Source organism: Schistocerca cancellata, chromosome 11, assembly GCF_023864275.1.
Source record: "Schistocerca cancellata isolate TAMUIC-IGC-003103 chromosome 11, iqSchCanc2.1, whole genome shotgun sequence".
Lineage (NCBI taxonomy): Eukaryota > Metazoa > Arthropoda > Insecta > Orthoptera > Acrididae > Schistocerca > Schistocerca cancellata.
The window spans coordinates 123,618,985-123,763,163 of NC_064636.1; the positions used below are offsets into that span (position 1 = coordinate 123,618,985).

At 44.7% G+C, this 144,179-nt stretch overlaps 2 protein-coding genes across 2 annotated transcripts; both read left to right on the top strand.

The window, feature by feature from the left end:
* Nucleotides 1–7,468: 7,468 nt before the first annotated feature.
* Nucleotides 7,469–67,501, top strand: LOC126108319 (ankyrin-1-like). The gene is made up of 4 exons (XM_049913538.1): nucleotides 7,469–7,556; nucleotides 40,936–41,509; nucleotides 47,155–47,301; nucleotides 67,108–67,501. The coding sequence occupies exons 2-4, from the start codon at nucleotides 40,947–40,949 to the stop codon at nucleotides 67,499–67,501; spliced, it is 1,104 nt and encodes a 367-aa protein (XP_049769495.1). The 5' UTR covers nucleotides 7,469–7,556; nucleotides 40,936–40,946.
* A 42,478-nt stretch (nucleotides 67,502–109,979) lies between these two features.
* LOC126108320 (uncharacterized) lies at nucleotides 109,980–122,339 on the top strand. The gene is made up of 10 exons (XM_049913539.1): nucleotides 109,980–110,112; nucleotides 110,249–110,703; nucleotides 111,688–112,096; nucleotides 113,098–113,552; nucleotides 114,537–114,945; nucleotides 115,947–116,401; nucleotides 117,386–117,794; nucleotides 118,796–119,250; nucleotides 120,235–120,643; nucleotides 121,645–122,339. The coding sequence occupies exons 1-10, from the start codon at nucleotides 109,980–109,982 to the stop codon at nucleotides 122,337–122,339; spliced, it is 4,284 nt and encodes a 1,427-aa protein (XP_049769496.1).
* The last annotated feature ends 21,840 nt before the right edge of the window (nucleotides 122,340–144,179 follow it).

Sequence of the window (144,179 nt, forward strand, 5' to 3'; positions counted from 1 at the left end):
CCGCCGCCGCGACCGAACCCAGTTCCCTCTGAGCAGCCATAGCGTACGGATCTCCGTGCCGGTACGTTCACAGGAGCTCAGTCCGTCAGTTCACCTGATGATGGCGACATGTTTGATCGCCGAAATATTGTGCCCGTTGGACACTATAGACCGGCAGCATACCCGTGGATATTTTGATTATCAAATACGCCGGGAGAAACTCAAGAATCACATCATACACCTTTACGGGGAGGAGATGTATCGCAGCATGAAGAAATTTGAAAAGTTGCGCCACCGTAGATGTCGTTTGCTAAGTACTCTTGCCTTTCTAAAGAGATGTCGTTCCGAGAATGTTGTTCCAAATTTTGCTAAGGTTATGCATCACATCGATTCTGCAGCAGCTAAAAGAATCAAGAAACGAGCCAGCCTCGCATTGGTACGTGAGAGAGTGCAATTCACCCGCCGGAGCCTTGAGTTTATCTCACAGGAATTACTCAAACTACATTTGCAACTGGCTAGTAAGTTCACTTCTTGTTCCTGGGATTGGATTGATGGTGTCACCTGGGTGTCAGCTGATTCCGCCCATAAGAAGGCTACAGGACGTCAAACAGCTAAGTTCTCACGTCTCCTTGACAAACCATCCCTGCAGGTTCCGTGCAAGACTGTCATCAATTTGAGTGGCATGGTGTTGAGTGATGATGCGGTCTCGGTTTTGCAGAGAGGTCTCAACTTCGCTCCCACCCCCAAGTTCACTCCGGTCGCAGAAATTGTTAGTGCTGTTGAACAGGTTGCAGCTCGACTTCCGCCAGAATCAGCCGAGGAAATACGTCGTGAAACTTGTCGTGCGTTGACGAAATCCAAGCCGATGAAGTCAAATATCAGCAGTAAAGAGAGGGCGGCCATTCGTGATCTGAGGGAGCGCTCTGAAATTGTTGTCTTACCAGCTGACAAAGGCAATGCTACAGTTGTTGTCTCCCATAAGGACTACACTGATAAGATGCAGAGCCTGCTAAATGACGATTCCTACCGGAAGATCAGCGTTGACCCTACAAAGAAGGTGGAGAACAAGACGAGGGCGCTTCTCAAAGACGCAGATTTACCGGAGGGTGACGCCAAGAAATTGTTACCCCAAGGTCCGGTACCGCCTAGACTATATGGACTCCCGAAGGTTCACAAAGAGGGGGTACCATTACGCCCCATTGTCAGCAACATCAGGGCACCTACATATTTGTTGGCCAAATACCTGACGGGAATATTAAGTCCTTATGTGGGTAAATGCCCTCATCACATCCGTAATTCTGTGGATTTTGTTAAACGCCTTGATAGCTTCAGGTTGGATGAGTCAGATATCATGGTGAGTTTTGATGTCGTTTCCTTGTTTACGAGGGTACCCCTGCGAGAGTCACTAGACTTGATTAGTCAGAAGTTTGATGAGAAGACCACCGAACTTTTTAGGCATGTCTTGACTTCCACGTATTTTCTTTTTAATGGAGAATACTATGAACAAACGGAGGGAGTCGCCATGGGTAGCCCACTCTCACCGGTGGTAGCGAATTTGTACATGGAGAACTTCGAGGAGGAAGCCCTGTCGTCATCCGTATGGAAACCTACTTGCTTTTTCCGTTACGTGGACGACACGTTCGTCATCTGGCCACATGGTATGGATAAACTCCTTGACTTCCTTACACATCTAAACTCCATACACCCCAACATCAAATTCACTATGGAGACTGAAACGGAGGGTAAATTACCTTTGCTTGACGTCTTGGTCAAGAGAAGGGCTGACGGCACCCTAGGTCATGGGGTGTATCGGAAGGCTACGCACACTGATCTGTATTTGCATGCAGACAGCTGCCACCACCCCTCACAGAGGAATGGGGTACTTAAAACTCTAGTACATAGGGCGCGCACTATCTCTGACGCAGAGAGTCTACCCCAGGAATTGGAACATCTGAGAACTGTATTTCGAAAAAATGGGTACTCAGAGTGGCAGATTCAACGTGCTCTCCGCCCAACCACTGCAGCACAACCTGTTGAGATGGATGAAGTCACGAGGGAGGAGGTAGGCACTGCATTTATTCCATACACAGGCGCACTCTCGGGGAAAATCGCCCGCATTCTGAAGAAACACCGGGTCGGAACTGTGTTTTGTCCTCCAAATAAAACTCGTGCACTGGTGGGGAGCGCCAAAGATGACCTCGGTTTGAGGAAGGCCGGCGTGTACCAGATTCCGTGTCAATGTGGCAAGTCGTATATTGGTCAGACGATGCGTACCGTCGAGGATCGATGCCGTGAACACCAGAGGCACACTCGACTGATGTATCCGAGCAAGTCGGCGGTCGCTGAACATTGTTTGTCGGAAAATCACGCCATGGAGTATGACCGCACGAGGATTCTGGTACAGACGTCGAGATACTGGGACAGCGTTGTTAGAGAGGCCATCGAAATTCGCACCAATGACGACCTCATAAACCGGGACTGTGGCTATAATCTTAGCAAGGCTTGGGAACCAGCGATCGGGTTAATCAAGAGTAAATCGAGCAGACGTATAGTTGTGACGACCACGGCGGACAGAGCCATCACACCGACGTCATCTCAGACGCCGTCGCAATCTGTTCCACCGCGCGACCGTGGCGCTGGGCGCGGACGGCGGAGGGAGCGCGCCGCGGGCGGAGGGTATTTAAATCGGCCGCCGCCGCGACCGAACCCAGTTCCCTCTGAGCAGCCATAGCGTACGGATCTCCGTGCCGGTACGTTCACAGGAGCTCAGTCCGTCAGTTCACCTGATGATGGCGACATGTTTGATCGCCGAAATATTGTGCCCGTTGGACACTATAGACCGGCAGCATACCCGTGGATATTTTAAAATTTACATGTTAGTACACCCTAACAATGTCACAGCATCAACATAAGATCCCTGGGTGATCGAAATCCTGTGCAAAAGGGTCTCGCCATTATGAAGGCCACCTGTTCTCCGCAAAATTCAGATTTAATGGCCAAGTCGGTGTTCCGAATGAAACCTGTTCCTGACTTCAAATATCAACAGCCACCAGGCAAACAGAGGTTATTATCGTTTCATTGAGTACGCACGAGACACACAAACTTAGATTGTGGCTGAAATTCGTTCATGTACCGGAAAAATAGCCGAGAAAACCACCACCTGTCAGGCTGTTGTATGAGCTAAGGAATGAAATATCCTCGTACTGGATACACAAGACAACATATTACAATTTTATTGATCGCTATTAAGGGAGGATAAGAACTGAATGACTTTAGGGATATTGACTAGGAAGCAGAGTGGTGCTGTGAGGTGGTATGTAAAGAGCCACTCGACGTTTACGTCTGAATTAAAACACACGAAAATATTAAATGGTGCTGAAACTTCGACATATGGTACGTGTCTCTCGAATGCAGCCTCCAAATGCGGAACCCAATCTGCTAAATATGGGGTAGGATTTACTTGATGCAGACACTGACCATGCATACATTATATAGTTTTGAAGAATGCTTGCTTATTCTGCTTTTAAATACACTGGGACAGAGAGCAAAATACTTTCGACAGTCAACTTCTGAGGAAAAAGGCCCATTGCAAGAATTCACTATAAATCCAATAATTAGACAGTACAGTTACCGAGTAAGAGCACCTCTACTCTGTACTTGACAAAGAATTTTATGTTTGTTTTTGGCCTCTAATATGAGACACACAACACCTGTGGGGAATGAAGTGGTTCTAGCACTACACATTCCACCCTCCAAAGTGACTTCACAGTTGAAAATATTCTTTCCACAACAATATTTGTGAATAGTACAGCAGGAGCAAAACTCACAAGCGTGTCTATATTTTTACTTGAAGTACCTGTACTTTTAAGTGTGTGGAATATATCACAGTCTCTTAACTGTTTCCAAATTAGCTTTTTCCAATTCCTCAAGTTTCTGGGATACAATGTTGTTCACGCATCCTATCTCGTCTGAAATGTTGCACATGAGTCTGCCTTAAGAATTATCAGAAAATTTAAAAGTTCAGCTCAAGAAACAGTATTTTTTTTTTTTTTTTTGTGTTCTCCAATGAAATGATATCAGAGGTTGAAGTGGAGAACTCTACTTTTCCAAACAAGTCACAAAAGTGTAGAAGTGACTTAGAATTGGTAAAAGGCTCGTATTTTGACCGAGTGAAAGTACCTTCCTTTCCCGAGTTAATTAAAATGGTATTGATTATTTCTTGAATCAAGCTGAAACCGTGGTTATTTCCAACTTTTGGATTGAATTTAAAAACATTTTCAATGGGCATTGTGCGAAATGAAGCCAAGGAAGTGACTGTTGGTTTTCGAAAATTTGTTCCAGCAACGTGGGACACCTATTCTGAGACAGAAAACAAGATTTCAAAGGTTCAATAACTTACGTAACTCCTGGCAACAATGACCACCATCTAGTTTTAATACTACCCAGAACTTTGCCGTATCCAGTATCAACGAAATCACAGAATGATTTCAGTTGGTCCACACGTTGAGGGTAAATGTGTGTCGTGCTCAGTGTAACTTACAAGGGAATGGTCAGACTTGTCATGTCGAAACCTGTGTTGCTTTTTTTACCACTGTGAGTTAACATTGCAAGAAGGCTGTATGCAGAATTTTAGCTGCTGACATGACCTGAAGTCTGTAAACAATTTTATGAAGTAAGACAGTATTGTCGCATGGTTTACTCGCTTATAACTGCCCTTGTACATCCCTGACTTCTCTCGCTACGTTATACCGACGCCACAGCAGTGAGAGAGCTGATTCCCCCAGTGAAAGCAATCGTATAATAATTAAACATTCGTTGACAAATATGGCTGATATGTTATCTACAACATTCTTTCCAAATAGCTACGAAATAGACACAAATAAATATACGGTTTAGAACACGTCCAAATTTTATTTCTTGTAATTACCGCAAAAACGCGAAATATTGATACAATGTTCAAAACATAGGTTTTTTGTGCACCAAGAACATACAAGCAAAGACGACATATGACAGCCCTGCAAATCACAGACGTTGTTAGATGTCCGTAGACAAAACTGGGCTGGTGTTAGGAATGAATCAGGCCTAGTATCAGTATATTTCGAGGAGTGCCACGCATATTTAATCAAATTCTGAAACCGTGGGGGGGAAAATTGATAATGTACTACTGATTGCAGCTTGAGAATATTGTCACGGTGATAGACAGGAAATTGCAGTGATCTGCACACAATAATTTTCTGTTAGTTTTCTGTAAAATGCCTTACACTGACGGAAAAATTCTCTGTCTAAAGGTTGGATTACGTTCGTCGTGCTGGGTGGAATCTGAAGTATCTCTACTTCTTGTCAGGGTGGGCTCGAAATACAGCTTTTAATGAATCAGACCTTTTATGACCTGACCACGATTCTAGAAGGAGAAGAGATTTGTTCCCGCAGAACGGAAGAAAAGCATGACGCATGAAAAGCGTAACGTTTTCATTTCCCATTTTTCCAGACTTCGATGCGTGTACCACAAGATTGTTTGCGTAGAACATTGTTCTTTTGACACGTTATCCAAAACGTCCAGTTGGTTCTTGAAGACACACATAGAGTTTAGGCAGCAATGAACCATCCAGACTAATTATGGGCATTATAGTGTATGAATGGGTGAGTGCAGTCATGGACTGCGCAATCACCTCAATATGTTTTTCCCCTTTGAATGACAGTGTTCTTTTCGCACGCATTTCTTTTTGAAAACCTGACTGATCTGCATTGTACACGTACGATTCACTAAAACTAGCGATCTTATTTTTTGCATTCGTAAGAAAAGCTTCTATCATTTCGATTTGTGTCACTTCATTTTCCGACCTGTTTCTCGATACAAATTTTGTTATTTTTCTTGCCACAATTTTATGTGATCTTTTGAAGCGACTAATCCAACTTTGAGAAGCTGTAAATTCTTTAGCGCCTATCGCGTTGGCAATCTCTAACGCCCAATCACGCAAAGTGGTATCACTGACACTAAATGACTGTTGTCTGGCATCGGTAAATAGCTCAAAAAGTCGCGTATTTATCTCCGTCGCAATTTCCAGTCGACTCTTACGTCGTCCAGCGACTTCCTTTTTCCATCTATACAATCCATGTTCAGAACGCACAAAGCGATACTTATTTTGAACAGTATTGACACGTAGGCGTTTCTTACCACTTTCGTTCAACCAATACGTCACCGCTTTTTCTTTATCTGGTAAGATAATTGTAGTTGCTGGTGTTACTTTCGGAGATAATTGATGATGGTACGTGACACTATCACTCGAAGAGTCTTCATGAGTGTCTTCGCCGTCTGTAGATTCACAGTCCGCAATATCGAGTGTTTCAGTTGTTTCTGGCCACATGTCTGCGCCATTTACATGCTCGTCTAGAAGTTTAACAACCATGTTGCACAACACATAGTATTCACGCGTGTTTTCTGTTGATTGCTTCATTTGGCATCTGTGGTATATCTCCATGGCAAGCAGCAAAACATTTACAGGGTTCACCATCACTTGTGAGAGGAGATTGAATGTTCACCGTAAAGTGGCTTGCGGAGTATAGACGAACATGTACAGAACGTCTTTCACATCTCTAATCAGTTTCAGGACGGTATGTTTCGAAATACGTACCAGAAATTAAAAGGACGTCCGTGCCACAGAAACGAAGATTCGATTCCCCTTTCCACCAAAACCGTGCAGCGATACTCCTCTTTGGTGAACGCCGCGATAAGACGGCCGCTCCTCCCGACCACGCGCACAGCGCTCGCGACTCGCCACTTCCAGGGGTGGCCAGCCGTCACTGCAAGCGCCAAGCGGAAAACACAGCCATGTTCGTGATTTTTTTTTAAGTGACTTCCAGTTCATGTCAGCAGCTACAATTTTGCATACGGACCTTTTGCACAGTTAAATAACAGTGCTAAAAAAAGCAATACATGTTTCGGCATGACAAGTCTGACCATTCCCTTGTTAGAGTAAGAAGTACGTGAGCCTAGGCACCGATGATCTCAGCATTGATATCCCTGTAACCTTCTTTAACGAAAACTTGTCACACTCGTCCGTCATTTCTGGAGTAGCAAATGATCGATACGAATCGCGAAGCTCGCGCGTAAGTCACTGGCACTCAGCACGATGACGGAAGATGTTGTGTTCACACCTCTCCTCATCCCGTGACCAAAATGCAGCGTCTTTGTTCCAACTTTGCGTTGACCAAAAGCGGTGCTGGGAAATCGGTTGACGAAGTCCGGTTTTTGGGGCGCCAGGCGAAGGGGGTGTGTGTTGCCAGCTGTATAGCGCGGTTCGAGGTAACTGACTGTGGCGTGGGTGGGACGCAGGCGGTCCGGCAGTGCCGACACAGACGTAGACGCCCTGCTGCAGCAGTTCCCTCGCCTGCCGCGCGAGCTGGCAACGCCGCCCCGTGACGTCAGCGCTGGGGGGGGGGGGGGGGGAGGGGGCAGCCGGCTGTGTGCGCGGTCCAGTTGTGACGCAGCAGCCTGGAGGGAAGCGGCGTGCCACGTTGTCCTGCCTACCCAGACAGAGCTTGTGTATCTTGTGTCTGCACGGGAATACCACAGAAAGGTAAGGCAGCAATTTATGGGAGCGGCGGATGTTCTGCACGCTTTTGTGTGGTTTTCGTCGCGTAACTCACTGCTCTTGTCTAATACTTCGTCTTACTTTGAAAAATTACGACCGCTACGAACAAAGGGGGTGGCTAACAGTGTGTTAAATTACCGTTTTCAGTGTTCAGCGATTTATTGGTCGTTACTTATGGCCTTGCTCCAGTCTATGAAAACTTGAGCGAGATTAACTTGGAACGAATGGAAAATTACGCCACATTCAGTCGGCTAGTGTTTCGATGTGCCAGTGTAGATTTCCGCGGAATTCACGTACAACAGGCATTCAAAATGAAAACCTCGCGTTCTTGATTATGTTCGTAGGACGCAAGTTTACGAAAACCATCAAACGCAGAACTTTGCAGTAAGCGAGTTTTAGTGCGACAAGGCGTGTAGCGGCTTGCAGGCGTGCCAGAAATTTATTTTTTAATGTTTCGCGTAATGTGGCCGAATTCAGACATCTAAAATGTTGTCAAGATGTACTCATTCAGAGGTATAATCTTAAATTGCGGCTTTCACACAGTAAGAGAAGTACCGCAGTTGGAAGCATTGCGCGTCGCGAGGTAACGTGACTAAGGGCGCTAAAATACGCGGACGTTATTCAGCCAGTATTTCAGAATGAGGGCAGTTACCGACTTCCAAGAAACTGCACGCAAGACTACGAGAACTGAAGAGATTTTTCCGCTACCCCCCCCCCCCCCCCGGGGGCCCCGTTGTCGCTGTTCATGGAGTGAACTTAGGCAGCAGACGTATCGTTGTAGTTTATCGGTACCTAGCTATTCGCGACGCAGTTTGCAGACAGTATCCCCACACCCCGTAGGGTATCTGCAAAAATTACATCGTCGTACGGCCCACACATCAGTAGACATGACGTGTCAAAAATTTAGACGCGCGATAAACGGGATTTTCTTTAAAAAGGAGCGCAACTTAGACACTGTATTCACGCAGTATTTTAGAATGAGCACTTGCTTTCGAACACACATTAAGAACAATTTCAAACCGTTTGTAAACTTTCTCGCTTACATGCTTAACGATAGATGTTACACACGTTAAATCGTGTGCAAAGTAATCAGACGTCGGAAGCTGTTTCGTGCGTGGGCGTTGCGGATCCTGAAATCCGTTCGCGAATCACAACTCGTGGCGTCACGCCGACACGCTTGTGGCGATGAGACGCAGCACACACGTTCATTTCCGTATTTTCACAATTTTCTGGAATTAAGGTTATGGTCAACGAGCAATCTGTAGCTTTCCCCAACACCCTCATTACAAACAGGCGACCATTTGCGTAGTAGTTGGCGAATTCTTGAGAATTTATCGTAATGTTCGTGCTTCACGAAATAAACATTTCGTATTTTTTGTCGCTCTGTCACGTCTCCTCGTTTGTGATTTGCTGATGAAATTTTTTTAGCACTCTACAACGCTGCATCGCTTTGTTGGGCTGTTCTCGTGTTACTTTTTGTCTGATGGGAGAGCCCGGTGTGTCGACAAAGCAACGCGTCAGCGATCTGTGAGAAGCGCCGTGTTCTGTGCGGCCTGCGCTTCAGTCGTGTATTATGTGAGGGAGGAATGAATGTCGGTGATTCTGACGCCGTCACTTACCAGCTTCATTTGACGTTCAAATTACACGATTAAAGTGCAGTGTAGATTTCTATGTGCAGGCACTAATGTCGGCAGAACCTAGATTTAATTTGTGCCATTTCCAGTGCAACAGTTGCGAGAATAGAGGTAGATTTGTTGTTAGTTTCCGTCAGAGGACCTAATCACGTCAGAATTATAACATTTGTAGTGGCATTTGCTAATTATGTTTGACAGAAACATACACCAAACATTATTTCGTTTAGCCAGATACTGTTACAGAAACCTTACACGTTTTTGATGGTAAGTCACAGTTTCGGAATCGTGGGTGGCCACTGACGTCACATTTGCCGACACTTGGGCGTGACAAAGTACTGAATATGACCTGTCTTGAAAAGTTCAGAAATGTCGTGTATCAGTTAGACTGCACATCGTCGTAAAACGCAAATTCCACTCTCAAAACTATGAAATTGACAATGTTAACTTCGCAAACAGGTAGATCAAGACGACGACTGTTCAGTGTGCTCCCCTCATCCACTGCCAGCAAAGAACGCGTGACGTCACGGAAAAGTGACTCGTCACACGTGAGGGACAGGATGATTTGATAAAAGTTGCGCGAATTTTATGTATAATAAGTAACCCGGAATCGGTGCTCTAAATGCCCTTCGCTTTCGTGACGTGGAACTATGTGTGGTGGCTTTCGTATTTATACTCGCCTATCACAAAATATACAACGCAATTCATGCACGCCGTATTAAAGACCTGTTCAAAACGTGTCGTGTGTAGCGAGATAAGATTTGCTGAATTGTAGAAAACTGTGGCGTTCACGGATGAGCAGTAGCGGCAGCCAAAACAGTTTCCTAAGAAGGCCTCCACTTAATCGCGAGTGTGTGGAATCGGCTCTTTGGGTCACACATAGATATCCAGTAATAAGGGAGTAAGGTCACTCGTGACTTGGGAATGTGCACAGTGTTTCCGGGTGCTTTCAATTCATTAGGTGTTCTGTTCACCAGTAAAATGTTTTAGTTGCATAAAATTTCTCACTGTGGTGTCTCACATGATACTTGGGCTGGCAGTAAACGTGACTCAACGTGGAGACGGTGGCGAGGCATCGCCCTGACACGTGGCTGAGGGTAACCTGCGTGCAGGAGTAACCGTGCTGTACCGGTGTGCGGACATTTGCCACGATTTTAGCTGCTCCGAAGGGCTGGGTCCCTTGTCTCCCCCTCCCCCTCCCCCTCCGCACCCGCCGCGTAGTAAAGCTACTTACTGAGCCTTTCTGCTGATTTACTTAACACAGGACCAGAATCTCTTAGGAGTTTCGGCCACATTTATGGGGTATCAGTTCCGTCTCTTATTAATTTATTTGGTACGAATCTCTCGAGTGCTGTTGATAACATTTCTTTGAACTTTAAGCCTCATATGGTCTTCACTTACATAGTTTGGAAGGATTGGGGAGTGTCTCTTAGAAAGAAGTCTACCGAATTTTTAGCAGCTTTTATAAATAGATATATTTCGTCTTTAGTTTTGGTGAATTTCTTTTTTACGGAATTGATCCTCGCTACGACTTTGTTCACTAATCCCTGTATCCGTCGTGATGCTCGGGATTATTTGTGGCTAAGAGTTCAAGTGTGTTTTCGTAACCATTTCCAATATGAATGGTCTCGTTAACTAATTGTTCAAAATAATTTGAAGAGACCATGTAGAACAATTACAGAAGTTGTTTTGTTCATTACAATTACGGTTTTTCCCTCCAAAACCTAGGATGTTTTCTCTGTGACTCTGTAAATACCAGAGCTAAACAATGTAGAACAACGTACGTTACAAGCATAGCATTCTGTATTACCACAGTTACTTATCTCTAACATTTTTAAAAATGTACGTAGACTTTAGATGACTTGTCAATGATAGAAGTTCTTATCTCTATTTAGTAGCGTATTTTCAGTCATGTTTTGAACATTGTCCCGCTACACTTTATTAACTAATGTTTCGCCGCAAGAGATATCGGATTTTAGAGAGTAAATTAATATGGAGTACGTCGTTCTTCTTTTCAAACGTTCAGATACCCATTTCTTCTTTCCTTATTGTCTTTTGGGCATGCAGTTTTAGTAATTAAAGTAGGCACAAATGCAGCGATCAAAAAAAAAGAAAAAAAGATTAGCGTACATTCGCACTCTTTTGCATCCTTCCGTTCTTGTTGTTCCCTTGGCGATGGACTGTTTCTATCTCAATAAGTAAGCGTAAAAGGAAGCTACCGTACAGACAGAGGGATCTGTATTTATACTTGGCACAACTAATCACATACTTAGTCGTCGGTATTGCTTTCGTTTCCCAAATGTTATAAATGTTTCGATTTCGGAGAAGCTCTGTATTTCCCCGAGATGTCGATGAAGGAGGTCCCTTACGTACTGGTTGCATCGAGTAAGATGGGAAGACGCCGGTTTGAAAGCGGACAGAAGTAGTATGAGGAAGAACGTCCCTAACCTGAGGGATCGCTAGTCAAGCTACCTGGCGAAGGGGCAAGTGTGGCAAATGTCCAGCGTGGCAAATGTCCGTCATTCGCTGTGCCACTGTGTGCTTGTAATCTGAAGTTGAGCAGCCACTCACAGAGGTCTATCGTGGGCTGTAACTGCTGTATGGCAGCGAAACTTGGTATGCTAATGCGCCCTTGCGGAACCGATTTACACTGGAAAGAAATGTTCCCATATGTAATGGATTGGGAACGGAACGTGCGCAGGAAGGGACAAAAAAGTGAGAAAGGCAGAATGTCGATATTGTTAACCGCCACTTGCAGAACTTGTTCAGTATGAGCACCGGAGACTTCCGCGAGGTGTTGCACAGTGACAGATTCGCACCTGCTAACCAACATTGGAATTGATTTCCTCCGGCGCCAACTGGTTTCGCGTTAACGCATTAGCATGTCTACAGTGTTTCGCTGCCTTACCATACTCAGACCACAGTGGACTTGGGTCAGTAGCTGCATTTTACTTACAAGCACCCGGTACTTGAATGTCTCAGACGGAGAAAAAAAGGTTCGTGAAAATTTCGCTGTCGCCTTGGCGGTCCATTTGGTGATACACAATTCAGTAGTTAATCAATTAAAATAATCTGCAATTTTCTCAGACTTCCGTCGTGTGTTTCACTTTTCTCAAAGCATCAAGGCTCTGCAAGTACCCGTATTTCCAGTACAGGCGGCTGCCTAAACTGGAGCAGCTCGCAGCTGCTGATAGCGGCCGACATTGACCCGTGGCGTAATGGTGTGCTGCGTCACGTCACACACACACTCACGGATACAACAGAACGCGTGGCTGCTATATTATTTTCTGTAAAGTCTTGTGGTGGAAAAGTGATCCGTTGCTCGGCCAGAGTTGTGGGACAGGTTGTCAGGTTACAGTACGGTTGTCAGTCAGCGGAGCCAAAGAAATGGAATGTTACAGTAACAATTTTTGTGTGGCACGTATTTCACGCATGTTAGCTTTCGAAGAGTGTTGTATGTCCGTGTTGGTGACGCACAGTTGGAATCGGCAGGTTCAGTGCTGGGCACCGCTTGTCCCTAGTGTGGGGGCAGGTTCGCACCTGTGCAACTTTGCGTGTGCGGGAGACGCACGCAGCCTGTGCAGCCGCGCACGCCCCTTGACACGTGAGCACGGCGGCCCGCGGCAGCCCCCACTCTCCGGACGAGTGCAGACCGCGCTCTCCCGTCCACCGTTTTTTGTACTGCGTCTCACTGTTACGTTCCTGTGTTTCGCGCCCTTTCAAATTTTCGCAAGCCCATTGGTCGAGTGGTCTGAAAACAAAGAAAATGGCTCTGAAGATCATCGTGCATACATACCGGTGACGCGAGTTCTCGGCAACATCCAGTATGGCCTCTACTTTGTGTAATCAGTGATCGAGTGGCCTTCTGCTAATATTTAAAGTTCATTTGAGTCAGCCACAGTGCAATGAAACCCTACTTTAATCGCTAGATTTTCGAAAATAAACACTAAGAGAAACAGGGCTGCAGTAGAATTATAAACATTATGACTTAAATATAGGAGACAACCGCAATTACGACACACACACAGTTTAATTACACAAACCCGTGACCAGTTTCAGATTTTCCAACATCCATTGTTAAGTGCTTTTGCAAGCTGATCAGTACTTGCGTTAACCGCCTACGGCCAATCCAGCGATGCGAAATTTCGTCGTTTAGGTAGCAACAAACATCGATGCTCCCTCGAGGGTAGGCTTGTATTGCTGGAAGATGAAATTTCTGGAATCCGGAATGAGTAGTCCAAACAACTACAACTCCAACATATCGAGATAAGATGTATCCGCCACAGTTGTCTCACAGTATTAAAACGGCATTTTGGCAAGGCGCTGAATTCGTAATGGCATGCAATCATATTCGTACACTTAATACTTCGGAAAAATTCGAATTCTGGAAACTAGTGAATCGTCGACGGTAGCCCTCTGTTTCGCCTTTTACCCGACGTCTTTAGTTTCTGCACCAGTACGGTACTGAGCAGCCCAACTCATGATCTCGAGCCCCTTGCTAATTTTACACAAGGCCAAGAAGTCTTTAAATTCTAATTCAGTCTGGTTGACAATATTGCATTTACGAATTATTTCAATAACGTACATAATATCTGTACACATAATGTGCTTCCAGGAACACCCGCGAAATGTTAACCATCAAAGTACTTCTGTGCCCTTACAATTAATCACTGCTGCGCCTAATATTTAATTCTCAGAATCTGGTACTTTCTGAACACGCTTGGTTACACTTCACGTGCTGACTTTAATCCCAGTACATACACTGTGTACCTTAATGTCGGGAATCTTTCCGTAAGCAATGAAAGATAATGTACGTAAGTGATCAGTATACGCCTACTTCTATTGAACCCATATTACTCCTCTGTGGTACACAAGTTAATTATGTACGTACATGTAACCGATGCAGTTCCGCGTGTAACTGACGTATACAAAGACGCAGGTATCGTTAGTAGGTCGAGTGTAAGTGTTTGAATTCTAAAATTGGATGTAGAAGTTCGTTATGTGGAGAGCCAAGTACGAAAAACCACTGCACCAATGGCTTTATTCTTCTTTGAAAATAATGCTGAGAAATTTATACACGAGTGCTTTCTAACGCGTAAATACCTAGTGTATGGTGAGCTGTCAGTGTTGCTGTTCATTAACTTGTAATTCACGCCCTACCTACCCTTAGTTCACTTACAGTATCACTGAAGCGTCGTTCCTTTCCGTACGTAAAACTGCGATTACAAGTTACGAAATGGCACAGTAGGTGAAGCAACGTCCTCTATAAATCACTGCAGGACCTTTGCTTGTCTCTGAGTTGCACAGCAGATCAAATGAATTTTGGTTACCACTCACGAATAATTCCGTCTCTCGTTTATTTACGATTAAAATGCTTAATATTTGGGCAAAGCTGCTGATAGCAAATATCGTTCTCCTTACTGTTTATCTAAATATGTCCCCGACCTTCCATGTCTTCTTTCTTTTGTCGTGTAAATTTTGCCAACTCCAAGGAAACAAGACGACCGGCAAGTCAGGGATTTTTGTCTCCTTATCTATGAGTTTCAAACAACTATTTCTCTTTCTTTTTCTCTTACAGAAATTAGTATTGCGTATTTCTTTATACTTACCGCGTGTACAAATTATTTCCCCTTTTTTACTTATTTACTTAAAAATATGCGAATAATCGTTACCACCTAGATGGACATAAAACATGAAAATTATATCTATGGGCGGTTAGTCTCTAAATTGGCTAAAAGAGAATTACTGCCATCTTTGTAGCCTCTTTTATGTAGATGCTTTAAAAATATATTCATTACATGATGAACGGTGCTGTTTTTTATAAACTCACGCAAAGATTATTAACGTGACTTCTCTCGACCGAAATATTTCAGACAGGACTAAAGAAAACGATGGCGTCAACTCTTGACAGTTTTTGTGTGGTGATCCACAGTGCGGACCTTACTGTAGTTAGTTTCTTACTGTGCTTAGTTTGAAGCGTCAGAAATTAAACTTGGTATTTGAATCTAAAGTAAGTGCAGCTTGCGGGGATGACGTCAGACAGCGATATTCTGCGCGGTTATATTGAAAGAATTCGTACCTGTAACTACGAGATTTCGAGGGATTTTTTTCCTTGCTCTTGGTTCAATACAAAGCCACTAAATGTGGCACCAGTGCTCCGGTAGTATAAAACCGAATACGGCGACCGGTCAAGTCTCTTCTGCATCAACGAATCACAGCGCAGACAACAGCCACTTACTGGGAGCTGTTGAAAGTGACCAGCCCAAATATATAAGGGTTACTGCACAAAAACAGCCGCCAGAGAATAAGTTCCGACCATCGTACTCGGCGCAGCACGAGGGAACAGACGGAAAAATTTAGGTTCCTGTTCCGCCCACGAATGGCGCGTGGGTAGAGTGATCCTCGGTAAGGCGTCTTTATTGGCCGCAGTTTCTCGATTGTTGTCGTCGTAATTTCGCTGCAAGCCTGGAAGCTTCGAGGAGACGCGCTGGCACGGCGGAACAGCGGCTTGTGGGCGGGAAGCGGGCGTCCGCGCAGTGCAGATAACTGCGAGTCGCCAGTCCAGGGTCAGCGGGTGACGTCACGCGGCGAGGCTGGTGGAAACCGGCTGCAGTGAGAAGCACGTTGGTAGGTGGGGAGGGGGGGGGGGGGGCAGCAGCGAGACTGACGTCACGGCGCAGCGAAGAACGGCTTCGGTGAACAAAGTACCCGCCACCACATTCCGCAAAGTCGTCTCAGGTTTGGATCTGTAGGTGGTTACTTAGTTTCACTAAATGCCCCATCACGATATTAATTTTATGGTGCTTTAGGTTTAGATTTGATTGATACACGACAAGTGTGTTGGAAAAGAGCACCGCAACGTATTACGCTTATGCACATGACGGTATACAGTTACATTCATGACGGTGCATTTTGTGTGCTTCATATCGTTTGAAAGCGATGTTTCACGTTGAGCCGGAAAACATTGGCGCGTAAAGAATGTGTACGCCACAGGAAGTTTTCAGGCAGAAGAACGTTTCCTTCAACTTGGCCGATCTGCTCGGCGGTGGAGATGACCCGAAGTTACGGGGGCGGCGCAAACACCGAGAGAAGGTAATTAGCGACTCGGCCGGGAATCGAACCTGGGACGCTAAACACGGACTGCGGACACTGCTGCACGGACCGTGAACACGAGTGGGTCTGGGATACGCTGTGTGGGGCTCACCACCTCTCTTTCCTGCTAGGAGTAGTCAGTGTTTCGAAATTCTTCCGTTCATTACCGCCTTAGCAACGTCGCGTTTCCTCTCTGTGGAGGGGGGGCGGCGGGGGCGCCAAGGGGGGATGTGAAGATGTTCTAAAAAACAAACATCTACTCGCATTTTGACCTAGAACATGCGAATTTCTTCTCAGGTGGGTCTCTGATAAGAGCCGTGCTGTCCGTTCAACGGAAACAACGATTGTGTTTTCCGGCACGGAATATCCGCTGACAAACTTCTGGGTCACGTTATTCTGTTTACACTTGTTCATAAATGAAATGGCCATGCTAGTACTCGTAATTATGTAGGAAAATTATATTACAAATCGCCTACTTTCAAATGAAATTCATAGCTCAGATCCTCAATAACAGAATTGTGGTTGTGGAATTGCATACAAAGAAAGATTAATTAAACGAGAAAGCTTATTTGTTGTATCTTGAAATATTGATGCACTATTCGAAGTCTTCCAATTATCAAATAGATGATTTTTGGGCACAGGCCACTGATTTCATCGCCAAACAGAAAGAAGAAATCGCTGCAAGGCATGCGAAAAAACTGTCAAATTTGTCCAAGGGTGTTATCAGAGGTAACCCAACAAGGATGTTCCAATAATACAGGTTTCACACCCACGTTCTGTGAACGTGTTATTAATAAAACTTCTACAATGTATTCAGCAGCTAAGACGCAGTTACTATCCAAAGCGCTGAAATTCAATATCGCACCTGTGATTAAAGAACCACAGGTGGTAGACAATTTCATAGCAGGCCTTAAATTAGGTTTGGAGTGTACCAAAACGCCAAAGAATGTTCAAACGCGGTTTGGCTAATAATCCTGTAAAATCTTAGAAAATGAATGATCTGTCGCTCAATCAAAGCATTACGTTATAGAACCGTGAAAAGTGTTAATCTTAAACTGGAGAATAATGGCGCCCTAATTACGAACGCCGATAACGGGAACTCGTTAATTATAGCTTCCAAAGCGGAATACATAGAAGAAACAGGCATTTTTCGATCAAAATGGCATTACTTTCATCGAATCAGAACCTACTCAAGCGTTACATAAAGAGATAAAACAGGTTTGCAGAACACTAATAAATTAATAGGAGTGTTTCAAAAATAATGGCTCCTGAATATCAAACCGAAGCCGCCCATACTAACGAGTCAGTTCAAAGTTCACAAAAACTTCCATCCGATACGTCCTATCGTGGACAGTACAAATAGTACGTACCACAAGCTGGCCAGTGTGTTTACATTACAAAATTAAGGACAACTTCGCTTTCCGGAAAAATTACTTTCAGAAACTCTGTCGAATGGTAAATAAACTGAATAATGTAATCTGCCATGCCACATCCGAGCTGGCCCCCTTTGATGTTTCCAGCCTCCGTACCAACGTACCTGTAGATCGGACTTACACCTCCATAAGAAATTGTCAGATATTGAAATTGATGTGCTCATGAATCTCCTGCGCATTGTTTTGAAATACAATTACTTTTCTTTTAATGACAAAATATAGTCACAAGCGTACGGGTTAGCATTGGGTAGTCCTCTAGCAGGGATTCTTTCCGATATATTCATGGATACGATAGAATCTCAATTTTTTGTTAATAATATAGAGATGGCGGAGAAAATGAAGTTGTATGCCGAGATACGTGGATGATATTCTCTTGGTGATTGACTCGTCCCAAGAAGACATAGATGAGATATTTGTACTGATTAACGATCTCCACGAGAAAATTATTTTTAGTCTTGAAAACTAGTCACCCAGTAGGATGTTGAACTACTTATATCTTACGTTATCTATAGTAGATGATCACATTGAATATGACATCTTCATCTCCAGGAAGCATAGGTTGAAAAAATGTCATACCTGCCGATTCTGCACACCCGCTGGCGCATAAAATGGCACTTTTTCACTCTAGTATACATAGAGCGATATCCAATCCCCTATCCGCAGAAGCCTTGGAACACGAACTGGCAACCCTTGAAACAACAGCCCGAAATAACGGTTACGAGCTTGAAATGAAGAGACGGCTCTATGACAGGAAAGTAAATAATTATAAAAGTAAAAGTTCCACGTTAGGTTATCGTGCTGGAAGTTAGTCCCTTCATAGGTAAAGTTTCATATTAAATAGGGCGTCTTCTAAAGAACCGGGGGTTCAAGACAATTTTGCCTACTAATAGTAGGCTGCAGAAGAACCTGATTCACACCTTTAAAAAGCCTAAATTGCCATTATCCGGAGTTTACAAGATTGCATGTGGCAATTGTCCGAAATTTTTACATCGGCCAAACAGGAAGAGCCTTACTAACGAGATACAAGGAGCATATCCCTACTAAAGTTGCGGATGACAAGCGTGGTTCGACATTCGCTGAACACTTGGTGCAAACGGCTCACGCACCCAACCCTCCGAATAATACTAAGCTCTTGCATTGCGAAGTTCCCGTACTACATGACAAAAAATAACCTTCTTAACGACCAGCTGCAGCTGCGAAGCAAAAACTTTTTGAAGGTGTTCAACCGTTATTCCATCCGCCATAAATAATCGTAGGGAGTAATCAACATGTTTAGCACTCCCGTTTTGCCGAATAGCTGGCATCATCCGGTATTTCAAACCCGTAGTTATCCACCATGCGATCAACTTCGATGTTTAGCTCAAATATGCTAGGTTGGCTTAAAATAGTACACGCATTGGTCCCTTCACTTTTGACGTCCAACAAATTATTACAAATGTTAAGACAGTCGCTGTATCTGTGCTCCTTACTGGACAACGTGTACGTCAATTTCGTTAGCCGCACCTGGTTATTCCTAAAATGTCAACACACGCTGTCGCGCATGCGCTCTCGAGGCTGTGGACAGTACCAGTACAACGTCCGTTGCTGCCACACTGCGGTCGCGGAGTGGGGCCGTGGCTGTTTCCCGGATAAGTTATTACAATGTGGCGACGTATTTCTGTACTATAGTGTTTAGTTTCTGACGTTGCCCAGTATGGACAAATCGTAGTTCCTTTTATTCTGAAGGTGGTTGGGTTGTCCCAACTGAAACCTAGGTAAAATTAGGTAAACATTGCAACTGAGGCTCCCAATTTCAAATTAATATTTATACAGGTGCTGACAGGGCCGCGAAATGTTGAAAATGTTACAATAACCTCATCTCCTCTTCATTACTGGTCACACATAAGCAGCTTATTTTCTGGAGTTGGGCTTTAAGAGCGTCGTCGGTGGCTGCTCCACACGCCGTGCAGGGCGGCGTGAGGCGCACACAGATTGTCCCTGCAGCTGAAAGCAGCGCCGTGCCGTATTCGCGGTGCGCACTAAAGGCTGCCGACACAGACTGCCGCATATCGGCGGCGGCCATATTTGTCTGCACGGCGTGCAGCCCGTCTTGTTCTCTGGAGTGCGTTAGCTTTTTTCACAAAAACGTGGCACCTTGTTTTGGTACTTATATGCGGACATCAGTTTGAAGAGGTACGGGCACAGACAAATTTCAAAATCACCGGTACCGGCTGTGTTTTACACATAAGGTCGACGTCGTTTTGAGATCTCGTGATACCAGAAGACAGGAATGTGCTGCAGGAAGCTCTCGTGCCGACGTCACTCGCTATTGCAGTTCGCTGCTGAGCTCGGAATAGAAATGAAAGAAAACTACAGGTTCCCTTAGAAACGTCCTTTCGTGCAAGAAATATAACTACGTCTTTGCAAAACAAAACGGAAGCTAACCCTACCGCTGATGAAGAAGAGAGCATCCTTTTAAAGTGGGCCAAGCCATAGATCCAGTCTCGTATTTACGCCGTGACAACAGTATTGTGGGAAATCGTAACCCGTCAATGCACGATAATTCCAATTGCATATTCCAGTGTACTCAACGAGATTCTAAATCGAAATACAGTGATACGTAGTTGTGAAATGAATTCAACTCCATGTTTGCAATGTACGTGTTAATCCCATCTCCGGATCACACTTCAGATGTTACGCTTGCACATGTTCTGTATAAAGGAGATAACTTAAAGTGAATCGTTACCACTGCCGGGTTGCTTATACTATTGTAAAACTTGCTGACACTTTAGTTTTGTGAAGCACGATGGATGAAGCTTGCGTATCTACACATATTGAAATTTCTCATAAGGCGTGGGCGGATACCTTAGCTGGCAAGAGTGAAGCTTCCACGTTGGCAACCTCATGTGGGGCGTAAACGTCTCGACAGCCAGAATACGCGGGTGTGGTTGACGCTTTGCTGATAGGCGCGGAGGCAAATACTCTGCCTGCGAGGCTGAAACACTGAGGACACACACAGCCACTGCGAGAGAGAGAGAGAGAGAGAGAGCGAGCGGTCTGTCACCGGGAAGCGGCCAGCCCAGGCTCCACAGAGGCCGGGACTTCCCCTGGCAGCTGGCGCAGTGCGGCCACACCCGCGGGAAAAAAGTACCTGTTGCTGTGGGGGAGAGGAGTGTGCGGCAGCGAGGCTGACGCGGCGACGGAGCCGCAGAATGGCCTTCCTGCCCCAAGTACCCTCCGCCACACACCGTAGAGTGGCCGGAAGTAGCTGTTCTTTTTAGTTTTGGATCGCACTCCAGCCCAGGACTCATTTTGTACTGCTAGATGTAGAATGTCGTATCAGAATCAAAGTTCCTCGACGAAGCATGTTCGTCATAAACGATAGTGAAATTTGGATATAGCTGTGTCATTGCTTAAAAGAGCTATTTTTCTTTCAATTAAATCTTAACGTAGCTTTAGTAGCTTGCTAACTGTTGACTTTGCTTTAAAGTGACTTCACATTTTTTCAGTAATTACAAAAATGGTTCAAATGGCTCTGAGCACCATGTGACTTAGCTTCTGAGGTCATCAGTCCCCTAGAACTTAGAACTACTTAAACCTTACCAACCTAAGGACATCACACACATCCATGCCCGGGGCAGGATTCGAACTTGCGCGGTTCCAGACTGTAGCGCCTAGAACCCCTCCACCACTCCGGCCGGCTTCAGTAATTACAGTTTTTAGGTAATTACAATAATTACGTAACCCAAAACCTGAAAGACGGTAGCCATTGTGCTGCACATTACTTTCTATCCATCTGGTCATTTTACACTTTGCACATAATTCCTTCACGCCCATCATATCGAAAATAAATGATGCACATTGTCTTAAGATACTAACACCTGCTTAGCTACTCTTTACATCGTAAATATTCTCCTAGACTTGGTGAAGGATGTATTGGCTTCAGTAACCATCGCGTTGATATCGTGATCATTAATCCCTGTGTCTGTAGTCTAGTCAATTCCCATTCTGTGTGGGTTCTCGAATTAGCGGTTCGAGACAGTTGTCGGAAAATGCGCAGTAGCGTTCTCTCCTGTGTGATTCCAGTTGCTTTTCTATCACATGGTCGCATCTTTCGATATCCGCCATTCTGATATTCCTCCGATGGTTAAAGCGGAACTAGGGCTAACACCGTCAGTGAAACAGTTTTCGGAGAAGACGTTGGGGCCTCTCTCTGTAATCGCCGTTTTTATGCCATTATGCTAGAGTGTAATAACTGAGATTCCAAACAAAGTAGGTGCTCACAGGCGTGAATATTACCAAAATGGTATCAGTTTAATAAGTCATGGTGGCAAAATACTGATACGTAATATCTGCAGAAGCTTGGAAAAACTGGAAGTCGTTGACCTCGGAAAAGATGAGTTTGTGCTGCAGAAAATTGTAGGGACGTGACAGTAGTGACCCTATGACTGCTCTTAGAAGATAAAATTAAGCAAAGACAAACCTGTTTTTATAACGTTTTTAGACTTAAGAACACTTGGCAATGACTGGAATATTCTTCGTGAAGGCGATTTCACTATCTCGCGCCCACGGGAATGAAATATTTAGAACGTGCATCATATCTCTTAAACCGCTACAGACATGGAAACGAAGTATTGGCGAATTATGGCACACAAGGAGGAGATTACTTTACCTTTACCGGTTTGTAAACACATCGAACTTCCTTATCTGTGGCGATTTATCTGAAGTTGTGCTTTCTATTTTAGTTTATAGATTCCAACGACTGTAAATCTGTAAGAGTTATCGCAGCTAGCGAAACAAGACTTTCCTAGTATGAAAATAAACAGGAAATTTCTCCTCTTATGCTAAAAAAAGTGCGCGTCATTTACGATGGCGGCCGAGTTTAGGTTCGATCTGCGCATCTGACGTCATAAAACAGCCAGCCAATGAACAGAGAACGACGTTGCCAGAGCTAGACTGTAGTTCAGAGCAGAGACGAGTGTCTTCAGTTTTAGAAACGTTCAGTCATAAATAAAGTAATTGAACAAAAGCAATGTCTTGATAGCAGACTTTCTTTTATAGAAAGTTTGGAAAAAGAATTCTTTATACCAATTGCTTGATATTCTATTAATTAAACCAAGCAGTAAGCCTCCTAATTCAGGCAATAGCAAGGAAATTCTCACTAACCGCTTTTCGCAATAAAGAACAGCGATAATTGTTTATTACCTATTGTTCAAAATGGTTCAAATGGCTCTGAGCACTATGGGTCTTAACTTCTGAGGCCATCAGTCCCCTAGAACTTAGAACTACTTAAACCTAACTAACCTAAGGACATCACACACATCCATGCCTGAGGCAGGATTCGAACCTGCGACCGTAGCGGTCGCGCGGTTCCAGGCTGTAGCGCCTATAACCGCTCGACAACCAGGGCCGGCTATTTCCTATTGTACTTCGACGAAACGTGAATAATTCATAGTCATACCAACAGTGTTTGTCGCTATTTTACGTGATACTTTAAAGTCCTCCAGGAATTATGTCGAATGACGAGCTGCGTTAGCGTAATGGTGAAGGTCCTTCGCTGCTAAGCAACAGGTTCTGAGTTCAAACCTTGTGCGGTGTCTAATGTTTTCTTTATTTAAAAACAATATCGAAGTGTCCTCATGAATTTCATTCGTTTGAATGTAATTATCTGAAATTTCTAGTGGCAACTAAAATCGACCATATGGAAAGTATACGCTATGGACTTTTACCTCTGCAAACTCTTCAAAATTTCGTGCAATGGTTTACTACACTTAATGCTGTACAATAACTGCGTTGAACATCGAAACAAAATTAAGTCATTTATGGGGGGAAATTATCAGTGAATATGTGTTAAAATCAAATTTTTGGGCCAGATAGTTTATGTGAAACCGAATAAGTGTGTCAAAGCAGTCGGAACAACATGTATCTGCACAGGCGAGCAGTGCAGTGATGACAAAATCGCGCACAGCACGGAATGCGGGGAGCACGTCTCTGTAGCAGCCTTGGTGGCTTTACTTCGTGAACTGCGCGCTCCCCCCTAAACGTAAGTTTGCGAACTATACTATAATATGGCGCTGCTTCTCTTGGTGCGTGCAACTTGCAACGCAGCACTCCGCCGCGTCTGGGCAGGCGTGCACGAGCCGCCAAGATAAAAGAATTGAACTATACCACAAATCGACAAAATGAGGTTCTTCGTAAGCTATTGAGCTCTCTGGTCGCCAATTACTTGTTTAATCAGACACTCTGTTTCAGAATTCTGTCACAGTAGCTGTTCCAAAAATGAATGTTAAAATTATAGTGTGTTTTGGCAAGAAGTACAATTAAACCGGTCAACAAGTGAAATGTGGCCGTTACTCACAAACAGTGATGCTTCATCGAATGAGAAAAGGTTAACAATTCACACAGAAATAAACCGGCAATGCTGTTGGAATTGTGATTGAATCCCATAACCCATCGTATTTTGAACACTGAGCGACTGGAATGGAAACTTACCAAAGGATTTTATTCCTTTCCTTCATCTGAGTAGTATTAAAATGACGAGCGTAGCCTCCGGGCAATACGAGACGCACATGCCATATACTGGTTACTGACTTACGGCTTGCAAACTGACAAAATTTGATTCGCGAATAAAACGGTTGTTACTGAGAAAAGTAAACAGTTGATAGGTGACACAACACAGTGGTCAGTGAGCTGAGAATAATGCGCGCGACAGGAATACGGCAGCTGGCCGTGTGTGCTTTGTGAGAGGAAGAGATCACGTCGTTCGAAAGACATCGCCATGTAATTAGATCTGCCTTCATTGGCAATACAGTTCAACAAGTTAAATACATCAAATCACCACAGACTTTGACGATAAACGTACTTTCGAAATAATACCGACCAGTACTTCATTTGTGTAGACTGTTGTATAATTAGTTTATTAATGCTGAGAGAGAGAGAGAGAGAGAGAGGGAGAGAGAGAGAGAGAGAGGTTGCAGAAGCTTAAATGGTCATGAGTAAGCTATCGTTAAAAGAAATATGTCCTATGTCATAGTCCCGCTTTCCTGTTTGATGATGACAATTATCTTTTAATTGTTTTTCCTAGTTGTTACGCTTCGAATTGTCGTAATGCATGCGATCTAATGCGTAGGATTTGAGTCTAAGAATGTAGTCGCTGTCATGTTGACGCCAGGTACACTCAGCTGTGTAATGTCCCTGGGATGTCGAAGTCATTTCTAAAGCTGAAGACAGCGTCGTGTTTTATTTCGAGGCTCGTCTAAATGCGCTCGGACCTGCAGGCACAGAACATCACGTATCCAGTGACACACGTACTGTTCTGTGAAGTGAGTAAGCTTTATTTTGCAGTTGTTGCCGGTAGTAATACCTTGTATTCAGTATAAAGAGCGGCAAAGTAGAGACTACTATTGCAATTAAATAGCCGCCCAGAACAAGGTTGTAACAGACAAAACTAATTTCCTTTTTCAGGAAGAAGGAAACATTCTGTTGCACACAGGTTTATACTGCGAAAGACAAAGTTACAATGAAACAAGTGTACTGACCTCGTTATTTGACTAACAAGCACTTGTAAGGGTCACATGTAGATTAAAAAACAGGTACTTGAAAAATAACCTTGCTCTTCATACCTCATCTGGTGATTTTGCCACTATTAACACCCCTTATTGGATATCTCTGTACACTACTGGCCATTAAAATTGCTACACCACGAAGATGACGTGCTACAGACGCGAAATTTAACAGACAGGAAGAAGATGCTGTAATATGCAAATGATAAGCTTTCCAGAGCATTCACACAAGGTTGGCGCCGGTGGCGACACCTACAACGTGCTGACATGAGGAAAGTTTCCAACCGATTTCTCATACACAAACAGCAGTAGACTGGCGTTGCCTTGTGAAATGTTGTTGTGATGCCTCATGTAACGAGGAGAAATGCGTACCATCACGTTTCCGACTTTGATAAAGGTCGGATTGTAGCCCATCACGATTGCGGTTTATCGTATCGCGACATTGCTGCTCGCTTTCGTCGAGATCCAATGACTTTTATCAGAATATGGAATCGGTGGGTTCAGGAGGGTAATACGGAACGCCGTGCTGGATCTCAACGGCCTCGTATCACTAGCAGTCGAGATGACAGGCATCTTATCCGCACGGCTGTAACGGGTCGTGCAGCCACGTCTCGATCCCTGAGTCAACAGATGGGGACGTTTGCAAGACAACAATCTGCACGAACAGTTCGACGACGTTTGCAGCAGCACGAACTATCAGCTCAAAGACCATGGCTGCGGTTACCCTTGACGCTGCATCACAGACAGGAGCGCCGGCGATGGTGTACTCGAGCACGAACCTGGATGGACGAATGGCAAAACGTCATTTTTTCGGATGAATCCAGGTTCTGTTTACAGCATCACGATGGTCGCATCCATGTTTGGCGACATCGCGGTAAACGCACATTGGAAGCGTGTATTGGTCATCGCCGTACTGTCGTATCACCCGGCGTGATGGTATGGGGTGCCATTTGTCACACGTCTCGGTCACCTCTTGTTCGCATTGACGGCACTTTGAACAGTGGACGTCACATTTCAGATGTGTTACGACCTGTGGCTCTTCCCTTCATTCGATCCATGTGAAACCCTACATTTCAGCAGGATACTGCACGACCCCATGTTCCAGGTCCTGTACGGGCCTTTTTAGATACATAAAATGTTCACTGCTGCCATGGCCAGCACATTCTCCAGATCTGTCACCAATTGAAAACGTCTGGTCATTGGTGGCCGAGCAACTGGCCTGTTACAATACGCCAGTCACTACTCTCGATGAACTGTGGTATCGTGTTGAAGCTGCATGGGCAGCTGTACCTGTACACGCCATCCAAGCTCTGTTTGACTCAATGGCCAAGCGTATCAAGGCCCTTATTACGGCCACAGGTGGTTGTTCTGGGTACTGATTCCTCAGGATCTATGCACTCAAATTGCGTGAAAACATAATCTCATGTCAGTTCTAGTACAATATATTTGTCCAATGAATACCCGTTTATCATCTGCATTTCTTCTTTGTGTAGCAATTTTAATGGCCAGTAGTGTATTGTTTTCCAGCAGCCGTGAGTCGTTTACGCTTCACGTAACGCCACCCACTCACACGTTGTTTACACAGTTTACCTCTGTTCGTGTGTTCCTGACAGTGATCTTTGTAATTTCTCGATGTCGAACTTTCTGCTGTTAGATCGTGCCAGCCGTAAGTGCTCGTATTTCGTTTCTTGCCAAACTGCAACATGACTGCTAGGAAATGTCACTAGAACAAGAAAAGAAAATACTTCCGGAGCCGGCTTCCTCATCAGGCTATTACATCACATGTTGACATCAAGTTCAAAACAAGAAATGGGTCTGCAATTCTTTATCACGTACGGACCGATGGAAATATGTTTGCCAAACTACAACATGGCGGACGATGCAAAGCACATGAATCGGCAGACACGCTACAGTTCCATACTCAAGAGACCAGACCACTACAGTCATGTTGTATAGAGGTGACCGGTTTTTGAGCACTGACTGTAAGAAGTGTACCGGTACTTGTTGTGTCCGCAATCTTGCGTGTGGATACACCCTCGTTCTGTGCAACGCAAACTTGGCAATCTGACGCCAACAAAAGAATTGGTAGACAGTTGCAGTATCCCTACCTTGCGCCAATTATTGTTAACAACCTTTTTCCATGTAAAACCCAACTTCTGTAAAAATGAGGTTTGCAGCCTTGTTCTGAGCGAGTATTCTATGTGCTCAGTTTAATCTCAGAACGAACGATTTCGGTGATACCACAAGGCAGCGACATGCAGCTTTGACCTTTATACAGGTCATGTAGGTAGGATAGATTCAGTTTGCTATTAAGTGGCAGAAATGGTTTTTTACGAAACAGATGTTATTGTACGTTAAGAAGTGAACTATGACTGTGTTGACGATGAAATAGGTAACATAGTTTGGAGTACGTGCTGACTGAGTAAAATACCCTCGTATTTCTGGTCCTGCCCTAGAATGCAGCCGATGTAATACTGCAATAATTACCAACGGAGAGGGGACCCTGTCGGTTTCGGATAGTATCACAGCGGGCATTAGTGCCAACTAAAATACTGTTCTCGTCAAGATTTCTCTTGATATTATCTTTTCACTCCTGTTGCGCTCGCGAATGGCGCGTGGGTAGGGTGATCCTCGGTAAGGCGTCTTTATTGGCCGCAGTTCCTCGATTTTTCTCGTCGTCGTAATTTCGCTGCAAACCTGGAAGCTTCGAGGAGACGCGCTGGCGCTGCGGAACAGCGGTTTGTGGGCGGGAAGCGGGCGTCCGCGCAGTGCAGATAACTGAGTCCAGGGTCAGCGGGTGACGTCACGCGGCGAGGCTGGTGGAGACCGGCTGCAGTGTGAAGCACGTTGGTAGGAGGGGGGGGGGGGGGGGGGCAGCAGCGAGACTGACGTCACGGCGCAGCGAAGAACGGCTTCGGTGAACAAAGTACCCACCACCACATTCCGCAAAGTCGTCTCAGGTTTGGATCTGTAGGTGGTTACTTAGTTTTACTGCATGCCCCATCACGACATTAATTTTGTGGTGCTTTAGGTTTAGATTTGATTGATACACGAGAAGTGTGTTGGAAAAGACGGTATACAGTTACATTCATGACGGTGCATTTTGTGTGCTTCATATCGTTCGAAAGCGATGTTTCACGCTGAGTCGGAAAACACTGGGGTGTAAAAAATGTGTACACCACAGGAAGTTTTCAGGCAGAAGAACGTTTCCTTCAGCCTGTTAAAGTGATACAGAAGTTTACATGTTGGCGTAATTTGACAACAGTAATTGTATAAATTTTGCATTCCGGTATAGATATCGTAAAAGTTTATTGTCGATTGGCGCGGACACACGCACATAGAGTGGTCCTACAAGGGTTTAGTTTTTACCAACTGAGCTGCGCAACCATGGAAACAGACTGAGGTGGCGGTGTTGGCCGGGAGATTTGCACCGGGGGTTGCTCGGTCGGTAGGAGAAAGCCGTCCCGTTTGACGCGACTCGGCCGACCTGCTCGGCAGTGGAGATGATCCGAAGTTACGGGGGCGGCACAAACACCCAGACCCCGAGAGAAGGAAATTAGCGACCCGTTCGGGAATCGAACCGGGGACGCTAACCACCGACTGCGGACACTGCTGCAGAGACCGTGAACACGAGTCGCTGTAGGGCGCGCTGTGTCGCGTGCTGTGTGGGGCTGTCCTCGCCTCCTCCCTGCTAGACGGGGTCAGGTCAGGTGAGGGGAGCAACTCGCAATCTGCAGGAGGTGCGGACCTTACACTGTACGCGCCGTCTAGGAAGGTATTGCCCCAAATTTCAACCCTAAAGGGTGTGAAACGAGGATGAAGAATGTTTCGAAAAATGTCGCTATTAAGGCAGTGTTGAGGGTAGAAATGCGAAAACTGGAATCCAGTTTCTCTGTCAGAAAGTAATAAAATACGTGTTTCAGTGTTGCTGAAAATGCAGCCCCGAAGAGTCCAATAGCGCATGAAAATCTTTTAGAAAATATTTCGGTACATTAAAAAGTTGTAAAGCTAAATTTATGAAAACTGCTATTTTGCTCCCCTGTGAAATGTAAAGAAATATTTGTTAGAGGATGAAAGTTGCTGTGGAAATATCTAGAAAACGCAAAAGGAGTGATTAAGAAAAACTCTGCACTCCAGCTTCCAGAATAGCTTTTTGGTCAGAATTACATTCTGAAAGACCATGCTTACATGGCCTTAATTCTCGTGAAAAGCTAAGATGCTGTTTCACATACTTACATGGCCCTAATTCTCGTGAAAAGCTAAGATGCTGTTTCAGTTGGTAAAGAACATGAAAATCGTATTAAATAAGAACAAATAAGTTTCTGCAGGCCATACAGTCTGCGCGATCGAAGCGGCGGTCGCTCGGCCAGTTGTTTCTGGACTGCAGCTGCGAACCGATCATCGGACTGTAGTCGGGCGAGAACGCAGCCAGAAGCACTGATTCTGGCTCAGGTATCAGAACATTATTACTGCCGTGATATAAAGTCAATCAGAAATCCAGGGGAACAGCTCGTACTGAACACAGGCGTGTAAAAGTCAACCTTTTACAAAACAGTTGGTGCAATGAACAACATGGCGTTACTCGTTGTAATGTGCTACTGGTTATAGAAATGAAAGTGTTCAGAAATACTCGTTTTCTGTTACAGTAAGGGATCACAAATGCAGCAATGGAGAGCAGTGTGGAGGGTAAAAATCGTAGAGGAAGACCAAGAAACGACTCAACTGAATTACGATCTGGTTGATTGTATTGATAGCGGCATTCGACTGTTTGCCGGTGATGCTTTAGTGTACAGGAAAGTGGTATCACACGAATGTTGTGAACAAATCAATGAGGATTTGCAGAAAATAAACGTGTAGTGTAATGAATGGCAGCTATCTTTCAATATCAGCAAGTGTAACCTACTGCGTATAATAAATCGAAAATCGCCATTAATATAACAGTGCAACATAAATGACCAATCTTTGGATGCTGTAACATCCGTCAAGCATCTGGGTGTGACTACTCGAAATGATCTCAAAAGGAAGGACCAGATTACACAAGTAACAGGTAAGGCGAACTCTAGATTGCGGTTTATTGGTAGACTCCTAAAGCGATGCAGTCCTTCAACAAAGGAAATCGCTTACAATACTTTAGTTCGTCCAGTCTAGTATTGTTGGTCTGTATGGTAGCCTTACCAGTTGAGTCTTACTCAAGAGACAGAGAAGGTCCAAAGAAGAGTGGCAAGTTTCGTGACTGGTACGTTTAGCCATCCCGAGAGCGTTACAGATCCTATAGAAAGTTTGAAGTGGAACACACTTGCAGATAGACGACGCGCTAAACGGAAGGAGCTGCTCACTAAATCCCAAAATCAGATGTTCGCCGAGAATGTAGAGCATATATTATTACCACCAACTTTCAAACCGGGCAATGATGACGATTCGAAGACACGGGAAATTAGAGCTCGCACTGAGGCGTTCACACAGTCGTTTGGTGTGCGGACATTTGCCACGCCGGGCATTTGCCACGATTTTACGTGTTCCACAGGGTTGGGTCCCTTCTCTCCCCCTCCCCCTCCTCCCCCCTCCTCCTCCTCCTCCTCCTCCTCCTCCTCCTCCTCCTCCTCCTCCTCACCCGCCGCCAACCCGCAGTAAAGGTACTTATTACTGAGCCTTTCCGCTGGTTTTCTTAAGCCAGCCGGTGTGGCCGAGCTGTTCTAGGCGCTTCAGTCTGGAACCGCGCGATCGCTACGGTCGCAGGTTCCCTGCCTCGGGAATGGATGTGTGTGATGTCCTTAGGTTAGTTAGGTTTAAGTAGTTCTAAGCTCTAGGGGACTGATGACCTCAGATGTTAACTCCCATAGTGCTCAGAGCCATTTGAACCACTTTTTTCTTAACATAGGACCAGAATCTCTATGGATTTTTCGCCACATTTCTAGAGTTTCGTTGTGGAAAGTATTAAATGAATCTCGCATTGAAATCCACACCAAATTTCGAGCCACTGTAAAAATTCGCCAATCTTGGAGATTTTGGGCTCGTCTGAATTATACGTGCGTTTTCGGTGCTCCTGCAGCAGCTTTTCCGTGTTTTTTGTACCTTGGAGGATCAGTTCCGTCTGTTATTATTTTATTTGTTGTGAATCTCTTGAGTGCTGTTGATACTATTTCTTTGAACTCAAGCCACATATGGTCTACACTTTCCTAGTTTGGAAGGATTGGAGACTGTCTCTTAGAAAGACGTCAACCGAATTTTTAGTTGATTTTATAAATATATATATTTCTCGTTTAGTTCTGCTGAATTTCTTTGTTACGGAATTGAGCCTCGCTACGACTGTGTGTTCACTAATTCCTGTATCCGTCGTGATGCTCAGGATTATTTGTGACTAAGAGGTCAAGTGTGTTTTCGTAACCATTTACAATTTGAATGGCCTCGCGAACTTATTGTTCAAAATAATTTTATAAAAAGCATTTAGAACAATTATGGAAGTTTATTTCTTTCTACAGTAGGGTCTGAAAATATATTTTTGTCAACATACGGAAAGTAGATTGAAGTCACTGCGAACTATAATTTTATGAGTAGGGTACCTATTTGAGTCTTTGAAATGTTCAACAACTGTTTCATCTGAGACTGGGGGACGGTGAAATGAGCCAGTTATTAATTTATTCCGGTTGCCGAATATAACCTTTGTCCATACTAAGTCACAGGAACTATCTGCTTCAATGTTGCTTGTGAGCTGGAACACACATTACATTTTCCCTTAAGTTGTGCTTCTTGTTTCTGTTGTAGTGGAGATGATTAAAATTACTGCTTCTCCCTCCAAAACCTAGGATGCTTTCTCTTTGACCCTGTAAATACCAGAGCTAAACAATGTAGGACAACAACATACGTTACAAGCATACCATTCTGTATTACTAAATTTCCTTATTTCTAACATTTTAAAATTGTACGTAAACTTTAGATGACGTGTCAATCACAGACGTTCTTATTTCTGCTTATGAACGTACTTTGTCATGTTTTGAACATTGTCCCGCTACACTTCATTAACTAATATTTCGCCGAAAGGGATATCGGATTTTAGAGACTAAATTAATCTGGAGTATGTCGTTCTTCTTTTCAAACATTCACATATCCATTTCTTCTTTCCTTATTGTCTTTTGGGCAGCCAGCTGTAGTAATTGAAGTAGGCACAAATGCAGCGATCGAAAAGAAATGATTAGCGTACATTCGCATTCTCTTTACAGCGTTCCTTTCTTGTTGCTCCCATGCCGATGGACTGTTTCTATTGCGATCAGTAAGCGTCAAAAGGAAGCTACCGTACCGACAGAGGGATCTGTATTTATATTGGGCAGAACTAATTACATACTGACATAATCGCCGGAATTGCTTTCGTTTCCCAAAAGATAGAAATATTTCGATTTCGGAAAAGAAGCTCTGTTTTTCGCCAAGATGTGGAAGGAGGTCCCTTAAATACTGGTTGTATTGATTAAGATGTGGAGATGGCGGTTTGAAAGCGGACAGAAGTAGTACGAGGAAGGGCGTCCCTTACCTGAGGGATCGCTACCTGGCGGATGGACAAGTGTGGCAAATGTCCGGCATTCCAGTCGTTTTTCCCTCGTGCTATCCGCGAGTGGAACAGAGGACTCATCTGGTCTAGTTATTGCTTAAGTCACTCCCTCCGTTTATTCCTATGTACAGGTGGCCCATTTTAATCCATAATGTGGAATAACTCGGGATGTTGTTGTTGTTGTTGTTGTTGTTGTTGTAGTCTTCAGTCCTGAGACTGGTTTGATGCAGCTCTCCATGCTACCCTATCCTGTGCAAGCTTCATTATTCCCCAGTACCTACTGCAGCTTACATTCTTCTGAATCTGCTTAGTGTATTCATCTCTTGGTCTCCCTCTACGATTTTTACCCTCCACGCTGCCCTCCAGTACTAAACCGGTGATCCCTTGATTCCTCAGAACATGTCCTACCAACCGATTCTTCTTCTAGTCAAGTTGTGCCACAAACTCCTCTTCTCCCGAATTAGATTCAACACCTCCTCATTAGTTATGTGATCTACCCATCTAATCTTCAACATTCTTCTGTAGCACCACATTTCGAAAGCTTCTATTCTCTTCTTGTCTAAATTATTTATCGTCCATGTTTCACTTCCATACATGGCCACACTCCATACAAACACTTTCGGAAACGACTTCCTAACACTTAAATCTATACTCGATGTTAACATATTTCTCTTCAGAAACGCTTTCCTTGCCATTGCTAGTCTACATTTTATATCCCCTATACTTCGAACATCATCAGTTATTTTGCTCCCCAAATAGCAAAACTCCTTTACTACTTTAAGTGTCTCATTTCCTAATCTGATTCCCTCAGCATCACGCGACTTAATTCGACTGCATTCCATTATCCTTGTTTCGCTTTTGTTGATGTTCATCTTATACCCTCCTTTCAAGACACTGTGCATTCCGTTCAACTGCTCTTCCAAGTCCTTTGCTGTCTCTGACAGAATTACAATGTCATCGACTAACCTTAATGTTTTTACTTTTTCTCCATGGATTTCAATGCCTACTCCGAATTTTTCTTTTGTTTCCTTAAAGTAAAAATTTGCAACTTCGACTGGTTTTTTATGCTACTGCTGAATAGTAGTTGTTGCCCTAAGGTACTGCAGCATGCTGGAAGTTAGCAAAAGAAAATGTGTTTGTAAGATGTAGTAGCTGCTGTTAATTTTTTCCAGAGGAAATCTGTTTTTCACATGTAGAACACTCAAGCTTGCCATACTTGAGACATTTGGTGGGTGATTTGATAAATGTAATAGATTCCTCTTGACTAGCTTTTTCCACTCAACTGATTACTCATTTGACGGCTCTTCACTCATAAGGCATCTGACTTTGAGACACGAGCTGTTTTTAAGCAGTTTATGGACTGCATGGTTTTCGGAGGTTGGTGGTTACCGTGGGGTACCAAGTCACTTTGCCCGAGGACAGGAGAATCTCGCGTGTGTCTTTTTCAGCAGGAAGGGCGTCCTGCTTTTTAGTCGGGCGAAGTCTCTCATATGTTACTTACAATGCAATAGTGTTGCACAATCGCAGTTACCCGACTAAGTGCATAATAAAATTCATCGTATGTGTCAGTATGGGCACTGACTCTGTTGTGAGTAATTCTGCCCATTGATCACTTCACGATGTCTGCATACAGCGAAAAAAAAAACCAATTGACAGCCGACCATTTATGTAGCCTCACAGTTGCATTTGTGTGCGCTGATTAAGTGATGACGTTCAGATGGAGCACATGGTCGTAATAGGACTCACAAAGCCACTCACTGTAGGTTTCTTCCAGTATTTAACGACCGTTAAGTTCTGAATCTTCCTTCCAGCTCTGGAGGAAGTTTCAGTACAGTAATGCAAAGTCTATAGTTACCGCGGATGGATGATGTATTGCTCATTATTACGGACTCGTTATGTATTACCCGAGTTGTTTACTTGTGAGAGCAGCAAGGCCCTTATATTTACTGGAGCAACCAATCAGTTACAGTCCCTTAAGAGATCAAGTGTGATTCTTCTTCCTCCCAAACTGAGTCTCACTTATCTACACCCTTGAAACGACTGTGAAGCGCATGGCAGTGGGTACATCCATCGTATCACTTACTAGGACTTTCTCATGGTCCATTCACGTCCAGGGGTGTGTGAAGAACCATTAAAGTGCCTCTGTGTGTGCAGTAATCAGTCTAAACTTGCCTTCGTGATATGTGCGAGAGCAATACGAATGGAGTTGTGATGTATTCGCAGTCAGGATTTGACGTTGGTTCACTTTCTAAATGTGTTTTTATGGAATGTTGTCTCCTTCGGAAATCACCTGCACTCAGTGCAGTCCTTAGCTCCTCGAAAAGCATGCAGAATGGCAAAATTCTGGGCTGATTTAACAATTGCGGCATTCCAATAAACCTTGAAAACAAAAGTCAGTGAAATCACTCACCCAGACTCAGTATAGAAACATTCCTGTAATGCATATAATGTCTCGTAATCTGCACGAAACACGCCGCGCAGTGTTTGTGTACGAAATAAAATGTTCACATGCAAATATCTCCTAAAATAAATCACTCACAAATCTCAAGCTCTCACAAAATATTCAGTACTGTAGTCGCTCTTTGTCAACGGCAAGAGAAGCAATAAAACGCAAAAAATTCTTTACTTTGGAATAAACATAGGCGTTTACCAGAAGATGGTTCCCGAACGACTTAGTAGACTCTTAGATCGGAGGCACAAAGCCATACTCGTACGCATGGGATATGCTTAATTGCTATTGGCTAATATGTTAAACAGCCAATCAGATCATTTCGAACACTTGTATACTTCAGGTATTTTTAATGACAGCCAATCAGATTACTGCATGTAATTTAGACTAGAAATCACGTAATTCCAAAACTAAGTAAAATTTAATGAAGACAAAATTAGATTCCATTCCGCAACATAAATTACTTACAGATTTAATACTAAACGCCCCTTCTGGCTGCCTTTTACAAAACCAAAGTAGGTCGGGCATACGTCACAAATTCCACTATTGTACAAGAAACGTTCTCATACATAGATTTACTTAATTTCCATAAAATTTCAATGTATCTCCTCAGATCCTGCAAAACACTTACATAACTAAAACACTTACATAACTAAAACACTTACATAACTAAAACACTTAAATAACTAAAACACTTAAATAACTAAAACACTTAAATAACTAAAACACTTAAATAACTAAAACACTTAAATAACTAAAACACTTAAATAACTAAAACACTTAAATAACTAAAACACTTAAATAACTAAAACACTTAAATAACTAAAACACTTAAATAACTAAAACACTTAAATAACTAAAACACTTAAATAACTAAAACACTTAAATAACTAAAACACTTAAATAACTAAAACACTTAAATAACTAAAACACTTACGTAACTAAAACACTTACGTAACTAAAACACTTACGTAACTAAAACACTTACGTAACGAAAACACTTACGTAACGAAAACACTTACGTAACGAAAACACTTACGTAACGAAAACACTTACTTTCGTAACGAAAACACTTACTTTCGTAACGAAAACACTTACTTTCGTAACGAAAACACTTACTTTCGTAACGAAAACACTTACTTACGTAACGAAAACACTTACTTACATAACGAAAACACAATGCGATAATAATTTTCCAAAGTACTTTTTATTTAGTCAGAAATCTGTGGTAATGAAAAGAAAGAAAATTCCGGAAATTAGATTTTATGGACCTGTGCTTCTGGTTGTAGTTTAAATTGATACTATAGATGATTCCATCACAGTCGTCCCTTAGGTAAAAATTTATATCTCCGAAATTACTGAAGTTATTCACTTGAAATCAGCTGTGCCAGCGTGAGAACCAAAATTCTGCTCTCCTCACAGCTCCGTGGTAAGCTACGCTTTCGATGTAAGATGACAATTCGTAATAATTAGCTACATTACAAACCCAGAGAGTGGTCGAAAAAGTTTTCATATTTTCATATAGCTGACATGGCCAGTTTCATCTGGTTGTTTCATTCAACTGATAAAACTGACCGAGTGAATAAACAGTTGATTAGCCACTCATGTCTTGCTGCATCAGTGACCTGCCCATCATCCGTGTACTGCTTGCCGTGGAGTGCTTCCTTCGTTGGACCAAACAGACGGAAGTCGGAAGGTGCGAGATGCGGGTTGTTCAGCTCTGAGTGATCCACCGGTCACCTTGAAGGAGAGCACGTTCCCACATCGCAGGAGTCACAGCCGTCTGCAGCTGACCGACACGCGGGGGTCAGCCAGATATGCACAACCTTGCTGCGACGATGGCTTTGCTAGGCCAGGCGTTGATCACTAGTAAGCTCTTCTGACGATGACAGACACCTCACACTACCACTCACGGTGCTTCTGTTCACTGCCAAATCTCCTCAGACATTCTGCAAGCGGATATGAAGATCTCCGATGCTGTGGTTTTCATCCGAAAGAAACTCAGTGACAGCTCTCAGCTTGGGTCGCACCTCCTCTTCGGACGCCATTTTGGAGGCTACATACAGTGCTGTCAGCTGATGGAATTCCATGAAGCTGTACGGGCTGAAGCGGGAATATTCCACGATGTCTCACAAATTTCGCATTTTTCCAACAGAAATTGGCCGAGAAAAAAGTGTAGTGTCGCAGATCGAACGCACCCAGAGTTTTATAATTAGCTCAGTTGGATGATTATGCTTATGTATTTTAGTCAGGGTCCTTGATCTTGGTGTGGCTAGACTCTTCACAATGCCTGTCTTCGTCTCAGAATTTGGTAGCAAGAAATGCGTGTGTTTGAGAATAGTTCCTCCTTAGATTTCTCCCTGAGGTCGGTGGAAATTTGTGTAATATCGTTCTCGGCCGAAATCACTAACATCTTATTGATATCTGAGCTGCTATCAATTGCACAGTGAAATCGTTACCACAGCCAGGACAGACACACAGCCAAACCAGTTACAGAAGTACTGGCTTGCACGTCAACTACCGAAAATGACGAAGAGATTAGGAAAATGCTTTTTGAGAGAAAAGAAATTGGTCAGATCGTTAAGCGAGATCAAAACTTGATTGTGATGGGGCACTCGAAATATAGTCGGAATACGAAGTGGAAGAAACGTTGGAGGAGAAAAGAACTGGAGTAAGGGAATGAAAGGGGAAGCTGCCTGGCAGAATTTTGCACAGAGCACAATTTAACCACTAACAGTTGGTTTGAATCATGAAAGACAATTGCGTACATGACAAGAGTCAGAATGCACCTCACTATTTGAGACATACTATATAGTCCTAATATTTACTATTACTTAACAAATGAAAATAATGTGCTCGGATCGAACCTTCTCTCATAATGACTCTGAAAGTTGCTAATGTCCATCCCAATCAGCTGGAAATTTGTTTCCTGAACCAGAGATTACGAGTTGCAATTTTCATTTTAATCAACAACGTAGAAAGAAGTCTCCTCTTAAGAAAAACTAAGAAAGACATTGTTATCTAACAATCTATCCGGAGTACGATATATTGTCTTAGAAATATTGGACCATGGTTGGCTGTCTATACAGAAAATACTGTCTGAAAAACTAGTTTCGTCGATTATTGGACTATTTCTGGACCAGTTGGTTGATAAAGACCAGATGCCATCAGACATGTGGAATTACAGTGGAAGGCCCCATCACATCGAAAACGCCTCTGAGGGGTGGAAGAAATTGATATTAATATATCAAAAGCTCAGCCAGGTGTTTACTCATTAATAAAAAACCTTCGAGAAGGCAGATTAATTTCGAATTTGGATGGAAAAAGAATAAAGAAGTCTGCAATTCATACTGATGAGGCGACTGTAAAGATTCCAAATTGATGGCACCGTAAAATCGTTTCTGACTTGTGTGACCCACACACGGAAATTGCACTGAAGAAGAAAACATCACCACCATTGGAAGTTACATAAATATTGAAAAGTAGTTTAATGCACGTCGTACTCATTGGAAAGCTTGTAAACAACTTTAATGATGGACGAAATGAGACCACTTCCTCACGGTTTTCCTGGGAAACGACACATAGACAGCTAAATACCTGTTGCAATTTGTGGAACATTCGGTAATGAAGACCGGTAGGGCTACCTTAAAGGTCATGCCTCTTCTAGGGCACCATCACGGCACTCCTATTGAGAGAAGCTCTATGAAGAAAAACCTGTGTGGGTGGACAGCAAACAGAAAACCGGTGCAGAAGACACAAATGACGAGCAGCCACATCCACTGATTCACCCTTAGTCTGCAGACCTGCTGCAGACCACTGCACGGTGTGTGGTCGAACCACTGTCCTCCCGAATGTGAGTCCAGAGTGTCTCACCGCCGCGCCCTGCATATCCAGTCCACTACTTGCATTTCCCACACGTTTCTCTGCCGGTTACATGGCGCAGACACGCACGAAGATTGTGTCTCCAAAATATGCTGAAGGTCTGTTTCTTAGACGAGGAAAATGTCGATGCTCGAAGACTGTATGGAAATGTAAACGGCTTTACAGCTTTTACCACTTCGTTTATTGACAAGCAGCAGCACTTGGATGTAGGAAAATACGGTAACAATACCTGTCAACAACAGTAAAAAGTCGTTCATTATGCGATTACAACGCCAGTGTCAAGAGTTTTGAGCCTGTAACATTGAGTGCATAAAAAACGACAAAGCTATATAAAACGGAAACAAGTGTCCAACTAACAAGGGATGGGAATGGAAGACTTGGGATGGTCGGGTGGCTTCCAGAAGCCTGCAGTGTACGTGTTGCCTTGCGACCCTGCGCTGACTTCCGGCGCTACTCTCTGTGCAGCACTGCCTCGGCGTCTCCATCCACGTCGAGCTGGCGTGACAGAAGCCTTGGGACGAATTCTTAGGCGCTCTGCTAGCACCGTAACAATCCGGCAGACCTCTTACGCTGGTGTAATGGAGATGCTAAGTCGGCATGTTTCGAAAAAAGTGGACGCCGTTCTCGTGAAACCCACTTGTCTGAATTTCGGAAACCAGTTTACACTGTAGGGTGTGGAACTATTTCACTGACTCCGTCGTTTGCCCCCTCATACGACCAGGAGAGACACGAGCGATGTCGGAGCTGTGATAGAGCTTACTTTGGTTTAGCCATGACGTATCTGTCATCTAATAAGTATCCGAACGTTCTGTGGGGCAAAGATACTATACAAACACGTCCACGCCAAAAGGAGATACAAATATATATTTGTGCGAAAGTTCCACAACACACGTTCTGGAAATGGAGGCAACGAGTTTCATTTCTAAACTGCTCAACCTGGAAATACCTTGGTACACCATAGCTCGCAACAATCGGATAAAATGGCGACATGATTTATGATTGTATAATGCAGCATTCTTTACCACGGAGGTGGGCGCTGCATCTTTTTCTTAAGAAAGAAGACGCAGATATCAATCTGTTCAAAGGAGATTTAAACATACCAATGAATTTAGACTGTTACAGTGGTTCAAAACGGTTCAAATGGCTCTGAGCACTATGGGACTTAACATCAGAGGTCATCAGTCCAATAGAACTACTTAAACCTAACTAACCTAAGGACATCACACACATCGATGCCCGAGGCTGGATTCTAACCTGCGACCGTATCAGGCGCGCGGTTCCGGATTGAAGCAACTAGAACCGCTTGGCCACCATGGCAGGTCAAGTTTAATCGTGTCTACCCTGAGAAATTTACCGAGGAAACTGATTTCTGCATTACATGTGCATTGCTTCTGATGAGGTGTCACGGATCTGAGGAACCTGAGATAAGGAGGAAGAAAATTTTCCTCAGAGGTGCCACGAGCTTGGATTTAAATATGTCATGTAACTTTAGTGCTGAAAGAAGTTTGTTGCTTTGCCAATTTATTTGCTGAGACATAAATAAACCATCTTTTGACTGAGAACGATAACATTTGTAGAAGGTGAAAGCAGTCTATCATAGCATCACACTGGTAGTTACAAACCTTAGGTGATCACGAAGCAGTACGGACCCTTGTCATTTGAAGGAAACTGGTGACGTTGCAATTGATTTAGGGTGTACAACACTTTAACAGCTGTTGTTTCATACAGGTATGCATGCGCCTCGTACAAGTGTTGAGGGTGCAGTGTGAGGGCTGCTCAGTGGTACTGTGTTTCAGGACCACCCACCATGTTGGCAGTTACGGAGGTTCAGAACAACACAACCGAGGCCCTGGCCGCCCTGGTAGACGGGGGTGAAGACTCCCTGGTGACGCTGGTGGCGGGCGAGACGAGGGTGGCGGCTCACAGGGCGGTGTTGGCAGCTGCGAGCCCCGTGTTCAAAGCTATGTTCGCGCACGACATGCTGGAGGACAGCTGCGGCCAGGTGAGCATCGACGACGTGGAGGGCCCGGTGCTCAGGCTCCTGGTGGCCTACACGTATACCCTGCAGGCCCCCCAGCTGCCCGACACGGCCCCCCAGCTGCTCTCGGCAGCCGACAAATACGGCTTGTCGGCCCTGAAGGCTGCCTGCGAGCGGCAGCTGATCTCGCAGTTGGCCGTCGAGACCGCAGCAGCGACGGCCGTCAGGGCAGTGAGGCACTCGTGCCCGGACGCCACGAGGGCTGCCGTCGCCTTCATAAAGGACCACCCGCAGGTGATGGCGACGCGGGGCTGGGCGGACGCTGTGCTCGAGTACCCGCAAGAAGTCATTGAAGTCAGCAGTATGCTCGGTGAGCCACCAGCAGAAGCCAGGTAAGCACGATTCCCTTTTTGGCAGTGCTAGTGTGAATTTGACGTCGTCCTTGCTTTGTTCGTCCTCGCTTTGTTCGTCCTCGCTTTGTTCGTCCTCGCTTTGTTCGTCCTCGCTTTGTTCGTCCTCGCTTTGTTCGTCCTCGCTTTGTTCGTCCTCGCTTTGTTCGTCCTCGCTTTGTTCGTCCTCGCTTTGTTCGTCCTCGCTTTGTTCATCCTCGCTTTGTTCGTCCTCGCTTTGTTCGTCCTCGCTTTGTTCGTCCTCGCTTTGTTGGTCCTCGCTTTGTTCGTCCTCGGTTTGTTCGGCCTCGATTTGTTCGGCCTCGATTTGTTCGGCCTCGATTTGTTCGGCCTCGGTTTGTTCGCTGCCTACATAGCATAACACCTTAATGTCATCTACTTACTGATCGTTGGTCACGATGCTAAGTCTCTCGCTGTTTTCACTTCTTCTGCTTCTTATCAATTTCGCCTTTCTCTGATTTACTCCGATTCCCTATTCTGTACTCATTAGACTGTTCATTCCATTCAGCAAACCCTGTAATTCTTCTTCACTGTCACCGAGAGAATCAGTCATCAGCAAAACTTATGATATCATTTCACCCTGAATTTTAATTCCACTCTTCAATCTTTCCATTATTTCCGTCATCGCTTCTTCGGTATATAGATTGAACAGTAGAGCGAAAGATTACATCTCTGTCTGACACCCTTCCTAACCCGAGTGCTTCGTTGTTGGTCTTCCACTCTTATTTTACCTTCTTGCCTCTTGTATATATTGCAAATTACACGACTTCTCCTATGGCTTACCCGTATTTTCTCACAATTTCAAACATCTTGCCACATTTGATATTGCCGAACGCTTTCTCCAGGACCACAAATCCTATGAACGTCATGGAACTTCAATTTTCTTTTCCATTCTCCTGTGTATTATCCTTGTCAGAAACGTGGATGCTTCAGCTGTTAAGCTGATTGTGCGATAATTCTCACACTTCTCTGCTCTTGCAGTCTTCCGAATCGTGATGATTGAGAGAAATATAAAGTCAGATTGTATATTGCCAGACTCATACATTCTACACACCAGTGAGAATAGACCTTTTCCCACCTCCCCCAATGATTTTAGAACTTCTGATTGAATGTTGTCTATACCTTATGCCTTCTTTGATTTAAAATTTTTCAAAGCGGTTTTAAATTCTGATTCTAATCACCAATATTTTCCGTACCGACTCCTGTTTGTTCTTCTGTCACGCCATCGGACAAGTTGTTCCAGAGAGGCCTTCAGTGTACTCTTTCCAACTATCCGATCTTGCCTCTGTATTTAACACTGGAATTCCCATTGTGCTCTCAATGTTACCACGCTTGCTTTTAATTCCGTGGAAGATTGCTTTGACTTTCCTATATGCTGCATCAGTCGTCCCAAGAATCATTTCTTCTTTGATTTCTTCACATTTTTCGTGCAGCCATTTCACCTTAGCTTCTCTGCACTTCCTATTCATTTCATCCTTAAGTGACATATTTTTCTATTACTGAATTTTCCTGAATATTTTTGAACTTTTCTTTGATTGATCAACTGAAGGATTTCTTATATTTTCCATGGTTTCTTCGCAGTTAGCTTCTTTGTACCTACGTTTTTCTTTCCAACTTCTGTTACTGTCGTTGTTAGATACCCATTCCTCTTCGACTGAACTACCTATTGAGCTGCTTTTTATCGCAGTATCTGTAGCCTCAGAGAACATAAATCTCATCTCTTGTTTCCTTAGTACTACTGTATTCCACTTCTTTGTACATCGATTGCTCCTGACGAGTCTCGTAAAATTCAGCCTACTCTTCATCACTGCTAAATTGTTATGAGTCTATATGTACTCCTGGGTATGCTTTACAGTCCAGTATCTGATTTCAAAATGTTTGCCTGACAATAATATAGTGTGACTTTAAACCTCCCATATTTCGGTCCTTTTCCAAATATACCCATTGTCTCAAGATTCTTGACTAGACTATACCAGCTATTACTAGGATAAATTTACTGTAGAACTTAACTAGCCTTTCTTCTCTCCTATTCCTATTATCAAGTACATATTTTCGTGTAACCCTCTCTTCTACTCCTTCCCGTACGGTTGCGTTTCAATACCTCCATGACTATTACATATGTACCGAATTACCTGTTCAATATCCTCATACTTTCTCTCTCTCCACCTTCAACTTGCGACGTCGTCATGTATACCTGAACTATGGATGTTGTTGGTTTGCTGTCGATTCTCACGAGAACATCTATACTCATCCGGTCACAGTATCTCACTTTCTGCCCTGCCTTTCTATTGATACTGAATCCTACTCCTGTTATCTGCTGCTGTTGCTACTACCCTATTCTCATGTGGCCAGAAATCTTTTCCCCTTTCCCATTTCCACATCACTGACACCCACTATAGCAACATATGTCCTCAGCATTTCCCTTTTCTTATTTTCTGGCTTCTCAACCACATTCGAACTCCTCACTTTCCAGCTCCCGAATCATACAATGTTGGTTACTCAACCTTTTTCTCGTGGTCACCTCCCCCTTGGGCCTCCTCGCCTGGAGGTTTGAATGTGGGACTAATCTTTTGCCAATGGAGAGACCGTTATGGCTCTTATTGAATCACATGACACATGTCATGTTGATGCACGTTACGTATCTTTATGCAGTGGTTTACTTGACCTTCTGTATGCTCATGTTGTTGGTCATTGCCAATTCGTCCTCATTTAGGAGCAGTTTCCAGCCTCAAGGGAAAGAGTGCCCTGAACCTCTGTGGGCCCCTCCGCCCTCTTTGGAAAGGCTGTTGGCCGTAAGAGGGTGACACCTTATGCTGCAAGTCTTCAGACACCAATGCTGATTATTCTTATTCAAAATTTAAGCGACTGAGAGGTTCGAACCCGGGACTGAGGAATTTCCTGATTACTAAAAAAGACGCTACCCCTGGGTGACTAGCCCCAAAGAGCAGGGTATGACTCCCTGAGATATCCAGTAAAGCAGGAGCTATGAGCACTGGGGCTAGTCATGCACACTGGAGGCAAACAAGAAGAGAATACTCCAGCGAGCACAATAACATTGTCACACTCAATGCTGTGCCTTACAATCACATTTCCTTCTCGTCTCTGTTCAGCTATCGCCCTGAATATTTTCTGTGCATTCCCTTTCACTAAACAAACAAACAATCTCTGCCCTCCTGCCTTGTTTGAAGTTCTCCGTGGCGTTACCAGAGGTCGTCCAGGGATGCCTATCAGATTTCCTGCTACTGGGATACAGCAGGTGTACGACATATCACCCACAACGTCAGTATTGATGTGACGTTTTCATCCAGCTATCATTTGGTGCCTCTGTCTCTTGGATACATTTACTCCATACAAGTCTATTTCGTTTCCTTTTCAACTTTTTTAAAATCCATATTCAATAGACTACAGGTTACTTCACAAGTTGGAACCATTGTCCATCAGATAAAATTGCATACACGGCCTAACCCATTTTTTTTCTTTTAATGGTGGTCTGTACTGCAAACTGCTCACCAAGAAAATTGTTTAAGAAACACATCACCACTGCTGTCTTTTCCAGGAATCGAATTATGAATACGTTGGACATTTAGTCCTATTTGCTTTATTGAAATGCAAATTTTGAATATACTCTCCATAAATTTTATAGCATAGCTCTTGTAATTCTTGTCCATCTTCTTCATTCCCACAGGCTCCACATCAAACAACCCCTGCATATCCATGACCATATACACTCCTGGAAATGGAAAAAAGAACACATTGACACCGGTGTGTCAGACCCACCATACTTGCTCCGGACACTGCGAGAGGGCTGTACAAGCAATGATCACACGCACGGCACAGCGGACACACCAGGAACCGCGGTGTTGGCCGTCGAATGGCGCTAGCTGCGCAGCATTTGTGCACCGCCGCCGTCAGTGTCAGCCAGTTTGCCGTGGCATACGGAGCTCCATCGCAGTCTTTAACACTGGTAGCATGCCGCGACAGCGTGGACGTGAACCGTATGTGCAGTTGACGGACTTTGAGCAAGGGCGTATAGTGGCCATGCGGGAGGCCGGGTGGACGTACCGCCGAATTGCTCAACACGTGGGGCGTGAGGTCTCCACAGTACATCGATGTTGTCGCCAGTGGTCGGCGGAAGGTGCACGTGCCCGTCGACCTGGGACCGGACCGCAGCGACGCACGGATGCACGCCAAGACCGTAGGATCCTACGCAGTGCCGTAGGGGACCGCACCGCCACTTCCCAGCAAATTAGGGACACTGTTGCTCCTGGGGTATCGGCGAGGACCATTCGCAACCGTCTCCATGAAGCTGGGCTACGGTCCCGCACACCGTTAGGCCGTCTTCCGCTCACGCCCCAACATCGTGCAGCCCGCCTCCAGTGGTGTCGCGACAGGCGTGAATGGAGAGACGAATGGAGACGTGTCGTCTTCAGCGATGAGAGTCGCTTCTGCCTTGGTGCCAATGATGGTCGTATGCGTGTTTGGCGCCGTGCAGGTGAGCGCCACAATCAGGACTGCATACGACCGAGGCACACAGGGCCAACACCCGGCATCATGGTGTGGGGAGCGATCTCCTACACTGGCCGTACACCACTGGTGATCGTCAAGGGGACACTGAATAGTGTATGGTACATCCAAACCGTCATCGAATCCATCGTTCTACCATTCCTAGACCGGCAAGGGAACTTGCTGTTCCAACAGGACAATGCACGTCCGTATGTATCCCGTGCCACCCAACGTGCTCTAGAAGGTGTAAGTCAACTACCCTGGCCAGCAAGATCTCCGGATCTGTCCCCCATTGAGCATGTTTGGGACTGGATGAAGCGTCGTCTCACGCGGTCTGCACGTCCAGCACGAACGCTGGTGCAACTGAAGCGCCAGGTGGAAATGGCATGGCAAGCCGTTCCACAGGACTACATCCAGCATCTCTACGATCGTCTCCATGGGAGAATAGCAGCCTGCATTGCTGCGAAAGGTGGATATACACTGTACTAGTGCCGACATTGTGCATGCTCTGTTGCCTGTGTCTATGTACCTGTTGTTCTGTCAGTGTGATCATGTGATGTATCTGACCCCAGGAATGTGTCAATAAAGTTTCCCCTTCCTGGGACAATGAATTCACGGTGTTCATATTTCAATTTCCAGGAGTGTAGTTTCAACAGTAAGTTGATGCCCCAACTTATCAGTTTGTTTCTCTCTCTCTCTCTCTCTCTCTCTCTCTCTCTCTCTCTCTCTCTTCCTCCAGTGATATAATTCAGCATCCGTATATCAGTTTTCAGATTACCTCACAACCAAAAGTAGCAGCCAGTTGACTTTAACTGCTTCTAAATTCTGTCTGATAGTTGTTCTGTCAGGGCAGCAATATTGTGGCCCTGCCCTTATGTTTGGGATTTGGTTTATGCTTCATTGTGAACAATTTGTTGTTTTGCATCTTAAGCTACGCCAGTGGGGAATATAGCAGAAGTAGTGCAGAAAAAGACCAGTCAATTGGTGGTACAGTCACGTTCAGTGACGGGCTGGTGTTGTTGGCACTGAGTGTTCTGTTGCCCCGGTGGACAGTCCCTCAGCTGTACCGCCTGCAGTAAGCCCCTGTGTGAACACACCCACCCACACAGTGTTTCTCTGTGCAGCTCGCCGACCGCCACAGGGGGCGGGTCCACCCCCAACTCTGACCGTCAACCCCACAGCGGCCACAGCCGGACTCCTTCTGCAGCTGCGCCTCCCACGTCTGCCCGACACACCCCTCCACCTGATGACGCAGCCGCCTCGCGCTTCCGGTGAGTTGTGTTGCCAGACGTGCCCAAGTCTTACCCTCGCAGTACTGCTTATTTTGGCATTAACCAGCCGATATAGTAAATAAAATAAGATACAAATTCCTTCAGTTTTTGGCTAGAGGTTACAGTTGCCATTAAACATTACTCCTTTTTATGTTTTAATGGCTATGATATTTTGAAGATTGAGCACATACGCAGAAGATTTGTTGTTTTCTGTATCTGCCGTGAGAATTACGTTCAATTCAGTCACTCAACTGTAGTTACGTAGGAAGTGTCGCATACAAATCATACCCGTTCCCAAAGACTCTTTATATATTGTGTTAAATCTAGATTTTGTTTTTAGTGATGATTGTGTATCTTACAAATTGATTCTGAACGAAATAGGTGTGGAAATGGGACTTTTCAGACAATTCCCCTCAACAAAATCTATGTGAATATTTGGAGGTATAAGTTATTGAAGACACTGAAGAAGAAATGGCGAAAATAAGGTAAACAGAAATAGAAGTAATAATGACAAAAAGTTAATATTTAGTACAGTAATGAAGCTACAGCTTGTTTTGCGTATGTCTTAAAATGTAATTCGAATATTCCTTAAATGGTTCTCTGGTCAGTTACATCTGTAGTGACTATTGGAAATCTGTGCCGCACTGGAACAGGAACCCAGATTTGCTGCTTATTGCAGGCAGTCTCCTTGAACAGTAGGCTGCCTGAGCACACCGCCACTTCTGACTCAGTGTCTCATCGACACTTCTACTAGAGTTTATCCCGGGGGACATGTGGGAAGAGCAGCAAAAGGGAAATCGAATGGGTGGATGTTATCCTACTGCAGAGGATGTACATGAGAATCTCTGGTGGTAGTGTTTGCAAACCATGAGTAATAAACATCATCCACAATGGAAATTCCAGTTAAGCCAGCAAATGCACTCAGCTGGTCTAATGGTTGAGGTACCTGCTCTGGAGAAGTGGGAAATCCAGTGGATGTGGCTGAGTGGAGATGCGTACAGCACTGTATGGATCGTCAGTTGTAAACAAATTCCTGCAACTGATGGATGATGGAGGTCACCAGGTGTGATGAGTAGTGGTTTTAGTTCACTGAGGAGAAGTTTTGCATAATTCCATGGCATAGTGAACTTTTATTTTTAGAAATGAGCAACCGAAGTGGGCAAAGATAGTTGGTCCTACTGAAAATATATATATATATATATATATATATATATATATATATATATATATATATATATATATATATAACCGACAGCAGAGTTTCCACAGTGATGATGGTGCCACTAAACCAGAGTTACTAAATACAGCTGTCCTTAATTCCTTCACGAAAAAAGACGAGGTAACTATTCAAGAATTCGAAACCAGAACAGGGGTTAGCATGAGTGACATAAAACTATATATCTGAGGTGTTGTGAAACAACTCAAATCACTTAAGAAAGGCAAGTCTTCTGGTCCAGATGGAATACGAATCAGGTTCCTTTCAGAGTATGCAGACACTATAGTGCATTTCTTAGCAATCATATACAACTGTTCACTTGGCGAAAGGTCTGTTCCTAAAGAATGGAAAGTAGCACAGGTCACACCAATACTCAAGAAAGGAAATAGGAGTAATCTATTGAATTACAGATGCATATTACTGACATCAATTTGCAGTAGGATTTTGGAGAATATACTGTACTCTAACATGACTCACCTTGAAGAATATGACTTATCGATACATAACCAACACGGATTCAGAAAATATCGTTCTTGTGCAACACAGCTAGCTATTTATTCGTATGAAGCAATAAGTGCTGTCGACAAGGGATCTAAGATCGATTCCATATTCCTAGATTTCCAGAAGGGTTTTGATACCATTCCTCACAAGAAACTATTACATCGTGTATACGGCCCGGAAGATCCGAGAAAGACCCAGCAATTTTTCATCCGCGAGAAAACCGAGAAAAAGGGGAATTTTCTAGAATCCCGGGAGTTTTTCATTGATTTAGTTTTCAGTTAATTTTTTGTCATTTTGACTGGTAATAACAGATATTCTAACAAAGGACATTACTGTATCCCGCTACTGCAGAATAATACTGCAGCAACAAAATATCAAAATATGAACGAGAGAATGAAATGTAAATTGCAAAGGAAATATATATATATATATATATATATATATATATATATATATATATATATATATATAGAGAGAGAGAGAGAGAGAGAGAGAGAGAGAGAGAGAGAGGGAGGGAAACATTCCATGTGGGAAAAATATATCTAAAAACAAAGATGATGTGACTTACCGAACGTAAGTGCTGGCAGGTCGACAGACACACAAACATACACACGAAATTCAAGCTTTCGCAACAAACTGTTGCTTCATCGGGGAAGAGGAAAGGAGAGCGAAAGACGAAAGGATGTGGGTTTTAAGGGAGAGGGTAAGGAGTCATTCCCCTTACCCTCTCCCTTAAAACCCACATCCTTTCGTCTTTCCCTCTCCTTTCCTCTTCCCCGATGAAGCAACAGTTTGTTGCGAAAGCTTGAATTTCATGTTTGTGTTTGTGTTTGTGTTTGTGTTTGTGTGTCTGTCGACCTGCCAGCACTTTCGTTCGGTAAGTCACATCATCTTTGTTTTATATACACTCCTGGAAATGGAAAAAAGAACACATTGACACCGGTGTGTCAGACCCACCATACTTGCTCCGGACACTGCGAGAGGGCTGTACAAGCAATGATCACACGCACGGCACAGCGGACACACCAGGAACCGCGGTGTTGGCCGTCGAATGGCGCTAGCTGCGCAGCATTTGTGCACCGCCGCCGTCAGTGTCAGCCAGTTTGCCGTGGCATACGGAGCTCCATCGCAGTCTTTAACACTGGTAGCATGCCGCGACAGCGTGGACGTGAACCGTATGTGCAGTTGACTGACTTTGAGCGAGGGCGTATAGTGGCCATGCGGGAGGCCGGGTGGACGTACCGCCGAATTGCTCAACACGTGTGGCGTGAGGTCTCCACAGTACATCGATGTTGTCGCCAGTGGTCGGCGGAAGGTGCACGTGCCCGTCGACCTGGGACCGGACCGCAGCGACGCACGGATGCACGCCAAGACCGTAGGATCCTATGCAGTGCCGTAGGGGACCGCACCGCCACTTCCCAGCAAATTAGGGACACTGTTGCTCCTGGGGTATCGGCGAGGACCATTCGCAACCGTCTCCATGAAGCTGGGCTACGGTCCCGCACACCGTTAGGCCGTCTTCCGCTCACGCCCCAACATCGTGCAGCCCGCCTCCAGTGGTGTCGCGACAGGCGTGAATGGAGGGACGAATGGAGACGTGTCGTCTTCAGCGATGAGAGTCGCTTCTGCCTTGGTGCCAATGATGGTCGTTTGCGTGTTTGGCGCCGTGCAGGTGAGCGCCACAATCAGGACTGCATACGACCGAGGCACACAGGGCCAACACCCGGCATCATGGTGTGGGGAGCGATCTCCAACACTGGCCGTACACCACTGGTGATCGTCGAGGGGACACTGAATAGTGCACGGTACATCCAAACCGTCATCGAACCCATCGTTCTACCATTCCTAGACCGGCAAGGGAACTTGCTGTTCCAACAGGACAATGCATGTCCGCATGTATTCCGTGCCACCCAACGTGGTCTAGAAGGTGTAAGTCAACTACCCTGGCCAGCAAGATCTCCGGATCTGTCCCCCATTGAGCATGTTTGGGACTGGATGAAGCGTCGTCTCACGCGGTCTGCACGTCCAGCACCAACGCTGGTCCAACTGAGGCGCCAGGTGGAAATGGCATGGCAAGCCGTTCCACAGGACTACATCCAGCATCTCTACGATCGTCTCCCTGGGAGAATAGCAGCCTGCATTGCTGCGAAAGGTGGATATACACTGTACTAGTGCCGACGTTGTGCGTGCTCTGTTGCCTGTGTCTATGTGCCTGTGGTTCTGTCAGTGTGATCGTGTGATGTATCTGACCCCAGGAATGTGTCAATAAAGTTTCCCCTTCCTGGGACAATGAATTCACGGTGTTCTTATTTCAATTTCCAGGAGTGTATATATATATATATATATATAATAAGTGCTCATACAAGCGTCTGCCAACAGCAAAATGTGTGAAAGGCTTTAGGAAGACTATGAAATGCTTCGTAACAACAAATTACCTCCGATGAGCGTGATGTCACAACTGTTTACATTAGATTCATTTAAGCAGTTACGAGCGGAATCACGCGCATGCGCAGTTGAGTCGCGTCTGAGTAGTACCTTCTTCCACTTCTGGAAACAGAAATGTCGCTGTTGGTTGTGTACGCAGCAAACCGGAGTATGTCAACCGGGCGGCAATTTCGGTGGCGAGGGGGGCAAATTTGTATTCTTGAGGAAAAAGAACGTTGTTTCACAAAGCACCTAGCATCTAGAGCATGTTGGTCTATCGATTATTCAAATGGTTTTGAAGCTAATCCCTGTTGCATTTTGAACATTTTTGATCACATTTTAAGTTGATTTCTAAATGAATCATAATTTGATTTTTGAATGCGTGTATAGTGTACGTGATGTCCTTGCCAGGGGAAGCCTCGTCGCATCTAGAAATAAACTTTCCTGCAGACAAAAGGACACGGGGTTACACGAGCTGAGCGGAGTAAAGCCACCATGTAACCGTCTAGTATTGCCCTGGTATGAAATATCATAGATCCGGGGCTGATGCGCAGAGCAGTTTGACTTGTAGTGGTTTGGGGGGAGGGGGGGAGCTCCACGTGATATGTATTTACATTTAGTGATTTTGCTGTTTCCTCTTCGTTTACTGTTCTCACGCCAATGGAAAGAAAAGGATTTCTGTCGTTGGGAACTATCAAGTGAATTAAAATACATTCACATAATTACGGAAGGCTAAAATATGTTACTAGTTCCAGATTTTAATATAATATTCACCTTTCTGACAGTCAAGCATTAATCGCCTTGCAGAACAACGAAGTTATTTTTGTCGCTTTGCTAAAGAAATTCGGCTTTTATTTACGTTGAATTTCTTAAATCGCACAGCGTTTGACGCTAATTGAAAGACCAACTCTTTGATGACAAGCCATTTAGAAAAATTTTCGAACCCAGAAGATCAGAGATTGATGTTAGTGTTAAACGTTTTACTGACACATTGTGTGATGTATCTTAAAAGTGCAAACACGCAAGAAAGATGAACATTATATGTGAAAGCTCAGCTTCTCTTGTAGCTTATTAATCTTCGCAGCAAATATTATATATGAAAGCTTTGCTTTTCCTGTACCAACACTATGTAATTAGTTTAAACCATTAAGTTTTCCTGTTTGTGTTTTTGCCCTAATTGAGTGATGTTGCTATTCACTGACTATATCATGTGTCCTATGGTCTGAACACCCGCTGTCAACGGCGGGCGAGATCATGTGACATGAGCTGTGACTGGCTTACAGCAGCGCATCGCAATGTCCATTTCAATGCATCGGAAAGTAACATACGATGTTTGGTGACATTCGGATTTGTACTTTCGTAATACTAAAATATGTAGCGTATATGTTGCTGCACATCAAAGAACTTTCCAAAACGTGTTTGCTTTCCCTGAGTTTCCTTTTCTAAAGTGCCGGGAAATTCTAAGCCGCTGTATGAAACCATAACCATTGAAATGACATCAATTTTACAGTTCCTAGGGAAAGTATACTGCCACTTAACATGGAAAAAATGTATTTTCGCCCGGGGAAGAGTGTATTTTTAACCGGGAGATCCGAGAAAAATCAGGAATTTTTTTCCTTGTTCATGTATATACCCTGTATTAATGAAATTGCGTGGGTATGAAGTATCATCTCAGTTGTGTGACAGGATTCGTGATTTCCTCTGAGACGTCACAGTTCGTAGTGATATACGGCAAAACATCGACTAAAACTGAAGTGATATCAGGCGTTCCACCAGGTAGTGTCAAAGGCCCTCTGCTGTTCCTGATTTAAATAAATGATCTAAGAGATACTCTGAGCAGCCCTCTTAGATTGTTTGCAGATGACACTGTAATTTACCATCTACTAAAATTATCGGATGATCAATTCCAATTAAAAAATGATCTAGAGAGATTTCTGTGTGGTGTGACAAGTGGCAATTGGCACTAAGCAAAGAAAAGTGCAGGGTCATCCACATGGGTACTAAAAGAAATCAGATACATTTTGGGTATACGATGAATCGCACAAATCTGAGGGCTGTCAATTCGACTAAATACCTAGGAATTACAATTACGAGCAACTTAAATAGGAATGACCACACAGATATTGTGGCGAAGGTGAAACAGACTGCACTTTGTTGGCAGAGCTCTTAGAAAATGCCACAACGGCATTTTATTAAATTTCAATACATTGGAAACTACATTTTAAAAATATGAACAGTCGTAAACAAGTTCCATCATTCCGCAATCGAAGTCTGTTAATTTCCGTCGTGCCGCTATCAAGACGTCAGAAACCCTTTGCCAGGAGTCACCTCAGAACAGGTGACAGCGGCGCCAACACGCTGCCCTTTTATACCTTGCGTACACGATACTGCTGCCATCTGTATGTGTAGATATCGGTATCTCATGACCTGTCAGCTCAGCCTGTCTCTGCCTGGAAGCATCCGGGTGGTTCTACAACGCAAAAGACCTGCTGTCAGTTAGAAATTAGAAACTACTCGAAATTGTACGTAGATGGAGTAGATTTTAAATATGCTAAACATTTATTCAAAATAACTGATGCCTTGTCATCCACAAACTAAATACTTTCCTTAGTGAAGTGTGGTCTCACATTTTAATGAATAATGTGGTCAAATTGCACACCATTGACTGCTAGACACATTTGGAATGGCTGTTTGAGAGAGGGAGATGCACTGGACAAGCTACATTGGATGATACGTCGTTGTGTGGTCTGGCCCATATCACCTGACATACTTGGGGTTCATGTCAGACTGCATCTTTCAGTGCTCCCCGTAGAAAGAAATCGAGTTGAGTCAGATCAGGGTACCTGGCTGGCCTTTGTACTGCAGCATTCCGTCCCATCCAACAGCCGGGAAACTTTCCATTCATTGGTCGATTTACGGCAGGCGAAGAGTCTGGGCAGCGGCATTGTTCGATCCACATACACTGTCGCTTGTCCACGGAACTACCTCTAGAAGAACAGGCTGATTGTTAGTAAAAATATGTACATACGTATTTCCATTTAATCACCCCGTGGAAGAAGTAAGGTCCCACAATGTAATTAGTGTTGAAATTATATCAGGAGCAGGCAACAAACAGAAATTTTTAAATTTTCGTGCATACAAATCATGCGGGGAATAACGCGTAATTTGGCAGAGGAAGTACATACCTACAAGTAAAAAAATTTTAAAAACACTCAATATAAGATGACAGACTCCTACAAGTGCTACATGCACATTGAAAACATCATCAATAGTGTCGAATTTTATACTTAGTGTCCAGGATAATAGTATTAATTATGCAGCACATGCTAATATCAATATCAGTATGCCCCGTAGAGAATGTGAAACAAAGCAGAAAAAAATAGAATGCCAGGATGAGATGCAAGACTTGGAAAGGTAAGAAGTGGGGAAATGTTTGGGATGCAAACACAACAGGTTATGTTACAATGAGAAAAGTGAGAAACTTGTGAGCACTAATGAAATTCACTAATCATTGGGTTGCAGATTATTAACATGAGATCCTTGCAGAATAATGGAAAAAACTCGAAGAATCTGATGTCGGGGAATATCAGTATGGATTTTGTAGATGTCTGGGAATATATGAGGCAATACTGACCCTACGATTTCTGTTAGAAGATACACTACTGGTCATTAAAATTGTTACACCAAGAAGAAATGAAGATAATAAACGGGTATTCATTGGACAAATATATTATACTAGAACTGACATGTGATTACATTTTCACTCAATTTGGGTGCATAGATCCAGAGAAATCAGTAGCCAGGACAACCACCTCTGGCCGTAATAACGGCCTTGATACGCCTGGGCATTGAGTCAGAGTTTGGATGGCGTGTAAAGATACAGCTGCCCATGCAGCTTCAACACGATACCACAGTTCATCAAGAGTAGTGACTGGTGTATTGTGAAGAGCCAGTTGCTCGGCCACCATTGACCAGACGTTTTTAATTGGTGAGAGATCTGGAGAATGTTCTGGCCAGGGCAGCAGTCGAACATTTTCTATATCCAGAAAGGCCTGTACAAGACCTGCAACATGCGGTCATGCATTATCCTGCTGAAATGTAGGGTTTCGCGTGGATTGAATGAAGGGTAGAGCCACGGGTCTGAAATGTAACGTCCACTGTTGAAAGTGCCGTCAATGCGAACAAGAGGTGACAGACGTGTAACCAGTGGCACCCCGTACCATCACACCGGGTGATACACGAGTATGGCGATAACGAATACATGCTTGCAATGTACGTTCACTGCGATGTCGCAACACACTGATGCGACGATCATGATACTGTAAACAGAACCTGGATTCGTCCGAAAAAATGTTTTGCCATTCGTGCACCCAGGTTCATCGTTGAGTACACCATCGCAGGTGGTCCTGTCTGTGACACAGCGCCGGCCGGTGTGGCCGTGCAGTTCTAGGCGCTACAGTCTGGAGCCGAGCGACTGCTACGGTCGCAGGTTCGAATGCTGCCTCGGGCATGGATGTGTGTGATGTCCTTAGGTTAGTTAGGTATACTTAGTTGTAAGTTCTAGGCGACTGATGACCTCAGAAGTTAAGTCACATAGTGCTCAGAGCCATTTTGTTATGCAGTATCAAGGGTAACAGCAGCCATGTCTCGGAGCTGATAGTCCGTGCTGCTGGAAACGACGTCGAACTGTTCGTGCAGATGGTCGTTGTCTTGCAAACGTCCCCATCTGTTGGCGCAGGGATCGAGACGTGGCTGCACGATCTGTTACAGCCATGCGGATAGGATGAGGTCACCTCGACTGCTAGTGATACGAAGCCGTCGGGATCCAATACGGCGTTCCGTATCACCCTCCTGAACCCACCGATTCCATACTCTGCTAACAGTCATTGGATCTCGACCAACGCGAGCAGCAATGTCGCGATACGATAAACTGCAATCGCGATAGCCTAAAATCCGACCTTTATCAAAGTCTGAAACGTGATGGTACGCATTTCTCCTCCTTATACGGGGCATCTCAACGTTTCACCAGGCAATGCCAGTCAACTGCTGTTTGTGTATGAGAAATCGGTTGGAAACTTTCCTCATGTCAGCACGTTGTAGTTGTCTCCACCGGCGCCAACCTTGTGTGAATGCTCTGAAAATCTAATCATTTACATGTCACAGCATCTTCTTCCTGTCGGTTAAATTTCGCGTCTGTAGCACTTCATCTTCGTGGTTTAGCAATTTTAATGGCCAGTAGTGTATTATTCAGACAACATACTGCATCACTAGAAATACGTCTTCTCGCAACGTGAACTAAAGACAGTCTCTCTGATTTAGATTTTTTCACAGTTTTCGGAAAATATTGAAGTTGCTTTTTTGAATTTGTACTGAGGCATAATTTTACTTTCGCTCTGTCAAGGAGTGTTGTTGCTTTTTGAACTTTCATCAGGTCCAGTGTTCAATTTTGACTATGTGAGGCAAGTATATGTGAGACCCATTGCCCTGGGGGGAGGGGCGGTTTGAATGGAATAAGATGACACCAGTTGCGTTACACAATTTTTATCGAAACTGGTGTGCTCTTTCTTCACATCGACATTCTTCAAAATCAGACGTTGAAAATGAACAAAAATCTAAATGACAAGACTGGTCGCTGCAATGAACTGAGGGAACTGCTGACGTAATTGGCGCCCAGCGCTACCAACAGAAAAGGCAAACGTTTAGATTCACGACCCAGTTCTGGCGCTACAGCTGCAGGGTTGCTGGCGTTTGCAGAAATGAAAAAACAGCGAAGTCGACGTGAAGTTTTGCGGACAAATCGGATACGTGACGATACCGAACGATGGACCCATGAGATACCTTTCAGTGTGTCACCTACAAGCAGTTACCGTAGCTAGCACGGTGGTTGTCGGGAGGCGTGAACATCCGTCGTTTTCCTTTCAGTTCTTGCTCTGAGGGGGATAGCTTGTTGATGTACAGAGTATCCAATAATAAGTCAATACTCCAACGTACAGCTCTAAAACCGGCAGTGTACTTACAACGTGCAGCCCATATTCTTATAGGCAGGCACGTTGATGATTTTGCGCTGATATATCCACACTTTACTCGATACATGGGGAGTAGATAACGGTATTTTATTAAATATCGATACATCGGATACTGTAAATTTTAAAAATATCAAGTCATAAACAAGTTCCATCATTCCGCAATCGAAGTCTGTTAAAACCCGTCGTGCGGCCATCAAGACATCAGAAACCCTTTGCCAGGAGTCACCTCAGAACAGGTGACAGCGGAGCCAACACGCTGCCCTTTTATACCTTGCGTACGCGATACTGCTGCCATCTGTATGCGTAGATATCGCTATCCCATGACCTGTCACCTCAGCCTGTCTCTGCCTGGAAGCATCCGGGTGGTTCTACAACGCAAAAGACCTGCTGTCAGTTAGAAATTAGAAACTACTCGAAATTGTACGTAGATGGAGTAGATTTTAAATAAGCTAAACATTTATTCAAAATAACTGATGCCTTGTCATCCACAAACTAAATACTTTCCTTAGTGAAGTGTGTTCTCACATTTTAATGAACAATATGGTCAAATTGCACACCATCGACTGCTAGACACATTTGGAATGGCTGTTTGTGAGAGAGAGAGAGAGAGAGAGAGAGAGAGAGAGAGAGAGAGATGAACTGGACAAGCTACATTGGATGATACGTCGTTGTGTGGTCTGGCGCGCATCATCTGACACACCTGGGGTTCATGTCAGACTGCATCTTTCAGTGCTCCCCGTAGAAAGAAATCCATTTGAGTCAGATCAGGGTACCTGGCTGGCCTTGGTACTGCAGCAATCCGTCCCATACAACGGCCGGGAAACTTTCCATTCATTGGTCACTTTGGAGCAGGGGAGGGTATGGGCAGCGGCCGTGTTCGATCCACATACACTGTCGCTTGTCCACGGAACTACGAGAACAGGCTGAATGTTAGTAAGAATATGTGCATATGTATTTCCATTTAATCACCCCGTGGATGAAGTGAGGTCCCACAGTGTAATTTCGTATCGTGCCAATTGATGCATTCATAATAAGAGCCTGGTACTTATGATGATTTTCAGTATCGTCTGCCTGCACTGCAGCGCAGAAAGACAATATTTTAAGCCACGTTCGGAATCACGTCCTCAAGAGTTCCCTGTGGAGTGTCAGATGGTAAGGGTGGCATTAATGTAAATGCGGGGTGTGAGAGACACTCGTCTGCTGACCCCTCATTCCTCGGTTGCACGTCTGTTGCCACTGTGCCAACTGATAGGCGTCGCAGCCAGAGCAGCTTCCTCAAGTGCCCTGTCGGCTGCAGCCTTCTCCCTCGTCCTCTGTGAGATGTCGAAGCTGCCTCTTCGCACTACTGACCTAATAAAGCATGCAAGGGTCCGGCGCGATGAACAACGGGAAGGACAGACATTCCAGTTTCGACAGAATTTGACATTCGCCATATAAAAGTAGTAGTCTAACTTCGCCTCATTAGTGTACACGTCTGCATGCAACGTAAATTGTACCAGAAATGACCTGCATATAGACGACACAGTTGCTTGGTAGTTCTGCAGTGCAGACAAGTAAACAGTGGAGGGGTCTGGTACAGTGGCGTAGCCTAGCCTGGCCGTGTTTTGTCTACAGCGGAGCACCGTGTGTCTGAAACCTCGTGAGCGAGCGAGCTAGAGAGTGCCCACCCTTCCTACCCAGCTACGTCACGAGCTGCTTCTACGCGATATTCCAGAACGGGGGGGGGGGGGGGGGGTCACGGGGGGCACTCAAGCGAAAACGCTTGCTATTGGGTGGAGCGCCGTGACGTCACGACGAGGACCCTGGCGCGGCGCAGCCGTGTGCTTAGACGGCAAGTGCGCCGCACCACAGACTCGGTGCCATGTTACTCGTTCACTTTACTTTTGCTTTCGTTCGATACGCATCTGTACAAGTCAAAACAAGGGGCACGACAGGTTTTGTACACATTAAGAGCAAATATATGATAATTAAGTTTAAAAATAACTCTCGTTTGATGAAGAAGTAGATATGAATGTAGTCTGTTTCTACTGCCGTTTATCAGACAACGATGCAATCCATAACTGCTTCGTCTTTGCGGCACATTTCTTCATTGCTTCCAACTTTGCTTCTTGATTGAGATGCCTAATCCTGACAAATATTCTCGTTTTTATGTAAGGAGTAATAAGTGCTTCATGAACCTCAGGGAACTTTTGTTTTGTAATAGACCACAGAGACTTCACGACATTTTTTTGTTTACACAGTCCATTTCCGTGAAAAGCAGCAAATTCTTCTTCAAACAGCAACACACTTGTTTTTCCATGCTGGCGTTGGAGTGTAAAGACAACCACGAGATGTAATTGATATCCAGTCTGCAGCATGATCTCCTTCACTTTTCGCTGCTGGAAAGCCTAGTGATTTATCAATGTTGTGGCACTTAAATGCAATATAGCCTTCAATGTATTTTACGGCATCTGGAAGAACATTTGAGGTTACAGAGTCGTCCCCCATTGTTACTACATGTCACTAAATTTTCTCCCACATTCACAGTTTCTGGGATTTCTCATAGTGGCGCTTCGTCAACATTTACACAGAGCTCACTGCTAATGAAACTTAGGGATGCAGGATCCGGGTCGATGTCACACTGGGAAGACTCTGTGTTTAATTCTTTAGTAACTGGCGTGTTCCCAGAGAGAGAGAGAGAGAGAGAGAGATATCACTTGCATTACCTGTCAGTATAAGGAGACTTACCCTGTTCCTTACTTAAATAGCTGTAGGATTGTTAAAAAATATACCTAATTCTCGTGTTCTAGAGAAAAAGTTTTCCAGGCAGTCTTGATTCAGTCTACAAGTTAATATATAGCTAACTTACACACTTTTCATACTTTCGAAAAGACCAAAGAGAGAGATTTCATTGAAGTTATAAAACCTTTTTGGAAAGGCAATATTCTTTCTTTGTCACCAACGCGCATTGCTGGACAGATGTCTAAGAATCTGTTCAAAGTATTTTCTCAAATTGAGAGATTGATTCCAAACCCACTACGCAGGGATGAGCATTCCTATTTTGGAACTCTAGAGTTCAAGACATCAAAGACGTCGTTAACGAGTTCAATAAAATTACTTTCAACGTCTTTATGGAGAATATACTTCAAAGCCTGAGCTGTTTGTCGTGAAAATAGTCGCGCTGCCGTCTGTACATTCTGCCTTGCTTGTCGAGTTACGTTTAAGAGCGCTTCAGTAATGTGGTGTGTTATCGTTAAGTCACTCTTCTGATGCTTTAAAAGTTCCTGTAGAGCTGCCCGAGATATTTTGGACCCATCAGGTAGCGTAATGCCTGTATCCAAGAAACGGTTCCGTAATAACTTTAACTGATGTGGTACATCGAAGAAAACCTATACACTCGTGGTGTCGTCTGCTTGATTTACGAAATAAGTTCTGTGTATCGACTCAGTTCCTTCCAAACTTTTATATTTTTTCCGCCCATGTCACACGTCACAGCAACGACACCGATTCCTGATTCCTCAACTGCCTTAATGATGCTCTGAAGCAAATTACTGGTCATCACAGTGTCAAAATCATAGTAAACTGGTTGTTTCCACTGCTTACACAAGCCACGTATCGTGCAAACTTGTACATTGGAATGTGGTCCGACTACTACGTCTTCAGACGAATCGTAACATATGCGGCCATCAACATTGATTCAATGAAATGTCAGAACAGCTAGTCTCTCTCGAGTAGTAAAAGTGTGTGACTTGGCTTTCAATAAACACAGGATATCTTCAAGAATACCAAGTCTGCATTTAAATTCCTTTGTCCATTTCTGAAGGGTTGCCCTGCACGGCAAACGAATTTTTCGCTTTCGCAAATAAGTGTATGCTTTAGGTGACAGAGCTCTTAAAATTAATGCATGGGCAATGTCCTCTGAATTCCACTTTACCCTTTTATTTTCGGTTAATATGCATCTTATTTGCGCCGGTGTAAAACAATTTGACAATACACTTTTTACACTTTTGTGCAATTTGACTTTTTCTTTCACGTCAGATGACTTTTCTGCCCGCTTCAACGAAAGAACACGTCGGAGATCTTTTGTTTTACTTCGTAAGGCTGCATCAAATTTTTTAGTGCCGCTTCTTTCTGTGCATTCAGTTTTTTTAAAAGTTCAATCTCGGCCCTTAGTTCCTTAATTTCAAAATCATTATTCACTACTTCAGTGGGTTCATGAACGCAGTCTGTACATGTGGTTCCGTCGACTATCTTTTATTTCGGTGACACAGTTTCTAAAGGCGTCAAAGCTCGCTTTTGCAAACATGTTGCTCCACAGCGTTGTGCACGACTTCCGGATCTCTAAGGAATGAATTTAACTTTAGTTTTATTATTCCTAAAATTATTTACTGAGTATGCCTACTACTCGTAAAATTTTTTCCTAAGTACTACTCAACTGCATTAATTTCTCACTAAAAATCAGATCAACTGACAAAAGCGATGAAATATCAGTGGCATAAGCGGCTACAATAGCTTAGTTTGATAAAATATAAAAATAAAAATGTAATAGAAAATACAAGTATATGAACGCTTAACCTCCAAGATGGGAGTCAGAAACCATATCACTACGCTACGAAGTCATCTGATCAGCGTCAGCTATCCTTACAGAAGTAAATCTAAACAAATTACGGGAAATACGCTGATTATTTATTGCCTGTACAACCTAACGAGTCATTCACTCCCGTAAAGCAATATAGTAATGCGTCAAAAAGCGTTGCATTTATGTGAATTCGTTTTTATTATGGTAATTTTTCAGTTTCAATTATTGTAAGTGTTATGTATGTGAAGACGTTTTACCCTTTCGTTTGCATCACCGCTTTCCACAATTTCTTGTCCACGCCAGTTCGGAATGTTTATGCAGAGGATTGCTGCTGGTAATAACGTCTTTCTTGAAGGTAACCCTAGAAGCTCATTTCTCAAATCCCGTTCATAATCTTGTGGCCGATAGTGAGCTCACCACACACGTGCAGTTTTCACATTCACTTTGTCCTTGCGTTTGCATCGAATCATCCATTCACGTCGCAAGTGCTCATCCTTGGGAAAAACGTGTTACGTAACGTCCGTCGTCGTTCGAGCACTATTGATGCAATGTTGCCACGGCGCACTTACAGCGAGCCTTGCTCGTGGCTGTCGCAAAACTGAATGCTCGGCGCTGCAGCCTCCTCTCCGTGACGTCAAGGCGCGCGAGGGCGTCTGCGAGTTTTTTACTCGCTTGGTGCCGGAATGGCCTGCCTGCTTTTCCTATACGCCTCGGTTCCGAAATGCCGTGCCGGCGTTTCCGCGGCGCGCGCCTTAAATCGGTGGCGACGCACTGAGCAGACCCATCCGGGCAGCGTTCATTTTTGGGTAAATGAGTTGGCACCACTGCGAGACAGCAGACGATAGCCATCTCCCGAAGCACAACATTGTGGAGTAAATTACATCAACACAGTAACAGAAATCAAAAGCCAGGATTGCTACATCTATTACAAATATATGTCAGAACCGAATGCCTGTTCATCTAAATGCATCTTCGTCTACAATTTCCTCCAAAATGGATGGATATATTCCGAAGCGATTATAAACGAAATGTGGTGTAATTATACTGGAAAATTGAAGACTTGCTCTTCCATTGTGTTTGCTCTAAGAGGTCAAAGTTCCCCTTGATTGGGTGGATTGAAACGCAACCATTCTTGTGATACGGGAAACTTGTCATTTCACGCGTTTTATTACTCAGATTCCTACTTCCTTTTTGTCATTGTGTGTACAACGTTATGCGTATCGGTTATTTAGTGTGTTGTCAGGTGTTAGAAAGGTTACTGGTATTTTAAGAGTATCAGCGATTATTTGTTTACTGTAAAAACGGATTAGCGCATTTGTATTAAAATTTGCTATGAGAACGGATTAAAATGCATCGTGGTTTTTGAAATATTATATACTGCTTTTGATGAGTATACTAAGAGTGAAATAGGTGTTTACGACTGGTATAAACCTTTCGAAGAAGATGAGAATGACGAGAAGGTCATAATAGAATACGAGCTGAGAGTTAAACCAAACGATGCGTAAACCAACACTCGATCGTCTCGGTGACAGATGGCCGAGACCAGTGAAATGTGAATGTTACGTTTCTGACAGTAATCTTCGGTTTTAACAGTACAGTGCACCACGACTCCATGTCCCAAGATGAAACAGCCAGCATGCAGTACTTCTCACCAGCTCAACCCCGATGGTATGAAGCAACGCGGAAAGAAGTCCGGTTTTATGGCGGAACAGTTCACTGTTTCTGCACTGCGATGCAATGTTGCCACGGCGCAGTTACAGCAACAACCTGCTCACAGTTCGTTGCGTGCTTGTGCATGTTTGGCTAGAAACAATGCTGTAGTGATGGCCTCGACCACACGTTCGCTCCATGTGTGACATTTTGTTCTCAAAAATAAAGACAAACCTTAAAGAGCTGTCTTTTACATAAGAGATGAGATTCAAACTGCACCTCTGAGAGAACTAAATGCTACTGTAAGGATTGTTCCAGAATAGTTTTAAGCATTGGAAGAAGCACTGGAATAAATGTATAATATGTAATGGGAAATATCTTGGTGAAGACGACATTGATGTAGACCAATAAATAAACCAAGTATTGGATTCAACATTGACCGCTGTTGCTTGCACTATCATATTGTCCATTTTGGTGCCAACGTCACGACCCTGTCATCGTCTTCTAAGAGGAATGTCGTTGGTTCACCACCCAAGTTTCGTCGACATAAAAGAGTTCTGTTAATTTCCTGACTTGTATCAAGTATTTGCATCGACAGTCAGTAATGACTTCTCTCTAGAGAGACCTTTCCTTTACTTAGAGGTCTGTTGCAAGTAAATCGCATTTCATGCAGTGTCTTACACTAAACAGCTTTCTTCGAAGGAAAATAATTTTTTCTGTTTTTACGGCAACAACTAATTTGTGTAATGTCAGCCATACAAAAGTCGCTATGGTTGATCAAATTACCTATTTTGAGAAGCTGCTTGCAATGATGGATTTATTCCTCAAATTTCTTAGTGCACTTTCTGGGCGATTCTGGCAAACCGTGTGGTTTATTTTCGGGTGCCTTTCTGATGCGTCCAATAGCGGCAAGGCTGTCTTTTGTGTAAACTACAATCCTTTTATTGTGATAGGCAACATTAGCACCCAGTTCTTTCTCTTCCGACTGTTTAATACAATCCGTGATTGCAATAGAGGTGACTGAGCAATTTTTACCCCAAAGATCACAATTCTTTGCATTGTGCAGATTTTCCTGTGATGTGGTGCGCTAATCGATCACCTCTGAATAACATATTCGTACATGTCCACAGAACATGTCCACAGAACATGTGGAATAGGTTCCCATGTATGTGAGTGGACCTCAGCTCTTACGTGACAGAACCCAGTATGTTGTCCTCAGTGGCGAGCGTTCGCGAGAGGCAGGAGTTCTCCAGAAAAAGGTGGTGGGGCCGCTGTTTCTGTCTGTATACATAAATGGTCTGGTGGACAGGTATCTGCAGCTGTTTGCTGATTGTCCCCTAGTGTGCAGTAAGATGTCGTCGTGGAGTGAGCGTAGGTCACAAGGCGAGTTGGACAAAATTTCTAGTTGGTGTGACGAATGGCAGCCATCTGTAAATGTAGAGAATCGTAAGTTGATGCAGGTGAGTAGGAAAAACAGACACGTAATGTTGAAGTACAGCAGTAGAGGTGTTCCGCTAGACACACAGGCGTCGCTTAAATGTCTGAGCGAAAGTTCGCAAAGCGATATGAAATGAAATGGAACAAGCATGAGAGGAATGTGGTAGGGAAGGCGGGAGGTCGACTTTAGTTTGTTGGGAGAATTTTAGGAAAGTGTGGTTGGCCTGTAGATGAGGCTACACGTAGGCCGCTGGTGCGACCTATTCTCGAGTACTGCTCGAGTGTTTGGTATTGGCAACAGGTAGAATTAACGGAAGACAGCTGTAGGACTGACAGCTGGGCTGCTAGATTTGCTGCCGGTAGTTTCGAGTGGCGCAGAGGTATTGTGCAGAAGCTTCAGGAACTCAAATCGGAATCACTGGAGGGGGAGGCGACGTTCTTTTCGAGGAACTCTGTTGAGAAAATTTAGAGAACTGTTTTTTGAGGCTGACGGCAGAACAGTTCTAGTTCTGGCAAATGTACACTTGACACAATGGACGCGAACATAGGGTGAGAGGCATTGTCGCTCGTACAGAGGCACACAGGCAGTCGTTTCTTCCTCGCTCTGTTTGGGAGCGGAACGGAAAAAGCAGATGACTGCAGTCAGTCGAGAACTTTTTATATGTACCAGTTATTACTTTTGTTTCATACGGTTGTTGCTCCACCTACATTGATTATTTTGTACTAAATGCACCAGTTTTATTACCTCTGTAGTTTCTAGTTAGTATTTCAATTGTCTTTGAAGCTTCTTACTGGCCCTCTCGCTTGGGATTAGCCTTTAACTTGCATCAGCTGTGGGGACAGGTTCTCGCGACATTGGTTCAAGTTCAGCAATGCCAGATCTGTACAAGTATTTTGATATTTGTAAGTGAACATGCGATAATGAATCAACACTGTCTGTTTCTATTTCTTACAGACACCTGATTTCTTTCTGGCATGATCTAATTTATGCATAGCATTAGATACAGGAAATATAGTACTTTTTTGAGACTGGTCTAAAGTTACGGTTTAAGTGTTCCTACTACTACTGAAACAGAAATTTTATTCAAGAGCAACATAGTTGGTATACGTTTTCAGTTCCGAAGACCTTTTCAACTATACTGCCTGACGCGGTGTGTAACTTAGTTTCTGTGCAGAATTTTCAAAAATTGCAAAAAGTTACACAAAGTTAACATTACTGAGTATAGTAGTTGTGCAGGATACCCTCTGCCACAGACCATATGGTGGCTTGCAAAGTGTGTAAGTAGATGGAAATGAATGAATGTTCCAGTGGATGTATCTCTTGTTGCATGCATGATTATATGAGCACATGTGACGATTATTATGCAGCGGGTAGTGTGTGTGTGTGTGTGTGTGTGTGTGTGTGTGTGTGTGTGTCAGGGAAAGTCGACCTGGTGCCCTTGTTGTATTTCAAATATGTCGAGCAACTTATTGTGTACGAAGCAGTGACTTTTATATTTTTTGTCGGTATGCCAGAAAATTTCCATGTTACTGGTCTGAATCACTTAGCTGTCTGGTGAGGAAGTATTATTTCAGTACTTACAGATGTGTATGGTTTCTGGTGTTTTCTTCCTAAGTGACAGAAGGAATTGGTACCCAGAGAAGGTAGTTTTAGGGGTGTGTTTGAATGTAGATGAAGGATTGGGTAGCAACTGCATGCCGAGGTGAAAGCAGGCGGATCTGTGAATTATGAGGAAATGTGCCAAATGAATTTGTTAGGAGATGGAATGCACCTATTTTTAATGGCAGATGGCTGAAGTTTTTGATTATGGGCTAGTGCTGTGGATCTGTCTGTAATACGCTGGTTAACCCGTACCGCGGAAGCGAGATTTCTAGATTTGTGGAAGTGTATTCAGAATTGTTGGCAGTTTTGCGGCCGTGACAGTTTCTTTCATTTGGTGTGTGTGTGTGTGTGTCTCGATAGTAGAGAGTAAGTGTGTCGATGTTTTGTGCAGGAGCCCTTCTGAGGAGGAGCGAGGCAGGAGGCTGATAAAGGCGGCTAAGGTGGGGGCGGTGGAGGAGGTGCGGCTGTTGCTCGCGGCTGGGGCGGAGGTGGCGGCGAGGGACGAGGTGTTCGGGTTCACCGCCCTGCACTTCGCTGCAGAGAGGGGCGACGCGGCTGCGGTGCGGCTGCTGCTCTCTGCGGCGTCCGACCCCAGCGCCAGGGATCGGTGGGGGTGGACGCCGCTGCACTGGGCGGCACAGAATGGCCACGCAGAAGCGGCGGCTGCGCTGCTGCAGGCCGGAGCCGACAGGGGGGCGAGGGCTGATGATGACGGGAGGACCCCCCTGGACTTGGCCAGGCTGTGCAACCATCAGCAGCTCGTCGAGATGCTAACACAGCGTTAATACGTGTCAGTAGAGGAAATGACGTCATGTACTTCATTCTACATAATATTGAAATAAAAAACTGAAAAAAAGATCGCTTTCTCTATTCATTTCTACCTTTTGCAGTCCACACAATTACTCCAGTAGCACCACAACTACTGCAACAACAGGAGATATCTGTAAACCAACGTGACAAACCTTCCTTTTCAGAATTCACTCTGTAAGAAATTTCACAAGCAATTTCTGCAAAAGCTCAGGAACAATTGACAAATACTCCATCATTCATAAACTCCACTTCTCTCTCCCTCTCTGTCTTGCGTTTCTCGTCCCACATACAATATTCAAACAGCTTACAAGAATACAGCCGACGTCTCTCACAACAGCCTGTATTTCGAAATGTAAACACCTAATCTCTTCCACGAGACAAATGCGAGAATACCGGTTGTTGTGCGTTAATGTTAGTTCTTTGCACCAGTCTCTTACATTACATAATTACTGCAAACTATTTGCTAAGAGTGTCTATGGTGCTACATTACATCCCCGGAAACTGCACCTTACTCAAATTACTGCCATATAAGCTGTTCAGTTAGAATGTATCTTCACTTCAGATTTCACACTGAATTCACTTCCGTGCGTGCACCGCACAAGCAATTTTCATGTTTAACTGTAATGTCACATTTTTAGCAGTGCTCACACCACATCATGCTCACACCATCTGCAGCAGTCTTCCCAGCTCACCTTCAAATAAAGAGAATTGGAGAACCACCTAAAATCATTCCTCTCCCACACACCTCACTTGCTGCTCTTACAGAACAAACTACCATCTCTCAGGGAATTATACTCAATCACGTGGGACATGGAGCCATCAGTGGAATTATACGGCAGTTTCCCCAAATTACACTTTTGCGTCTCTGTAGACGCTTTCGAAGCAGACCACATTTGGAACATTCATTCCCCTGTCTGCTGTGATACAATTAAGACTTGGCATCCCCGTGTGTGCATGTGTCACCAAAGTGGCAGACTGCATTCTGAACAAGAGCTTCTGTGGCCCTCATGTGGCGGCGTTACACACGGAAGCTCCTTAACATTCTCTATGAGGAAGCAGCGGCGCCAGGAGACAGTATTGACTTGCTGAGTGACCTCCACGGCATTGATGAATATTTCAGGCTCTGCCAGTTGATCCTCAACATAAATAAATGTAATATACTCTGCATACACAGGAAAAGAAATCCACTACTGTACAATTACACTGCTGATCACAAATTGGTGGAAACCGTAAGTTACCTACCGTAAAATACCTAGGAATAACTATCCAGAGCCACCCTGCGTGCAATGACCAAAAATACCAATTGGTAACAAACTGCGATGGAGCTTTTCTCAGCGATTCCAGAATCATATGTTTTGGGCTCCTAAATCCAAATTTCGTCCTTCATGCCCTGTAGTATGTCGGCTTCACAACGAAAGCCTCAAAATTTTCCGACTTTTCTCAGATTTTCATTTATTTCACAAAGACTACGTGTTTCTCAAAGTTGAAAACCCAACACAAAATTAAATTGGACAAACTCTTCTACAACATGCAGCAATCAGAAGTGATTTTCTGACGGCGAGTGGTGACCGCGCTAGAGGCTCCTAAAAAAACGGTGACTCCCCAAAATTCGGATCGCGCCTAACGCCATTCACCTGTTGCACTCTGCTGTTACGGCACTTTGGAACGGTGTGGCACGCGTCAGCAGACGGAAAACAGCCCAGAACTCCACCTGCGTTCTTCGCATCGTCAAACACAATAGCACTCACGGCAGACATTCGCTGTCGAAACGGACGTCATATATTTTGAAACGTGTTCGCATTTATTTAAACTAGTGCTTCTAAGTGTGTGGTTGGTATCTGAGGAATGGCTAAAATTTATTTTGATATCGAAATACGTAAATCTCAGTCCAGTGCGACAGAAAAGTCTAAAAATTAAATTTTGTACCAAAGTATGCGAAGCACACGCTACACGATGCAAAATCCAGGCTAGCCGGTACATCAAACAATACGCCTGCGAGAGAGAAGGTCGTTTTCAATGTAATTTATATATATCATTTATCTGCAAAACAGATAACTCAATTTAAAATATTGGTCCTGAATATTGTAAATCTTTATCTTCAGACTTGTAAACAATAACTGCACCAGATCTGCTATCGTATCTGTAGTGCAAACAAAGATAAAATGTAACGCATCCCGCATTGTGTCAAAACTGCTCCAAAATTCACAAGATAACACCTTTCTGAAATAATTTAGGGATTTGGAAAGTCTGAAATGATAATTTCACAGATACATTCTGGTGTGTGGCGGAGGACGGTTTGAGTACCACAGCTGTTCCGGCCTTTTCCTGTTGCAGTCGCGATGCTAGAAATATCTTTGAACTACTCGTCTATGAAGAGCTCTGAATAGAAAGTAAGAAACCCGGAGAACATCTGGCGTGCATTTCCTCGCCATGTTATAGTTTTAGGTGGAACCTTTAACCTGCCACCTCTACAGTGGGAGACATAGGTGACTGAGACTGAAGGCAGGGCCAGGGAATCGTGAGAAACTGATCCAAGTGCTTTACTCAAAAACTACCTCGGGCCATTAATCTGAGAAACGGGTCGTGAAGACAGCATCTTAGGCTTGCAAGTGACAAATGGACCCAAACTTTTCGAATCTGGGGAATCAGCTATGCCAAGAGCGTTACAATGTCACTGAATACGACCGTAAACATACTTAGAAAATAAGTAGGGAATATTATTGTGCTTAGCAAGAGCGACGAGAAACAGGCTTCAGCTTTCCTTTCCTCTGCAGCACCAACAGCGTGGGTATCGGTGGAAGCAGTGGAAGAGCATTGTGAAATACGCTTGAGGCAGGTGTGTACTGACCAAATGCGTTTCAAGCCCAGTTTCACAGCGATGAGTTTACGGCACTTGTTTTCATTTGAGTGCGCGTCTCCGCACGCCAGATCATGAGATAACAAAGAAATTTCCGAGATCCGAATTTCATCGATAAAAATGACGCCAAAGAAACAGTTGTTTCCGGAAAGAGCAACATACCTGTAACATGTTGCATTACTCTCTACGTAACGAAAGCCTGTGTAAACATTCTGTCTTGTCTCTTAGGCAAAAACGCTTGGAACACTTTTATTAAAGTGCAAACAGCAACAGGTGGCTTCAGACTGCCCGCACAAACGGCCGGCGCAGTCGCCGAGGGGAAACTCGCAGGTTGGGGCGCGACACAGAGTGCGGGCAGCGAATCCGGCAGAGGGCCGCGCATGCGCAGAAGCAGCGGGGGGGCTGGAGCAGGCGGTAGGGGCGTTCTGACCACGGCGGCGGAGAAAAGACCGGCCACACGACAGGGGAGCCGAAACTAAATCGGAACCATCACTTTGCGCATAAAATGTGTAATACTGTTTAGCGATTACTGCTCCAGTTGTACTCAACAATTTCATTGCAGACACCGGTGTCCGGCTGCCATTTAATGTCCCAGTATTACAAAGATATTTTCTCTCGCCCTCCCAGCAGTTTCGCAGTTACGTCACAGCACGCTACATCTGTCTAATGGCAGTCCACTATGTACTAACACTAAACATTATTTCGATAACAACCTCTGTTAAAATTAGTGCTCTGGATGATTTAATACCTGTAATGTATTATTTTTTCAGCAAGTCTCAATGACAGGTATAGGAACATCCGCTGACTTTCAAGCTGTCATTACTATCGATCCAGAAATCAACAGAGCAACGGCAGTTCTTTTAAGGCATGGGTTTACACCTGAAAACGTCCAACTTTATCCCAGCAGACGTGCAATTGCATGTTCTGTCTCTGAGACATTCCGCTTAAATATTTACGCGCCATGCGGGACTGACATTACACATGCACGATCGATCTATTTTTTAATCAGGATGTCGCACGTCTTTTGGTAAATGTTTGTATGCGAAGCACACGCTACACGATGCGAATTAGAGGCTTGTCAGTACGACAAACAATTCGCCTGCGAGAGAGCTGGCCGATTTCAATCTAATTTGTATATATCATTTGTCTCCAAAACAAATAACTCTGATTAAAATGTTGGCCCTGAATAGCGTTCATGTTCATGTTTAGACTTCATTTACCTGTGTGAAACATCTAAAATGATATGTTTTCACAGATACATTGTGACAATCAGTATACCTTACAGTGGACATGAACACTGATTATAATGATATTTGTTGGCCTAGCTGTGCAAACGGAACGCTCCTCTGTTCTGGAACCAGTTACTATTAAGAGAGTGACGGAGCTGTCAAAAACGCACGGTACAGGTCCACCGCGACAGCCGTCTGGAGGCAGAAAGGGTGCCAGCATCACAGAACCAGCAGACGGATTAGCTACGCCCGCGCATGCGCAGAAGTACGCCTTCTACTTCTCGCTCGGGTGGCCACCGGCCAAGTGCAGAGTTTCGTAATGCAGATTTTGCGCCTTTTGCGGTGAGTAACTCTTCACGAACACAGTAACTGAAGGATTTAGAAAAAGAGCCGGGAGGACGAATTGTGACAGGCGTTGCGAATGTGGTCACCTCTCTAAACGTCTGCACTCCCTCCGCATCAAACAAGAGAGCTCCAAGGGAAAGATTTTTCAGCGGTCGACTCAGAAGGCGCGACACCCTTCTGTGGCGCCCTGCAAAATCTGCCTGCAGGTCTGGACACGGAAGCCGCAGCTGAGCGGCGCGCCGCCACACGCACTCACTGCACGCACGCCTCGCCGGTGTCAGCGTCGCGGCCTGGCAGACTCCACACCACAGCGGGCTGTGAGTAACTGAGCAGGATTACGACGCAGCCCCTGTCAGCTTTTCCGACCGTGACACTGTAATTGTGAAAGCAAAAGGTCTACCTCGTCCCAAAATAACTCGCAGAGGATAACTGAAATTAAATTGTAACCTCCTCCACATATCATCGGTGAATATACATTTCATTGCTCGGTACAAATCTTGGATTAACCGCAAACGTTTCTTCCGTAACGCGAGTGAGTGGCGGCTGAATCTTACAAAATCCGGTGTTCGGAAATTATTTACAAATGTAGCCTACGGGATTGAAGTAAAGCATGAATTACATTTTGAGTTATTTGAAAGTTGTAAGAATAATTAGTAATTGCCACTACATCACTCAAAAAAATAATTCGTACACGTGACATATCAGACTGTAAATAATACAAAACATGTTGGCAAGTCCTACATCTACAGAATTTTCATTTGGGGAATAGTAAACAGTTACGTATAAAATGCTACACAGGCAACCATGTCCTCCAGATAAACTCGTGTGTTAACTGGAGAAACACTAGCCACGGTGGCTGGAAAGGAACAAGTATGGGCGGACCCTTCGACTGCAGGCGACAGACTAACTGGGCGACATTTTGGAAGAAAATTTCCTCCAACTGACAGCAAAGCGAGGCCGTTGAGATGGTGTAAAGTGTCTGGTAGCAAAGCTAAAAAAGAAAATGGAGTGTGGGAAAGGAAAGAAACAACATACTTTTGTCCAGTGTGTGATGTTGCGCTGTGCATGCCAGAATGCTTTGAACCATTTCACACGAAAGCCAATTACGTCATCATCATCATCATTGATTATGCCTTTCAGCGTTGTCTGGAGCATAGCCCCCCTTATACAGTTCCTCCACGATCCCCTATTCAGAGCTAACATTGGTGCCTCTTCTGATGTTATACCTATTACTTCAAAATAATTCTTAACCGAATCCAGGTACCTTCTCCTCGGTCTGCCCCAACTCCTCCTACCCTCTACTGCTGAACCCATGAGTCTCTTGGGTAACCTTGCTTCTCCCATGCGTGTAACATGACCCCACCATCTAAGCCTGTTCGCCCTGACTGCTACATCTATAGAGTTCATTCCCAGTTTTTCTTTGATTTCCTCATTGTGCACACCCTCCTGCCATTGTTCCCATCTACTAGTACCTGCTACTAGTACCTAGCTACTTCCATATCCGTAACCTCAACCTTGTTGATAAGGTAACCTGAATCCACCCAGCTTTCGCTCCCATACAACAAAGTTGGTCGAAAGATTGAACGGTGCACAGATAACTTAGTCTTGGTACTGACTTCCTTCTTGCAGAAGACAGTAGATCATACCTGAGCGCTCACTGCATTAGCTTTGCTACACCTCACTTCCCGTTCTTTCACTATGTTGCCATCCTGTGAGAATATGCATCCTAAGTACTTGAAATCGTCCACCTGTTCTAACTTTGTTCCTCCTATTTGGCACTCAATCCGTTTATATTTCTTTCCCACTGACATTACTTTCGTTTCGGAGATGCTAATCTTCATACCATAGTCCTTACATTTCTGATCTAGCTCTGAAATATTACTTTGCAAACTTTCAATCGAATCTGCCATCACAACTAAGTCATCCGCATATGCAAGACTGCTTATTTTGAGTTCACATATCTTAATCTCACCCAGCCAGTCTATTGTTTTCAATATATGATCCATAAATAATATGAACAACAGTGGAGACAGGTTGCAGCCTTGTCTTACCCCTGAAACTACTCTGAACCATGAACTCAATTTACTGTCAACTCTAACTGCTGCCTGACTATCCATGTAAAGACCTTTAATTGCTTGCAAAAGTTTGCCTCCTATTCCATAATCTTGTAGAACAGACAATAACTTCCTCCTAAGAACCCGGTCATATGCCTTTTCTAGATCTATAAAAAATAGATACAATTCCCTGTCCCACTCATAACACTTCTCCATTATTTGCCGTAAGCTAAAGATCTGGTCCTGACAACCTCTAAGAGGCCTAAACCCACACTGATTTTCATCCAATTGGTCCTCAACTAATAGTCGCACTTTCCGTTCAACAATACCTGAGAAGATTTTACCCACAACGCTGATTAAAGAGATACCTCTGTAGTTGTTACAATCTTTTCTGTTTCCATGTTTAAAGATTGGTGTGATTACTGCTTTTGTCCAGTCTGATGGAACCTGTCCCGACTCCCAGGCCATTTCAATTATCCTGTGTAGCCATTTAAGACCTGACATTCCACTGTATTTGATGAGTTCCGACTTAATTTCATGCACCCCAGCCGCTTTAATGCACTGCAATCTATTGACCATTTTTTCCACTTCCTCAAATGTGATCCTATTTCCATCATCATTCCTATCCCATTCTACCTCGAAATCTGAAACATTACTGATCGCTTTTTCACCTACATTGAGCAACTCTTCAAAATATTCCCTCCATCTGCCCAAGGCATCCACAGGATTCACCAGCAGTTTTCCTGACCTGTCCAAAATACTCGTCATTTCCTTCTTACCTCCCTTTCGAAGACTGCTAATTACACTCCAGAATGGTTTTCCAGCAGCTTGACCCATAGTCTCCAACCTTTTTCCAAAGTCTTCCCACGATTTCTTCTTGGATGCTGCAATTACGTATACAAATTATTTGTAAAAAAATTGTAATTTAATTTAGTTGTGTATTAAGATATTTTTTAGTAAATGCCTTTCAGTTTGTTTGTTTCCAGACTTCAAAGTGTTGACTTGTTGTTCCGGTGAGAGGCAACAAGGCCAGGCTCACTCGATTACGAGGCCAGCGTGTGTGGGCGGTGGTGTTGTGACGTCACCACAGTGTGAGAGCAAGAGGCGCATGGCATGCCGTGGTCTTCAGTTTAACGATAGACTATCGCAAAGAAGCAGCAGAGACACTCACCAAGGTCTTGATAATACGACATTAGATAACAACCTTTTTCTTTTCCGTTATCATCACGAAATTTTAACACTTTTAATGCAGTAAAAATTGTGGTATCGATAGCTAGGCTGCCACGGCGCAGGTGCAAGTTCCCAAGGTGGCGGCACGCCGGGCAGCGGCCTCTAGCCGGCGCTGTGCGGCTCTGCTCTGCGAGCTCCGTTTGATGGAGGGCAGGCGGCCGACAGTGCAGATGAGTAATCGAAGACAAGGTTGGCAGCTTTGAAGCACCAACACACGGTCCAAACAACACACTGAATGGGACAGATTTTCCAGCACACCGTTAATACACTTCCTACTGATTCAACTTTGCTCCCGCCACATTTAGTTTTGAAGAATAAAAATCCGCCGGTCAAAATAAAACAACTTGTTTCTTTCCCCAAGTCACAGCGTCTACGTCATCGTGAACTGATTGACATTGCAATGGCTAATACAAAAGAGGCAGCTGAGAAGAGGAAATGCTACAAAAGAAGGTAAATCACACTGGAATATCTCAAGTTCGACAAACAGTTTTAGTTCGAGCACATCCATTACCTGATAAAGCAAAGAACGGGTGTCAGACATTTGTATTACTTTATAACGGACAATTTCGGACTCGACGAATCCCACTTCCGAACGTAGGACATCTTGAAACACTCACAACGAAAGCTTCGAGAGGTCTTCATCACATCACCAATGTAAAACCGTTCACTAAATAATTGGTTGACTTCCTACTCCTTAATGATGACAGCACCATACCGACATATAACAATTACGTTCTGACAACACGTATTTCATTTTCTTATAACCGTTTGTACACAGTAATCAAGCCGTTTCTATGGGTTTTCTTTCATTCGCACGTAAATGACGAAAATAATATTTTTCTTGATACAGTACTATAAGTACAAGCCATTTCGTACGTCTATTTTCACTGCCTTTTGACTTTTATGTAACAGATACAATGATCGTTACAGAGCATATACCACGTCATGTTCTAACATAACTGACCCAGATCTTTAGAATACATAATTTTACAAGCAAAGGTTACGTAAAAGAAGACAGCAATGAGTTTTTCGAAGAAGAAAGGGCTTCACAGAAGATAAAAGCAACATGAGAAACAATAACATCGAATTTTGCTCGTCGTAATGCATTTTCTCCTACAGGATAGCGTACAGAAGTATGCAGTAACGGATTCCAGATGCCGGCCGGTGTGGCCGTGCGGTTCTAAGCGCTTCAGTTTGGAACCGCGTGACCGCTACGGTCGCAGGTTCGAATCCTGCCTCGGGCATGGATGGGTGTGATGTCCTTGGGTTAGTTAGGTTTAAGTAGTTCTAAGTTCTAGGGGACTGATGACCTGAGTAGTCAACTCCCATAGTGCCCAGAGCCATTTGAACCATTTTTGGATTCCAGATAGTACTGAGAAAACAGGTAGAGTACATTTATTTGCACAGGCATAACACGTACTCTCAACAGTCGGAGGAGATATTTAATTTCAGCGTCTTCCACTGACATACTCTAACACGGAGGTACAATCAGGGTTTCTTCACTGACTGTAAGAGATTTACTACAGATGTCGTATGTGAAGTGAAGACAAGGATTAATTATAGATGAAGTATGTGTAGCAATGAATTATGCAATTTTATATTGAAGATGTGATGAAATAATAGGAAGTGAGGATAGCGAACTTTTTATGACTATTATAAAGGCGTTTATCATTTATGATATGAAGTGTGCTAGGAGTTGTTACGGATTACGTGATGTTTTTAGCCTTGGTGCGTGAGTTGTTGATTGTGTTTTGCTGTGTATCTGTGACGAGTGCTATTTCTGACGGCCTGTGACAAGGTGTTGCAAAACGATAATACAAGGCTATGAAGTCATGGGAAGATAAACACTTTCATTCAGCAGAATGCATCTTTTTGTGAACAGCAACGTGAAGGATTGGAGACCCTTATTGCCATGCCATGTACTTGCTTTGATCGATTTGTGACTTTGCTTGAGCTAATCGGTTTTCTTCTCATTCACAGGATAATATCATTTGTCATTGTGTTCCGCCTATAGTTAGTCGACTTCATCGGAAAGAGATAATTTCCTATTTATTGTCATTCTGCACGTTGACTTTGCTTGTTCACAGACATTAAGTACTCGTCTTGATACTGCTTAAATTTTGCATTTGGGGTAATTATAAGTAACTGGCGTGTGCATAAGTTAAAGTTTTCGGAATACATTTTCATTTGCTTTGTCTTATGACTGACAGATGACAGACAAATGTGATAATTTCTTTTTTCCTCTACAGCAGTAAAATATTGTTCACATTTCTTTCCTGTCCTTCCCTTTAGGCTGCATCCTTCCACGAGTGTACTCAAGTATATAAAAACATACACTGTGCAGAAATCACTATTGTACTCTTGCATAACAACACGAGTGGTCGACTCATGCACGTGTACAATGTAAGAAGACTGATAACAATGTTTGCCTATCGATATTTTCAGAATGCATTGTACATGTAATTATTACTATATTTTAATGTTCCTTTTCTCTCACACAGTATAAACGTCTTAGCTTTATTTTCTTTCACTGTATTGTAACAGAATATACGTACTTTGTGAAAGTGGCACATTCGTGGACTCGAGTATAGTTATTCTTTGGACTGTGAGAAAGTTGAACGTATTATTAACGTTTTCTTTACCACGGCATGCCGCATCGATTATCGTGATTTTGGGTGACTTCACAGACATTTTGTTAAAGTGACATGGAGGTACCTTCTGTGAGCGGTCTGGTTCTGAGTTGTCACTGGATTTGTCGCTGACACGTACGGAGTGCACCAAGTCTGCTCTCAGCCGCCCCCCACACAGTCACGATACGACGCTTTCACCTGGTGAGGTGTTACAACGTCACGAGTGCTGGAAGACACTCCAGCATGTGCTACATAGCGTGCTGTGTACTGTCAGGCCAACAGCTGCGTGTGTGAAAACCACGAAAAGACATTGCTTCGATACATATTTGCTACGACTAAAAGACGACGTAATCACAACTAGTCTCACGAGATTTTGAGCAGAATAACGATCAAAAATGCCTGAATTAATTTTTTCCCTCATTTGATAACTTAGTAGCTAGTGCACAATAATGGAGGAGACAATTTTCTCAACTTGCGCACACTTCTTTCAAACGAAATGTAACGTATTCTGAGTACACCTGAGCACATATGTAAACAACATTTGTAACTTGACATAGCGTTCACCTGAGCACGAAATCGACGAAGCTTACTGCAAAATAATTTATGAGCGAGTAGGCGCCTCCACTTACCAAACAATTACATTACGCGGTAAGCTATTTTCATTTCAGGATCTGTTTGCCACGAAAATTATTAACGGACAGGGACCATTTCACGAACAGTAGCATTTTCGGAGCATAAAGGCACGGGGACCACTTTGTTTATATTAAAGAGATTAATAATCAACAGGATTTAATCAGTTTGCACAGAACGTATTATCACACTGGTAGATATAATAGACACGTTATTGCAGGGAAAAGAACAGCCACAAAAGAATGTGTATCGTGCGATTATCAACATATCAATTGACTCACGTAATTTCACCGCGGTAACTGACTATGGATCTCCAGTTACATTGATTAGTGACGCAGCATGTAATAAACGCTATCAGAATAATTCTTGCCCTACAGTCGTATTAGAAAATACTCAAGCTAGAGGAGCAGTTTCAGGAAAAGGAGTAGATGTAAACCTAGAGACACACACCTATAATTTGCTGTTCAAATCGACATATTTTATGCAGAAGTGCCGCAACACGACGAGGTATGGACTCGCCTAATGTCTCAAGTAGTGCTGGAGGGAACTGACACCATAAATCCTGCAGTGCTGTCCATAAATCCGTAAGAGTACGAGGGGGTGGAGATCTCCTCTCTGAACAGTATGCTGCAAGTTTGACAGCCGGCGGAAGTGTTTAAAATCAGAAGAGTGTTCCTGGAGCCACTCTGTAGCATCTCTAGACGAGAGGGATGTCGCATTGTCCTGCTGGAATTCCCAAAGTCCGTCGTTGTGCACAACGGACTTGAATGGACTCAGATGATCAGACAGGATGGTTACGTACTTGTCACCTGTCAGGGTCGTATCTAGACGTGTCACGGGTCCCATATAACTCCAGCTACACCATTACAGCGCCTCCACCAGCTTGAACAGTCCCCTGCTGAAATGCAGGGTCCATAGATTCATGAGGTTGTACCCACATCCGTACACGTCCATCCACTCGATACAATGTGGAAGGAGATTCGTCCGACCAGGCAACGCGTTTCCAATCATCAACAGTCCAGTGATGGTGTTGACGGGCGTAAAGCTTTGTGTTGTGCAGTCATCAAGGGTACACGAGTGGGCCTTCGGATCCGAAACCCCTTTTCGATGATTTTTCGATGAGTGGTTGACACGCCGACACTTGTCGATGGCCCAGCATTGCAATCTGCAGAAATTTGCGGAAGGGTTGCACTTCTGTCACGTTGAACGGTTCTCTTCAGTCGTCGATGGTCCTGTTCTTGCAGGATGTTTTTTAGACCGCAGCGATGTCGGAGATTTGATGTTTTGCTGTATCCTGATATTGTAGGTACACCAATGAAATGGTCGTCCCGGAAAATCCCCACTTCATCGCTACCTCGGAGTTGCTGTGTCCCATCGCTGGTGCGCCGACTATAACACCGCGTTAAGACTCACTTAAATCTTGATAAGCTGCCATCGTAGCAGCAGTAATCCATCTGTGTAGATGAACTACATGCCGTACAGGAATTTGTAGATATAATTTTTATCAAATTAAACAAATAAAGACACATCCCTACATCTCAAAGGCAGCTTTCGAGCAGGGCATGTTCTGTTTTCAGATGAAAGGCAGTCGACTGCAGAGTTAATGGTGGCAGGCAGGCGGTACTCGTTATGCTGCAGATGAAGAACAGGAGAATAAGCGTATTACTACATGGCGTGTATGAATCTGTAATGAGTGTGTGAGATAATGGCATTTAATTTCTAAAAAATTAGCCAGATGTAATTACCTACCAAGTAACAGAAAGTGGTTTTCAGTTATCCACATGTTAAAGACAACGTAGGCGTAGTTTATCTTCTCTTCGCAGAATAGTAGTAGCGAGGTCTCTAGAGTTGTGGTACCCGTTGTGGATGTCCAGTAATGTAAGTCGGTGGGTGAACACACGCCGTGGGTTCTCGACCATCTGAGTGCACAGCTAAGTGAACGAGACACGATGAGTGTGGAATTACTTGCAGAAGCACAGGCTGCTCCTGCAGGGGGACCGGAGGTAGAAATTAAATTTTGACCTTCCGCTTGTAAGGAAAAATTCGAAAGAAAATGTTCGACACAAAATGAGAGGAAGTGCTCATGACGTTCGGTCGTATTACCGTATATCGAATCACTCCCCTGAATATGGTCCAAAGTAGCGCAGTGAACTTCCATAAAAACACAGAGTTGTTTTAAAAGCTTCACGTTTTTATGGCCATTGCCATTCAGCTGCACCCGCAGTACAACTGATTGAGGAGAAACTGTGTCTGACTCTAAATTAGATCATTTATAGGTCGCTGCTCTGTTGCACTAGGGCAAGAACCTTTTCTCTAGCATTATAGAAGCAGTAAATATTTTGAGTACTATTCCACGGAAACGGTGACTGTGGAACGATCCTCCAATACTCTACGAACAGCAAAGCCTTAGAACCGAATCAAGACAGAGAAGGGAGACTGGCTGCGTTGTTCCTGCTGAGCGAACACCGAAACTACGTGAACGAATACGGCGAAGTTTAAGAAAAGGAAGTATCAGAAACATCTGAGTCCAATCCAAGAACTTAAATTATTGTATTGTTACGCGAATGCATTCTTATGTTTAAAATGTTTATTGAAAGCAGTTTGTCGCCAGTTTTCTGTTTTCTCTATCGAGAAATGATGCCTGGTTTGCCTACTCCCAATTCTTTGCGAATAGCATGACCTGCCCCCTCCCGCCACAATTCCTCTAGTTTATGTCGTGGGTACTCCCTTCGATTTCGCATTCATGGGGAGAAATCGTGAGGATAAGGAGTCATATGCATGAAAAGATATCATTAACCAGAGAAGATTCTCGGGGCGAAAGAATATTTTCTCAGAAAGTTCTCAGTTTCGTATGAATCAAAAATTGGAAGCGTATCCTCCGACGAGAGGGTTTCCTTCCCACTGCCTCCCAACCTCCCTGATAAGTTTCTCTGTGTGTGTCGTCTGCTGTGTCACGCACAGAACGCACTCGTATCGTCAGACTTCATTCAGCTCGCTCAAACAGGCGAACCGTTCAGTGTACAAAGATGGAACTGGGATCATTGTGTTCTGTAAAGAGTTGCACTACGTTTAGATTTCACTTTTATGTGCGGCAGCAAATTGTTAAGACGATTAAAGACAATTTAGAAAAATGCATTTTCTGCGATCGTACTGAATTTACGACATGTGGGAACCTTTTCTGTTACTGAAGTTAGGTCAACATATTATGTGAAGGAAATCTTAAAATTACATGATTTTTCATCTACTCCAAACCGTAACTGTGGCAGAGTTTTCTAAGACGAGGTAATTTTGTTTAAATACGAATGGTGTGCTCGCGTGTCAAGGACGCAAGCGATCGCCCGTGGGGTTCGTTACGAGAAACCGATCGCTAGGTTTGTAATCAACCAGCTGTTAATTTTTCTGGTTGGCCTATATTTCTAACTTAACAAAGTGTAAGATTTACGGTGTGAGAAGACATGATGATGAATATCCGGAAACGTCAGCGCACAGGTGTTGTGTGTATACCAAAGTCTTCTCGTACATCAGTGTGAAAACTTGGGTCTGCTAAATAGCAACAAAAATATTTTAATTTTCACTTCGTTTGAAAGGTCGCCCATCTCTTCTTTCACGATTTTTTGGAAGGAAATTCGCCATGCAAAAATGTTTTTATTGTAAATCTCGTAGAAGTTTCTACGGTTCCTCTCTTCTGTATTTCTTCCGGTACGTATACCTTCTTACCTTACAGGCAATATAAACTCTGCCTTTACTACCAAAAAGTCTGTAAAAGCTAACATCAACAGAACTTACTCAGCTCGATGTTATGCTACAGAGCACACTTCAAGAAACGGTGAATGTTCTCGGTTCTGATTCGGTCCTCTAGTTTTATTCATACGAAATCGGAGGATTTTTACCGACTCCCCCCACTCATTTACTCAAGCTGAGAAATTTCTCGGGTGAAGCATATTCTCCGTCACGCTTTATTCGTGCGAACCTGAGAACGTTCTCCACAATTTCGAGTATAAAGTACATTCTCCGCTTTATTCATACGATCGAAGATCGCCATTCTGAAAGTTGCACCAAACCATGATGACGCACACTTAGAGAGGTAATTCGGCTCAGAAAGTTTTCGCTCTGGTCGGCGGTAAGTACTGGGTGTCCAGCAGGTTATTTCAGAAACTGTTACATTATTGACTCTGAAGCTGCAAATCGAAATGTACAAGTGTATCCCAAACATAGCAGCACTACTTGTGGGGAACGTTTACCCCACAGGAAGCAATGAACTGTTTTTCTCCGACGTTAGTACCACATACCTGTCAATTTTTGCGGGCTTTCGGCAGAATCGGGTCCGGCCAAGAGATATTTAGGTCCTTTTCAATTAACAGGGTCCAACACTGGGTTGTCACTTGCCAGAAACGTTCTATTACATAGTGTTTGCGTGTTTATTCCTGTTTCCTTTCTCTTTAATCTTCGCTCCTTCCACTTGGGGATTCCGAAATCAACCCCTTTTCCTCTTCCATTTTCCTCATCAGCGACGTCCCTGCAACATTGCCGCTCTCACTCCAGCCTGGAGAACTGAAGTCGGCGTCTGAGGGACATCTCTGTCGCTGCTGCAGTTTAGCGTGGAATACGACTGACTAAGTGCTGGCAAGCTTAGCCCGAATTATGCACAGCTTTTCTCCTGTTATTTAATTTACGATTTCCCAAGACCATTTGAAATTAATTTTCAAGGTTACTGCGACCCCATGTGGTGATTAAAGTACATTAAAGAGAAAGCGTGTAATCCATTTAAAGTTGTGGATGATAACAAATCGAACACCACATTGCATTCCAGCATTGCTGGTGGGGGGCACCACGAACTTGTAAGTCATTTTCAGCCAGGTATCCCGATACTTTTGACCACATAGTGTATGTGAAGGCACCGTCAAGATCTAAAATGGATGTTTCAGCATCAAGAAAGTGCTTAATGGTCTAAGTCAACGACAGACAGGTAGCAAATATGGTTTCCAGTCATTAAACAATCGAGCCACAGAATCAACATCAGTACAGTAGTTAAACGTGTAATGAATCTCATCTGAAAAGATACTATGAAAGATACTGGTTGACATGGCCAAAGATGAATATCATGTCTATGTTGGACAATCCATGTTCACAGGAAGATCGTAGGTACATAAAATCAAACATCTATGGAAGAATTATGTTATCTGTGAATACATTTATAAATAAATACATCTTTGGAAGGAAAGTGTTATCTGTGACCACAAGGTGTACACATTATGGTTATAGCACAAAAATATGACATCATGGCGAAGGAAATACCCACATCATACACTGGTTCAAATGAGAAGCATGTCCATGTGCCATACATAAGCACGGTACAGAAAATTGCGAAAGTTTGTAATTAAAATATTTTGCGTTGTAACCAATATGTTGCAGACCGCTATAGTGTCAGGCCTATGGCCTGAATGCCGAAGTTAACAGCGAAACGGATCAACATATCAGCAGATCGAATTCGCGCAGTCTCTACTAATTAGGTCTAGGGAGATGAGAAGCCGAGGTAACGGGACAGTACTGTACTGGTGTTAAGGATGAGAATTACATTGGCACAAGGACGATATGGACGCCTCATTTTGTTGTTGTTGTGGTCTTCAGTCCTGAGACTGGTTTCATGCAGCTCTCCATGCTACTCTGTGCAAGCTTCTTCATCTCCCAGTACCTACTGCAACATACAACCTTCTGAATCTGCTTAGTGTATTCATCTCTTGGTCTCCCTGTATGGTTTTTACCCTCCACGCTGCCCTCCAATACTAAATTGGTGATACCTCGATGCCTCAGAACATGTCCTACCAACCGATCCCTTCTTCTGGTCAAGTTCTGCCACAAACTCCTCTTCTCCCCAAATCTATTCAATACCTCCTCATTAGTTATGTGATCTACCCATCTAATCTTCAGCATTCTTCTGTAGCACCACATTTCGAAAGCTTCTATTCTCTTCTCGTCCAAACTATTTATCGTCCATGTTTCACTTCCATAAATGGCTACACTCCATACAAATTCTTTCAGAAACGACTTCCTGACACTTAAATCTATACTCGATGTTAAGAAATTTTTCTTCTTCAGAAACGCTTTCCTTGCCATTGACAGTCTACATTTTACATCCTCTCTACTTCGACCATCATCAGTTATTTTGGTCCCCAAATTGCAAAACTACTTTACTACTTTTAAGTGTCTCATTTCCTAATCTAATTCCCTCAGCATTATCAGACTTAATTCTACTTCATTCCATTATCCTCGTTTTGCTTTTGTTGATGTTCATCTTATATCCTCCTTTCAAGACACTACCCGTTCCGTTCAACTGCTCTTCCAAGTCCTTTGCTGTTTCTGACAGAATTACAATGTCATCGGCGAACATCAAAGTTTTTATTTCTTCTCCATGGATTTTAATACCTACTCCGAATTTTTCTTTTGTTTCCTTTACTGCTTGCACAATATACAGATTGAATAGCATCAGGGAGAGGCTACTACCCTGTCTCACTCCCTTCCCATACACTGCTTCCCTTTCATGCCCGTCGACTCTTATAACTGCCATCTGGTTTATGTACTAACTGTAAAAAGCCTTTCGCTCCCTGTATTTTACCCCTGCCACCTTCAGAATTTGAAAGAGAGTATTCCAGTCAACATTGTCAAAAGCTTTCTCCAAGTCTACAAATGCTAGGAATGTAGGTTTGCCTTTCCTTAATCTTTCTTCTAAGATACGTCTTAGGGTCAGTATTGCCTCACGTGTTACAACATTTCTACGGAATCCAAACTGATCTTCCCCGACGTCGGCTTCTATCAGTTTTTCCATTCGTCTGTAAAGAATTCGCGTTAGTATTTTGCAGCCGTGACTTATTAAACTGATTGTTCCGTAATTTTCACATCTGTCAACACCTGCTTTCTTTGGGATTGCAATTATTATATTCTTCTTGAAGTCTGAGAGTATTTCGCCTGTCTCATACATCTTGGTCACCAGATGGTAGAGTTTTGTCAGGATTGCCTCTCCCAAGGCTGTCAGTACTTCTAATGGAATGTTGTCTACTCCGGGGGCCTTGTTTCGACTCAGGTCTTTCAGTGCTCTGTCAAACTCTTCACGCAGTATCATATCTCCCATTTCATCTACATCCTCTTCCATTTCCATAATATTGTCATCAAGTACATCGCCCTTGTATAGACCCTCTATATACACCTTGCACCTTTCTGTTTTCCCTTCTTTGCTTAGAACTGGGTTTCCATCTGAGCTCTTGATATTCATACAAGTGGCTCTCTTTTCTCCAAAGGTCTCTCTAATTTTCCTGTAGGCAGTGTCTATCTTACCCCTAGTGAGATAAGCCTCTACATTCTTACATTTGTCCTCTAGCCATCCCTGCTTAGCCTTTTGCACTTCCAGTCGATCTCATTTTTGAGACGTTTGTATTCCTTTTTGCATGCTTCACTTACTGCATTTTTATATTTTCTCCTTTCATCTATTAAATTCAGTATCTCTTCTGTTACCCAAGAATTTCTACTAGCCCTAGTCTTTTTATCTACTTGATCCTCTGCTGCTTTCACTACTTCATCCCTCAGAGCTACCCATTCGTCTTTTACTGTATTTCTTTCCCCCATTCCTGTCAATTGTTCCCTTATGCTGTCCCTGAAACTCTGTACAACCTCTGGTTTAGTCAGTTTATCCAGGTCACATCTCCTTAAATTCCCACCTTTTTGCAACTTCTTCAGTTTTAATCTACAGTTCATAACCAATAGATTGTGGTCAGAGTCCACATCTGCCCCTGGAAATGTCCTACAATTTTAAAACTGGTTCCTAAATCTCTGTCTAACCATTATATAATATATCTGAAACCTTTTAGTATTCCAGGGTTCTTCCATGTATACAACATTCTTTCATGATTCTTGAACCAAGTGTTAGCTATGATTAAGCTATGCTCTGTGCAAAATTCTACCAGGCGGCTTCCTCTTTCATTTTTTAGGCCCAGTCCATATTCACCTACCATGTTTCCTTCTCTCCCTTTTTCTACTGTCGAATTCCAGTGACCCATGACTATTACATTTTCGTCTCCCTTCACTACCTGAATAATTTCTTTTATCTCATCATACATTTCATCAATTTCTTCATCATCTGCAGAGCTAGTTGGCATATAAGCTTGTACTACTGTAGTAGGCGTGGGCTTCGTGTCTATCTTGGCCACAATAATGCGTTCACTATACTGTTTGTAGTAGCTTTAACCGCACTCCCCTTTTTTTTATTCATTATTAAACCTACTCCTGCATTACCCCTATTTGATTTTGTATTTATAACCCTGTATTCACGTGACCAAAAGTTTTGTTCCTCCTGCCACTGAACTTCACTAATTCCCACTATATCTAACTTTAACCTATTTATTTCCCTTTTTAAATTTTCTAACCTACCTTGCCGATTAAGGGATCTGACATTCCACGCTCCGATCCGTAGAACGCCAGTTTTCTTTCTCCTGATAAGGATGCCCTCTTGAGTAGTCCCCGCCCGGAGACCCGAATGGGGGACTATTTTACCTCTGGAATACTTTACCCAAGAAGACGCCATCATCATTTAATCATATAGTAAAGCTGCATGCCCTCGGTAAAAATTACGGCTGTAGTTCCCCCTTGCTTTCAGCCGTTCACAGTACCAAAACAGCAAGGCCGTTTTGGTTAGTGTTACTGGGCCAGATCAGCCAATCATCCAGACTGTTGCCCCTGCAACTACTGAAAAGTCTGCTGCCCCTGTTCAGGAACCACACGTTTTTCTGGCCTCTCAACAGATACCCCTCCGTTGTGGTTGCACCTACAGTACGACTATCTGTATCGTTGAGGCACGCAAGCCTCCCCACCAACGGCAAAGTCCATGGTTCATGGGGGGAATAAACAATACAACACATGAATTAACTTCATTTTTATACAAGGGGTCACGTTTGCATAGGGGAGTGAGCCATTAAAATTCGTCAGATTACACTTGAAAGTGCGTCCATTCCTGCTGAGGTTTTTTAATTCTTGTGTTAGTTTATTGAAACTGAAGAATACTGCACGTGCGACCCTAGGTGCGATCGAAATGCAGGGTGGATTTCTGCGAAGTATTAACTGAGTGAAGGCTGCTAATTCTCGGAGAAAACCACGAAGTTGGACAAAAACTTTTAGTTCGAATACATCCATTATCTTTTAGAGCAAACACCAAGTGTCAGAAACTTGCACTACTGTATAACGATCGTTTCGGATTCGACGAATCCCACTTCCGAACGTAATACATCTTGAAACACTCAGAACGAAAGCTTCGAGAGGTGTTCATCACATCACCAACACAAAACAGTTCATTGAATAATTACTTGACTTTCTACTCGTTAATGATGACAACACCACACCGATATGGAAGGCGATTATAATTAAAGTTAAACTTGGAAAACGCTGTAGAAATAACACCACTGGTCAGAATAACGTCGAATTGCAACGGAATATTATCGGAGAAGGCGGGAAACGTACGGCAGAAGAAAAAAAAAATAGTGTGAAAATTGATCAGTAGATGGTGCTGTAAATGTCAGAATACGTAAATGGAAACACCTGCCATGCGTACGACCCAGTGAAGTTGGAATAAACACGCCGGGTACACGGCTTTTCCTCCTTTCGTGTCTGCTACAGAATTGTCGGATATGGGCAACGGAAAATCCACACGCAAATGAACCAGTACCACTTCATCCTGAAAAGGTCTCTGTGTGGTGCGGGTTTACGTCATCGGTTTATCATAGGGCCATATCTTTTGTAAGAGACAGGTGCTTCCGCTCCTGTTACCTGTACCGTCACTGGTAAGCGCTATCAGTGTCTTTTGCGCAACCACTTCAGTCCAGCTCTTCAACAGCGTGGGTGTGTGGATGAAATCATTTTTATGCAAGATGGCGCACCTCCGCACATTGAAAATGCAATTAAGCAGCTGCTGAAGCGCCATTTCCGAAATGATAGAATTATCAGCCGCCATTTCCCTACAGCCTGGCCGTCCCGATCACCTGATCTTGATCCGTGTGACTTCTGGCTGTGGGGCTGTCTGAAAGATGTTGCGTTCAGTGTTGAGACTACGAACTTAGCTGCCCTGAAGGCATGCATTGCGCAACACACTCTGAACGTGATCCGGGAACCCACTACGATCAGTTGTGGAACGTGCTGTTTCTCGACTTCAACTGGTTGCAGAAAACGGTGGACAGCATATTGAATATGTTTTGCGCCAGTCACACGGAAATTAATAATCAAATTTGATTTTGATTGATGCTTTTTATGCGGTTTTTGGCCTCAGGACAATTAAAAACCGATTTTTCCCAATCCATGTGATATGACCTTGCCCCGGTGGATGGGCTTACGTAGTTAACAGTACCACACCGGTACACACTGAAAAGTACAGTTTCTTTGACATCAAATGTACACCTTAGGCATTATTGTATAATTCATTTGTCATTTGTAGTCGACCACATTAAATTCTGATGCTTAAAGCGCCATGTACTGCTATATTTTGTAACTATCTATTTTTCTACTGCCATGCGATTTCCCCCTTCTCCAATAATATTCTGTTGCAATTTGGCGTCATTCTGACCAGTGATGTTATTTCTACAGGAGTCTGAAAGTTTAACTTTAATTATAATCACACAGTATATCAGGTACGTTCTGACAACACGAATTTCCTTTTTTATGACATCAACCCTTTCTACACAATAGTTAAACTTTTTCTTCATGTTTTCCTTCATTGACATGTATGTGTACTGGACAATAACATTTTTTCCCTCATACAAGCCATCACGTATGTTTCCACTGTGTAAGAGGTATGTGCTGCCTGCGATATGTAAGCTATAAGAGAATCTGAGACCAAAGAGCAGTGTTGACTGCAGTACGAACTGTGTAGCAGTAGCAGTAAGTTGTTGCCAGCGAGCAGTCGCCTGTCTGCGCTTGTCAGTCCTGTCTGGTGTATCATGTTGGCTGGGCCGGTCGCGGTGCAGCGATGCCGGAGCCTGAGTATTATTGTATAAGGTAAAAAAGCAGCCTCGCGCATATCTAGTAATATTATGTAATCTCACATGTAAATCTTTTAAAAATGTCCTAATAATAACTTTGTCTAATTTCTAACAAGCATTCATTTCAATTTAAAGAATTTAATACTTTTTTTAATGCATGATCATTCCAATTGTTGCAAAAGATAAATCATTTGCTTCCTTTCATAAATAACAAATGTATAGGCCAGCATTGCACAGAGCTGTGCTGTAGAAAAGCTATTGTAAGAGCAGATAGTTGCCGACTTTATCGAGGTGAGAATTTTTGCTTTTTATTCAGAGTGATCTTACAGGGCCATGACGCAGCACTGCTGTCATCCAAATTTTACCAAGTTACTGAATTTATTTTTTATTACAAGGTTTAGGAATTTTTCTGTTTCGAGCTTATACTAAATGAGAAAAGAATTTTGTAGGTACATTAAATAGGAACCAATTTTATTCAGAGGTTACACAAAAAATAGAATCATATTATTATTATTATTAATTAAAATTTTTGTGAGGTTACACAAAAATTAGAATCATTAACCAAATAATATTTAAAATTATTTCGTGTGGGGAGGTTACAATTGGCGACATCCGTCCAGGATCGTATTTCTTTGTGAATCTCTGAGAAGTAGTTATATATCAGCTCTTATTTACTTAAATGTAGTTTGCATCAGGCGCAACGCATTTACTAATTTGTCACTCTTACTTTCACAGATCATCGGCAATTTATTGCTCTTTGTTGTAATTGTGTTCGTTCCATTTTTGGTTTGTCATTGTTTCATTTTTGTGCTTAATTTTGATTTGTGAAAAATGCCGCGAAAAACTGTTAACAGTACATCGCGATGTGCAATGAGTGAAATAGCTGACTCGAATAATTTGACCGATAATACTTGCGACACTCAGAGTAATAGTGATAATCTCTTAATTACAGATAATCAGTGCGTACCGACCGCTAATATTGATTTTGATCCTAATAATGGTTGGTTGGTTTGTGGGATTAAAGGGACCAGACTGCTACGGTCATCGGTCCCTTTTTCCAAGTACTAAAAACACCCACAGAGAATAAAAACGATTAACAGAATAGAGCACAGACGACACAGAACAAGAGAAACTGAGACAAAGACCAGACAAAACGAACTAAAATCACACAGTGTGTGACGGTGGTTGGCCGACCATAGAAATAAGAAAGGAAAAGCCTACCACTTAAAACACATTAAAAATCAGTTTAAAACCGGAGGCCAAAGGCCATAAGCAACACAAAACAATAAGATAAAACAGAAACACTTAGATTAGATGATAAAAAACCCCTGCCCGAATAAAACGTAAAACTAAGTCAGCCGTAGCAGATTCATCTGTTAAAAGGGCAGGGAGCGTGTCAGGCAGTGCGAACGACTGCCTGAGCACAGCTAAAAGCGGACACTCCAATAAAATATGTACCACAGATAAAACGGAGCCGAAACGAAATAGAGGCGTGTCCTCATGGCGCAATAAGTGGCCGTGCGTAAGCCGAGTGTGCCCAATATGCAGCCGGCAGAGTTCAACAGACTCCTTGTGGGAGACCCGCATGGACGACCGCCACACAGTCGTCATCGCCTTGATTGGATGGAGTTTGTTGGGCGTGAGCAGATTGCGCCATTCAGCGTCCCAAATCGAAAGAACTTCGTGGCGTAAGACTGCCCACAAATCAGTCTCTGGGAGGCCAATCTCCAGAGATGACTTACTAGTGGCACCTAACAATGAGCAAACGAATTGTCATGACAGCATGCCTTGCCAAGATCACGCCCTGCCAAGACAGCATGTTTAGCCAAGACAGCACGCCTTGCCAAGGCAGCACACCTAGCGAGACTGCACACATTGCCATGGCAGCAAGCATTGCCAAGGCAGCATGCATTGTCATGACTGCATGCCTTGCTAAGACAGCATGCCATGCGAAGGCAGCATGCCTTGAGAAGGCAGCACACATTGCAAAGACAGCACACCTTGTCATGACAGGATGCCTTGCCCAGACGGCACACCTTGCCAGGATGGTACGCCTCGCCAAGACAGCACGCCTTGCCTACACAGCTCGCCTTGCCAAGACAGCACGCCCTCCCAAGGCAGCATGCCTTGCCAACACAGCACACCTTGCCAAGACAGCACACCTTGCCAAGACAGCATGCCTAGCCAAGACAGCACGCCCTGCCAATATCGCATGCCTTCCCAAGTCAACAAATCTTGCCAAGGCAGCAAGCATTGCCAAGACTGCAGACATTTCCAAGGCAGCAAGAATTGCCAAGAAGTCACGCCTTGCTAAGAAAGAACACCTTGTCAGCATGCCTTCAGGAGAAAGCACGCCTTGCCTAGACAGCATGCCTTGCAAAGACAGCATGCCTTGCTAAGACAGCACACCTTGCCAAGACAGCACGCCCTGCCAACACTACATGACTTGCCAAGACAGCACACCTTGCCAACACAGCACACCTTACCATTACCAAGGCAACATGCCTCGCGAAGACTGCAAGCCTTGCCAAGACAGCATGCCATGAAAAGACAGCACACTTTGACAAGACAGCACACCTTGCTAAGTTAGCGCACCTTGTCAAGATAGCATATCTTGCCAAAACAGCACACCTTGCCAAGACAGCACATCATGCCAAGACAGCACACGCTGCCAAGACATCGCATCTTAAATTGATGGCATGCCCTGCCAAGACAGCACGCCTTGTGGAGACAACATGCCTTATCAAGACAGCACACCTTGCCAAGACAGCACACCTTGTCAAGACAGGATGCCATGCCAAGACAGTACGCCATGCCAAGACAGAATGCCTTCCCAAGTCAGCATGCTTTCCCAAGACAGCACTCAATGCCAAGGCAGCACGCATTGCCAAGACAGCACACCTTGCCAAGGCAGCACCCCTTGCCAAGGCAGCATGCCTTGCCAAGACAGAATGGCTTGCCAAAACAGCACACATTGCCAGGACAGCAGGCCTTGTGACAACAGCATACCTTGTGATGACAACATGCCTTGCCTTGCCAAGACAGCACACCTTGCCAAGACAGCACACCTTGTCAAGACGGCACACCTTGGCAAGACAGCACATCTTGGCAAGACAGCACTCATTGCCAAGGCAGCACACATTGTCAAGACAGCATGCCTTGCTAAGACAGCACACCTTGCCAAGACAGCACGCCTTGCCAAGACATCATGCCTTCAGAAGACAGCACGCCTTGCCAAGACAGCATGCCTTGCCAAGATGGCACACCTTGCCGAGAAAGCACACGCCTTGCCAAGATGGCATGCTTTGCCAAGACAGCACGCCTTGCCAACACAGCATGCCTTGCCAAGGCAACATGCCTTGCCAAGACAGCATGCCTTGCCAAGACAGCACACCTTGCTGAGACAGCTCGCCTTGCCATGAAAGCACGCCTTGTCAAGACCCCACTACTTGCCAGGACACCATGCCTTGCCAAGAAAGCACCCCATGCCAAGATGTCACGCCTTGCAAAGACGTCACGCCTTACAAGGACAACACGCTTACAAAGACAGCACACCTTGCAGAGACAGCACGCCTTGCAAAGACAGCACACCTTGCAAAACAGCACACCTTGCAAAGACAGCATGCCTTGTCTCGACAGTATGCCTTGCCAAGACAGCATGCCTTGTCAAGAGAGCACGCCTTGCCAAAACTGGACTCATTGCCAAGGCAGCACGCCTTGCCAAGACAGCAGGACTTACCAAGACAGCATGTCTTGCGAAGACAACAAGCATTGCAAAGACAGCACACCTTGCCAAGACAGCACACCTTGCCTAGACAGCACGCTGTGCCAAGACAACACACATTGCAAAGACAGCACACCTTGCATAGACAGCATGCCCTGCCAAGACAGCATGCCTTGCCAAGACAGCACGCCTTGCCAAGACAGCACGCTTTGCCATTAAAGCACGCCTTGTCAAGACCCCACTACTTGCCAGGACACCATGCGTTGCCAAGAAAGCACCCCATGCCAAGATCTCACGCCTTGCAAAGACGTCACGCCTTACAAGGACAACACGCCTTACAAAGACAGCACGCCTTGCAAAGACAGCACGCCTTGCAAAGACAGCACACCTTGTGAAGACAGCATGCCTTGTCTTGACAGCACGCCTTGCCAAGACGGCATGCCTTGTCAAGAGAGCACGCCTTGCCAAGACCGCACGCATTGCCAAGGCAGCACGCCTTGCCAAGACATCATGCCTTGCCAATACAGCACGCCTTGCCAAGACAGCACACCTTGCAATGGCAGCAAGCCTTGCACAGACAGCACGGATTTCTTAGACAGCACACCTCGTAAAGATAGAAGGCTTGCGAAGACAGCACTGCTAGCCAAAGCAGATCGCCTTGCCAAGACATCATGCCTTGCCAAGACAGCACCCCTTGCCAAGACAGCATGCATGCCAGGACAGCACACAATGCCAAGACAGCACGTGTTGCCAAGACAGCATGCCTGGTGGCAACGGCATGCCTTGAGAAGACAGCGCACCTTGTGAAGACAGCACAGCTTGCCAAGACAGCACAGCTTGCGAAGAAAGCACACCCTGTCAAGACAGCACGCCTCTTCAAGACAGCGTGCCCTGTCAACACAGCACGCCTTGTCAAGACAACAAGCCTTGCCAGGCCAGCACACCTCCCAAGATGGCACGAATTGCCAAGGCACAACACCTTGCCAAGACAGCACAAATGGCCAAGACAGCTCGCCTTGCCTAGACAGCACATCTTGCCAAGACAGCACACTTTGACAAGACAGCATGACTTGACAAGACATCACATCTTGTGAAAACAGCAAGAGTTGCAAAGACAGCAGCAAAGACAGCACAGCTTGCTTAGACAGCACGCCTTCAAAGAAAGAAGGCTAGCGAAGACAGCAAGCCTTGCACAAAGAGCACAGCCTGCTTAGTTAGCACGCCTCGCAAAGAAAGAAGGCTTGCAAAGACAGCATGCCTTGCCTAGGCAGCAGGCCTTGACATGACAGCACACCTTTTCAAAACAGCACATCTTGTTAAGACAGCACGCATTGCATAGATAGCACCTATGCCAAGACAGCATGCCTTGCCATGACAGCACACCTTGCCAATACAGCACATCTTGACAAGACAGTATGCCTTGACAAGACAGCACACCTTGATAAGACAGAACACCTTGACAAGACAGCACACCTTCAGAGGACAGCATGCCTTGACAAGACAGCACACCCTGACAAGACAGCACACCTTGACAACACGGCACACCTTGCCAAGACAGCACGCACTGCCAAGGAGGCATGCATTGCCAACACAGCAGACCTTGCCAAGACAGCACACCTTGCCAAGACAGCACGCCTTGCCAAGACAGCACGTTGCAAAAACAGCACGTATTGCCAAGACAGCACGTGTTCCCAAAACAGCACACATTGCCAAGACAACACACCTGGTGACAATGGCATGCCTTGCAAAGACAGCATACCTTGTGAAGACAGCACGGATCATGAAGACAGCACGCCTTGCAAAGACAGCATGCCCTGTGAAGAAAGCGAGCCCTGTCAAGACAGCACTCCTTGTCAAGACAACACGCCTTGTCAGGGCAGCACGCCTTCCAAGACAGCACAATTTGCCAAGGCACGACACCTTGCAATGACTGCAAGCCTTGCCCAGACAACACACATTGACAAGACAGCAAACCTTGACAAGATAGCACACCTTGACAAGACAGCACACCTTGACAAAACAGCATGCCTTGACAAGTAAGCATGCCTTGACCAGGCAGCATGCCTAGCCAGGACAGCACCCCTTGTCAGGACAGCATGCCTTGCCAAGACATCACACTTGCCAAGACAGCACACCTTGCCAAGACAGCACAACTTGCCAAGACCGCATGCCTTGCCAAGACAGCACACCTTGTGAAGACAGAATGCCTTGCAAAGGCAGCACGCCTTCATAGACAGCTCGCCTAGCAAAGACAGCATACCTCATCAAGACAGCATGCCCTGTCATTACAGCGTGCCCTGTCAAGTAAGCACGCCTTGTCACGACCACTGCCTTCCAAGACAGCATGCCCTCGAAGACAGCATCTTGCCAATACAGCCCACCTTGCCAAGACAGCACGCCTTGCCAAGACGTCAGGCCTTGGCAAGACGTCACCCCTTGCCAAGACAGCACGCCTTGCAATGGCAGCACACCTTGCAAGGACAGCATGCCTTGTTAAGACAGCACACATTGCCGAGACAGCACACCTTGTCAAGGCAGCATACATTGCCAACACTGCACAACTTGCCAAGACAGCTCGCCTTGCCAAGACAACTCGCCTTGGCAAGAACGCTCGCCTTGCAAAGACAGCTCGCCTTGCCAAGACTGCACACATTTCCAAGGCAGCACTCATTGCCAAGACAGCACGCCTTGCCAAGACAGCCCACCTTGCCAAGACAGCACGCCTTATCGAGACAGCACACCTTGCCAACACAGCATGCCTTGCCAAGGACACTTGCCTAGCAAAAACTGCACGCCTTGCCAAAACAGCACGCCTTGAAAAGACAGCACACTTTGCCAAAACAGCACTCCTTGCCAAGACAGCACACCTTGCCAAGATAGCACACCTTACCAAGATTGCATACCTTGCCAAGACAGCACACCTTGTGAAGACAGCATATGTTCCCAAGACGGAACACCTTGCATAGACAGCATGCCCTGCTAAGACAGAATTTCTTGTGAAGACAGTGCGCCTTGCCAAGACGGCATGCCTGGCCAAGACAGCGTGCCTTGAAAAGACAGTACACCTTGAAAATACAGTGCGCATGCCAAGGCAGCACAGGTTGCCATGACAGCACACATTACCAAGACAACACTCCTTGCCAAAACAGCACACCTTGCCAAGATTTCACACAATGCCAAGACAGCACGCCTTGCCAAGACAGCACACATTGCCAAGATTGCACACCTTGTCAAGACAGCACGCCCTGTCAAGACAGCGCACCTTGCAAAGACAGCACCCCTTGTCAAGACAGCACACCTTGCCAATACAGCACGCCATGCCAAGGCAGCACACCTTGCCACGACAACACACTTGCCAATACAGCACGCCATGCCAAGGCATCACGCCTTGCCAAGACAGCACGCCTTGCCAAGACAGCACACCTTTCAAAGACAGCACGCCTTGCAAGGACAGCACGCCTTGCAAGGGCAGCATGCATTGCAAGGACAGCATGCCTTGCCAAGACTACGTGTCTTGCCAAGACAGCATGCCTTGCTAAGACAGCATTCCTTGCCTAGACAGTACGCCTTGCCAAGACAGCATGCCTTGCCAAGACAGCACACCTTGCAAAGACAGCACGCCTTGCCAAGACAGCATGCCTTATCAAGACAGCACACCATGCCAAGACAGCACACCTTGCCAATACAGCACTCCATACCAAGGCAGCACCCCTTGCCACGACAGCACACCTTGCCTAGACAGCACTCCTTGCCAGGACAGCACTCCCTGCCAAAACAGCATACCTTGCCAAGATAGCACACCTTGCCAAGATAGCACACCTTGCCAAGACAGCACGCCTTGCCAATACAGCAAATGTTGCCAAGACAGAACACCTTGCATAGACAGCTTGCCTTGCTAAGGCAGCATTACTTGCCAAGACAGCTCGCCTTGCCAAGATGACACGCCTTGCCAAGACATCATGCCTTTCCAGGACAGCACGCTTTGACAAGACAGCACGCCTTGCTAAGACAGCATGTCTGGCTAAGACAGCATGCCTTGCAAAGACAGCACACCTTGCGAAGATACCACATCATGGAAAGACAGCACACCTTTTGAAGACAGCACACCTTGAAAAAGACAGCACACCTTGCCAAGACAGCACACCTTGCCAATACAGCACGCCATGCCAAGGCAGCACGCCTTGCCATGACAGCACACCTTGCCAAGACAGTACTCCTTGCCAAAACAGCACACCTTGCCAATATAGCACACATTGCCAAGATTGCACACCTTGTCAAGACAGCACACCTTGCCAATACAGCACGCCATGCCAAGGCGTCGCGCCTTGCCAAGACAGCACGCCTTGCCAAGACAGCACGACTTTCAAAGACAGCACGCCTTGCAAGGACAGCACGCCTTGCAAGACAGCATGCATTGCAAGGACAGCATGCCTTGCCGAGACAGCTCGCCTTACAAAGACAGCACACCTTATAAAGACAGCAAGCCTTGCAAAGACAGCACGCCTTGTCTTGACAGCATGCCTTGCCAAGACAGCATGCCTTGTCAAGAGAGCACGCCTTGCCAAGACCGTACGCATTGCCAAGGCAGCACGCCTTGCCAAGACAGCAGGCATTTACAAGACAGCACACCTTGCGAAGACAGCAAGCAAGACATAATGGCTTGCCTAGACAGCACATCTTGCAAAGAAAGAAAATTTGCGAAGACAGAAAGCCTTGCAGAGACAGCAGGGCTTTCTTAGACAACACGCCTTGCAAAGAAAGAAGGCTTGCGTAGTCAGCATGCCTTGCCAAAGCAGAACTCCCTGCCACGAAGGCACGTCTTGCCAAAACAGCACGCCTTGCCAAGACAGCATGTGTTACCAAGACAGCATGCCTGGTGACAACAGCACGCCTTGCCAAGGCAGCGCACATTGTGAAGACAGCACAGCTTGCGAAGGCAGCACGGCGTGCGAAGAAAGCACGCCCTGTCAAGACAGCACACCTTGACAAGACAGCACACCCTGCCAAGACAGTACACAATGCCAAGACAGCACACCCTGCCAAGAGAGCACACCCTGCCAAGGCAGCACACCTTGCCAAGAAAGCATGCCTTGCCAAGACAGCACACCTTGAAAAGACAGCACACTTCGCCAAGACAGCACACCTTGCGTAGAGAGCAAGCCCTGGCAAGACAGCATGCCTTGCCAAGACACCATGCCTTGCCAAGACAGCACGCCTTGCCGAGACAGCAGGCATTTACAAGACAGCACACCTTGCGAAGACAGCAAGCATTGCAAAGACAGAATGGCTTGCCTAGACAGCACATCTTGCAAAGAAAGAAAATTTGCGAAGACAGAAAGCCTTGCAGAGACAGCAGGGCTTTCTTAGACAACACGCCTTGCAAAGAAAGAAAACTTGCGAAGACAGCAAGCCTTGTGCAGACAGCAGGGCTTTCTTAGACGGCACGCCTCGCAAAGAAAGAAGGCCTGCGAAGTCAGCACGCCTTGCCAATGCAGAATGCCTTGCCATGTTGCCAAGACAGCACACATGCCAAAACAGCATGCATTGACAAGACAGCACGTGTTGCCAAGACAGCATGCCTGGTGACAACAGCACGCCTTGCGAAGATAGCGCACCTTGTGAAGACAGCAAGGCTTGCGAAGTCAGCACAGCTTGCGAAGAAAGCACACCTTGTCAAGACAGCATGCCTCTTCAAGACAGAACACCCTGTCAAGACAGCACGCCCTGTCAAGACACCACGCCCTGTCAAGGTAGCACGCCCTGTGAAGACAGCACTCATAGTCACGACAACACGCCTTGACAAGGCATCATGCCTTCCAAGACAGCACAAATTGCCAAGGCACGACACCATGCCAAGACAGCACAAGTGGCCAAGACAGCACGCCTTGACAAGACAGCACGCCTTGACAAGACAGCACGCCTTGACAAGAAAGCACACCTTGCCAAGACAGGATGCCTTTGCAAGACAGCACGCTGTGCCAATACAAAACACCATGCCAAGACAGCACGCCGTGCCAAGACAGCATGCCTTGCCAAGACAGCACGCCTTGCCTAGACACCACACTTTGCGAGACAACACACCTAGACAAGACAGCCTGCCTTGACAAGAGAGCATGCCTTGACAAGACAGCATGCCTTGACAAGACAGCACAACTTGACAAGACAGCACACCCTGCCAAGACAGCACTCCTTCCCAAGAAAGCATGCCTTGTCACAACAGCACACCTTGCCAAGACAGCACGCCTTGCCAAAATAGGATGCCTTCGCCAGACAGCACGCCTTGTCAAGACAACACACCTTGCCAAGACAGCACACCTTGCCAAGGCACCACACCTTGGCAAGACAGCATGCCTTGCGAAGACAGCATGCCTTGCCAAGACAGCATGCCTTGCCAAGACAGCACACCTTGCCAAGGCAGCAAGCATTGCCAAGACTGCACACATTGCAAAGGCAGTGAGTATTGCCAAGACATCACGCCTTGCTAAGACAGCACGCCTTGTCAGCACGCTTTCACGAGACAGCACGCCTTGCCAAGACATCACGCCTTGCCAAGACAGCACGCATGCCAAGACAGCAGGTATTGCCAAGACAGCATGCCTGGTGACAACATCACTCCTTGCGAAGATAGCACACCTTGTGAAGACAGCACGGCTTGTGAAGACAGCACGGCTTGCGAAGGGAGCACGCCCTGTCAAGACAGCATGCCTCTTCAAGACAGCACGCCCTGTCAAGACAGCATGCCTTGTCAAGACAACACGCCTTGACAGAGCAGCATGCCTTCCAAGACAGCAAAAGTTGCCTATGCAAGACAGCTTGTGAAGACAGCACACCTTGCCAAGACAGCATGCTTTGACAAGACAGCACACCTTGACAAGACAGCATGCCTTGACAAGACAGCACACCTTGACGCGACAGCACACCTTGCCAAGACAGCATGCCTTGCTAAAAAAGCATGCCCAGCTAAGACATCAGGGCTTGCTAAGGCAGCACAGCTTGCTAAGAAAGCACGCCAAAATATAACAGCACTCCTTGAGAAAAAGCACACCTTTGGTAAACAACACACCTTGCCAAGACTGCACACCTAGCCAAGACAGCACACCTTGCCAAGACAGCATGCCTTGCCAAGACAGCACATGTTGCCGAGACAGCACACCTTGCTGAGACTGCATGTCTTGCCAAGACAACATGCCTTGTTAAGACAGCAAACCTTGCCGAGACAGCACACCTTGCCAAGACAGCACGCCTTGTCAAGACAGCACACCTTGCCGAGACAGCACACCTTGCTGAGACAGCATGCCTTGCCAAGACAACACGCCTTGTTAAGACAACAAACCTTGCTGAGACAGCACGCCTTGCCAAGACAGCATGCCTTCAGAAGGCAGCACGCCTTCAGAAGACAGCACACCTTCAGAGGAGAGCACGCCTTGCCAAGACTGCACGCCATGCCAAGACAGCACGCTTTGGCAAGACAGCATGCATTGCCCAGACAGCACACGCCTTGCCAAGATGGCATGCCTTGCCAAGACAGCACGCCTCTCCAAGACAGCACGCCTTGCCAAGACAGCACCCCTTGCCAAGACCGCACGCCTTGCCAAGAGAGCACACCCTGCCAAGACAGCATGACTTGCCAACACAGCACGCCGAGCCTAGACCCCACGCTTTGCTATCAAAGCATGCCTAGCTAAAACATCACGGTTTGCTAAGACAGTATGGCTTGCTAAGACAGCACGTCATGCTAAGACAGCATGCCTTGAGAAAACAGCACATCTTGTGGAAACAGCACACTTTGCCAAGACAGCACATCTTGACAAGACAGCACACATTGCCAAGACAGCACACCTTGCGAAGACAGCACACCTTGCGAAGGCAGCATGCCTTACGAAGACAGTGCACCTTATGAAGACAGCATGCCTTATGCACACAAAACGCTATGCGAAGACAGAACGCCTTGCTAGGACATCAAGCCTTGTTATGAACATATGCCTAGCTAAGACATCACGGTTTGCTAAGACAGCACGGCTTGCAAAGACAGCACACCTTGTGAAGACAGGACGCCTTGTGAACACAGCAGACCTTGCGAATACAGTACACCTTGCGGAGACAGCACACCTTGCAGAGACAGCACACCTTTCAGAGACAGCACCCCTTGCGAAGACAGCAACCCTGGCGAAGACAGCTCACATTCCAAAGACAGCATGCCTTGCAATGACAGCACGTCTTGTGAAGACAGCACACCTTGTGAAGACAGCACGTCTTGCAAAGACAGCACGTATTGCAAGGACAGCACGCTTTGTGATGACAGCACACTTTGCGAAGACAGCTCCCATTGTGAATACACCTCGCATTGCAAATACAGCATGCCTTTAAGAGACAGCATGCCTTGCGAAGATATCCCTCATTGTGAAGACAGACCACCTTGCTAAGACAGCACGCCTCATTTAGACAGCATGCCTCACTTACACAGCACGCTTTGCCAAGGAAGCTCATGTAGCCAAGACAGTATGCCTTGCCATCACAGCACGCCTTGCCAAGACGACACGCCTTGCCAAGACAGCACACTTTGCCAAGACAGCACATCTTTATAAGACAGCACACCTTGCCAAGACAGCACGCCTTGCCAAGGCTTCACACCCTCCTAAGACAGCACACCTTGCCAATACAGCACACACTGCCAAGACAGCACACCTAGCCAAGACAGCACACCTTGCCAAAACAGCACACCTTACAAAGACAGCACACCTTGTTAAGACAGCACAGCTTGCGAAGACAGCATGCCTTGCCAAGATAGCACACCTTGCCAAGACAGCACACCTTTCCATGACAGCATGCCTTCTCAAAACACCATGCCTTGCCAAGACAGCACACCTTGCGAAGGCAGCACATGTTGTGAAGACATCACACCTTGAGAAGGCAGCACATGTTGTGAAGATGCATTCCATGATAAGACAGCACACCTTGCCAAGACAGCACGCCTTGACAAGACAGCACGCCTTGCCCAGACAACACACGTTGCCAAGACAGCACGCCTTGCCAAGACAGCTCGAGTTGCCAAGACAGTATGCCTTGCCAAGACCGCAAGAGTTGCCAAGGCAGCTTGCCTTGCCAAGACAGCATGCCTTCCCAATACAGCACGCCTTGCGAAGGCAGCATGTGTTGTGAAAATGCATGCCTTGCAAAGATAGCACGCCTTTTGAAGACAGCGTGACTTGCCAAGCCAGTGGGACTTGCCAAGACAGCATGTCTTGCCAAGACAGCATGCCGCACCAAGACAGCACAGCTTACCACGACAGCACACCTTGCCAAGACAGCACATCTAATTAAGACAGCCTGCCATGCCAAGACAACACGCCTTGTTAAGACAGCAAACCCTGCCGAGACAGCACGCCTCCCAAAGACAGCATGCCTTGCAAAGACAGTGTTGTGGATTGGCAAGCCAGCCAACCCACTTGGAGGAAGCCGAAAGGCAGGCGTTTAAGCTCATGCAGGCTGGTGCGAGGTCTGGAACAGGACACGGAAATGAGACTAGTAAGTAAACGTACGTAGCTGCTGGAAATTTAACTTTAATATATAATTGGTGAACATTGCTCTTGACGGTACATGTTTTACAGCATCAATAGTAACTGATAATGGCGCTGTGCTAGGTCGTAGCAAATGATGTAGTTGAAGGCTATGCTAACTATCGTCTCAGCAAATAAGAGCATAATTTGTCACTGAACCATCGCTTGCAAAGTCGGCTGTACAACTGGGGCGAGTGCTAGGAAGTCTCTCTAGAGCTGGCATGTGGCGGCGCTCAGTCTGCAATCACTGATAGTGGTGACATAAGGGTCCAAAGTATACTAACAGACTGCGGCCGATTTAAAGGCTACCACCTAGCAAGTGTGGTGTCTGGTGGTGACACCACAGACAGCACACCTTGCCAAGACAGCACGCCATGCTAAGACAGCACACCTTGCCAAGACAGCATGCCTTGCCAAGACAGCACATGTTGCCGAGACAGCACACCTTGCTGAGACTGCATGTCTTGCCAAGACAACATGCCTTGTTAAGACAGCAAACCTTGCCGAGACAGCACACCTTGCCAAGACAGCACGCCTTGTCAAGACAGCACACCTTGCCGAGACAGCACACCTTGCTGAGACAGCATGCCTTGCCAAGACAACACGCCTTGTTAAGACAACAAACCTTGCTGAGACAGCACGCCTTGCCAAGACAGCATGCCTTCAGAAGGCAGCACGCCTTCAGAAGACAGCACACCTTCAGAGGAGAGCACGCCTTGCCAAGACTGCACGCCATGCCAAGACAGCACGCTTTGGCAAGACAGCATGCATTGCCCAGACAGCACACGCCTTGCCAAGATGGCATGCCTTGCCAAGACAGCACGCCTCTCCAAGACAGCACGCCTTGCCAAGACAGCACCCCTTGCCAAGACCGCACGCCTTGCCAAGAGAGCACACCCTGCCAAGACAGCATGACTTGCCAACACAGCACGCCGAGCCTAGACCCCACGCTTTGCTATCAAAGCATGCCTAGCTAAAACATCACGGTTTGCTAAGACAGTATGGCTTGCTAAGACAGCACGTCATGCTAAGACAGCATGCCTTGAGAAGACAGCACATCTTGTGGAAACAGCACACTTTGCCAAGACAGCACATCTTGACAAGACAGCACACATTGCCAAGACAGCACACCTTGCGAAGACAGCACACCTTGCGAAGGCAGCATGCCTTACGAAGACAGTGCACCTTATGAAGACAGCATGCCTTATGCACACAAAACGCTATGCGAAGACAGAACGCCTTGCTAGGACATCAAGCCTTGTTATGAACATATGCCTAGCTAAGACATCACGGTTTGCTAAGACAGCACGGCTTGCAAAGACAGCACACCTTGTGAAGACAGGACGCCTTGTGAACACAGCAGACCTTGCGAATACAGTACACCTTGCGGAGACAGCACACCTTGCAGAGACAGCACACCTTTCAGAGACAGCACCCCTTGCGAAGACAGCAACCCTGGCGAAGACAGCTCACATTCCAAAGACAGCATGCCTTGCAATGACAGCACGTCTTGTGAAGACAGCACACCTTGTGAAGACAGCACGTCTTGCAAAGACAGCACGTATTGCAAGGACAGCACGCTTTGTGATGACAGCACACTTTGCGAAGACAGCTCCCATTGTGAATACACCTCGCATTGCAAATACAGCATGCCTTTAAGAGACAGCATGCCTTGCGAAGATATCCCTCATTGTGAAGACAGACCACCTTGCTAAGACAGCACGCCTCATTTAGACAGCATGCCTCACTTACACAGCACGCTTTGCCAAGGAAGCTCATGTAGCCAAGACAGTATGCCTTGCCATCACAGCACGCCTTGCCAAGACGACACGCCTTGCCAAGACAGCACACTTTGCCAAGACAGCACATCTTTATAAGACAGCACACCTTGCCAAGACAGCACGCCTTGCCAAGGCTTCACACCCTCCTAAGACAGCACACCTTGCCAATACAGCACACACTGCCAAGACAGCACACCTAGCCAAGACAGCACACCTTGCCAAAACAGCACACCTTACAAAGACAGCACACCTTGTTAAGACAGCACAGCTTGCGAAGACAGCATGCCTTGCCAAGATAGCACACCTTGCCAAGACAGCACACCTTTCCATGACAGCATGCCTTCTCAAAACACCATGCCTTGCCAAGACAGCACACCTTGCGAAGGCAGCACATGTTGTGAAGACATCACACCTTGAGAAGGCAGCACATGTTGTGAAGATGCATTCCATGATAAGACAGCACACCTTGCCAAGACAGCACGCCTTGACAAGACAGCACGCCTTGCCCAGACAACACACGTTGCCAAGACAGCACGCCTTGCCAAGACAGCTCGAGTTGCCAAGACAGTATGCCTTGCCAAGACCGCAAGAGTTGCCAAGGCAGCTTGCCTTGCCAAGACAGCATGCCTTCCCAATACAGCACGCCTTGCGAAGGCAGCATGTGTTGTGAAAATGCATGCCTTGCAAAGATAGCACGCCTTTTGAAGACAGCGTGACTTGCCAAGCCAGTGGGACTTGCCAAGACAGCATGTCTTGCCAAGACAGCATGCCGCACCAAGACAGCACAGCTTACCACGACAGCACACCTTGCCAAGACAGCACATCTAATTAAGACAGCCTGCCATGCCAAGACAACACGCCTTGTTAAGACAGCAAACCCTGCCGAGACAGCACGCCTCCCAAAGACAGCATGCCTTGCAAAGACAGTGTTGTGGATTGGCAAGCCAGCCAACCCACTTGGAGGAAGCCGAAAGGCAGGCGTTTAAGCTCATGCAGGCTGGTGCGAGGTCTGGAACAGGACACGGAAATGAGACTAGTAAGTAAACGTACGTAGCTGCTGGAAATTTAACTTTAATATATAATTGGTGAACATCGCTCTTGACGGTACATGTTTTACAGCATCAATAGTAACTGATAATGGCGCTGTGCTAGGTCGTAGCAAATGACGTAGTTGAAGGCTATGCTAACTATCGTCTCAGCAAATAAGAGCATAATTTGTCACTGAACCATCGCTTGCAAAGTCGGCTGTACAACTGGGGCGAGTGCTAGGAAGTCTCTCTAGAGCTGGCATGTGGCGGCGCTCAGTCTGCAATCACTGATAGTGGTGACATAAGGGTCCAAAGTATACTAACAGACTGCGGCCGATTTAAAGGCTACCACCTAGCAAGTGTGGTGTCTGGTGGTGACACCACAGACAGCACACCTTGCCAAGACAGCACGCCATGCTAAGACAGCACACCTTGCCAAGACAGCATGCCTTGCCAAGACAGCACATGTTGCCGAGACAGCACACCTTGCTGAGACTGCATGTCTTGCCAAGACAACATGCCTTGTTAAGACAGCAAACCTTGCCGAGACAGCACACCTTGCCAAGACAGCACGCCTTGTCAAGACAGCACACCTTGCCGAGACAGCACACCTTGCTGAGACAGCATGCCTTGCCAAGACAACACGCCTTGTTAAGACAACAAACCTTGCTGAGACAGCACGCCTTGCCAAGACAGCATGCCTTCAGAAGGCAGCACGCCTTCAGAAGACAGCACACCTTCAGAGGAGAGCACGCCTTGCCAAGACTGCACGCCATGCCAAGACAGCACGCTTTGGCAAGACAGCATGCATTGCCCAGACAGCACACGCCTTGCCAAGATGGCATGCCTTGCCAAGACAGCACGCCTCTCCAAGACAGCACGCCTTGCCAAGACAGCACCCCTTGCCAAGACCGCACGCCTTGCCAAGAGAGCACACCCTGCCAAGACAGCATGACTTGCCAACACAGCACGCCGAGCCTAGACCCCACGCTTTGCTATCAAAGCATGCCTAGCTAAAACATCACGGTTTGCTAAGACAGTATGGCTTGCTAAGACAGCACGTCATGCTAAGACAGCATGCCTTGAGAAAACAGCACATCTTGTGGAAACAGCACACTTTGCCAAGACAGCACATCTTGACAAGACAGCACACATTGCCAAGACAGCACACCTTGCGAAGACAGCACACCTTGCGAAGGCAGCATGCCTTACGAAGACAGTGCACCTTATGAAGACAGCATGCCTTATGCACACAAAACGCTATGCGAAGACAGAATGCCTTGCTAGGACATCAAGCCTTGTTATGAACATATGCCTAGCTAAGACATCACGGTTTGCTAAGACAGCACGGCTTGCAAAGACAGCACACCTTGTGAAGACAGGACGCCTTGTGAACACAGCAGACCTTGCGAATACAGTACACCTTGCGGAGACAGCACACCTTGCAGAGACAGCACACCTTTCAGAGACAGCACCCCTTGCGAAGACAGCAACCCTGGCGAAGACAGCTCACCTTCCAAAGACAGCATGCCTTGCAATGACAGCACGTCTTGTGAAGACAGCACACCTTGTGAAGACAGCACGTCTTGCAAAGACAGCACGTATTGCAAGGACAGCACGCTTTGTGATGACAGCACACTTTGCGAAGACAGCTCCCATTGTGAATACACCTCGCATTGCAAATACAGCATGCCTTTAAGAGACAGCATGCCTTGCGAAGATATCCCTCATTGTGAAGACAGACCACCTTGCTAAGACAGCACGCCTCATTTAGACAGCATGCCTCACTTACACAGCACGCTTTGCCAAGGAAGCTCATGTAGCCAAGACAGTATGCCTTGCCATCACAGCACGCCTTGCCAAGACGACACGCCTTGCCAAGACAGCACACTTTGCCAAGACAGCACATCTTTATAAGACAGCACACCTTGCCAAGACAGCACGCCTTGCCAAGGCTTCACACCCTCCTAAGACAGCACACCTTGCCAATACAGCACACACTGCCAAGACAGCACACCTAGCCAAGACAGCACACCTTGCCAAAACAGCACACCTTACAAAGACAGCACACCTTGTTAAGACAGCACAGCTTGCGAAGACAGCATGCCTTGCCAAGATAGCACACCTTGCCAAGACAGCACACCTTTCCATGACAGCATGCCTTCTCAAAACACCATGCCTTGCCAAGACAGCACACCTTGCGAAGGCAGCACATGTTGTGAAGACATCACACCTTGAGAAGGCAGCACATGTTGTGAAGATGCATTCCATGATAAGACAGCACACCTTGCCAAGACAGCACGCCTTGACAAGACAGCACGCCTTGCCCAGACAACACACGTTGCCAAGACAGCACGCCTTGCCAAGACAGCTCGAGTTGCCAAGACAGTATGCCTTGCCAAGACCGCAAGAGTTGCCAAGGCAGCTTGCCTTGCCAAGACAGCATGCCTTCCCAATACAGCACGCCTTGCGAAGGCAGCATGTGTTGTGAAAATGCATGCCTTGCAAAGATAGCACGCCTTTTGAAGACAGCGTGACTTGCCAAGCCAGTGGGACTTGCCAAGACAGCATGTCTTGCCAAGACAGCATGCCGCACCAAGACAGCACAGCTTACCACGACAGCACACCTTGCCAAGACAGCACATCTAATTAAGACAGCCTGCCATGCCAAGACAACACGCCTTGTTAAGACAGCAAACCCTGCCGAGACAGCACGCCTCCCAAAGACAGCATGCCTTGCAAAGACAGTGTTGTGGATTGGCAAGCCAGCCAACCCACTTGGAGGAAGCCGAAAGGCAGGCGTTTAAGCTCATGCAGGCTGGTGCGAGGTCTGGAACAGGACACGGAAATGAGACTAGTAAGTAAACGTACGTAGCTGCTGGAAATTTAACTTTAATATATAATTGGTGAACATCGCTCTTGACGGTACATGTTTTACAGCATCAATAGTAACTGATAATGGCGCTGTGCTAGGTCGTAGCAAATGACGTAGTTGAAGGCTATGCTAACTATCGTCTCAGCAAATAAGAGCATAATTTGTCACTGAACCATCGCTTGCAAAGTCGGCTGTACAACTGGGGCGAGTGCTAGGAAGTCTCTCTAGAGCTGGCATGTGGCGGCGCTCAGTCTGCAATCACTGATAGTGGTGACATAAGGGTCCAAAGTATACTAACAGACTGCGGCCGATTTAAAGGCTACCACCTAGCAAGTGTGGTGTCTGGTGGTGACACCACAGACAGCACACCTTGCCAAGACAGCACGCCATGCTAAGACAGCACACCTTGCCAAGACAGCATGCCTTGCCAAGACAGCACATGTTGCCGAGACAGCACACCTTGCTGAGACTGCATGTCTTGCCAAGACAACATGCCTTGTTAAGACAGCAAACCTTGCCGAGACAGCACACCTTGCCAAGACAGCACGCCTTGTCAAGACAGCACACCTTGCCGAGACAGCACACCTTGCTGAGACAGCATGCCTTGCCAAGACAACACGCCTTGTTAAGACAACAAACCTTGCTGAGACAGCACGCCTTGCCAAGACAGCATGCCTTCAGAAGGCAGCACGCCTTCAGAAGACAGCACACCTTCAGAGGAGAGCACGCCTTGCCAAGACTGCACGCCATGCCAAGACAGCACGCTTTGGCAAGACAGCATGCATTGCCCAGACAGCACACGCCTTGCCAAGATGGCATGCCTTGCCAAGACAGCACGCCTCTCCAAGACAGCACGCCTTGCCAAGACAGCACCCCTTGCCAAGACCGCACGCCTTGCCAAGAGAGCACACCCTGCCAAGACAGCATGACTTGCCAACATAGCACGCCGAGCCTAGACCCCACGCTTTGCTATCAAAGCATGCCTAGCTAAAACATCACGGTTTGCTAAGACAGTATGGCTTGCTAAGACAGCACGTCATGCTAAGACAGCATGCCTTGAGAAAACAGCACATCTTGTGGAAACAGCACACTTTGCCAAGACAGCACATCTTGACAAGACAGCACACATTGCCAAGACAGCACACCTTGCGAAGACAGCACACCTTGCGAAGGCAGCATGCCTTACGAAGACAGTGCACCTTATGAAGACAGCATGCCTTATGCACACAAAACGCTATGCGAAGACAGAATGCCTTGCTAGGACATCAAGCCTTGTTATGAACATATGCCTAGCTAAGACATCACGGTTTGCTAAGACAGCACGGCTTGCAAAGACAGCACACCTTGTGAAGACAGGACGCCTTGTGAACACAGCAGACCTTGCGAATACAGTACACCTTGCGGAGACAGCACACCTTGCAGAGACAGCACACCTTTCAGAGACAGCACCCCTTGCGAAGACAGCAACCCTGGCGAAGACAGCTCACCTTCCAAAGACAGCATGCCTTGCAATGACAGCACGTCTTGTGAAGACAGCACACCTTGTGAAGACAGCACGTCTTGCAAAGACAGCACGTATTGCAAGGACAGCATGCTTTGTGATGACAGCACACTTTGCGAAGACAGCTCCCATTGTGAATACACCTCACATTGCAAATACAGCATGCCTTTAAGAGACAGCATGCCTTGCGAAGATATCCCTCATTGTGAAGACAGACCACCTTGCTAAGACAGCACGCCTCATTTAGACAGCATGCCTCACTTACACAGCACGCTTTGCCAAGGAAGCTCATGTAGCCAAGACAGTATGCCTTGCCATCACAGCACGCCTTGCCAAGACGACACGCCTTGCCAAGACAGCACACTTTGCCAAGACAGCACATCTTTATAAGACAGCACACCTTGCCAAGACAGCACGCCTTGCCAAGGCTTCACACCCTCCTAAGACAGCACACCTTGCCAATACAGCACACACTGCCAAGACAGCACACCTAGCCAAGACAGCACACCTTGCCAAAACAGCACACCTTACAAAGACAGCACACCTTGTTAAGACAGCACAGCTTGCGAAGACAGCATGCCTTGCCAAGATAGCACACCTTGCCAAGACAGCACACCTTTCCATGACAGCATGCCTTCTCAAAACACCATGCCTTGCCAAGACAGCACACCTTGCGAAGGCAGCACATGTTGTGAAGACATCACACCTTGAGAAGGCAGCACATGTTGTGAAGATGCATTCCATGATAAGACAGCACACCTTGCCAAGACAGCACGCCTTGACAAGACAGCACGCCTTGCCCAGACAACACACGTTGCCAAGACAGCACGCCTTGCCAAGACAGCTCGAGTTGCCAAGACAGTATGCCTTGCCAAGACCGCAAGAGTTGCCAAGGCAGCTTGCCTTGCCAAGACAGCATGCCTTCCCAATACAGCACGCCTTGCGAAGGCAGCATGTGTTGTGAAAATGCATGCCTTGCAAAGATAGCACGCCTTTTGAAGACAGCGTGACTTGCCAAGCCAGTGGGACTTGCCAAGACAGCATGTCTTGCCAAGACAGCATGCCGCACCAAGACAGCACAGCTTACCACGACAGCACACCTTGCCAAGACAGCACATCTAATTAAGACAGCCTGCCATGCCAAGACAACACGCCTTGTTAAGACAGCAAACCCTGCCGAGACAGCACGCCTCCCAAAGACAGCATGCCTTGCAAAGACAGTGTTGTGGATTGGCAAGCCAGCCAACCCACTTGGAGGAAGCCGAAAGGCAGGCGTTTAAGCTCATGCAGGCTGGTGCGAGGTCTGGAACAGGACACGGAAATGAGACTAGTAAGTAAACGTACGTAGCTGCTGGAAATTTAACTTTAATATATAATTGGTGAACATCGCTCTTGACGGTACATGTTTTACAGCATCAATAGTAACTGATAATGGCGCTGTGCTAGGTCGTAGCAAATGACGTAGTTGAAGGCTATGCTAACTATCGTCTCAGCAAATAAGAGCATAATTTGTCACTGAACCATCGCTTGCAAAGTCGGCTGTACAACTGGGGCGAGTGCTAGGAAGTCTCTCTAGAGCTGGCATGTGGCGGCGCTCAGTCTGCAATCACTGATAGTGGTGACATAAGGGTCCAAAGTATACTAACAGACTGCGGCCGATTTAAAGGCTACCACCTAGCAAGTGTGGTGTCTGGTGGTGACACCACAGACAGCACACCTTGCCAAGACAGCACGCCATGCTAAGACAGCACACCTTGCCAAGACAGCATGCCTTGCCAAGACAGCACATGTTGCCGAGACAGCACACCTTGCTGAGACTGCATGTCTTGCCAAGACAACATGCCTTGTTAAGACAGCAAACCTTGCCGAGACAGCACACCTTGCCAAGACAGCACGCCTTGTCAAGACAGCACACCTTGCCGAGACAGCACACCTTGCTGAGACAGCATGCCTTGCCAAGACAACACGCCTTGTTAAGACAACAAACCTTGCTGAGACAGCACGCCTTGCCAAGACAGCATGCCTTCAGAAGGCAGCACGCCTTCAGAAGACAGCACACCTTCAGAGGAGAGCACGCCTTGCCAAGACTGCACGCCATGCCAAGACAGCACGCTTTGGCAAGACAGCATGCATTGCCCAGACAGCACACGCCTTGCCAAGATGGCATGCCTTGCCAAGACAGCACGCCTCTCCAAGACAGCACGCCTTGCCAAGACAGCACCCCTTGCCAAGACCGCACGCCTTGCCAAGAGAGCACACCCTGCCAAGACAGCATGACTTGCCAACACAGCACGCCGAGCCTAGACCCCACGCTTTGCTATCAAAGCATGCCTAGCTAAAACATCACGGTTTGCTAAGACAGTATGGCTTGCTAAGACAGCACGTCATGCTAAGACAGCATGCCTTGAGAAAACAGCACATCTTGTGGAAACAGCACACTTTGCCAAGACAGCACATCTTGACAAGACAGCACACATTGCCAAGACAGCACACCTTGCGAAGACAGCACACCTTGCGAAGGCAGCATGCCTTACGAAGACAGTGCACCTTATGAAGACAGCATGCCTTATGCACACAAAACGCTATGCGAAGACAGAACGCCTTGCTAGGACATCAAGCCTTGTTATGAACATATGCCTAGCTAAGACATCACGGTTTGCTAAGACAGCACGGCTTGCAAAGACAGCACACCTTGTGAAGACAGGACGCCTTGTGAACACAGCAGACCTTGCGAATACAGTACACCTTGCGGAGACAGCACACCTTGCAGAGACAGCACACCTTTCAGAGACAGCACCCCTTGCGAAGACAGCAACCCTGGCGAAGACAGCTCACCTTCCAAAGACAGCATGCCTTGCAATGACAGCACGTCTTGTGAAGACAGCACACCTTGTGAAGACAGCACGTCTTGCAAAGACAGCACGTATTGCAAGGACAGCACGCTTTGTGATGACAGCACACTTTGCGAAGACAGCTCCCATTGTGAATACACCTCGCATTGCAAATACAGCATGCCTTTAAGAGACAGCATGCCTTGCGAAGATATCCCTCATTGTGAAGACAGACCACCTTGCTAAGACAGCACGCCTCATTTAGACAGCATGCCTCACTTACACAGCACGCTTTGCCAAGGAAGCTCATGTAGCCAAGACAGTATGCCTTGCCATCACAGCACGCCTTGCCAAGACGACACGCCTTGCCAAGACAGCACACTTTGCCAAGACAGCACATCTTTATAAGACAGCACACCTTGCCAAGACAGCACGCCTTGCCAAGGCTTCACACCCTCCTAAGACAGCACACCTTGCCAATACAGCACACACTGCCAAGACAGCACACCTAGCCAAGACAGCACACCTTGCCAAAACAGCACACCTTACAAAGACAGCACACCTTGTTAAGACAGCACAGCTTGCGAAGACAGCATGCCTTGCCAAGATAGCACACCTTGCCAAGACAGCACACCTTTCCATGACAGCATGCCTTCTCAAAACACCATGCCTTGCCAAGACAGCACACCTTGCGAAGGCAGCACATGTTGTGAAGACATCACACCTTGAGAAGGCAGCACATGTTGTGAAGATGCATTCCATGATAAGACAGCACACCTTGCCAAGACAGCACGCCTTGACAAGACAGCACGCCTTGCCCAGACAACACACGTTGCCAAGACAGCACGCCTTGCCAAGACAGCTCGAGTTGCCAAGACAGTATGCCTTGCCAAGACCGCAAGAGTTGCCAAGGCAGCTTGCCTTGCCAAGACAGCATGCCTTCCCAATACAGCACGCCTTGCGAAGGCAGCATGTGTTGTGAAAATGCATGCCTTGCAAAGATAGCACGCCTTTTGAAGACAGCGTGACTTGCCAAGCCAGTGGGACTTGCCAAGACAGCATGTCTTGCCAAGACAGCATGCCGCACCAAGACAGCACAGCTTACCACGACAGCACACCTTGCCAAGACAGCACATCTAATTAAGACAGCCTGCCATGCCAAGACAACACGCCTTGTTAAGACAGCAAACCCTGCCGAGACAGCACGCCTCCCAAAGACAGCATGCCTTGCAAAGACAGTGTTGTGGATTGGCAAGCCAGCCAACCCACTTGGAGGAAGCCGAAAGGCAGGCGTTTAAGCTCATGCAGGCTGGTGCGAGGTCTGGAACAGGACACGGAAATGAGACTAGTAAGTAAACGTACGTAGCTGCTGGAAATTTAACTTTAATATATAATTGGTGAACATCGCTCTTGACGGTACATGTTTTACAGCATCAATAGTAACTGATAATGGCGCTGTGCTAGGTCGTAGCAAATGACGTAGTTGAAGGCTATGCTAACTATCGTCTCAGCAAATAAGAGCATAATTTGTCACTGAACCATCGCTTGCAAAGTCGGCTGTACAACTGGGGCGAGTGCTAGGAAGTCTCTCTAGAGCTGGCATGTGGCGGCGCTCAGTCTGCAATCACTGATAGTGGTGACATAAGGGTCCAAAGTATACTAACAGACTGCGGCCGATTTAAAGGCTACCACCTAGCAAGTGTGGTGTCTGGTGGTGACACCACAGACAGCACACCTTGCCAAGACAGCACGCCATGCTAAGACAGCACACCTTGCCAAGACAGCATGCCTTGCCAAGACAGCACATGTTGCCGAGACAGCACACCTTGCTGAGACTGCATGTCTTGCCAAGACAACATGCCTTGTTAAGACAGCAAACCTTGCCGAGACAGCACACCTTGCCAAGACAGCACGCCTTGTCAAGACAGCACACCTTGCCGAGACAGCACACCTTGCTGAGACAGCATGCCTTGCCAAGACAACACGCCTTGTTAAGACAACAAACCTTGCTGAGACAGCACGCCTTGCCAAGACAGCATGCCTTCAGAAGGCAGCACGCCTTCAGAAGACAGCACACCTTCAGAGGAGAGCACGCCTTGCCAAGACTGCACGCCATGCCAAGACAGCACGCTTTGGCAAGACAGCATGCATTGCCCAGACAGCACACGCCTTGCCAAGATGGCATGCCTTGCCAAGACAGCACGCCTCTCCAAGACAGCACGCCTTGCCAAGACAGCACCCCTTGCCAAGACCGCACGCCTTGCCAAGAGAGCACACCCTGCCAAGACAGCATGACTTGCCAACACAGCACGCCGAGCCTAGACCCCACGCTTTGCTATCAAAGCATGCCTAGCTAAAACATCACGGTTTGCTAAGACAGTATGGCTTGCTAAGACAGCACGTCATGCTAAGACAGCATGCCTTGAGAAAACAGCACATCTTGTGGAAACAGCACACTTTGCCAAGACAGCACATCTTGACAAGACAGCACACATTGCCAAGACAGCACACCTTGCGAAGACAGCACACCTTGCGAAGGCAGCATGCCTTACGAAGACAGTGCACCTTATGAAGACAGCATGCCTTATGCACACAAAACGCTATGCGAAGACAGAACGCCTTGCTAGGACATGAAGCCTTGTTATGAACATATGCCTAGCTAAGACATCACGGTTTGCTAAGACAGCACGGCTTGCAAAGACAGCACACCTTGTGAAGACAGGACGCCTTGTGAACACAGCAGACCTTGCGAATACAGTACACCTTGCGGAGACAGCACACCTTGCAGAGACAGCACACCTTTCAGAGACAGCACCCCTTGCGAAGACAGCAACCCTGGCGAAGACAGCTCACCTTCCAAAGACAGCATGCCTTGCAATGACAGCACGTCTTGTGAAGACAGCACACCTTGTGAAGACAGCACGTCTTGCAAAGACAGCACGTATTGCAAGGACAGCACGCTTTGTGATGACAGCACACTTTGCGAAGACAGCTCCCATTGTGAATACACCTCGCATTGCAAATACAGCATGCCTTTAAGAGACAGCATGCCTTGCGAAGATATCCCTCATTGTGAAGACAGACCACCTTGCTAAGACAGCACGCCTCATTTAGACAGCATGCCTCACTTACACAGCACGCTTTGCCAAGGAAGCTCATGTAGCCAAGACAGTATGCCTTGCCATCACAGCACGCCTTGCCAAGACGACACGCCTTGCCAAGACAGCACACTTTGCCAAGACAGCACATCTTTATAAGACAGCACACCTTGCCAAGACAGCATGCCTTGCCAAGGCTTCACACCCTCCTAAGACAGCACACCTTGCCAATACAGCACACACTGCCAAGACAGCACACCTAGCCAAGACAGCACACCTTGCCAAAACAGCACACCTTACAAAGACAGCACACCTTGTTAAGACAGCACAGCTTGCGAAGACAGCATGCCTTGCCAAGATAGCACACCTTGCCAAGACAGCACACCTTTCCATGACAGCATGCCTTCTCAAAACACCATGCCTTGCCAAGACAGCACACCTTGCGAAGGCAGCACATGTTGTGAAGACATCACACCTTGAGAAGGCAGCACATGTTGTGAAGATGCATTCCATGATAAGACAGCACACCTTGCCAAGACAGCACGCCTTGACAAGACAGCACGCCTTGCCCAGACAACACACGTTGCCAAGACAGCACGCCTTGCCAAGACAGCTCGAGTTGCCAAGACAGTATGCCTTGCCAAGACCGCAAGAGTTGCCAAGGCAGCTTGCCTTGCCAAGACAGCATGCCTTCCCAATACAGCACGCCTTGCGAAGGCAGCATGTGTTGTGAAAATGCATGCCTTGCAAAGATAGCACGCCTTTTGAAGACAGCGTGACTTGCCAAGCCAGTGGGACTTGCCAAGACAGCATGTCTTGCCAAGACAGCATGCCGCACCAAGACAGCACAGCTTACCACGACAGCACACCTTGCCAAGACAGCACATCTAATTAAGACAGCCTGCCATGCCAAGACAACACGCCTTGTTAAGACAGCAAACCCTGCCGAGACAGCACGCCTCCCAAAGACAGCATGCCTTGCAAAGACAGTGTTGTGGATTGGCAAGCCAGCCAACCCACTTGGAGGAAGCCGAAAGGCAGGCGTTTAAGCTCATGCAGGCTGGTGCGAGGTCTGGAACAGGACACGGAAATGAGACTAGTAAGTAAACGTACGTAGCTGCTGGAAATTTAACTTTAATATATAATTGGTGAACATCGCTCTTGACGGTACATGTTTTACAGCATCAATAGTAACTGATAATGGCGCTGTGCTAGGTCGTAGCAAATGACGTAGTTGAAGGCTATGCTAACTATCGTCTCAGCAAATAAGAGCATAATTTGTCACTGAACCATCGCTTGCAAAGTCGGCTGTACAACTGGGGCGAGTGCTAGGAAGTCTCTCTAGAGCTGGCATGTGGCGGCGCTCAGTCTGCAATCACTGATAGTGGTGACATAAGGGTCCAAAGTATACTAACAGACTGCGGCCGATTTAAAGGCTACCACCTAGCAAGTGTGGTGTCTGGTGGTGACACCACAGACAGCACACCTTGCCAAGACAGCACGCCATGCTAAGACAGCACACCTTGCCAAGACAGCATGCCTTGCCAAGACAGCACATGTTGCCGAGACAGCACACCTTGCTGAGACTGCATGTCTTGCCAAGACAACATGCCTTGTTAAGACAGCAAACCTTGCCGAGACAGCACACCTTGCCAAGACAGCACGCCTTGTCAAGACAGCACACCTTGCCGAGACAGCACACCTTGCTGAGACAGCATGCCTTGCCAAGACAACACGCCTTGTTAAGACAACAAACCTTGCTGAGACAGCACGCCTTGCCAAGACAGCATGCCTTCAGAAGGCAGCACGCCTTCAGAAGACAGCACACCTTCAGAGGAGAGCACGCCTTGCCAAGACTGCACGCCATGCCAAGACAGCACGCTTTGGCAAGACAGCATGCATTGCCCAGACAGCACACGCCTTGCCAAGATGGCATGCCTTGCCAAGACAGCACGCCTCTCCAAGACAGCACGCCTTGCCAAGACAGCACCCCTTGCCAAGACCGCACGCCTTGCCAAGAGAGCACACCCTGCCAAGACAGCATGACTTGCCAACACAGCACGCCGAGCCTAGACCCCACGCTTTGCTATCAAAGCATGCCTAGCTAAAACATCACGGTTTGCTAAGACAGTATGGCTTGCTAAGACAGCACGTCATGCTAAGACAGCATGCCTTGAGAAAACAGCACATCTTGTGGAAACAGCACACTTTGCCAAGACAGCACATCTTGACAAGACAGCACACATTGCCAAGACAGCACACCTTGCGAAGACAGCACACCTTGCGAAGGCAGCATGCCTTACGAAGACAGTGCACCTTATGAAGACAGCATGCCTTATGCACACAAAACGCTATGCGAAGACAGAATGCCTTGCTAGGACATCAAGCCTTGTTATGAACATATGCCTAGCTAAGACATCACGGTTTGCTAAGACAGCACGGCTTGCAAAGACAGCACACCTTGTGAAGACAGGACGCCTTGTGAACACAGCAGACCTTGCGAATACAGTACACCTTGCGGAGACAGCACACCTTGCAGAGACAGCACACCTTTCAGAGACAGCACCCCTTGCGAAGACAGCAACCCTGGCGAAGACAGCTCACCTTCCAAAGACAGCATGCCTTGCAATGACAGCACGTCTTGTGAAGACAGCACACCTTGTGAAGACAGCACGTCTTGCAAAGACAGCACGTATTGCAAGGACAGCATGCTTTGTGATGACAGCACACTTTGCGAAGACAGCTCCCATTGTGAATACACCTCACATTGCAAATACAGCATGCCTTTAAGAGACAGCATGCCTTGCGAAGATATCCCTCATTGTGAAGACAGACCACCTTGCTAAGACAGCACGCCTCATTTAGACAGCATGCCTCACTTACACAGCACGCTTTGCCAAGGAAGCTCATGTAGCCAAGACAGTATGCCTTGCCATCACAGCACGCCTTGCCAAGACGACACGCCTTGCCAAGACAGCACACTTTGCCAAGACAGCACATCTTTATAAGACAGCACACCTTGCCAAGACAGCACGCCTTGCCAAGGCTTCACACCCTCCTAAGACAGCACACCTTGCCAATACAGCACACACTGCCAAGACAGCACACCTAGCCAAGACAGCACACCTTGCCAAAACAGCACACCTTACAAAGACAGCACACCTTGTTAAGACAGCACAGCTTGCGAAGACAGCATGCCTTGCCAAGATAGCACACCTTGCCAAGACAGCACACCTTTCCATGACAGCATGCCTTCTCAAAACACCATGCCTTGCCAAGACAGCACACCTTGCGAAGGCAGCACATGTTGTGAAGACATCACACCTTGAGAAGGCAGCACATGTTGTGAAGATGCATTCCATGATAAGACAGCACACCTTGCCAAGACAGCACGCCTTGACAAGACAGCACGCCTTGCCCAGACAACACACGTTGCCAAGACAGCACGCCTTGCCAAGACAGCTCGAGTTGCCAAGACAGTATGCCTTGCCAAGACCGCAAGAGTTGCCAAGGCAGCTTGCCTTGCCAAGACAGCATGCCTTCCCAATACAGCACGCCTTGCGAAGGCAGCATGTGTTGTGAAAATGCATGCCTTGCAAAGATAGCACGCCTTTTGAAGACAGCGTGACTTGCCAAGCCAGTGGGACTTGCCAAGACAGCATGTCTTGCCAAGACAGCATGCCGCACCAAGACAGCACAGCTTACCACGACAGCACACCTTGCCAAGACAGCACATCTAATTAAGACAGCCTGCCATGCCAAGACAACACGCCTTGTTAAGACAGCAAACCCTGCCGAGACAGCACGCCTCCCAAAGACAGCATGCCTTGCAAAGACAGTGTTGTGGATTGGCAAGCCAGCCAACCCACTTGGAGGAAGCCGAAAGGCAGGCGTTTAAGCTCATGCAGGCTGGTGCGAGGTCTGGAACAGGACACGGAAATGAGACTAGTAAGTAAACGTACGTAGCTGCTGGAAATTTAACTTTAATATATAATTGGTGAACATCGCTCTTGACGGTACATGTTTTACAGCATCAATAGTAACTGATAATGGCGCTGTGCTAGGTCGTAGCAAATGACGTAGTTGAAGGCTATGCTAACTATCGTCTCAGCAAATAAGAGCATAATTTGTCACTGAACCATCGCTTGCAAAGTCGGCTGTACAACTGGGGCGAGTGCTAGGAAGTCTCTCTAGAGCTGGCATGTGGCGGCGCTCAGTCTGCAATCACTGATAGTGGTGACATAAGGGTCCAAAGTATACTAACAGACTGCGGCCGATTTAAAGGCTACCACCTAGCAAGTGTGGTGTCTGGTGGTGACACCACAGACAGCACACCTTGCCAAGACAGCACGCCATGCTAAGACAGCACACCTTGCCAAGACAGCATGCCTTGCCAAGACAGCACATGTTGCCGAGACAGCACACCTTGCTGAGACTGCATGTCTTGCCAAGACAACATGCCTTGTTAAGACAGCAAACCTTGCCGAGACAGCACACCTTGCCAAGACAGCACGCCTTGTCAAGACAGCACACCTTGCCGAGACAGCACACCTTGCTGAGACAGCATGCCTTGCCAAGACAACACGCCTTGTTAAGACAACAAACCTTGCTGAGACAGCACGCCTTGCCAAGACAGCATGCCTTCAGAAGGCAGCACGCCTTCAGAAGACAGCACACCTTCAGAGGAGAGCACGCCTTGCCAAGACTGCACGCCATGCCAAGACAGCACGCTTTGGCAAGACAGCATGCATTGCCCAGACAGCACACGCCTTGCCAAGATGGCATGCCTTGCCAAGACAGCACGCCTCTCCAAGACAGCACGCCTTGCCAAGACAGCACCCCTTGCCAAGACCGCACGCCTTGCCAAGAGAGCACACCCTGCCAAGACAGCATGACTTGCCAACACAGCACGCCGAGCCTAGACCCCACGCTTTGCTATCAAAGCATGCCTAGCTAAAACATCACGGTTTGCTAAGACAGTATGGCTTGCTAAGACAGCACGTCATGCTAAGACAGCATGCCTTGAGAAAACAGCACATCTTGTGGAAACAGCACACTTTGCCAAGACAGCACATCTTGACAAGACAGCACACATTGCCAAGACAGCACACCTTGCGAAGACAGCACACCTTGCGAAGGCAGCATGCCTTACGAAGACAGTGCACCTTATGAAGACAGCATGCCTTATGCACACAAAACGCTATGCGAAGACAGAATGCCTTGCTAGGACATCAAGCCTTGTTATGAACATATGCCTAGCTAAGACATCACGGTTTGCTAAGACAGCACGGCTTGCAAAGACAGCACACCTTGTGAAGACAGGACGCCTTGTGAACACAGCAGACCTTGCGAATACAGTACACCTTGCGGAGACAGCACACCTTGCAGAGACAGCACACCTTTCAGAGACAGCACCCCTTGCGAAGACAGCAACCCTGGCGAAGACAGCTCACCTTCCAAAGACAGCATGCCTTGCAATGACAGCACGTCTTGTGAAGACAGCACACCTTGTGAAGACAGCACGTCTTGCAAAGACAGCACGTATTGCAAGGACAGCATGCTTTGTGATGACAGCACACTTTGCGAAGACAGCTCCCATTGTGAATACACCTCACATTGCAAATACAGCATGCCTTTAAGAGACAGCATGCCTTGCGAAGATATCCCTCATTGTGAAGACAGACCACCTTGCTAAGACAGCACGCCTCATTTAGACAGCATGCCTCACTTACACAGCACGCTTTGCCAAGGAAGCTCATGTAGCCAAGACAGTATGCCTTGCCATCACAGCACGCCTTGCCAAGACGACACGCCTTGCCAAGACAGCACACTTTGCCAAGACAGCACATCTTTATAAGACAGCACACCTTGCCAAGACAGCACGCCTTGCCAAGGCTTCACACCCTCCTAAGACAGCACACCTTGCCAATACAGCACACACTGCCAAGACAGCACACCTAGCCAAGACAGCACACCTTGCCAAAACAGCACACCTTACAAAGACAGCACACCTTGTTAAGACAGCACAGCTTGCAAAGACAGCATGCCTTGCCAAGATAGCACACCTTGCCAAGACAGCACACCTTTCCATGACAGCATGCCTTCTCAAAACACCATGCCTTGCCAAGACAGCACACCTTGCGAAGGCAGCACATGTTGTGAAGACATCACACCTTGAGAAGGCAGCACATGTTGTGAAGATGCATTCCATGATAAGACAGCACACCTTGCCAAGACAGCACACCTTGACAAGACAGCACGCCTTGCCCAGACAACACACGTTGCCAAGACAGCACGCCTTGCCAAGACAGCTCGAGTTGCCAAGACAGTATGCCTTGCCAAGACCGCAAGAGTTGCCAAGGCAGCTTGCCTTGCCAAGACAGCATGCCTTCCCAATACAGCACGCCTTGCGAAGGCAGCATGTGTTGTGAAAATGCATGCCTTGCAAAGATAGCACGCCTTTTGAAGACAGCGTGACTTGCCAAGCCAGTGGGACTTGCCAAGACAGCATGTCTTGCCAAGACAGCATGCCGCACCAAGACAGCACAGCTTACCACGACAGCACACCTTGCCAAGACAGCACATCTAATTAAGACAGCCTGCCATGCCAAGACAACACGCCTTGTTAAGACAGCAAACCCTGCCGAGACAGCACGCCTCCCAAAGACAGCATGCCTTGCAAAGACAGTGTTGTGGATTGGCAAGCCAGCCAACCCACTTGGAGGAAGCCGAAAGGCAGGCGTTTAAGCTCATGCAGGCTGGTGCGAGGTCTGGAACAGGACACGGAAATGAGACTAGTAAGTAAACGTACGTAGCTGCTGGAAATTTAACTTTAATATATAATTGGTGAACATCGCTCTTGACGGTACATGTTTTACAGCATCAATAGTAACTGATAATGGCGCTGTGCTAGGTCGTAGCAAATGACGTAGTTGAAGGCTATGCTAACTATCGTCTCAGCAAATAAGAGCATAATTTGTCACTGAACCATCGCTTGCAAAGTCGGCTGTACAACTGGGGCGAGTGCTAGGAAGTCTCTCTAGAGCTGGCATGTGGCGGCGCTCAGTCTGCAATCACTGATAGTGGTGACATAAGGGTCCAAAGTATACTAACAGACTGCGGCCGATTTAAAGGCTACCACCTAGCAAGTGTGGTGTCTGGTGGTGACACCACAGACAGCACACCTTGCCAAGACAGCACGCCATGCTAAGACAGCATGCCTTGCTAAGACAGCACACCTTGCGAAGACAGCACACCTTGTGAAGATATTACATCTTGCAAAGACAGCACATATTTCGAAGACAGCACACCTTGCAAAGACAGCACACCTTGCCAAGGCAGCACACCCTCCTAAGACAGCACACCTTGCCAAGGCAGCACACCTTGCCAATACAGCACATCTTGCCAAGACAGCACACCTTGCGAAGACAGCACACCTTGCCAAGACAGCACATCTTGCCAAGACAGCACACCTTGCCAAGACAGCACACCTTGCGAAGACAGCACACCTTTCTAAGACAGCACAGTTTGCCAAGACAGCATGCCTTGCCAAGATAGCACACCTTGCCAAGACAGCATGCCTTGTCAAAACACCATGCCTTGCCAAGACAGCACGCCTTGCAAAGGCAGCACATGATGATTTTACCCTTGGTGCGCCCTTTGTTGATTGTGTTTTGGTGTGTATCTCTGATAAGTACTATTTCTAATGGCTTCTGATAAGGTGCTGCCAAACGACAACACAAGGATATGAAGTTACAGGAATATTGAACTTTCTTTCAAAAATATGAATTTTTTTGTTTGTGAACAACAATGTGAAGGATTGAAGACTGTTACTGCCATGTACTTGCTTTGATGAATTTGCCACTTTGCTTATGCTAATGAGTCTTTTCTCATTCACAGGATAATACCGTTTCTCATAACTTTTCAGCTGTAATTAACTGATTTCATCGGAAAGACAAAATTTCTTAATTATTTTCATTCTGTACATTCACTTTACTTGTTCATAGTTACTAAGTACTCGTCTCGATAATATTTAAAATTTGCATTTGGGGTAATTATAAGTAACTGGCACGTACGTAGGTTAAGGTTTTGTAAACACATTTTTATTTTATTTTCTTTGGTGACTGACAGACAACATATAAATGTAATAATTCCTATTTTTCTCTACAGCAATAAAATGTTATTCTCACTCGCTCCCTGTCTTTCCCTTTAGCCTGTATTCTTATGCACATTTACTGGAGTATATAAAAACATACACTCTGCAGAAATCACTATTGTACTCTTGCATAACAACACCAGTGGTCGACTCGTGGTCATGTAAAAAGTAAGAAGACTGATAACAGTGTTTGCCTGTTGATATTTTCACAACGAGTTGTACATGTAGTGATTACTACATTTTAATGTTTCTTTTCTCTCACAGTGTAAAACAGATTTCGATTATGATGATTCTGTTTGAGATGTCACTACCGACATATCTGTAATTTCGATATTCGTAAGAAATGTTTGTTATTTTTTGTAATTTAATCTGAGAATTCACCATATGTAGTTTTAGATAAATCTATATGCATTATTTTCTTTCACTGTATTGTAACAGAATATAAGTACTTTGTGGAAACAGGACATTTAAGGCCTTGAGTAGAGTTATTCTCTGCACTGTGAGAAAGTTCGAAACATTATAAATCTTTTCCTTACCACCACATGCCAAGTCGATTATCATGATTTTAGATGACTTCATAAAAATTTTATTAAAATGACATGTAAATACGTTTTGTGAGTGGTGTGGCTCTGAGTTGTCACTGCATTTATTATAGACATGTACTGCGGGCCAACTAAGTGTGCTCTCAGCCGCCTCCCAAACAATCACGATACGACGCTTTCACATTATGGGATATTACAGCGTCATAAGTGCTGGAAGACACTTCAATGTGTGTCACTTCGTTTACTGTGCAAACTCATGTCAACAGCTTCGTGTATGAAAACCACATAAAGTTATTGCTTCGATACATATTTGCTACGACTAAAAGACAATGTAATCACAATCAGTTGCACGAGATTTTGTGCAAAATAACGACAAAGAAAAATGCCATGAATGTCATTTTTTCCCACAATTAATGACTTTGCCACTAGTGCACACTAATGTAGTGGACAATTTCTTTTTAACATGTGCACACTTCTTTCAAACGGAATGTAATGTATACTAAGTACACCTGAGCACCAAAATAAACAACATTTGTAACTTTACTTGGAGTGTACCTGAGCACAAAATGTACAAACACTTTTGCAAATAAATTTATAAGCGAATTAGCACCACTACCTTTTATCACTTTTTTACAGTGAATATGTGCACGTCACATGTATATATTGTATATTCCGTAATCTTTTTTATGTTTCTTTACAAAATACAATACTACTACGTGGCTTACTACTATTTTCGTATAATATGACACAGGCGAATGTTTCAGTACAATCTTTGCCATATGTAAAAATCCTCCTGCAAAATTCTGGCCGGAGAGGCTGTGGGATAGTCAAATAGATCTACTGGGAGTTTGTTATTTGCATTTCAGGAATTTATACGTGCTAGGTATGTCTCAGACGCTAAACGACAATCTTGGATCTGTTATTATTGGCGCGCAGCCTGTGGTGAGAGCAGCCGAGTCACTGGGAGATGTGTTTGTCCTGCCGTGGCTGGCTGGCAGCGAGGAGCGGGGGAGTTGTGACGTCAGAGGAGTAGCGAGGCAGGCGCCGAGCAGGGGACTCGTGGCAGAGTAGCCGTGGAGGTGAGTACGTCTGTGTTCAAGGAAAGAGATTTGTGTTTGAGTGTTGTGAAACAGAGGAGAAAGATTTGACTAGTGATTTAGAATGAAATGAGATCAGAAAAGAATATGAAGAGGAATGAAAGCAGCATTTCTTATTTAGTGACACCGCAGTCGCACGTAATTAGATTCACTGTTGAATGAGACACCCATATAAGAGAACTTTAGATTTTGTATCAAAGATGGTGTAATTTTCTCTGTGAGGTGTTTTTCATGTTTATTAATTATTTGTTTCATCTTTGTGAAAGTAAGAGTTTCGTATCAGTGTCGTCCTTTGTGAATGTTAATAAATGTTGTAATATGAAGTGCATACAAGTAATAATGTATCACATAATTTTGAAAAAAGGTTGTTAAAGGGATATTTCACCTATGGGCATTGTCCACAACCTCGATCCAAGTGATTTTCATTTAAGAAGTGCCTCACACAGTGATGTGTATAACACAGCTTACTTGCTGTCTGGAGCATTGCACTGGGCTCTCAGCGACTGCAGTCAGAAATTTGCGACTGACGAGTACAGAGCAGCAAGCACCGCGTTTCCAAGCAATTACATTACGAGGTGAGGTATTTTCATATCAGGAGCCGTTCGCTATGGAAGTTATCAACGGAGACTGACCATTTCACGAACAACATTATTTACAGACCATTAACGCACGGGGACCACTATCTTTCATAAAAGAGATTAATAATGAAGTTCACATTTTTTTAGAACGTTTATACAACAGGGCCAGAATCATGTCGCATTCTGGGAAAGAGTTATATTACGTTTCTTTCGCAGTAGAACAGATCACCCGAAGCAAAACAACAGCAAACTAGTACGAAATCTCAAATCAAATGAAAGGAATCATTTTAACACTACATTTCATATAGCAATCTGCAAATAGTATTTGACGTAGCACAATGTAATATTAAAAATGTTATCCGGATGTAATTACTTAACAAGCGAAAGAAGGAACTATTCTTTTTCTACATTTGAAAGCCAGGTATCGAGTAGGGCACCTTATAAATAAAATAATAAAAAAAATGCTGTCGATTGCATAGTAAGTAAATATTGGCAATCAGAAGAAGCTCGTTAACCTGCTGATAAAGAACAGGAGAACAACCCTATTACTGCGTTGCATATAGGAATCTGTTGATTGCATTAATGCAGTTTTGTAAATGTTAACCAGACGTAATTAGTTACCAAACGAATCAGGGAAGTTCTCATTTCCCTACGTCTCGAAGCTGTCTTTTGAGTAGGGCATGTTCACTTTCCAAATAAAACACACTCGATGGCATACTTCTCTTCCAGAAACACTATTGGGAAAATTTAGAAAACAGGCAATTGATGCTGACAGCCGAACGATTCTATTGTCACCAACATACGTTCTGTGTAAGATTCACGAAGAGAAGATATGAGAAGTTAGGGCTCATACAGAGGCATATGGAGAGTCGTTTTTGTCTCGCTCTCTTTGCGAGTGGAGCAGAAAGGAAAATATCAAGTAGTGGTACAGAGTACCCTCAGCTACGCACCGTCCGGTGGCTTGCCGAGTCTCCGTGTACATGTAGATATAGATGTATTACATTTCATGTAGGAATCTATAGATAGCACGTGAGGTAGCAGAATGTAATAGTGATAATGTTAACTAGACGTAATTACTTATCAAACGAATGGAAGAAGTGCTAGTTTCCCTACAATTGAAAGCCATATTTCGAGTAGGACGTCATCCGTTTGCAAATAAAATGCAGTCGACGGCAGAGTTAATGGTGGCGGACAGGTGGTACTTGTTATGTTGCTGATGAAGAACAGGAGAATAAGCGTATTACTACATCATGTATATGAACCTGTAATGAGTGAGTGAGATGACGGAAATTAATTTGTAAAACGTTTATCAGATATAATTACTTACCAACTAACAGAACATGGTATTCCGTCATCCACATTTCAAAGGCAAAGTTGGTGTAATTTATCTCTTTTTTGCAGAATTGCAGTAGCGAGCTCTGTGGAGTTGTGGTACCCGTTGTTCATGTCCTGCAATGAAAGTCCATGGGTGAACACACGGCATGGGTTCTTGAACTTCTGAGTGCAGACCTAAGTGAAGGAGACACGATGAGTGAGGAATTACTTGTAGAAGCACAGGCTGCTCCTGCAGGGGGACCGGAGGTGGAAATTAAGTTTTGACTTTTGGTTTGTAAATAGAAATTCGAAAGAAAATGTTTGACATAAAGCGAGAGGAAGTGCTGATGACGTTCGGTCGTATTACCATACATCGAATCACTCCCGTCTCCATTAAGAATTCAATTTTCCCTGAAAGTATTCCGGCGTTTGCTCTGAACAACGTACATCAGCTGAATATGGGCAGAAGTAGTACAGCGCACTTTTATAAAAACGCAGAGTTCTTTTAAGAGTTTCACGGTTTTAATGTCACTGCCGTTGAACTGCACCTGCAGTACAACTGATGGAGGAGAAAATGTATCTCTGGCTCCAAATTAGGTGATTTATAGATTGCTGCTCTGTTCAACTAGCGCAAGAATCTTTTCTCTACCATTATAAAAGCACTAAATATTTTGAGTACTATTCCATGGCAACGGTGACTATGGAACGATCCTTCCATAGCCTACGAACAGTAAAGACTTGGCTTAGAACCGAATCGCTACAGGGAAGGGAGACTAGTTGCGTTGAACTACGTGAAAGAATACGGCGAGGTGTTAAAAAAGAAAGTATCAGAAAAATCTGAATCCGATCCAAGAATTAAAATTATTGTCTTGTTATGCGAATGCATGTTTAAAGTATTTATTAAAAGCAGTTGGTCACCAGTTTCCTGTTTTATTTATCGAGAAATGGTGCTTGTTTTGCCTACTCCCTAATCTCTGAGAATAGTATGACCTGAACCTACTTTGACACTGACGACACTTTTGATTTCTCGTGAGTAGTTCTTTCCCAGGGAAATTTTGAGAAAAATTAACTGACAACCATGTCATACACCATGAAATATGCTATAAAGACATATAAGCTCCAATGGCGTAATCCTGACCGCTTGTTAGGAATGCCGAAACTGCCTTTGTCCCCCACCACTCACTCCAAAAATTAGGGGAGGGTAAAAGGTTGGCAACAGGAAGGAGCATCCCGCGACCCTAAACCACTGACAGATTAACGTACTGACGCCGAGGTATGGAAAAAAGAAAAAGAGCAGACAGTTTAAATCTCAACACCATTTTAGTTGATACGTTACAGTGCCCAGTCGGTAACATCCCAAAACAACTGCAATGCATTTCAACTCTTGTTTTCTGCAAGGTATTAACCGACATACGAAATTTTGTTATTCACTGCAGATAATTTTTGATAGCAGGTGTTCCATACGTAGTGACGTTCGAATTACTGATTAAAATTGCAATATAAATCGCTGGTGTGTTTTGTGACCAATTTCTAGCGACATTGCTAGCGATATATTGCTCGCGTGTGTGCTCGTAGGTGAACACGTCGTCGGCGAACCTGTCACATCATGGGATACGCAACTGTGCAAATGACGGTCACTGCTATAAGTTACGTATCACCAAAATCAAACACAGCATTAAACAATGACGAGCATAGCTTTTGAATGATATTTCCACCTTATGACTGTATAAAACTTCCTTATTCTATATCAATATCATGATCTTATATTGAGCAAGCACTAAAAGAAACAAAAGAAAAATTCGGAGTAGGTATTAAAATCCATGGAGAAGAAATCAAAACGTTGAGGTTAGTCGATGACATTGTAATTCTGTCAGAGACAGCAAAGGACTTGGAAGAGCAGTTGAACGGAATGGATGGTGTCTTGAAGGGAGGATATAAGAAGAACATCAACAAAAGCAAAACGAGGATAATGGAATGTAGTCGAATTAAGTCAGGTGATGTTGAGGGTATTAGATTAGGAAATGAGACACTTAAAGTAGTAAAGGAGTTTTGCTATTTGGGGAGCAAAATAACTGATGTTGGTCGAAGTAGAGAAGATATAAAATGTAGACTGGCAATGGCAAGGAAAGCGTTTCTGAAGAAGAGAAATTTGATGACATCGAGTATAGATTTAGTGTCAGGAAGTCATTTCTGAAAGTATTTGTATGGAGTGTAGCCATGTATGGAAGTGAAACATGGACGGTAAATAGTTTGGACAAGAAGAGAATAGAAGCTTTCGAAATGTGGTGCTACAGAAGAATGCTGAAGATTAGATGGGTAGATCACATAAATAATGAGGAAGTATTGAATAGGATTGGGGAGAAGAGAAGTTTGTGGCACAACTTGACCAGAGGAAGGGATCGGTTGGTAGGACATGTTCTGAGGCATCAAAGGATCACCAATTTAGTATTGGAGGGCAGCGTGGAGGGTAAAAATGATAGAGGGAGACCAAGAGATGAATACACTAAGCAGATTCAGAAGGATGTAGGTTGCAGTAAGTACTGGGAGATGAAGAAACTTGCACAAGTTAGAGTAGCATGGAGAGCTGCATCAAACCAGTCTCAGGACTGAAGACCACAACAACAACAACATCATGATTTTGGCCTTAAGTCAACAATGTTAGGTAAAATTAGATATTGTTAAGTGATGTCATTGTCAAGATCTATTGAAATGGATGTCGGAGCGTGCAGAAAGTGCAGAATCGTATAAATCTATGGCAGACTGGTAGCAAATACGTTTTGCAGTCATTAAACAATCGAGCCACAGAATGAACATCAGTACAGCAGTTACATGTGTGGTGAGTTTGATCTGAAAATATACTATGGAAAATGATGGTTGATATGGCCAAATATGAACAGCATAGGTTGTAAGTCCATGTTGGACAATCCATGTTCACAGGAATATCATAGGTACATGTAATCATCTGTTATCTGTGACCACAAGGTGCAAACTGGATGTTCATAGCACAAAAGTATGACAGCATGCCGAAAGAAATACCCACATCATACACTGGTTTAAATGAAAAAAATGTCCATGTGCCATATATAACCATGGTACAGACAATGGCGAAAGTTTGCAATTACAATATTTTGCGTTGTAAGCAATATGTAGCAGACCACTATAGGTGTCAGGTCTATGGCCTGAATGGCAAACCTGACAGCGAAATGAACCAACATATCAGCAGCTCGAATTGGCGCAGTCTCTACTGATTCAATTCTAGGGAGGTGAGAGGCCAAGATCCTGCGACAGTACTGCACTGGTGTTAAGGATACGAATTACACTGGCACGAGGACGATAAAGACGCCTCATTTAATGATACACAAACAGAAAGAAACAATGAACAAATTCTAGTGTCCGATTTCACCGTCGGATTTAATCACAGAGTGCGCATTCAGATGCACAGAACTGATTTTCTGTTGTCGACACACATTATCACCGTGGGCACGTGATATCGGGGTGGCGTACTGAGATGTGACAACGTTTCAAAACATCGACATATCAGTGCTTTCGGAAAGTGGGCATTTGTTCCGTTATCGTGAAACGTAAATAATTTTTCGCCTTCAGATATCTCACGTTGCTTGTGTAACAATATCCAATGGAATAAACATCCAAGTCGTCATGGTACATCTACAATTTGCCACGAAAACCAAACACAATAACGAAATATAGATTAAGAAGATACAAAAGCACACAATCCACTACTATACCACGAGTGAGCGCGGCAAAATAGGTTAACTTACGATGTTAGCAGACGATGATGCCGTCGATACTTCCTTCCCGAGAAACCTTGAGCTGCCGTGACGTGACGTGACGGTCTGTTGACGACTTCTCTGAATGCCGCCATTTGAAGTTGTAACCTCCCCACAAAAAAAGAAAAGACAATATTTAATAAAAATGGGAGCCAAGTGAAACCTTCCCACAAGAATGTTGACCGGACGATAATTTGAATGTTAACAAGAATAGAACCTAACGTAATCTCCCAGCAAATAAGTTTACTGACAATGACAATTAAACAAAAATTCGCAATCTGACCCAAGTATAAGCTCCTCACAAAAATAATGAAAAACAATTCAGTGCTAATGAAAATCTCAGTGATAATGAAAATTCAATTAAACCGAAATATCGGTCTTTGGCCCTGTGCAAATCAGAATTAAATTCTTACCTCATTGTAACTGCTAGTCAAATTTCTGCTCTTATTCTTGCGCACAGCTTGGAGGAAATGCATCGCAAATATAATTGTTATGTATATTTTTTTTTTAACTTTAAGGGAAATTTTTTCTTTAAGGAAATGCAACGGAAATATTATTGAAAAAGAATTGTTTATTAAAAATGCTTAGCTTGAAATCAAATTATTATTGGGGGCACTTGTTGGAAATTAATTACAATAAATAAAATTTACATTATCTGATGATTACCTTAATTAACAATATACCTCATTCAGCATCTTGACCAGTGTTGCCGACAGACCACATCACACAACCGCACTGCGCTGCTACTACTGACCGACCGCTCTGCATGACGACTACTACAGAACTGCTCTCAACGACTACTGACAGAGTACTGCCCGCAACTAGACAGAGCTACACACTCGCAACGACTGACCGACAGACTGAGAACCGCTCGCAACACTCGCGCGGTCAAGCGCATACTCTCTGGTCACAGATGCTACAATGCCTCGCCATCGCTGCTATGTTACATACGTGTTTCATAACCCTCCACTGGGGGGGCAAAAATTTGGCAGCGATGGTGAGTCATTTGGACTTGCCAAGCGCGGCAAAATTTTTCTTTAATTAACAAACTTCTACAACTTACAGAATATTTAGATGTAGTACATGAATTAAATGTTGTGCACACGCACTAAGTACAAAATATATCAGACAAAGACAAAATGTGAGTACAAAACATAGTAGCAAATCAGAAAAATGTATATACAAATTATTTGACAGATAACAAAGTGCACAGGCACTGAAAAAATTCTTTAGCATATTCAGAACAAATAAACAGACTGGCAAAAAATATTATGTTGACAAGTGACATGAGTGCACATGCACTGCAGTTGAGAACATATCAGTAAATGATGAAATGTATATACAATTAGTAACAAATGACATAAGTGCATACGCATTGAAGTATTGAATATACAGAATAGTACAAATCATATTGAAAAATGAGAAAAGTGCACAGGCACTGGAGTTCAGTAGAAAACATATTAATACACAACATAAGTGCACATGCACTGTAGTTCAGAACATACCATTAAAATAAAATACTAAAAAATTGTATATACAATATAAAAGACAAGAGTGCACATACTGTACTTGAGAACAAATCGAAAAAATGTCTTAGGTATTTTTGCAATAAATAAACATAATGGCAAAAATCATATCGACAAGTGACATAACTGTACTCGCACTGGAGTTCAGCGAATCAAAAAAAAAAAAAAAAAATGTATAGTCATGAACATAAATAATGTTAGCAAAAAAATTATTTTCACTATGTGACAAGAATTAGGATAGGAAAGGGAAGGAATGCATCATGGTTGTAGCACTTTAGATTGCACACAGCTGTTCTGAAAGTCCATATCTTTCCACAGAAGTACAACACCAAGTGACACAATTTGCAGTTCTTTTCCCATCAGAATTTACCAGTGTATCCAAGACACTGAAATGTCGTAGTAATATTTCATGTTCTCATTTTGGCAGTACATTAGGTACACCAAACAGTGGGACCATAATAACGTCTTCATCGCTCATGGTGGTGGACAGCATGTCGTGTCAACACCACGCTTTTACAAGGCACACCAACGTAGAAGTAGTGCAAACCCAAAGGTAGTGCTCCATGATCACTAGGATAGACAGGACAAATGGACATTGCAGTAATTCAGGGTAGTTAGCTCATGAGGTGAAGGACATTAAGTCACATAATATTGACAATTACAGTTTTCATTTGGGGCATTCATAGCCCAGTGTTGAACATTTCTGTACCATGAATGTAGTATTACAGAAAATGTTCATTAATTGTTTTACATAGAATCAGTAAAATTCTTTTCCTAGTTACAAAGCATTATTAAATAATCGCATTCTTTTCCAGTTACAAAGTATAGCATAGTTAATTAATTATGTGTCATTCCAATATAGTAATAATCATTAGCCTTCTCCTAATTACAAAGTATTATTAAACAGTCACATTCTTTCCCAATTATAAAGCATAGTTAATCATTTGTCATTTCAATATAGTAAGAATCATATTCTTTTCCAGTTACAAAGTATGGCATAGTTAATTAATCATTTGTCATTTCAATAGTAATAATCATTAGCTTTCTCCTAATTACAAAGCATTATGAAACAATCGCATTCTTTTCCAGTTACAAAGTATGGCATAGTTAATTAATTATTTGTCATTTCAATAGTAATAATCATTAGCCTTTTCCTAATTACAAAGCATTATTAAACAGTCACATTCTTTTCCAGTTACAAAGTACAGCATAGTTAATTAATCATTTGTCATTTCAATATAGTAAGAATAATTAGCCTTTTCCTAATTACAAAACATTATGAAACAATCATATTCTTTTCCTGTTACAAAGTATCAACATTGAAAACAAGAGCTAATTAATGGCATAATTAATAACCTAATTCATTGATTGTCATTAATTATTGGCACTCAGTGGCCATCAAGTATTGAATAGAATAAAACATTGTTCATCATTCAGTATTATTCAGATCATTAAGAAGTAATAACAATCCATTGAGTCACATTCAGATCATTATGAAGTCATTATTAAAAATCAGCTAATTACAGTCATAGCATTAATAATCATGGGCATTATAAGTAGTCTCATTACAATAAACAGTGGCAGTTATTAGCCAGTTACAAGGCATTATTTTATACATATATATATTTTTTGTGTCATTATGAAGTCATTACTGAAGTGACATACTATTCAGAGTTGATCAGTATTATTCAGAACTTTCTCAAACTGGTATCACTATTTGGGACTGGTAATACATTTTTTTGTTAGCAATGCATTGCGTTTGGTAATTATAAGAGAAAGCCAGAAGAGAAAAAAAGAGAGAAAAAAAATAATTGGTAGTGGGTTGTTCCTGTAAATGAAAAGTGTGTAACGTCATTCGTCATGTGTCAGCTGTAGCAAGATTGTGAAACAAGGCAGTAATGTGATCACATGTATAAATGATAGACACAAATGGGTAAAAAAAAATGCAAGTACTAGAACAGGTATAATAAGTAACAGGTTTAGTAAGTATCACGAAAAACTTCTCCTGAAAAAAATACAAAATGGATTATTGACCTGAAAGAAGAAACGCACACTATGCTGAAAAGTAGTGAACTTCGAATTAACAAGTAGTGAAATATGTATAAAATGTGTTCCATAGCTGTCTTTTCCAAAACTTTCCGTCATCCTACTATGCAATATAACACCTGCTGTCAAAACAAACTGCAACAAATACTTAAATAACTACGTAGCATAAATACATAACTTCAACATTATCCTCATCTGTAAAGAAAAAACTTCATTATCAATCACTTCATTATCCATATTATCATAACTTCATTATTATCATCACCTGTAAAGAAAAACTTCATTATCCATAGTAGCATATTCTTCATCATTATTCATCATCACTCATTATCATCTGAAAAAATATCACTTCATTATTCATTACACAATTATTCCTTATCTCTAACATATTTCATCACTAAAACTAAGATGTGTAGTTGTGTCTGACAGCCTGCATCAATCGCCTCGTATTCTGAAAGAAAAAATTAGTTAAGACTGCTATTCTGCGATGTGTATTGTATATTCTTGTTAACGCTTGTTAATCCTGATCCATTTACTCTTCTTCATAAGGTTTTTGTATCCTCTTTCGTTTATTCCGTAGTTGAAATTCCCATTTCTGTTGAATTTATTTCTTACACACATCATTTCTTTCTGAAAATGATGAACAGAAATTAACGTCTTGCATTTAAATCATATACCCACTAAGTAATTACTGATTAACGGTAATATAATTAAGCATACAGCATAACATGACAGAAAACGTAATATGTCAAAAACATTGACAGTGTTCAAAGCCAAAATGTACAGAGAATATCACAATGCAGCAGCAAAAAAAAGTAAAGTAGTCATGATGTTGAGATTTCATAAGGCAAAAATGTCAAAGTCAATTGGTGTGTGTTATATCTTAACTATTTCATAATGCATACTAACAAAACAGAAAAACAATCATACATACAAAAAAATGGCAAATATGCACGGTCTGAGGTGTATAACGACAAGAAAAGCGACCTGCTAACCTTACCTCGCCGGGCACTTGCCAAGAAAAAAAATACGACAGTCATCAGTAGGTAATCATATAAATATAATTGCATAAATGGTCATAAAGTGTGTAAATTCATCTGGAAAAATATGCACGGTCTTATGTGTAACGACAAGAAGAGCGACCTGCTAACCTTACCTTGCCGGGCACTTGCCAAGAAAAAATACGATAATCATCAGTAAGTATTCATGAGAGTATAATTGCATACGTGATCATAAAATTAGCAAATGGCATTATAGCTTGTTAAATCATAAAGTGATTTCATTCAATAAACGGTTTAATGTTTGAGATATGGTGGTTGCCTTTCGATTTTCTGGTTCTCAAAGTTTCGACGTGTACAACATTGGGGTGAGGGATGCTGCGAATCCGATATGGACCTGCGTATAGAAGTTCAAATTTACTGCACTTACCTTTTAATTTGCTGGATAAATAGTGTGTACGTACTAATATTTTCTGTCCAACGTGAAAGTCGCGGCGTGTACAAACCTGTTTTTGCTGTCTTCTCCGGCGCTCTGCGGCACGTTTGATGTTGTTCAGCGCAATGTCAATTATTTCGTGGTGTCGTAAGCGACGAGATGTAGGGAAATTTATTAATTCTTTAATTTTGTTTGGTGGTTCAACGTTTTTCAGTATAACAGACGGAGATAGCATAGTGGATTCATTTGGAATGGAATTAATTACATCTTGGAATGAGAGTATGTGTGTATCCCAATCAATATGTCTTTTGTGGCAGTATATTTGGCACAGCTTACCAATTTCTTTCATTAACCGTTCACAAGGATTCGAAGAAGCATGGTACTTGGATATATAAATCGGAGAAATGTTTCTAGCTCGTAACATACGTGTCCATATTGCAGATCGAAACTGTGGTCCATTGTCGGAAATTACTTTCATCACATGCCCTACATGAAATAAAAAATGCTTTACAAATGCTTTTGAAACAGTTTTAGCAGTAGCTTTGCGTAACGGAGTGAAAGTAACAAATTTTGAAGTGAGCTCAACAGCGACAAAGATGTAGCAAAAACCTCTGTTAGTTCTCGGAATCGGACCAAAAATATCTACTGCGGCCATGTGTCTTAATTTAACAGGTACAATGGGATATAAAGGAGGAATATGTGAAGTGGTGTCTGATTTAGCTTTCTGGCAAATTTTACAAGACGCTAAAACTCGTCGTATACGTTTCTCCATGTTGTTAAAATAACAGTTCTGTCTCAGTATAAGAAAACATTTTCGTGCTCCGTAATGTGCGTAACTTAAATGAGTGTACCAGATTAATTTGTTAACCAGTTCGTCAGGAATACATAATAACCAATTGTTGGTGTCAGGGTGAGAGCGGCGAAACAAAATGTCATTGCGTACAGTGTAATGGTTTCTAATCGTAACATTATTCTTATCTTGCCAAAGGTGTTTAATTTCTTTCCACACATTGTCTTTATTTTGTTCTTGTGCTATGTCCTGTAATGACGATGAAATAAAATTTTCAAATGCTACTTGCTGAATGTACATGACACTGAAATTTGTTTTGCAGAAGTTGGTTGCTACGTCTTGCTGATTGTTGCCGAGAGAACGCGATAGTGCGTCTGCTATAACATTTTGCGTACCGGGAATGTGAACTATTGTAAAATTAAATTCCTGTAAATAAAGTTTCCATCTGCTTAATCTGTCGTGCGTGAATTTGGCCGAAAGTAAAAATTGTATCGCTCTGTGGTCTGTGTACACGCTGGTATGTCTTCCGTAAAGAAAGTGCCGAAATCTCGTAAAAGCCCATACAACACATAATGTTTCCAATTCTGTAACGGAGTAATTTCGTTCAGCAGGTGACAGAATGCGGCTTGCAAATGCGATGTTTTTAATTACTGTAGAGCCATCTTCTTCAATTTCCTGAAAAATATGTACGCCTAAAGCTGTGTTGGAACTGTCGGTGGCAATGGAAAAATTTCTGGTAAGATCTGGGTGCGATAAAAGTGGTGCATTCAACAAAGCGTATTTCAAATAACATTTTCGTGAATAAGATTCTGTGATTCAAAAGTATTGCTTGCGTTACTGAAATATGCAACCTGTACTGTATTTAATCAAATTCTATCTGACGTGTTATTGAATGTACGCTGAAAATTGTGCTAATTAATTTTACGTATGTCGTGATAGTCATTTCCATACGGCGCATTGCGATAGAGATTGAAATACTGGCTTTTTCTGTACGTAGTTATTTCCTTGTGGCTATGCATTACTATTTGTTGTAGCTGGGACTATACGTGCACGCGGCGAAACATTAAAGCCTGGTTGACCTTGTGCATTACATTGTTGGTTACGTATGCTAAGCGGCTGGTTTTGTTACTGTAGTTGTGAAAAACCTCTATTGTTACCAAAAATGTGTTTACTGTTACTGATAATTTTACACGTACTGATGATTAAAATTTGTCAGTTATTAAAATTACGCTGGTAGTTCTGGAGTGCCTAATGAAAATTGTCACTTTCGGTATATACTTGTCTTATCCGGTTTTCTTATTACTACATTTCTTAATTCTAAATAGAGCAATAGTTAAAGAGCGGTTTTGATAGATACAAAGGATAGTAGAAGAGAAGGCAGCAGTGCAGAAAACTAAAGATGAAACAGCACTACTACAGCTCGGGGCCCTATGCTCGCTACAGCACATATTCATTAAAGTGTAATGAATCCCCTGAGGTTAATTACGCACTGCAAATACTTTTCAGCTTTTGCCTTACAGGCAATGCCGTTAAAAATTCAGAAATAAATTGCTGTATCCATACTAATTCAAGTTTCTGCATTACACGAAATGTTGGTAAAAATTCAAGAGCAAAATGTCGTATCCAGTTCAAAGCTAGCTTCTCCATTACAGGTAATAGCGGTGAAGATACAAAAATAAATTGTCGCATACAGTTCAAAGCGTGTACCTGTACGCTCTCATTATTAAATTCTTTACATTTTTTGGCGGATAAAAATTGCTCGTAATCTACGTTCTCGACATTGAATTTGAAAACACGTTCGGGTTCGTGTGTGAATCTGTTTGTCTGTGTCATTTCGGATTTTAAGTTGCGTAGCTTTTCAGATTTTAAGTCGCGTAGTATCTGTAAATAGCTCAAATTATACACGCTGCGTGAGTATGAAAATTGTTCGCTAAGTGGCGGATTCTGTGACGTATTGGTGACTGAAATATTTTTCAACTCTGTTACTGTAACACTTTCGTCAATTTGGTTGATCTGTCGTGCAAATTTCTCGTCAGCTTCCGTATTCGGAGTGTGTGAATCTTCCACTGACTCTAAATTAACTTCGTTGCGAATCTGTACTGCGTTTTTAGGGCATTGTTCGGTGACTGCATTAATTTCGTGTATCTGTGTTTCATTCGCTGAACATTGTTCAGTGACTGCATTAATCTTGTCTTTATGTGATTCTGTTGTGCTTACACGTGTACAATTTAATTCTTGTGCAACAGTGCCAACTTTTTCATTACTGTTATTAGCACAAGTCTTAGTATTCACACGTAATTGTCTTGTATTATCACAATATTGCGCGGTAACCACTGTAATCTGTTCACTAACTTGTTTGTTCTGTTCGTTAAGGTTGTCTAGTTTTTCAAGAATTTCATTTAATTTTTTGTCCTGTTCACTAAATTGTTGTTTGAAATCTTCACTCTGTTGTTTGAAATTGTTGTCTATTTTATCACTTTGTTGTTGTAGCAAACTTGTCATAATTCGTACCAAGTCAAAATTAGCGTTTATATTCTGTGTGCTGTTTAGTGGTGGATCTGGAATTGTCTCGCTTTCTGTAACCATTTGGTTATTCTGAGACTTACAAAAAGGTTTGCCAGTCGAATGTACACGGTCGGTCACTATTTCGGAATAAAATGGATCCGTCGTACTTTGTGTATCCTGTTCATTTTCATTAGAAGAATTCGTCTGAACGTTACCTGAATTTTCCAAACCGGGTGTGTTAAGCTGGGCAGCGCTCATTACAATAGGGCGCCCCGCGTCATCGATTGTCGTCAAGTCAACAGAGGACATAACCGAGTTCGTTTGTTCATCATTAATATAAAAGTCATCATTAGTGGTTGGAATGCACTGATTGTTAGTGAACGCAGGATTGTCATCATTACACTGCGTATCACAATTGCTTTCGGTTAAGTTGTTTGAGTCGGTAATTTCGTCCACAATACCTCGCGATACACTATTCACAGTCTTTCGCGGCATTTTTACAATAGTCACAAATATTCACAAAACAAATAAGCACAATGCAGAAGCAACACACAAATACTACAGAGCAACGAATTGCCGTTGACCTGTAGAAAGAAAGTCACAAGATTAGCAAAAGCGTTGCGCCAAATCCTAATTATATCTAAGCAAATAAGAGCAGATATCTGACTGTTTTTCAAAAGACTCTCAACGAAATACGATCCTGGACTGGGTGTCGCCAAGTGTAACCTCCCCACAAAAAAAGAAAAGACAATATTTAATAAAAATGGGAGCCAAGTGAAACCTTCCCACAAGAATGTTGACCGGACGATAATTTGAATGTTAACAAGAATAGAACCTAACGTAATCTCCCAGCAAATAAGTTTACTGACAATGACAATTAAACAAAAATTCGCAATCTGACCCAAGTATAAGCTCCTCACAAAAATAATGAAAAACAATTCAGTGCTAATGAAAATCTCAGTGATAATGAAAATTCAATTAAACCGAAATATCGGTCTTTGGCCCTGTGCAAATCAGAATTAAATTCTTACCTCATTGTAACTGCTAGTCAAATTTCTGCTCTTATTCTTGCGCACAGCTTGGAGGAAATGCATCGCAAATATAATTGTTATGTATATTTTTTTTTTTTAACTTTAAGGGAAATTTTTTCTTTAAGGAAATGCAACGGAAATATTATTGAAAAAGAATTGTTTATTAAAAATGCTTAGCTTGAAATCAAATTATTATTGGGGGCACTTGTTGGAAATTAATTACAATAAATAAAATTTACATTATCTGATGATTACCTTAATTAACAATATACCTCATTCAGCATCTTGACCAGTGTTGCCGACAGACCACATCACACAACCGCACTGCGCTGCTACTACTGACCGACCGCTCTGCATGACGACTACTACAGAACTGCTCTCAACGACTACTGACAGAGTACTGCCCGCAACTAGACAGAGCTACACACTCGCAACGACTGACCGACAGACTGAGAACCGCTCGCAACACTCGCGCGGTCAAGCGCATACTCTCTGGTCACAGATGCTACAATGCCTCGCCATCGCTGCTATGTTACATACGTGTTTCAAAGTGCATTGTGGAATGTTTGGATTTGATGTGACGGAACCTGACGCCCAAGGTGAACTGGTCTTAAAAAGAGTCATCCCGAGATCATGTGACAATTTCAGCTTAATGTTGACAACGTGCGCATCACGCAATCCTCACTCCACAGATTTTTCTACTCTACAGCTTTGCCCGACGTCATATCTGAGTCACAGATGCTACTTAGAGACAATATCTAAAGGCAGTGGGGTATATTCCAAAACAAAAGAATGTATCACATAAAAGAAATATAATACACATACATATAATAAAATTCCATTGCAGCTCACGTGATTAATTACATAGCCAAAAGTTATATCGCAAAAAATTGGGGTAACAAAAAATAAAGTAACAACATAAAAAAAACATACATGCATTAAATGAATTATTACCACAGTTTATGGGAGCAAGTGAAAGAACCGTAAACGGCCTTTCAAGTCCACTACAATATCACTCGTAGTAAACTAGTAATCTACATCTACGTCTACATGGATGCTTTACAAATCACACTTACATACTTGGCAAAGGGTTCATAGATCCACCTTCACAATAATCCTCTATTATTCCAATCTCAAACAGCGCGCGTAAAAAACGAACACCTACATCTTCCCGAGCGAGTTTTGATTTCCTTATGTTATTATGATGATCATTTCTCCCTATGGAGGTCGGCGTCAACAAAATATTTTCGCATTCGGATGAGAAAGTTGGTGATCGAATTTTTGTGAGAAGTTTCTGCTGCAACGAAGAACGGCTTTGTTTTGATGATGTCCGCCCCAAATTCTGTATCACGTCAGAGACACTCTCCCCCCTATTTCTCGATAATACAAAATGTGCTGCCCTTCTTTGAACATTCTAGATGTACTCTGTTAATTCTATGTGGTAGGGATCCCACACCGCGCAGAAGTACTCCAAAACAGGACAGACAAGTGTAGTGTAGGCAGTCTCTCTAGCAGATCTGTTGCATCTCCAGCCAATAAGACGCTGTCTTTGGTTCGCCTTCCCCGCAACATTTCCTATGTGTTCTTTCCATTTCATGTTGTTCGTAATTGTGATTACTAGGTATTTAGTTCAATTTACTGCGTTGACTGATCTAACCAAAGTTTAACAGATTCCTTATAGCAGTCATGTGGATGAACTCATACTTTTCAGTATTTAGGTTCAACTGCCAACATTTGTACCATACAGGTATCTTTTCTAAATTGTTTTGCAATTTGTTTTGATATTCTGATTACTTTACTAGATGGTAAATGACAGCATCATCTGCAAACAACCTCAGACGGTTCCTCCATTCTTTCCGAAATCTTTTATATAGATAAGGAACAGCATTACTTGGGAAACGCTGGAAATCACTTCTATTTCCTTCGACGATTTTCCGTCAATTACTACGAATTGTGAACAATGTGACAGGAATCTTTGTAATAGCTCTGCATCTACTGACAAATAGTCCATTGCTAAGAAACACAACTCCTCTCTCTGTCGAGCTTGTGTTTCTCATGGAATATAAAGTATTCATACAACTTACAAGATTTATTCTGACAAAATTCAAAATGAAAAACACATGAAACATTTACAATACACCAATTTGATAGACAGATAATCGCTGTGAAGGTGAAGTTGTCCGTAAACTAGCTTGTGACATTTATGACCAATAACATGCAATTCAAACCTTAAGAAAAACACCCAGTAAGCAGAACATTAATTGCGCTACAACAGTAGTGAGAACTCATACAATGAAAACCCAAGACAGAACCAAGATAGGAAGAATGGAAACAGGTGTGCTCCACTGAGCTCTGATTATCACGTAGCAAAACTCCCTAATCTGCCGCGCTGCAGACGTACATCACCAGGCTGTCTTCTTTACTGCAAGAACATGATCTGGCGTACCGGAGGCGATGGCTGGTTGCTTCGACGTCCCGTCATGGTGGTGATAATGTCGCGAGTATAGCCCAATACTAATTCTCGTGGCCTGGTTGTTTCAGACTTAAGATTTCCTAGCAGTTTCAATGCACCTCTGAGGGAGACAAAGAAGGCTCGCCACACAATCACTGACGGCAGAGTGACTGATTTTAACAAGCAAAGTCACACTGTAACTCCGATACAATCAACTTTAGTCAAAACTGCTCAAGACCGACCACATAGGCCGCTTGTGCGCAGAATTCTCAACTGCCAACTGTACTCGGAAAGTTGGGTTGAAGTCTAAACTTCAGTAACTTCGTCAAACAGGTACAATTAAATGAAAGTACGTTAGACAGGCGACGGGAGGCAGGTTGTCCAGAGCAGTGAGAGCTCAGTCTTGTAACCTACTCAGACCGAAAGGCGAGGCTCTGCACTGCTAAGAGCACCCGTACAAGTCGAACACAGGCCCCCATCACAGTGGCCGTGGTTAAACGTGCCAATCAGCAACTCGAAAACCGGTGGAAAATTCCACTCTATTGCCGAAGCACTGCTATTCCACCAATGGAGAATCTTGGCGCCAATTTCTGCGCCGATTTTGCTACGTTATGGAGCTATCCCCTGATCAGGCCAATCGCAGTTATGATTTTGCAGAAAAGGCGGGAATTTGCCCGCCAAGACTGCCTGGGAACACGAGTCATTCCCACACCTTGCTCATAGCCCTTCAGACAGCGTTTTCACAAAGTTTCTGCGAAGTAACGGAATCTCTGACCCCAGCCACTCCTTCAGGCCCCTGTGGGCGTGTCGCCGCCGCTCTTATGACAATGTCGGCGTCTGGACAGTACCACTCTGCTCCCTCACACCCGTCGGCATAACCCTGTCAAGATCAGCAGAACCCACCTGTCACCGGACCACCCGGGTGACGAGAGATGATAAAATGTGTGGCCATGAAGAGTAAATTTTAAGTGTCCTCTAACTTTAGTCTTTTGTACTGGGATCGTAGAGCAAGA

Excerpts from the sequence above, each read along its gene's own strand:
- LOC126108319 (XM_049913538.1), top strand. The coding sequence starts at position 40,947 with ATGTTGGCAGTTACGGAGGTTCAGAACAACACAACCGAGGCCCTGGCC. Across the intron at positions 41,510-47,154 it reads GAGCCACCAGCAGAAGCCAG|CTCGCCGACCGCCACAGGGG; the intron begins GTAAGCACGATT and ends TTCTCTGTGCAG. Across the intron at positions 47,302-67,107 it reads GCAGCCGCCTCGCGCTTCCG|GAGCCCTTCTGAGGAGGAGC; the intron begins GTGAGTTGTGTT and ends TGTTTTGTGCAG.
- LOC126108320 (XM_049913539.1), top strand. The coding sequence starts at position 109,980 with ATGCCTTGCAATGACAGCACGTCTTGTGAAGACAGCACACCTTGTGAA. Across the intron at positions 110,704-111,687 it reads ACCTTGAGAAGGCAGCACAT|ACAGCACACCTTGCCAAGAC; the intron begins GTTGTGAAGATG and ends GTGACACCACAG. Across the intron at positions 119,251-120,234 it reads ACCTTGAGAAGGCAGCACAT|ACAGCACACCTTGCCAAGAC; the intron begins GTTGTGAAGATG and ends GTGACACCACAG.